Source organism: Colius striatus, chromosome 4 (genome assembly GCF_028858725.1).
Source record: "Colius striatus isolate bColStr4 chromosome 4, bColStr4.1.hap1, whole genome shotgun sequence".
Taxonomy (NCBI): Eukaryota; Metazoa; Chordata; class Aves; order Coliiformes; family Coliidae; genus Colius; species Colius striatus.
This window is the reverse complement of record NC_084762.1, coordinates 63,694,679-63,838,857: the sequence shown is the minus strand read 5'-3', so window position 1 is coordinate 63,838,857 and position 144,179 is coordinate 63,694,679. Positions and strand designations below refer to the sequence as shown.

Here is a 144,179-nt window from a genome sequence, read left to right as displayed (position 1 = left end):
AAAGGAGGAAATATTCTGGGATAAAAATTTCCTTTTTGAGCTAGTGAGTCCACAGTAAAACTTTTTTCACTATTATTTATTCTTTAACTTTATTCTGGGAAATAATACATGTTTACATCACTGAATCTACATTATGCAGTTTTCCTTCATAAAGCTCCTGGCTCTTGGCTTACTCATTTTCTGTTCACAAACAGACATCTACTCTCACACTAGTGTGTTTGGAAATCAAAGGGAAACCTTTATGATTCCTCCATTTACCAGGAAGGAAAAAAAAATTACAAGTGCAAAACCAAAAGCCTTTGTGGTCTCTATTTACCAGGGAAAAAAAGTGCAAAATGTATGGCCATGCCATTGACTGGCGTCTTGAAGACCACACGTGAAAGTTTTCCTTCATAGGAGGTTTGGTTTTTTTTCCAGTTGGTCATATAAGGGGAAGAAAGAAACAACTTGAATGAAGGAGAAATCTCTTTCAAGACTAGTCTCATAAACATGCTGGACCTCTTCCTTCTCACTTCACACTTGATTTTCATAGAAGAGCCCAGTAGGTCTCTGTGAGGTAATGCTTTCCAAATGCCGCTCTGGAGTGAGAGAAGATGGACAGAGGAAGACATGGATGGAGCAAGATAGGCAGACATTTGGAAAGCTAGTAAAACCTTGATATGCAGCAGGAAGATCATTCAAAATTACAATCTGTTGTAAGAAATAATGATTATCTTCCCTGCTGACCACCTTGATCACACCAATGAATTCATGTAACCTACCTCTTTGCTTCCTTTTGAAGAAAGAAGATTGGAATTGTGTTTGTCAGGGCCCTGAAGGCACTACCAGGGCTGCTGTCCCTGCCTAGCCTGCTCTGGGGGCTCCCTTACTCCCACCCATGTCCCAGGACTTCTTTTCAGATCAACCCAGGGCTTTCAGTCTCTGCCTCAGCAACACCAGAGACACTCCCCTGTGGAGAAGGGAGTGATCTTCTTACAGGCTGGCTTTGTGGCTAACTCTCACATGTAGGAACAGATATTACAGTACGCATCAGCAGCAGGAGGGCTGCTGTCACCAGCATCAATATTGGCCTGTTTGTCTAAATAAATAGTTGATCAATTTTCCTAAGTGTAATCATCTGAGTAATTGCAATGCCAAAATGTAGTATCAGGTGGCCAGGAAATGTATACTAATTTCCCAGGGATGAGTCCAACAAATGGCAAAAAGAAGATGATTCTGTTCTAGAAGAGCAAACCCTATCCCAGTGCCTTTTCTATCACCCCAGACCTCCAGATAAAAACGGGTCAAACAAGCTTCTTGTCCAAGTCTAAAATCTGCTACAAATAAATCACATTGGAAATAGCATGCAACAATGGCATAGCCCACTATAGTTTAGATTAAGTCTGGTATGGATTAAGGACTTCCCAAATAATTGAGTAGCTTTTCATACTTCCTAATAAGTGGTTTGATTTGTTTGTTTGTTTTAATATATTTTTAAGGTTTTTGTTTCCTTTGACCAGATTTCTGCAGCTTGGAATAATATATTTTTTATTCCTGTTGCCACAGACCAGACTTCAACACGCTTTCCACTGGTCTTGGGTTGTAGAGGGACTCCTGAAAGGATCTTCAACTCTTCCACGGGATACAGTGGGACAGTAGTCTCACCAGTATTTAAAGGCTATCTTGTAGACAAGCCTACAAACAATACACTGCTGCACACAGGGGCAATAGTGGCAGCTTCCTCCTCTCTGGCACACTAAGTGGAAACTTACAGAGCTGGATATCACAAAACCAACAATGGAGGTGAGCAAGAGCATAGGCAGGAAGGACAGATCATGGGCAAGGTGCCATTGGCAAATTAGCCACAACTGGGATGGGTTTTCAGGTGTTTGGTAGGGGTTTTTTTTTTGACTGTTTGTAAAAATTGATTCATTGTTCCTTTCTTCTCTGAGTGGAAATTTTCTTTATTCTGGACAAATCTGCACAAGAAAAAAAGTAATTGCTGTTAGAGCTAAAATCAATTGTAGATTCAACATAATGCAAATAAAACCCAAGACTGAACTGAACAAAGGCATATCACTATGATTACAGTTGAATCAGAGTTGTACAAACTGATTTATTTCAAATATGGGCATCTCCTCACATGCAGAAGCCAAATAAATAGTGTTTACTGGTTGCCTTTCATGTCATGCAGACAGAATGCTTGCTGAGTGGGTCCTAGAGCTCCAGCCAGTAACATTTGGATATAGGTTCTCCCTTGTGTAACATAAGATGATGACAATTCCAACAAACTTAGAAGTCTTTTTCTAACCTCCTGTGATGCATTACTCTGGGTTACTTTTCAATGGAAAAAAAAATTATTTGTAATATACTCTTCATAGTTTGCAGATTTTTTTAAAATAGGAGCTGAATGTTAATCCTTTCTGTCAATTTAAATGTTATCCATTGTTATTCACAGACTTTTAAACTAAGATTCCTGATTTTGGCCCTGTGCCAGGTCACAACCTGAGAAATTATTCATCTTTGTTTATGAATCCCACAGGAGGTATATCCCAGGTTTAAACTTACTTCTAGTATTGCTTTCTAGCAGTTGTGGTAGCTTGGTCTGAGTTTATGATAAAAAAGCAGTTGAATAAAGCCCAGTCCTGTCACTCTAAAGACCTGGCATTTCCTGATTATACAGAGAGAGTCAGGGGATGCTTATAGCCAAAGGTATACTTAGCATGAGGCTTGTGTAAGTGATCAGATATCGCCTTCTAGCTTTGAACTCTGCAAGCTCTGCAATGCAAAAATGTGTTTCCCTAAATACCATCTCCGAGGAGATGGCTTTTGTGTCTTTGGAAACATCCACTGCCTGTTCTGTAGTCATTTGCTACTGCGGTGCCTAGCGCTGCGCAGGCAGGTAGGGCTGGGAGCTCTGGCTTCTTTCCTGTCCCCGTGGAGACAGAGCCACACAAGCAGGGCTGTCTTTTCTCAGGAGGGCTGTTACAGAAGACATCCTTTTCAAGCTCCTTTAAAGGTTTGCAATACCTACCTAAGGTTTATGTAGCAGAGAGCAGTTTGTCTGACTCTCCCCAATCTGGTGAAATGAGAGTCAGAATTTTTAGGCTTTTCACTTTGGATTATTTCTGGTCTATGTCAAATATGATTTAATGATAGATTAATTAGAAGTGCTCTGTCACAATAGTTTAGGCGTAAGCATAAGGCATTTTCTGCACAGGGTGAAGCTGAAGGAAACAGAAAGGACTGGAAGGTGGGATGTTCAGCAATCACGTGGAATTACTGGCTAAATACTTCTTTTTATTAGCAATGAGGAATGAAACATCCAGTAGCGGAGGATTTTGCTATAGGAGGAAGCCAGTTGCAGAGGGAGGAGGATCAGACTGTGATTAGTTGTGAGAGGCATGAAGCTTCTAATTATAATGGCAATCCCCGTGCTCCTCCCCTCTAGCCGGGTCGCAGAGGACAGAGACTTTGAGCAGAGAGACATGGCCCAGCATTTGGGAGGAAAGCTTCCTCACTCTCTTGCACTGTGGCAGGCTCTTGGGGGAACTACAGGGAGACTAAATTTCCTTAAATGCAGTTTATGGCTCTTCCTGAGCAGGACAGTTCTGCAGGTAACCAGGCACTGAGCTATGCACAGGTAGCATAGTCCTGATCTGATGTCGTGATGGGAGCTTCTCAGAGATTAGACTGAAGCTGTTGTCAAGACATCTGATAAACTTGTGCTGATAAATATGGTAAATTAAATGTGAGTAATTAGTTTAAACCTTACAGTATTCACAAGTGAAGTGTTCGGCCTTGGAGTTCTCATTCCCTTCCTTATTTTTCATTCACAGCTGATTCCCTATGGATTAAATCTCAGGAATGAGATGCAGAAAATCTTCAGACATGACCTTTTCTAATTAAATGTCTTGATATCACTGGCAAACTTTGACCCAATATTAAACCCATGTTTCTCCAGCTGTGCATAACACATTGCATGGAACATAGTTCTGCTCCCAGCTTGGAACCCCAAAAAAACAGCAAGCTAAAAAACTCCACAAATTACTTTCAGCCATTTTTATGGTTTATGCAGATTTTTTCCTTTCTTTTCCTGTAGGACTGTGTATGAATTTGATAGAGTAATAAATTAATCTAATGACTTTCTTTTTCTGTAACCTTCATCCCTAACAGTTCCTTACAGTCTTTTTATCCTTTGTAATGTCTGGAAGAGGGTACTACTGTGTTGTGTAAATGGGGCACTTAGCCCAAAATGGAACCTCCTTAAAGAAAAAAAAAATAGTGTTACCAGGTAATAGTTTCAATTTGTAAACTCTTATTAGGAAAGAATCACATTTTTTTCTTCAAACTATCTGAAAAGCAGAGTTTTTCTGCTCATAAGAACTCCTGCTTTTTCCAACTAGAGTGGCAGGAGTTCAGCTAACAATAATGCCAGCTTTCCTGACAAGCTGCACACAAATTTGGTGGTGGAGAGTGAGCCCTGCCTGGACATCAGCACAGTGAGCCCATATAAGGGTTTTCAGGCTTCAAGCTCAAGATATATGAACTTGAAAACTTGGGGAGTGAGAGTTCTCACTGGCTTCCACCTCACTGCTGCAAAACTGGAGGAAAGCCCTGATTAGGTGTATGGTTCCCAGGTTTCCAGGGCCCTGTCTCAAGTATCTAAATGTAGCCCAGTATATGGAGGTCAGTCCTACTGTAAGGGACTCTGGAGACCTACCAAGCAGAGTACTGGCAACATGGCAAGCCAGGCTCCTGAGCAGGTTAGATGATCTTTGGATAAAGTGGTCCTTGAAAAGTAACAGGCTTCTGGTTCCGAGACAGTCTGCATGGAAGTAGAGGTGGTTTGGAGCTAGGCTCTGGAGTGAGAGAAGTTCATCAAAGCGAAGTAAATTTAAATAAACGTCCTGATACTAATACACTGGCTTTGCTGGATCATTTCAAGGAGCTCTATGTTCACAACTAGCTTCAGAAATTACAATCAGTAAGGGACCGACGTTTGGAAATAATTTCCTGAGTGATGCACAGTTTTAGAGATTCATATTGCACAAATATGTGTTGCTGCTCTGCTTTAGATTCTGCATACCTAAAGATGCTGGGTCTGTGGGATTTGATTAATACTGTGGGATGCTATTTAAATAAAGGAAATCTAACTTTTAAGAAATTATATGTCAAGTCCTCAGGCTTCCCTTTAGCATGTCAAATCTCAATTGGCAGGTTACATGCCATAATCTCTTCTGAAATATTTCATCAGATATTTTTATATTTATTCTAGCTGGTTTATAAATTCCTGTAACGTAGGATAAATGGCGTTATGTTTAAGAAACTCCACCTTGGAGATGTAAATTTACATATTAACATTTTCCTAAATTAGCTAGAACACATTTCTCATTAAAAAATAAAGAAAATACATCAAATCAACAACAAACAACAAAAACAGAAACTCTTGTTCTTAAATTGCATATATAAGTCCTTTGCTAAGTGCAAAAATTACTGCATAGATACCACAATGAAACACATTGTTTTGAGAAGTTAGTTTTGAGAAAAAACTAACATAGTGACTTAAATGTGGAAGATAATTAGGAGTGGAAGCAGAGCCATAGAACTCCATATTCTTACTGTAGGTTTAAAAGGTTGGGTTTGTGATGACTCTTGGTTTCTCTTTTAGTGACCTTTATCTCTAACTAGCTTCAATTGTACTTGAAATTTATTCCCAGAGGCTCCACCACTTCACACTCCTTAAATATTCCTTATCTTGCACAGGTACATTCAGTATCCTTCATCCATTGAGCCCCATTCCCTATCTGCTAGTGACACATACTGTGGGTCATTCTGAGGGCCGGTGCTGAAAGGCTAGTGTTTCCACTAAATGAAGCAACTAACAGTAAAGGTGTATTGCAGCCTCAGCAGAGACATTAATATGGGTTTCTCTCCTTCCCTATTTTTCATGAAACTTGATGTTTTGAAATGGGAAAATGGATTTAGAGGAGATTGTGGAGAGAAAATGGTCCCTGAAAGACAAAGGCTTCGTTTTTTTCCCCTAGGAAGCCAGGCTGAGCTCTCATATGCAGAGCTGAGCAGGCAGAAGTGTTCAGTGGACCCTCTTGCTCACTGCCATCTGAATACTTGCTTATATTGCTGCAAAGTGACTTTGATGAAGGTGGGAAATCCTACTAAATCTGATTTGAAAAATGGTACATTCATTTAGAATGGATGGAGATGACTGCTGAAGATGCAAACAGCAGGAAATCAGACCCCATACTTTGCTAGTGATTTATGCACAAATAGACTCGTGTGATTGCTATTAATTTGTGTATTAATTGAATTTACTTGCAAATTATTTAGACAAACATCCTAGTTTATTAATTCTTTGCCTGATGCACAGTTCTTGCTTTAAATTTTCATTATTCATATTTGCTATTTACATAGTGTTCTGTTATCATGGCAATGCATTGTGGTTCTCACGATATCATATCACTCTCTCTAGGGAGTTCTCAAACATGCTTAACACTTGAGATGGCAACACGATCCTTGCACCATAACATCCTGGTTTCTGTCACTTTTCTGTCCATCATTTCAACATTCTGCTGTTGTGCATTCAGTAGATTGCTCTGCTCTGTTGGCATTATCATGATTTTCTACAACTCATTTTCCATCAAAAACTTCCTGTCATAGTAAAGTGTGCCCAGTCAGCTGTAGCTGACATCACAGAACTGCTTTAACTCATGAACATATGTCATGTGTGTTTTACATATATTCTGTCAAATGCATGTTTTCTTCCAGTATATTATTTATGTAAAAATAACTACTGCAAATGCAAATGCAGTAGTCTTCAGAACCATATTTTTGAGCCTTCAATGCTAAATCACAGTCCTTTCATGTCACACGTGCCAGTAGAAATACACAGGGCATACTGCATATAGCTATGAAGCAACAATCCTCTTGCCTTTGCTCTGCATTCACACCATTGGGAACTCATCTCTACCATCATTATGATTTTGATTGAGAAAGTATCTCTGAATATCAGTTGTATTACAAATTCAAAGCATTTGCTGAATTATCCTAGAAAATCTGTTGTTAAGAGGCCATATAAATTTACTTTAAAAGTTAAATTACGTGTGCTGTGTTATTGGTAGTGAGCATGCAGTTCATGCGGTTCCTGTTGGACTTAGCTATCTCCCACTGTTCTTTGCCCTGGTTGTAACAGTGAGGACAGAGTTCATAAGAGCAGCAAACAAGCCACGACATTGAAGCCTGATAAAATTGTGAGGCAGAGAAGCCCTGTGATAGAGAAAATGGTACGTTTGTGTTTGGTCTGAATCGAAGACCTAATAGAAGATTATGCAGTAATTCAGCTCATTGCAACAGAGAAAGATAAAAGTCTTTGTGTCTGTTTGAGGCAGAAGGAGATTGTGGCTGCGGAGGAGACTGTGACAAGTCACTGCTAGCCTGATCCACCTACAAAATGTATTGGGAAGGGACAGAAGCAAGCCACAGGGGTATATAGCTCTCTCCCTCTGCTTTCCCACCATCGTTCTTTCCTGGATTTTACAGTGAATGCACTCTTTTATTCTCAAAGAAAGATATTAATATGAAGTGTGTTACATAAAGTGTGGCTGATCTGTTAGAACATACTTTTGGACTTGATTCTTTAATTCTTCAGGCAAATGCAAGATTCTGATAATAAATGGGTTTTGCTGTCAACTGCGACCCTCCAAGCAAAAAAACATTTGGTCATGAACTTGTGCAATCAAATTAGGGTGTTTGAGGTGAGCCCTCAGCATCAGTTCTGAAATAGATGTTTCTATGTCTCAAATAAACATTTATTTAGAAAATTGGACCATTTTTCAATGGAATTCCTGCCATCATTTAAAGACATAACAATCCATTCTATTAACTGAAGATGAATTGATGATTTGTGTCAGTTCTGAGGTAGGAAAGTAATTTTCATCTCTTCTCCCAGACTGACTTTCTCTGAAATAAAGAATAAACCTAAGCAGAGATATAAGATTTGTTTCTAATTCTGTAAAACAGAGGTAGATTAGCTGAAGTAAAAATCTACAATACTGGATTTCTGGTTGAATGCCTCAGTAAGTACACAGTTCTGTTGTCCTTCAATTTCCTGGCTATTTAGTATGACTAGGAGCAACATATGAGCCTTCCCAGAGCGCTTCCCAGAAAATACTTTCTCTCTTTCAGTTATTACTACTGAAAGTATCTAATGGTTCTCACCATCTGAATATTTAAGCAGATTCACTCAGAGTAATGTAGGTCTGCATTATTCTTTTTAGCTCCTTTTAGCAGAATAATCCTTTAGTGAGTGAAAAGCCCTAAAGCAGCAGCTCGTTCTAATTTTATAAGAAAATCTTGTGGGTTTCATCAGGTAGTAGGAAAAAAAAGTCTGTAACAGTGGAAAAAGTTGCAGAGTGAGCTATTAGGCACCAGAGAATTCACCCCAGAGAAGCCCTTATAAATATCCAAAGTATAGAAAAGACTTCTTACGGACATTACAACTAAAGATCAGACACAGCTCTTTAGGAAATAAGACTTCATTGATTCAAAGAATTGCGGATTGATACATTATAAAATATGTAAAAAATACTAAATGCCACCCATGCTTTTATTTCTGATGTAAACTATCAAATGCAAATGCCTCCAGTTGTCTCTAGAAGGACAGTTCTATACTTAATTTGGATCATGTGCAGGGATTTGACCTTGAGAGCTACAAGACAGATGGGACTGATCTGGGTCCAGTATAAGGACACCTTCATATCCCTCCATCCCTCAGCACCTGCATTCACTTGAGATGAGTCTACTTTGGTTTCTTATCTCTTACTGCATAGACCATCTAATTTCCACTAGGAGTATGTCCATGTAGCGGAGCAAAAGCACTCAGATCACTGTAGCCACAGTGCTGAGGTGTTTAGCATGGCTGGACAGCTGTCAGTACAGGGCATAGCTTTGCTGGTTTATGTACCATATAGCTATTATCTATAATGTGGTTCCACGCTATGTCGCTGCTTCAGCATGAGACTCAAAGGTAAAATCTTACATAATCGTAGTTTAAGTTAATGGCATTTGAAATGATTTTCAGTGACGGAGAATATCCTCGGCATAATACACTTCTGTTTATGCACCACAGCTACTGTCACACTGCAATGGAGACTGTCACCAGTACTAGTTAGATTGGAGCTATCAAACCATTTATCAGACTATGACTGTACTCCTAAATAAGAAGCATTCTTGCCTGCCTTACTTTTGACACAAGTTTTGCAAATTAAAATGGGACAAAAGCATGTCATTTTCCTGAATGATTTCTTGGATAAACTGTTTTGTTTTTAGAGAGGTACCTGTATGTGAGAACTGTGTAAGTAGGACAGAGCATATAAACTGCAAAAAATGTATGTCATAATTGAACTTACTTAAAGTTCACCATGATGATTAATGCTTTTCTAAGCTTTTGAGAGTGTCTCAATAACTACATATTAAACCAAAAAAAGTTTTTTAATATACTATATTGGCAAATGTTTATTAGAAATATGCAATTATTAAGGATGTATGTATTGTCTCAAACTCTTTAAAGATTAGTAGTTACACATATGCATCTGCCTTCCTGCAGAAAAAAACACCTTATGCTGCAGTAGAAAATATGGTTTTGGCATTCCAGATTTTGCAGACTTCTTGAGTTGGCCCAGTCTCATTACTGGACTTCAACCTACAGGAAAGGGTTGTGCTTTTCTGTATTTATCTAAGCAATTCTACACAGACTACTCCTAGACTACATGCATTGTGACTCTTTTAAACTTCCTTATTACATTATCAATCTGATGAACTGTATCAGTGCATTGGTTCAACGTGACATTAAATCAGGGCAAAAGTTTGTTAGCTGGGGCCTGGGCTGTTGGCTGTGCTCCACCTGAATTGCATCAGCTACCAGCTCAAAGACATTCTGTGAGTGATAGAGGTAGACAAAGCATGGGGACAGCTTCCAGCAAGAGAAGACTGTCATGCTGGTTCTTAGAGCATTGTGGCAGGCATTAGACACAACATCAAAAGACAGAGAACACATGTGTAGCACCATGAGTCACAGGTATCTTGAAGATTTTGATGAGCGATACAAATGGACGTATGCCTGAAGAACTCTAACTCAGTAGAGTCTGGAAGCGTGGAGGTTTCACCTGCTCAGATTCCTGCTAGCGTGCTCACAGATACTTTCAGTAAAGTTGTGCAGTGCACTCCTTCGATAATGAGTTCACCACGTTTAGCTGGGCATCCACAAACATTAAACTTTTGGCAGTAGTAGATTGGAGGAAAGTACCCACTTGAAACCCATTTTCGGGAATGGTTTTTTATTATAACAGTGGAGATCTATGAATAGGAATTTATGATATATTGTATGGTTTATATTAAATGTTTGGGTACCCCAGGGAGGAACTGAAGCAGGCCCGTGGTCCTTCTGTTTCATAAGTGTCTCCTAAAATGTTACAGGTGCTTTAAAATTCCTTTTGTGTTCAGTAAAGAGATATGTTAGCATCACACATAGCTTTTGGACCCCTTTTAAGACCTGCATCTTGGTCCTCACTGTTGCATTCAATTCGCTGAAGAATGCATAGATAATATTACAATATGGGAAAAAGGCTTAATTACAGAGAGTTTAATTTGTCAAATGAATCTTTCTGTCCCGAAAGCAGAATAATTTGATTAATTCGACTATCAATACTGTGCCCTTATATGTGTAATCAACATGCAAATATAAGTGTAGCCCATGAAATGGCAGGTACTGATAAAGATATCAACTTCATTATTCAAACAATCTAAGAGTTCAAGGTTAATAATGAATAATTCCCACCATTATCCTTTGTATCCATTTCTTGGAGTTTGGCAGAAAATTAACCTCTCTTTGAGACAAAAAAAACAGAAGTCACAAAAATAGTCTTCCAAGCATCACCAAAATTCTCTTTTTTCTTACTGATGCTCAGAAGATACATCTTTTCATCCCAATCAAGTATATTAACAAGACTCAGGCATTTATATATTGGGAAGTGTCTTACGTTGCTTTTTTGGCTTGATTTGGCATGGGGGAATGTACTGTTCCTTTACCTAAGGCAGAACCTGTTGTACATGTGCCCTTCTCATGCTACTCTTGTTATATTTGTGGCTTGTCTTAATGCCTAGGCCATTGTTATGGGCCTAAAGCTTAGACTTTGCTGTGTGGTTTCAACCATTTTACTGCAGTTTCACGGTAGCTGTTCTCTCCCATTTTAAAGCCCTGAAATTAGATTGCAAGCAGTTATCTGAATTTTCAGAGGCGAGTGCAGTGTATATCTATGGTCATGGCTCATTTTCTTGTAAGCATGGGAGAAGTCCCACTTTATAGCACTTTATAGCACTCACAATGCTGTCTCAGTCTAAGACGTAAGCAAATCAAAATGCAAGATACCCTTATTATGTTACTCCCATCATGTCACTAATTGATTGGACCTATTAGTGCATACCTCCAAATCAGGTTCTGTGCATCAAAAAATCCCAGCACAGTGCATAGTTCAACTCCAAGGAGAAACATTGCCAAAACCAGACATTCTGCCATGGACTTTTCCTTTTTTTCCTTTGAAAACAGGAATGCGAACTCTAAATGTTTTCTAACTGATACTTTTTCTTAGTTGTAGTGTATGTTTGCTCCTTTCCAAAAGAAAAAGGTGAATGCCCAGGAAAACTGTATTTTTGGATTCTGAGAGACAGATTATTGGACTGTTGTCCCTGTAATAAAATTCAGTACATCAAGTGAATGACTTGTAGTTCAGCGAGACATGGCACAACATCGATTGAAGCTACCCATTAAGTCAAGACATCAAACGTACCCTTGTGACACTTTACTAGGAATTGCTGTTGAAATTGTGAAACTTGCTGGTAATAGCAGCTGAGCTCAAGATAAACATTGTCCTTAGCTCATGCCATAGTGACATTAATGGTTCATGATATCACACAGTGATCAAAGCCTTCTGGGAAGACAGAGTCGCAAAGGGACAATTTTCTTGGTGATCTTTATCCATTTTTTGTCGAAGAAAGTGCACTAGATTTGAAATTAGATGGATGTTTACTTCAAAATATCTAGAGAAATGCTGATCTGTGGGCTCTTTTATTATCTTTTAAAGCTTTGCAGAAACCTAACCACTGATGTTTCTAAACATGAGAGCCAACAGAATGCTTTGTCAATTAACTATTATATGAAGAAAAACAAATACATTACTATTTGGTACCTCTCAAACTGGAAGTGTTTTTCTGAACCTGCATTTATAAAAATGCATCCATCAATTCAGACTTTGATCAGGGCATCAATTTTGCAAGGTTTATTTAAATACTCCTTTACATAAAGTTTCTTCTTGTAGTAAATCTTTGTGACTGGGTCAAGAAGAAGCCAAATATTCAGAGTCTAGTTCCCTTCATGCAGATGCCAGCAAAGTTCCAGCTGCCCTGTTGTGTCCTGTAGGGGAGTTATCTGATGGCTGACAGGCTGTACAATCACCACCTTTCCTCACCTGGCAAGAACGACAAGAAAAGTCAGATTTAAATTCAGCTTGGGATTTGAGGTCTTTGCATTGCTACCCTTCCTTTCTCCCAGTTTGCCCATCATCATGTCTACTATCTCCACTTATGTCCTGGGAACCCACAACAGATACCCTATCCATAACAGCCCTCTAATAATGTTCTCACAATCTTTGAAAATAGCCAGAAGCAATTTCTCCCCACTCCAGGTTTTACAGTTGGTACAAATGTAACTTTGCCATGACACCTGTGGTAATCATATTGGGCCTGTCTGTGTTATTTCATGTGTCTCTAATACATAATTCTGACAGAATGCAGATTGTAAGATTGCCACATGGTATCACCTGAATTGAATAACAATGACTTTTATATGTCTGGTTTTGCAAGTCAAGTGTGCAAATGTGGTTCACCTAAAGTGAGTGATACATACATACATACCTTTTGATAACTGTTCATTCATTTCTTAAATAAATATTGTTTTGAGGCTTTACTTGTAGCCTTCAGAAGCAATTTACTTCCCTTAGGGAGAGCATTACCATTAAATGCAACTCTGCTTCGTTATAGAATTTGTAATCCTTTGGGGAAAAACATATTACAAACCTGAAGGAAATAATAGGTCTTCCTTATACATGAAAGACTCAAAATTATCTCCTTGTGGTCACTGAATCTAAAGTTGTTCAAAGTAGGAACTTTCATTTTTTGCCTGCCACTACTTTGTGGAGGGTGTAAATGTTCTATTAACTTATATATAAGCCTTAAATTCAGTGGGTGAAATAAGCTACACATAGGATTCCCTTGTTTATACATATATGTGAAACTGTTTAGAAAACAGAACTGTCCCCTGTACATTGATAGAAATGCCAAGAACCATACTTGTCTGATGGTATTATAAAATAACAAGGATGCTACTGGTAATTTCCAGGGATACGCCGTATCTAGCACAGTGGTCAAGTAATGTCATACTCTAGTTTGCAGTCTTGGCACTCTCTGTCACCTTCTCATTGGAATAGATCACCAAAAATAAATATTGCTATTTATTAGTATCACCCGAAGAGCAGTTTGCTAAGGAGGATCTCTGAGGTCTTCTTGACTTGATTTCCTCTTGCAAACTGGAAATGCAAATATTTACACAGAAATATTTATCCAGGGACAAATACAGTCTCCTAGCACCTACCTTTGATACAGCGTCTCTCTTGCTTGATAATAGCAAAGTACAAAAAGTGCCATGGGAGATACTACAATCTAAATGAACCAATAACAAAAGCAATCTGCAGGGAAGCAGCAGAGTAATTAAGACCCAGCAATTTCTGACATTCTCTTGAGCAGTTCATGAACTGGAATAATCACTCCACATGCAGCTGAAGAGAGGCCATCAATGAAACCACAGAATGAAAATATCATCACATTGTCCATTCAGAATCATTTCTCACTACTGGACGTTACAGGTTACATAGAAGCAATGAAAGGGCATTCCCATCTTTGGAGGAATTTGTCTCAAGATTAATACCTCTGCATTATAACTGTTTTCTTTGATGTCTTTCCACATACACACAGAGACACACACACACATATATTGTGATTACTAGCAAATAGCTCCATCCTATCATTACTCAAGACTGGGAGTTTAAAGAACAATTTATTTACACCTGCTTCTTCTTTTCACAATTGGCACTTCCACAAATAGTTTTCTTATTTTAACACAGTCATGCTTTAATGTACTGAAGCATTTTGAAGATGCAACCAGGGATCAAATATGAAATAAACTCTTGCTGAGTAATTTCATCACTGCCAGATACTGTGGTCATAGAGAAACATTATCAGCCTTTCATTGCAGTTTCTATTTTCTGGGCTTTATCTCATTTGTGTTGAAGTCATTGCAAATATATTTATTAACACTGAGTGAGTAAATTGACACTCTAAATTATCATCTGGGAGGTGCAAATATTACTTTGGAAGGAAAAAACTCACATCTTGGTTAGACAGAAATGCCTCCTATTGGCACTAGAAGAACAAACGATAGAAGTGCTAGTGATTAACATATGTGGAAGATCGCTAATTTTCTATGATATACAGTAAAGTCCCAGAATAAAAATGAAAAGAGATTGAGCACTAATGTATTTGAATAGCAAACTGAAGATACCACCTATGACACATATGAAAGACATAGAAGTGTTTTATGAAGCATTATGCTTCTGAGCTAAAACACCAGAGGTTTTACGAGATGCAATTCTGGATTGGCTAATAATTGGTAGAACAACATTAACTCCCACTCTATTTGTGAGCAGAGCTTAGCAACGTTTTCTGGCATTACCAGGAAGCAGCTCATCTGTGCCTTCCCAAAGCTCAGCCAAAACCCTCACTTGTTGTTGTCTCCCTTCAAAATCAGTAAGATTTTTGTACCAAAAATGATACTTATATTTGAAGATATGGTGAATTTTTTCCATGGTAGCCTGAAAAAAATATGAAATCCAATATTTTTTGGCATTTCAAAGTCTTTTCAGAGGGACAGAAAATAACTAATTTTGCAAATGTTACTACAAAGCCATATGGAAGTTTTAGTTCAAATACACCATTCATGCCTATACACTCAGCCCTGGCAAAAAGTCTCACTGGATGGACTCCAGTTCCCATAAAATGTCTCAAACCTCCTGTCTTGCTGAACTTCCCCAGTGAATTAGCTTTCACAGTGCATCATGGGAAATGGGTTGTCCCACTTTCCAACAAAACAGACAGAGGGAATCTCTTAACTATGGTTTTCCATTGCTTCATTGATTTCCTGGTAGTGTCCAAAAATCGTAATTTTCTGCACAAAATTCTGAAACATGACTTTCAGAAAAGAAGATTATCCCTAAAACTGGCAATGAACATTTCCAGTTGACACTAGTGTTCATGTCATCATGGATTATTTTGAGAACTTGATGCGTGCTACTTGGTCTATGGGAAGCAATTCATATTTTTTGCTAATCGACATAATGTGTCCATAAAATACACAGAATCCATTCCAACAATTCCACATTTTCACTTCCTGAAATCACAGTTGAATTTGGCCCATTATTCTTTCCAAGTGAAGAGGAGAATAATGCTTTATGTTGTATATGGCACTATATCAAATTGTTTCTAGCTAGCGACTCCAAAACCAGCTGTATCCACAGGGATTTGGCCCAATGCTTATTAAACAGTAATATTTTTATAAACAGATGGGTTTTATATTGCCGATATCCTGACAAGTCATTAGAATGAATCTGAAGATTCCCAGCCATAACACAATCCTTTTTTAACCTTGGTTATTTTTAAAACCCCAGTATAAAAAACTTGACAACTATCAATGCTTAATGCAAATGCCTAGCAATGCGTGTTACCTGGTAACCAAGTGGATGATATGTTGGAGAGGGAAGTGACAACAGTGAGTGAACATATGCCAGATCACTCCTAGCAGATACAGAGATGGTCACCATGGATTTTGCCACATTGAAAGAAAAGATCATCATGACCTAGTATCATTTAATGAGAGGAGAAAACAGAATTTTCCTTTTATGTGCTCTTATGAAGACAGAGGACATTTGCAGTCTCTGGAAGCTGCTGGAAGTGTCACTTTTGTCTGTCTATGAGGAATAAAATTTCCCAAAAATAGGGAACAAAATGTACAACATTTGTCCAACAAAACCAGCCTAGAAAAGTGAACTTCAGCATCACAGGGGAACCTAGTCACATTAGAAAGTTCCAGAATGACCGACAACACTCCATTGGCCTAGCCAGATAATTATCTCTTGGAGAAATCAGGATTTCTTTTCTTTCAGTGGGTTCGAAGATTTGTTTCTTTGCCCCGGCCTTTCATCAAAAATAATAGGCCAGCATGACTTACGGGAAAACCATCATCTCGCAAATAGATTGAGAGAGGCAACCTGAGAGCTCTATCACACAGGGATTCACCAGGGGCCATGTAGTAAGGCTAGAGTAAAAACTTGAGGTATGATCATAGTATCCAAATAGACCATTTCCCATGAAAACAGGAAAAAAAACCCCGCATTTATTCCTAAGGAAAATTTTGGCTCTCAAATGTTTTTAAAATGATTGTCAAATACCCTATGAAATAAGTAGAAAGCAAAATGATGCAGATAGGAACTAAGATATTGGAGTGTCATAAAAATATTTCTATTTAGAGAGGCATCAGTGTATGTTTTTTATTTCCTAGTGATATACAGGACAACCACAGTTTATGCTGCCTTTGAAGTGTTTGGGTTTGCAGAGCAATCTTAAAATAGCTTCCAAAAATGACTGTTTTTCTGAACCTATTCTTGGCGGATGCCTTATGTTGCATCATTTTAGACTAACGGTGGAAGTAAAAGTGTCAAAGGCCTAGGTGAAGGAAAGAGAAATGATGAATGCCAGACAGTCTGCCGTACCTTTGCAGAAGTGAAATTCAGTTCTGGACTCTAATAGTTCATTTTTAAAGTTTGTACCAAGTGACATAGTCTGCATTTTCATAGGAGCTGATGAATCCAGCCCATCCAAGGCTCTATGGTAGATTTCAAACGATCTTTGTTACTGGGGAACATGCTGCAAATAGCTAGGCTAGCAGTACTCTGATTTCAGCTATGAAACTTCAGGCTTCAGAAGGAAGAATGAAGTTCAGCTGTTAGCAGAGAAAGGCATTAAATTAGATCACTAGCACAATTAGTGATAATTAGAAAAAGGCCAAAGCCTGGAAGAAAAAAAGGGTGTCCAATCCCCAGGAAAATGCTTCCTCACAATGGATGTTTTCTGCTTCTCTTGTAGGACCATGGGAGCAGTTTGTGCTTGTTCAAACCAGTCAAAGCAGTTTACTTTGTTAAGGTCTGTATCTAAAAGATCCTCAGTTATTTTTGAGGTTTATCAGTCTGGCCCATTTATTAAATATGCCCCAAATAACCAATCAGAAAGCTTTTAAGAATGTTTACATGCAAAGATGAGGAATAAATTATTCAATATCTGAAATCTAATCATACACAGATTTATAGAAAGTACTTAACTATGTGCTTACATCCATCCTTAGGAAAGCAGTAGGCATTCACCACAGAGAAACAGGGTTCATGCCTTCTGGCTCTGCTGTACTGACTGAGCTACAGTCCCAACCTGGGAATGGGTTTCATGGTGCTAAACTAATTCCCAGGTAGACCATGCAGAGAGAGAGAGACTGCAGGGCTGTGATTTGCAACAGATGATTCCCCAGACTGCTTCTGTGGTGCTGCCATAAGCCTCTATACTTCCTTCCCAGCCTCCTGAGACCCTAGAAACCCTTCTGTTCAGACTGTTCTGTGCCCAGTGGTCAAGGATCCTCTCTTTAGCAAGTGAGTTGCTGGTTCCATCACCATATTTTCTTGTATTTAGACCTGGCTGGAACCTTAGACACCCAAGTGATCAACTAAACACCTATCTACATACATACCTGGTAAGCAGTTGAAGTCAAGCCCGTGTCTGTGTCAAGTCTCATGCTCTGTGAAATGCTCTCTGTTCCTTGGTTTTAGGAAGGAGATCTGAATCACGGACCTGTTAAAAGAGGGAGTCTGCTATAGGGAAAGTTTATAAAAACAAGCAGAATGAAAAAATAGGTGTTGCCTTTCCCCCAACATTTGAAAGATCAGCACCAGGTTTTCTTGTGCTGAATATGTGATGACAGTCCTACAGATGCTTGCAATAGTAAGTGGAGAATTTTTGTGAAACATTTTTTGTCTGGAATCTCTAGGCAGAGATCTCGACCTGCTGACCACACAGGAAAAATATATGTATGTGTAGCACAGCAGTTTCCAAACGTATTTCCAATGTTATTTAAGGAAACTTGTGTTACAGCTCCACTGTGGTTTATTTAATCCCACTGTAGATTCACTCTTGTCCTAGTGCAGGGGCTGGTTTTGTCATTGCACGTTAAACAAATGGAGTTGATTAATATTTTTGTTAATGAGGGCACCAAACATGCAACCTTCACGGGAGCCTTTGGCCATAGGGATTTGTTTCTAGCAATGTGTCGTCCTCACTTCAGTTCTCAGTTACATTGATGGCATTACTCAAGTGACAAAAATAGCAAGATTATTGCTCATGTATGTATGTATTGGAGTTATTTGCATGAGATTGACAGGGAATGCCTGACCGTCCATAAAAACAAGCCAAAAAAGGAAAATACTGTATGATGTTGCAAAATGGCACGTGAATTACCTCACTTTCTCATCTCAGTCTGTCTCACACTACAAGTCATGTTATAGACACAGTGGAATATTCTAAAGCTTAAAATGGATCTACACTTAGAGCCAGAGGACTCTTTTAAGCTTGCTAATTGATTGGAAAAATAGCTCATTCCTTTGACCAGTGGACATTATCAACTGAAAACAGTCTCAACATGGAGATTTTATAAATGAAAACATAGATACACATACAGAAGTTTACACATTAATATGTATGTAGGTTTATATGCTTTATTTTCATATATATATAAACTCAAGTGTGTGTGTATATTTTGTGAATGTGTATGTGTATTATGTATACACATGTACTTATATACAGAAACAAAAAGATATTAAAACAAAATATTGCAGCTATGAAGAAAAATCACTTTTCTTCAGTAGTTGCAACCAAGAATTATGAAGCTGCCATCACGAAAGTTAAAATGACCACACTTGATTGTAATGACCTAAAGCAAGGGAAACGCAAGGGAATAGAAAAGCCATCAGAAGCCAACATAAACAGTTTTATTTTTAAAATACCTACCAGTTAAAGAAAGTGAGGCTTGCCATTAATATCATATACATACAGCCCTGCTTTCTGAAAGGTTGAGTATCTTCTGTGAGAAGTTCATCAGATACAATTTTTAATGTCCAACTATAAAGGGAAAATAATCTAACAAATTTCAAGCATTTGCAGAGATGAGTGCATTTGTACATGCATGTCTATGAATGAGTGTGCATATACATGAGGAAGAAAAGTAGAAATCAAAGACACTGAAAGGTCTGGCCAAAAGAAAGAGATACTTGTCTAATATTTGTTTAGAGGCAGGCTGCTACTGTCAAAATTTACCAATACTTTTTGAAGCCAGAAGTTGCTTTATTACAAACCACAGTGAGAGGCTGCCTGCTTTCTCTGTGAGCTGTATTTCAGTTGAGGTCATGAGAAATCCTAGCCTGTTGTGAGCATTAATGAGAGGCTTGCTGGATGTTTATGGCACTGAGCTCACAGAAGTTGAGGAGAAGGCAGAAGGTATTAGCACAGGAATTATTTACCAACTTCTCAGGCAGTTTCTGTTGTGGTTCATTTCTGAATATTCCTTTGATACTTTTCCTTTCATCTGTGATCTCAGTGTGCCATGGAAAAAAATCCTGAACTTCTGGCTGCCAAAAACCCCTCTCTTGTGTCTTTCTTTTGCCTTGTGGAAAAAGGAGACACACAAGAGAAATAATTATCCTGGGTCAGTGCTTCTGTCCCTGACTAATCATACTTTCTAGAAGGCTGTTAAGACCACTGAAAACTAAGCATAGGGCTTTCTTCGGGTTATCTCTGTAATTGTAGCTTTTCAGATATAGCGATTTTAAAGGCTTGACATCTCAGATGCAAGACCATGCTAACACACACAATCTTTTATGGAAATGTATTAGTTGACTATTTCCTCTTGTGCCCTCTGTCACATAAGACTTAGGCAGATACATTTGGGTTTTTTTATCCTGTCTACAGCCAACATTTCTAGATAACAACTGAAGCAGTACTCAAGGCAAAGACTTGACAACCTTAAAAAAAGTAGTTGATGATTTCACAAGCAGCAAGAATAGCCAGTTATAAAAGCAAATACTAAGAAAAAGAAAGTGGTTTAGATGCATAAACCCCTCAGGATGCATAGCTCAGTCGTAGTGTATTTATCAAATGATCTGATAGATTGTCTTAGAATAAATTCTGACTGTAGCGTGCCCTTGAGCAGATTACAGCATCCTTCACTGCCTCCATATCTGCTTATTCCTTGCTCCTAATGGTATATTTACCCCTTTTAATAACTTGGATACTGAGATGAGTTCAAGTGAACATTTTCATGGAGGAAGAGAATGACATGTTGTATTAAAACAATTGAGCTATAAACATGAAAAAAAAAATACTGGGAAGGGCAGACATGACCTGCTACATGCATTTTTACAAATAATTCTGAATTTCTCTTCACTTACTTTGGGTGGTTAGCCAGCAATGCTTTGGTAACATGGCAGGACATGAGATTGAAGGGAAGAAGGCAGAGAGTTGTGATTAATGGAACAGGGTCTAGTTGGAGATCTGTATCTAGTGGAGTCCCTCGGGTGTAGGTGCTAGGACCTGTATTGTTCAATATATTCATTAATGACCTTGATGAGGGAACAGAGGGCAGTGTCAGCAAGTTTGCTGAGGATACTAAACTGAGGAGAGTGTCAGACACACCATAAGGCTGTGCTGCCATGCAGTGAGACCTGGACAGGCTGGAGAGTTGGGCAGAGAGAAATCTAATGAAACTCAACAAGGACAAGTGTGGAGTCTTGCATCTGGGAAAGAATAACCCCACGTACCAGTACAGGTTGTGGAATGAACTCTTAGAGAGTAGTGTAGGGAAAAGGGACCTGGGGGTACTGGTGGACAACAGGATGACCATGACCCAGCAATGTGCCCTCGTGGTCAAGAAGGCCAATGGCATCCTGGTATGTGTTAGAAGGAGTGTGGCCAGTAGATCAAGAGAGGCTCTCCTCTCCCTCTACTCTGCCCTCATGAGACCACATCTGGAATATTGTGTCCAGTTCTGGGCCCCTCATTTCAAGAAGTACAGGGAGCTGCTGGAGAGAGTTCAGCGCAGGGCCACAGAGATGATGGAGTGGAGCATCTGCCTTATAATGAAAGGCTGAGGGAGCTGGGGCTCTTCAGCTTGGAGAAGAGGAGAATAAGGGGTGACCTAATAAATGTTTAACAATATATAAACGGTGGGTGTCAGGAGGATGGAGTCAGGCTGTTCTCAGTGATGGCCAATGATAGGACAAGGGACAATAGATGTAAGCTGGAACATAAGAGGGTCTAAAGAAATGCAAGGAAGAATTTCTTCACTGCGAGGTTGAGGGAGCACTGGAATGGGCTGTCCAGATGGGTTGTGAAGTCTCCTTCTCTGGACATGTTCAAAACCCACCCAGATGAGTTCCTGTGTGACCTACTCTAGGTGGTCCTGCTCTGTAAGGGGGGTTGGACTAGATGATCTTTTGAGGTCCCTTCCAACCCTTAAGATTCTGTGATTCTGTGATTCGCAATTCAAAACAGATCAATGGTATCAGGGCTTTGTTACTCTCTCTTTGGCATTGACCAGAGTAACTCACTCCAAATGATTGTGGAAAAGCATGAGTATTTTGCTGGTCTATTTTTAGCAAGACACAGTTTTGATACTTCATATGGGACCACCTAATGCAATTATTCACTTTTTTATTATTTTTATTCTCATGAATATCTAAATCTTTCAGACACATTTTTGACAATGTGTCCCTCAGGTCACCAAGCCTGGACCATTGAATTAACTGGATCTGTTGTGGAAATTCGGTCCCACTTGGTCTGGGTCTGAGGACCACAGTTTTGCATATTGACAAACCACCATGTGTTCCTATTCTCTTAAAATCCATTTTTTTTCAATTTTCATGGCTTCCACTATTTATCATGTGATTTTTTTGGAGGACAAAAGACTTCAACATATGTTGTTACAGAGTTATTCCTGAGTGTGGGTTAATAATTTTGCTGGCTCAAATATATTTATGTCAACAATGATCAGAGGGGACTATGAGAGAGTTAATTATGTTCTGTCTGTCATTCATGATATATTAAATACTTACACTGGACATTATGATTTTTGGCTTAGATCTAAGATTACCTACTGTGGCGATGATCTGTAATTTTACCTTACTAGAAATAATGCTGCAATTGGAGAGACTGCATTTTACATAACTTGATAACATTATATATTCAGGTGTACTATGGTGAGGATTTAAAGAAATGAACACATCTTACTAATTTGTTGTTAAGAAAGTTTAAAAATTATTTATTTTTAAACAATTCTATGGGTTTTTATCCTGTCTGAACTGGTATATCAATGCTAATGGTATTCATCTAGTTTCATGAAGCTTCAGCTCTAACATTTATGAAACAGCATTGTTGTATATTCAGTATTGTTTCAGTATGAATATTTGATTTCTTAATGAACTAGTAAATTTATTTCCATCAGATCTGACAGAAATAATTTTTGGCAAATACTGTTCCTAAGAGAATCATTAATTGTTTTTCTTTCCTTCTCAGATAAATAATGCTAGAATTTTTCAAATGTGAAGAAAGTGTACAGTAGCTGAAATTCTTCCAGAAGTCTCACTATGGAGCATTATTTTTATGAAGATGTCGCATGTTTGTCTGAGTCATATGCAGTTCAATTAATTGAACTACAAACATAAAAAAAGATTATATGTTATTTTTACTTAAATTCAACTGACTTATCTGTGTATCATGACATGAATGATAAAGAATTATTGAAATCAGGGTACGCTCAAAAGCAGCATAGTTAACTCACCAATTCTGGCAACAGATTTGGGGTTTTTTTTATTGGTAGTGTTGCTGTTATATTTTGCAAAGCAATTCAATGTCCTATCATAGTCTGGAAAAATGTTACTTGGAAACTTCTTATCATTAAAGTCATGAACAAAGACTTGTGCAAGAGCAATTGCTTTATATTCGAATTTGATACCATGAAGTTCAGTGCTATAGGTGACAGATACGATAAATACTATAAATTCAGTCCTATAAAGTGATAGGAGACATCTCAGCTGCTTACCAAGCAACCATTTTGCTTCAGCAGCTCTGAAAAGTTAGAGTTATTCATTCAAACCTAATCCTATTCTGTTTTTGCTGCAAATCTGCTTTTTGGGCTGTGTTAGCATTCATTATGTGCTGCTAAATAAGACCAAAATTTTCCCTACAGTAAAATCAAAGCATTGTTTTCAACAAATTGTTTTTCCCTATTCAAATGCAAAGTCTTCAAATAGGACCCAGCTGGTGAACAGCATCAGTTCAGTGCTTGGTTCAGATACTGGAGTGCCAGAGTTTCTGAGCCAGTGTCCATCACCTCTGGTGCAGACAAGCAACCTGGGGTGTTCAGGCAGCACTGAAAAGGTCTTAGGCCACTGAATGGTTTAATGATTCAAAGCTGTGCCAGAGGAGGTTGAGACTGGACTTCAGGAAGCATTTCATTAACGAGAGGGTGTTCAAACCCTGGAAAAGACTTCCAAGAGAGTCGATCAATGTTCCAAATCTGTCAGTGGTTAAGAGGCATTTGGACAATGTCCTTAATAACGTGCTTTAATTTTTCGTCTGCCCTTGTCAGGCAACTGAATCATTGTAGGTGTCTTCCAACTGAACTATTATTTTCTATTCTGTTCTGTTCATTGAAGGGCTGTAGTGAATGCTGATAGTCAGGATACATTTCATTGCTATTGTCTTAATGGTGAGATGTGAGAATCCAAACCAGCTTGTTCATAGAGGCTTGAGGGCTGTTTTTGGTGAGCATCCCGTAACCACCTTATAGTTCTTTTGAGCAGATTCCACTTGATTCCACCTCATCAGATTCCAGTCACATTACAGAAAAAATAGTATCTGGAAAAAACAGCAACTGTGTCAGATTCCAGTTCTCTAGAATGTGGCCTGCAGCCTCTCTGAAATTCATGAGAACAGGATTTAAACCAGGCTACAGCTGCCTGATCCCTACAGCTGCTATCTTGGGTTACCCTTCAACTTGTAGAAAATAAGTCAGCCTCTTTCAACATTCAGAAACTGCATGTTTTACATGAATATCTATTTTAAGCATGATATTAGAAAGGTAAGTCTAGATAATATTGAATAAAACCAGACCTTTACATATGCCGTAAAGGAAAATGGGAGCTGTGTCCTAAGGCTGAAGTGAGTATTAAATATGACATATGAAAAAAAATCTCCATTAAAAATCTCCATTAAAAATCTCCATTAATTGTGCAGTGATCTGCATTATTAATACCAAAATTAAATGTGAACAAATAAGACAAGGAACTGGATGAATAAATAACCAATTTTAAAAGGTCACTTTAATAGTTCAGAACAGTTCTATGGGATAATTTGAGAAGGAGAAAATATTTTGTTTTCAACATGTATTGAGATAAAAATATATTTATAGCTATATGAAAGATAACTTTATGTCAAAATGTAATGCTACAATGAAAGTTGGAGTGTTAACAGGTTTCAACACCCTGCAACTATAGACTGAAGCACCAGCAAAGTGAAAATAAAACTTTTATCTTTCAGCATCAGAACAGTTAAAATCCAAACAATTTTCCTGATGAGACTTCAAAGACTTCATTTCTGGAATTCTGGACGTGATTTGGTTCTCCCCAGTCCCTGACTATACAGTAGTATTTCATAGAATCATTGAATTGTTTTGGTTGGAAAAGACCTTTAAAATCATCAAGTCCAACCATTAACCTAACACTGCAAGTCTATCACTAAATCATGTCCCTCAGCACCTCATCTATGCATGCACTACTTCCCTGGTCAGCCTGTCCAAGGTCTTGACCTGGTATAAATTGTTCTATAGATATAAAAAGACCATTTATGAGTCTTTTTAATGGACTCTCAAAATTCTGAACATGCAGATATTCTCCCATCATTGATCTCAACAGGATGCACAACAATGAATTGTAACATTGCATTGGAAAATACTTAAAACACTCCAGATGACTGTAAATTAGGAGTGCTGGTGTTGACTGCTGACACCGAAAGTGAATATTTGACTTCAGGACAAGACTTTAACCTTTTAAATCCATGTGTTAAATAGGAGTAAACCCTATCCCAGCCATTGGGATTTTGTTAGGCTTGGAAACTCGTCGTTTACAAAGTACCTTTGAGATTTTGGCAAGAATATGCTATAGAACTCTGATGTGGTATATTATTATAATGATATCTTGAACACTTTCAGATTCTTGAATATGTAAAACAGTTGATGAAGATGAATGAGCTGATTAAACAAAGGGCCGCTTATTACAGCTTTGTGGTGAACATTGCCAGTAATGCACAAAAGTATATGACATTTTAATTGAATGTTAGAAAAGATGTACATTTAGTAAAAGATTGTTTTGCCTGAACATGCCAATGTTCTTTGGAATTTTTTATAGTTTTTTAACAGTCCTCTAACAAAGGGTTGTTACTGCAAAATGCTACAAGAAGAGACAACAGATTTTACTGGATTTTTGTGGCTCCCCACTGAAGGCTACCCATCAGTTTAGACAAATGGAAGGGAAAGAAACAGACTGCAGAAAACATCAAGCTAAATAACAGAATTTTCTGTATTTCTGAGCCCCAAAAGATACTTGTTTTTATTCTGGGCAGGAACAGTGAGCTATCATTGGACATTTATTTGGAGGGATTTTTAGGTTACAGGTTTTGTTTTTTTTTTTCATTCCAGACTGACTGACAGCTATTTGAAGAGATAATGTTTTCTAAAGCTAAAAAAAAAACCCCAAACATCAACAAAACAACAGTGTATTTTGAGGATTTGTCACAGAGGTTGCTACTGATTTTGAATTTGTGGCTACGACCAGTAAGAGGCAAAACCAGAAGCAGATAACCGGGCCTGAGATAACTTGCTGGGACAGGAGACAGCTGCTTCCTAGAGTGTACAAAGACTGCATCTAATGGAACACACAGAGGAGGAGCTTCAAGGACAAGACAACTGGTTGTGGCAAACACAGCTGGCAGTTCCAGGAGGATGGGCTACTGTCCTTGAGTTATAAAGAAGGTTTTGAGGTTTTGTTGATAATGGAACGAAAGCAGAGTTGTAGGAGAGAACTCTGGTTTGCCACAGTGAACACCACAGTCAATAACCTCTGAGGTACTTCTTCCCTGAATTGCTGTATGATACAGAGAGCAATGCATTGGATATTGTGTCTCTCATCTTTCTAATTGACATAATAACCTTATCAGGGATAAAAGCAGTAAGAAAAGTAGCAAGTTTGATCAAAATATTAGGTTTTATACTTTAAAAAATATAGGTATCATGCCAATATCCACAACATCTTAGTTCTTTCTGATACCAAAGCACTAAGAGTTGATACAGTTCCTTGAATAGATATTCCTTGTTTTACACTGAAGTATTTAGTGAAAAGGAAACAAAATGACAAATAAGCATAAATCAAATAAATTGAAATATCTTCTCTGCAATAAAACTTTTTCTTATCATGAATTCCTTTTCTAGTTTTCATTCAGCTCTGTTTTTCCCAATGTGAATTCCACCTTGCTAAACTATGGAAATCTTTCTTCATGTGTGGAAAGTATATGGTTCAACTAAATATCACATTTTCTAATTTTTTATTAAGGCTTGAGTGTTTTTCTACCATGAGATTATGTTGTCATAATGTAGTCATTTCACCAAAAAATAGAATTAAAAATCTCTAGAGGTGCACACCCTGATATTGCTTTACCTCTTTGATAATTTGGCTTTTTTTTTTTTGCAACCATTGGGATTTTTCCAATTTCCATTGGTGTAAATCAAAGCAGACCTACCAGGACAGGCCATATGTATTCCTACTATAATTGCACTTAGTTTAGTAGCTTAGCTTAGCTTAGGAGTGAATTTATTCTTAAATGTAAGAATATTTGCTTTTTATATAGAGATGCATTTTGAAAAAGTATTCCCAATGACAACATTGCTTTACATTACAGCAGTTGTAGCTGAACTTTCCCTAACAACACCAAAAGTACCAACGTTTTTGCTTGTTCTTGTTTCAATGCATTTCAACTTTAAATAAGCTTTATTGTTCTCAGAAGAAGGCTTTTTCATAATCTGATTTATAGTGATTCCAGGCACTTGGCTGAATACAAAAGGGAGAGGGGAAAGGAAACAGAGTCTAAAGGACAAAATCAACTAAGATTCAGATCTATTTATAAACAGAAATAACATAATATGATGCCTTCATTGGCAGTTGTCTCCATGCTGAAATGACATTATGACCAGTTACAAGATTTGAAATGAATTATGAAACATTCAAAGGAAATTAGCCTTTACTGGTCTGTTCAACTAGATCAACTGCTACAGCATTTCATTTCTGTGGGATGATCTATAAAGTAACTTCTTCATATAGGACTAGAGTGCTAATGACATTACCTACCATTTTTAATAGGAATGTACCAAGATAAACTCCTGCTGTATGTTAGAAAATGAATGGCAATACTAATGAAACACACTTGTATGGCATTCTTCACTTTTCATGTGATATACAAATAAAAAATTCTGAATTCTCACAATGCTTTTGTGAAAACAGGAAATACCAATTACACTATTCCAGGAGAAGGCTGTAGCTGCAACTATGTGTATTTTTAAGATATGACATTGTTAACATCTAGTGCATCCTTAAACATCCTCCCTCTTTACCTTTCATTATCTTTGTTGCCCAGACAGCAATTCAAAAGCACAGGAAAATTCTTGAAAATACAGAAATATAAAAGCCTTCGGAAGCTTCATTTGTGGCTGTCACAAAATCTCAAGAGCAAGCTAGCTAGAAAATATCAGTGTGTTCTTTTCTTAGAAACAAAATGACAGTCTATATAGTACAGATTGTCTAAGCTGAAAATATAATTAGTACATTCATAAATGTATGCACTGATGATTTTATTGTTATTACTACAGTTAATATTCTGTTTTAAACCATTTCCAAACTACAGATAGAGCAGGGAAAAATTTCAAAGCCGTTTTCACTTGAAGAATCTGTTGTCGTGGCATTGTCTGGTTTCTTCTTCCTGAAAGGGCAGACGATAGTAAAAGGCTTAGGGTAATATTTTCAAATGCTGTAGGTGCTAATGTGAGGTTAGTTGTGGGATTTTTTTTCTTTTGTGATCTAACAGGATTAGATCAGCCTCAATTCAGACTACATATTGTTTCTTTATAGCAAAGACACAAGGACAATTAAAAGCACTTGAATCTAGAGCCTACCCTATTAACATCGAAGAGATTTCATCTAGACCAGATATAAGTCTAGATGCGGACTGGACACTGCCTTAGCAGGACTGAAAAAGAAAACACTGTTAGATGTGGAAACAAACATTTGCACTTTCACCCAATTTTTTAACCTGAGATTTGTAAAATATGAACATCTTTTTCCCTCTATGAACTGGCTTTAGGTACACCCCATTGTAAGGGGCTTAGCAAAGGAAAAAAATGCCCAACTTATTATATGTTTCTATGGGCTGTAAAGTCTAACAGCCTTTTTGATAGGGGACTGAAGTGGGTGCCTGGAGAAAACAGGGCAGTACGTGTTTCCGTGAGTACTCTTCTAGACTCCATCTCTCAGCAGCATAAAGATTTCCTTTAGGAAGAAATGTCTATAGGCTTGGATAACATTTGAAAACTTTCAGTTTCCAGAAACACAGAGGTCTACAGCTTACCTGTGTTCCCCTGTGTGAAGAACAATCTCCCTCTGTTCATTAGGAACCAGTCTCCTCCTAGCACCACTTGAAGGCTACTGGCTCTTGTGCTGCAGCAGACAGTGAACATGGAGTTCCCTTGCCCTGCGATTTTACACACCTCTGTCCTATCCTCCTCCAGACTGAGAGGTTGAGTTAATTTAGTCATTCCTCACTTGAAAAATGTGCTTTAACCATGGCCATTCTTTCTATATGTCTCTGAAGTCTGCAGTGCTTTTATATTTTTCTGGAGATGGAAGAACCATCTGTAATGGCCAAAGGAAAAACTTTCTTCTATGCCATGGCCATCCTATGCACCAGACCCTATTGATACACAATATGACATTGTAGAAAGCATAGATTGGGCTCTCATCAGCGCAACTCCTTCTTCAGTGTCCAGCTTCCTTGGGCCGCTGTCATGAGCAAAGTCAACTATCATATCACATCACAGCTGTCATATCACAACTGTTTATCTGAAGGCAGCAGCACACGTTTCACTATGATCAAGTCTTTGTCAGGGAAAAAAAGGACTAACAAACACGAGATGGAGAAATGAATCTTTGCAAACTGATATATAGTTGAACATAATGAACATGAAAGAACATAGATGCAATCAAAGCAAGGTGGTAGTATTTCACCTCCACTCTGCACACATTTAAATTACTGTAGATGAGGGAAAGTGGTGCAAATTATGTGTCTGGAATTCAGAGAATAAATCATAGACCACAGGTTTGAATTTGGACCTGCTTCTGTAGAAATGCACTAACGAGGCTTCTTTAGCTCTTAGGATATTTTGCCTGCTACTCTTTTTTGGGATTTCTCTTCGGAGTTTGTGAGAGAAATTAAAAATGATGTGTGGAAGAAGAAAGGCAAGCAAAGTAGAGATAAAAAATACTTTTATAAAGATTACTTTATAAAAACTTTCAGCCTAGCAGCATACCTTATGCCATCTTGTGAATGTGATGCTCTAAATGTGAAAGCTATTTGAAGTTTCTAGTGGTAAAAGTGATTAATTGTGCACTGCATTGAAGCTGCTTAGATTCAAAACCAATGGAGTGTGTTATCAGTTCATCCCCAAGAAAACAGCCTGAGAACTGCAGACAACTGTCTACCTGACTGCCTCACATATCAAATCTATTGGCTTTGCAAATAGTGAAACATATCACTGTCGTGAACAAGTTGCTGAATAGATTCATGCCATATGAAAGTCACTAACAGACCGCTTTCACAGCCATTCCAGCATTTAAAGTAATTTGTGGGAACTTTAGCTGATAAAAGAAATTTCAGTTGGCTGACATTTACAGAAAATAATATACTTTCAGTATTTCATACTGATAGGACAGAAGATTATCTACAATTACGTGAAATGCTCCAGAGGAGGCAAGTAGAGATACAAAAGTGTTGGGCTGCTTCCTCTATCTTTTCAAGCAGCATGTTCTGAAAACAGATGTGATGTCCAAGGATTATGTTCTAGAAGAAGAAACACATTTTGTATATATTAAGACATGACATTTCTCTGTTTCTCCTTAAAATATAAACATATTCAAAGCTTTCTGACTTCTTTGTGCCTAGTATGGCAAACACATTAAACATTTGTCTTCTTCTGCAGAGTAATTTTCTTGTTGCAGCATAAAAAACAGCAATTCCTTCTAAGTCAGGCTGCAAATCACACATTCAGGAGAGAAACATATCAACCTTTAGGGGTGAAATAATGTTTCTGGTGCTAGGTTGCTAGAAGTGCAGTCTGGATAATATGCCTAAACAAGTTTGTGCAGGTCCTAGATTTTTTTTCCTCTAATTCTTTACAGTTTAATAGTCTAAGACTGATAGCAATCATCTAAAACATCTAAGGAAAAGATGTTTCATTTGTGCATCCGACATTAGTCATCCTGCTGGAAGCATCCACAGACTATAGGGGGAAAACAGGCATTATGAATATGTTTCCAAATAAAAGGGGAAAACCAATATTCAACACCAATTACTGCCGTCTCCCAGGGACTGTGCATTTCTGCCCCTTTCTGTTTAGGTAGTGACTGCTTCTACCCCCCTCGAGTTCTTTCTGGATACTTTATCCTGTGAGACCCTAAGCCTTCTCTTTGTCTATATCTGTATGTAAAAAAAAAATTGTTTAAAAAGGGCAAGAAAATGTTTAAAACCTGTCACAAACAGAAACAACACAGGAATGGCAGGAGCAGGTTTAGGTTAAACTGTTACTGTACTGAAGCAGGGAAAGCTACAGCTGTGACAACACAAAGCAAAGAGAAAGGGAGCCATTTGAAAGTAATCAATAACTATAAAGCAAGAAGCTGAAGAAGTCACAGAGAGAGAGAAGTATGGGGATACTTCCTAATAGGAACTGTAGCTATAGGTACACTGGAGACAGCAACCATTCATCAACAACCTGCTAATGGGGCAGGGAAACAAGGTATTTTTTCATGGGCAACCTGTTCCAGACAAGAGGCATTTTGGATTTCTCATTACAAAATGTGACTTATGTGGTAGTAGAAATAATTTGCACGTGGTCAGGAAGCATCTAAGAACTAGAACTTTATGTCCACTCCCAAAAAAAGACTGGAATGTCTGGTAGGAGACACATCTGAGACACCATTAGTAACTGATCTGGGGATGGGGTATTCCCCTGGGGATCATTTCTACATGGGTTTAAAATAAACCCCCAAATGCTGAGTGGTAAACATTTCTCTCAGATGGGCATCTCTTCAGGGTAGGAAAGAATTCAGTTGAAACTGCCAAGTAAATCAAACCAATTTTATTAGCCTGTAATGAATGGTGTATGTGAACTGAATCAGGTGAGAAGAATTACACAGCAAAATGGGCACCTACTGTACTATGAGCAGCTGTATGGTTGGGAAGCTTATATAAATTATAGTGGATAGCATTTCAGACAAGGCCACCAGATTTGCTCAGCACAACAGTGATGAATTCAGAAGGAAATGAGAAATATTACTGCAGTGCAAAAAGCACTGCAATCCAACTATACAGACCTTCCCCTTGCACAGAGATTATTGTGTTACTCATTTAGCCGGGGAATTCTAAAGCAGTAAACCAGGTGCCACACTTGCATTGAAAGTACCTCCCTTAGAGCCTTTTGACAACACAAATCCTAGGAGTTAATGTGGCTTTATTTAACAAAGCCCTTTTTTACTTTTTTTTTTTCCCCTTGCTGAGTTGTGGTTGCACAATCCTGACCTGGTTGTGTTACAGCATGTGCTTTCAAATCTGTTTTCATAGTCGCTGGAAGAAAAAGCACTAATATTGCATAAATGAGAACTGCAGGTAGAGTTATTCATTGCCAGTTTTTAATTAGTCTGTGTTTGGCCTGAAAGCATGTAATAAATACCTTACAAAAAGGAATGGGCTGGATAGCACTTTCTTGATAGCACAAGACTTGATTTAGGAACTAGAGAAAGAGCTCTGGTCAATCATTTCTTTTTTTCTTTTTTTTTAAATATATATTAAAAAGGAAGGTAACAAGTTTTATAGCCTGAAGAATTTAATAACTTAAATAAGATGAACAATATAACTAAAACTAAGAGAACTGTGAAAACTGCCCAAAACCTAAAGAGGTGGCAAGAAAGTAATATAGAAATGTCATGTATAAAAATGTTTCTGTCTTTTTAATGGGCAGTTCAGAGCTCTGACAGTCTAAACAAATGGAGTAGTTTAAACAAAGGGACAGTAGAGTTAAACCCACTGTCAAGTGTGTTTGTTCCTAAACTACTCGTGCATGTTGCTTTATAGATGATCATTCACACACAAAAGACATGAACATTACTCTTTTTTACAGAAAACCTGTGTGCAAACTGGATTTTTTATTTTTTTTTTCTGTGAAATGGACATTTTTATGGTATGTATGAGCTCTATCCAAGCCTTTGGTGCCAAAAGAGAATTATTTAGATACCAGGAGTCCCCTCCAGCAGGGAAGCAGCTTGGTACATGGTGTGTTGCCCATTCAATTGTCCTTGAACGGGAGATACACATTTGTCTGAATTCCAAAAGTAACTCTCCCATTCACCTCAGCCTGGGAAACATCCTGGCCAGAGAGACAGCTGCACACACAAAACCAAAGGCAGAACATAATTATGGTCCTCGATAGATTAGGAAGTGACAGAAGGTTTCAGGGCCTGTCAGCTTCCTTTGTGAGCCAACAGGCACTGTGGTGCTGGACAGCCCTGCTTGCAATTAAGGCTGAGGGCAAATCCCGAGGCTGTGTATAGCCTGCCCAGCTCTGCCCTTGAAAGACATGTTTTGCAATGCCATTGGACACTGCCCTGGGAAATGCTCTACACCTTGCCGCATCTTCACCCAGAAAGCAAGTCATCAAGTCCCATGTAAAGAGTATACTTGGAGATTTTTTTATAGAAGAAACCTGTTTTGATCAAATAGAATTTTTACTTGGTATTGTATTCAGAGAAGGATTAATTTTTTTCTCAAAACTTTTACTTTTCATACTTCACCTTCTTCAAAGGTCACCTTACAGAAATATTTTGGTACTCTGTTATAAATGACCTAACCTGCTGTCTCTGGGTCACTTTAATGAAGCTTAATGAGAATATCTCTTCACCTATATCTGACCACACAAAGTTGTCTATCTGGATTTATTGTTCAACTTATTTTGGCATGTAGAATTTACGTGGAAAGGCGGCCTTTTTATCAACTCTCCTAAATCACAAAACCACTATTAAACTGCAAAAGGTTAATGAAGTCCTGATTTGTCTGTCAGATTCCTAAGTGGGAAAAATGTCAATTGCTGTTACTTAAAAATGTCATTAGCACGTCTGCTTAATTATGCATGAGGGACACGGTTATCAGAGAGCCTCTTGGCTGCCATAATGTGAGCAAAGGGAAATTTTTAAAAGTGAGAGTGGAAGTCCCTAACTAACCCTCTGCCCCCTCTTGTTACCCCACTTCTGTGCATGCACAAAAACACATGTATGTACATCATGATCGCTATTGGTGAGTGTGAGTTAGGAAGATAGACATGGAGAAAGTGAGAGGATAAAAGAATTAATAACAGAATAAAAAAGAAGAATGAACTGAAGAGCGCACGGGTGACAAAAACTGAAAGAAAGCCAAGGAGGACCTATTCCTGAGAGAAAATATGAGTAGTGGAGTTTGATTATCCTCGTCTGTAGCTTCTGAACTTTATCTGCCTAAACCAGGGACTGACAGATGCCACTCCCTTACCTTGAGCATGATGAATATGTGTAACTTTTTGACTGCCTTGAGAGCTGCCTGGGTCACCTCCTTCCACCACCAGCCACTGGGGACTCTAATGCTCAGGAAGGACACAAGGGAATCATACTAAAGGGGCACTGGACAACAGAGGAATTTATGAACATGCTTTACGGTTTATCATTTATGAAAAATGTCAGACATTTGGAAAAGATGTTCAAAGCTTGTGTCTGGAAATAGTGGTTCCTCACAATTTTGCATCTGCTCTAAATACAGAACATGGGGACTAATGAATCACTGGGACTAAAGCAGAAAAATACCTACTTGCTTGATCCAACTAATATTCCTTCAGATTTATCCACCTCATTACACATGGGCAGGCAGCACTATTCCCATGCAAGACTGCTCACTGTGCATAGCAGCATTAGGCTTGCAGCTATTGATGAGTATTTCTGCAGAGGCTTGAATGCCTTACCTTTGCCCAAAGCAGGAGAGCTACATTTCTGACTGACATGACATTTTGCCAGCAGACAGGTTTTGTTTTTCAAAGTTTAGTTTCCCTACTGTAGGAAAACCAATAACTTCAGATAACAAGACAAGACAACAGAAAGGGTATTATGCTTGCTTTGGAAAGAAATATAATTATTATTCAGCACTTTCAGGCTTCATAAAGCTTCAGTGCTTTTTAAAGATATTCCTCTGATATTTTTCATCTTCTCACTATCATGCTTCTCCCCTTGCTGTCCCAAGGGAAACAGTAGCAATTCCTTACTTTGCTGAAGCATGAATTGGTTACCTTCCTGGATGAGCTGGAAAGCACATTTTACCCCCTGTATCTGAGCAAGGCCTGCTGACTTTAAAATGCATCTAAGTTAAAATGTAAGGGCCCGCCTGTAGAAGTGTTTCTTGTCAAATTCTAGATTCAAACCCTGACTCTGTCCCAACTCCTGATGATGTTTCCTAGTATAACTGTTTTTGGTTGCTTTAACCTTTACCAAACTTGAAAGACACACAATGAGTAAGGCTGAAAATGTAAATCACTTATTGCAGATGCTACTAAACAGGATCACAATGCTGACTTGACAGGATTTTTTAGGTGTGGTATCTGTGTAGAATTGTGACTTCAGCTTGGTGCTGTAGATGCTGACAGCTCCTTGAGTCACTACAAGGGAGCAGTCTCTCTGCAGCCCACTTTTGAGCTATAGTTTATCCACAGTTGTAGTGTATTTTCCACATTGGAGCAAGTTCCTGGCAGGACCTGGGAGTCTGTGGGGAGAGAGGAGTCCATGCCAGAGAGTAGGTTTGCTGTCAGGACTTGTGATCCTGTGAGGGACTCAGGCTGGAGCAGTCTGTCCCTGAAGGACTGTTCTCCCGATGGATGACCCATGTTGGGGCAGGATGTGAGGAGCTGCCTCCATGGGAGGCCCCATGGGAGCAGTTCATGAGGAACTGTAGCCCATGGGAAGGACCCACGGTGGAAAAGTATGTGAGAGACTGTCTCCCATTGGGAGGGACCCCACAGTGTCGCAGTGGGAAGTGTGAGGAGGCCTCCCTCTGAGAAGAAGCAGTGGCAAAGTCCATCTGTAATGAACTGACCTTAACCTCACCCTCCATCCCCTGCACTGCTGAGGGGGAAGGAAGGAGAGTCCTGAGAAGAAGGAGGGGTAGAGGGAGTTGTTTTAAGATGTGGTTTTATTTCTTATTTTCCTGCTGTGTTCTGATTGTTCATTAATAAATCAAACCATTCCTTCCCAAGTTGAGTCTGTTTTGTGTGTTTACCTTTGTTTTGTCATGCTAGTTTCTGAGTGATGTCCCTGTCCTTATCCCATTTTTTTGGTTAAAGAGAAATTTTATGGCATAGGATACCATAGTGTAGTATAATATTGTTGTAAAGGCTTGTTTCTGAGCTCTTCTCACCCAATATATCTTTACCCTGTAGTGGTAAAAAATATGTGTATTTTGCATTTGTGCAAAATCAGTATTTTATCTTCTGAAGCAAATTTCATGATGTGTCTGTACATGGGTATTGTCCTAAAGTAGAATGCTAGAATCTTTGAAGCCCCAGATTTCCATGAGATTAGTACTTAAATCTTTGTTAAAATGAGTTCACAGTCAGCAAGATCAATATAGAGAATAGATAAATGTCTTAGGAAGAGGTGGAAAGAACACCAGTTGTTTGAATACCAGATTTCAGCAAAGAGAATATGGGTAATAAACACCTGATCTTCATTCTTCCCTTTCACTAATACAGTATTATGTAGCGCTCAGTAGCAAATCTGACAGACTTGGATAACAAACAGCATAGGTCTTGATGTAGTGACAATGTTTGGAATTAATTATATGTCATTAGTTAAAAACATTAGTTCAGGCTTTCTGTATTTAAAGATTTTATTCCTTGTCTTGTCTAGAAGAGTTCAATTGTTAATGTGATTGCACATTGAGGAGAGAAGTTACAACTTGTGCTATTCTCATTGTCTTTTTTTTGTTCTCACCTCTTGTATTTTCTGTGAAATCTACATCACAGGATAACCATAGCAATTCCTTTTCAATAAGAAACAGTCCTTTTGAGATTCCATAGATAAAGCAGATAAAGGAATGATGTTCTGAGAGTTCTCCTCTTTCCAGCTTCAGTTGTGTGTTGGGTTTGTGGGGGTGGGGGGCTACTGGAGTGACTGCTGCGAGAAGTTGCTAGAAGCTTCCCCTATGTGTGCTAGAGCCAGTGCCAGCTGGCTGCAAGACAGACCCACTGCTGGCCAAGGCCAAGCCCTTCAGTAATGATGGTAGCGCCTCTGCGATAACAGATTCAAGAAAAGTGTGGGGGGAAATACATTAAATGTGGAACAGCAGGCAAAGCAAGGAGTGAGAATAAGTGAGAGCAATAACTGTGCAGACACCAAGGTCAATGAAGAAGGATGGGGAGGAGATGCTACAAGCACCAGAGCAGAGGTTTCCCTGCAGCCCGTGATACAGCCCACGGTGAGGCCCTGCCCCTCCCACGGGGGAGTAGAGATCCACCTGCAGCCTGGGGAGGATCCCACGCTGGAGTGGATGGGTGTCCAAAAGATTCTGCAATTCTGGGAAGCTTACACTGGAGCACTGGAGATCCTGCCAGGATCTGTGGGTCCATAAAGGGAAGGAGCCTGTGGTGGATCAGGCTTACTGTCAGGACTTATGACCCTATGGGAACCCACACTGCAGAATCCTTCTTTCCTGGGGGTTTGAACCCAATGGAAGAGACCCACACTGAAGCAGCTCATGAAGAACTGCATAGGACTCACACTAGAGAAATTTGTGGAGAACTGTCTCCCATGAAATGAGTCCCATGATGGAGCAGGGGAAGAGTCTGAGGAGTCCTCCCCAGGACTCCTGAGGAGGAAGGAATGACAGAAACAACATGTGGTGAACTGACCACAACCCCCCTTCTCCATCTACTGCCAGGAAGGAGGTAGAGAAATCAGCAGTAAAGATAAGCCCAGGAAGAAGGGAAGGGTGCAAGAAGGTGTTTTAACATTTAGTTTTTACATCTCATTATCTTATCCTGATTTTATTGGTAATTAATTAAATTATTTTTTCCTAAGTCAAGCTAGTTTTGCTCATGATGATAATTGCTGAGTGATCTCTTGTCCTTATCTCAACTCATGAGCCCTTAATTATATTTTCTCTCCCCTGTCCAACTGAGGAGGATGTTGATAGAGTGGCTTTGGTGGGTGCCTGGAATCCAGTCATGGTCAACCCACCACAAGTTGCTATATTTGTCTTCTCAGTTCCTTTGGATATCAATGTAGTAGAAGCAGAAAATTATAGAAATAGGCTTTTCACTTTATCAACTCAACTGGTGTATGATAACATGCATAGGTTGGGTGGGAGTCTTTTTCTTTCTTTCAGTGCTCCTGTTTGGGGAAGAAAATGTTCCTGCTTTGGGTAATAACTATTTTGAGCTCTGGCACAGAACTCAGATTCTTAAGAGTTCATTTATATTACAAAGGCTCACTCTGTACTTCCTCAGTGCTTGGAGGCATACTTCAGCTTCCAAACCAAAATCTTTTTATAGTTTTTGAAAACAAATTAGGGGATTTACACAAGCTTTTTAAAAAGAAAAAAGAGCAAAATTAATACACCATTCTGTCTGAAACAGAGAGAAGATTGACCCATTCTTCTCTGTTTTCCAAACTATTCTCTGAAGTATGTTTGATCCTCACACAGTGTCTGTGTAAAAGGGATTGTATTTCCTAAAGCCAAATGTGAAAATGATTCACAACATCCTATTCAAGATGACAACTGGGATGATGGTCTAGCTAACTATATATCTATTTCCAAATGTACTAAATTTAAATAGATGTAATCATAATATTTAGCACATATGTGATGTTGCATGATGGCTAGACAGATTAGATGCATTCCTGCAATAGAAGAGGCTAGTACATGAGGCTGGATTTATTCCTGCAGTTAAGAACCCCTGTGGTGAAGCCTCATCTGGAGTCCTGTGTCCAGATCTGGGCCTCTCAGCTCAAGAGGGACTGAGAACTGGACGCAGAGCCACCAAGATGATCAGGGGACTGGAACATCTTTCTTATGAGGAAAGGCTGTGGGAACTGGGACTGTTTAGTCTAGAAAAGAGAAGACTAAGGGGGGGATCAAATATCTATTACAAAAAATATTTATTACAAATATCTAAAGGGTGGGTGTCAGGAGGTTGGGGCATCACTTTTTTCGATGGTATCTAGCAACAGGACAAGGGGTAATGGGATGAAACTGGAACACAAAAAAGTTCCATTTAAACGTAAGAAAAAACTATTTTACTATGAGAGTGATGGAGCCCTGGCACAGGCTGCCCAGGGAGGGTGCGGAATCTCTTTCCATGGAGGTCTTCAAGACATGCCTGAACACATTCCTATGTGACCTGATCTAGGTGAACCTGCTTCTACAGGGGAGTTGGACTAGATGATCTCTAAAGGTCCCTTCCAATCCCTACCATTCTATGATTCTATGTTCAGTCAACTTGGAGGCCTGGGACTGTTCTGAAATGAGGCCACTGAAAAATCACTCAAAATCACTCAAAAATCAAGAGTGCAATATGGTATATATATCTTTATATTATGACAGGACTTTCTATTCTACTGTTGAAAGTAGAATTTCTGTCTTCGGTAATGATTTGATAGCTTTTCAAGTACTCTATTTGACCTTCCATAAAAGATGACAAATTGGTGTTTGAGTTGATATGTTATCAAGGTGGAAGTCTGTGTGTCCTTCTCAAATAACGAAAGGAAAGAATGAACCTCTTACATTGCAGATAAATATAGTTCAGTGGGACAAAAATAGGAGGAAGGAAATCAGTTTTGAAGTATTTTAAGAGATCCTTTCTTTTTTGTTGTTAGTGTTTGATTGCCATTATTTTAATTGACTTAAATAATTAATGTGTATTGAGTTTGATGCTTTGAAATATGGTTTTAAAGTTCTCTCTTCATGCTCTAATGTACTTTCAGGTTTTGGGAAAGGCACTTGACTCCACCAGTGAGTACCCTGTTCCCAGTGAACTACGTGAGTTATGCTGGCTATGGGAAACTGCCCCTCAGCAAGCAGCAAGCCCTGCTGCTCTGCAAGATGTGGCTGAAGATACAAGAAGGGAAAAGCAAGAGCAACATAAGAAAAGGATAATAAACCACTCAACACCTTTTACATCTTTTCCTGGGGAGGCAGGTGAGGTGCTACAGTAGCCCTTTCAGAAGAAGAGAATCAATGGAAGTGATAGATAAGTTTTCTCCAATCCTATATTTAGAGAAAGTGTACAGATGAATTTGGCAAAAAATTAGGAGGAGCAAAATGGTATCAAAGAAATGTACTGCTGATATGCATGAGGCATTGTAAAACCTGTGCCGTAGCAATTTTTTAGTGATTCAAAGTCATGGCAAGAGGGAAGTGACAGTAGTTGTTCAGGTTGTAGTATTGTACTGTCATAAATTGGTCCAGAAAAAAATAGTTTGTTTTTCTCTGTTTCTGTCTTGGGCAAATAAAAGACTTTTATTTTTACATTTGCCTCTCTCATTGCTTGTGTGCTCCGCAGTTCTACTTGTTCTACATTTCAGGGCAAGAGGTATGCTAGGAGGTTTTTACCTTCTGAAGTCAGCAGTTTTTGTGTTAAGTAATCTGAACAAAAAAGTCCTATTTTTGTTAGAATTTTGATATATAGATGTTTTGCCTTCGAGTGTTAATTTTCAGGTATGCTGAATTGTTTCTGTCTCAGTTTTGGACCTTTATATGAAATGAATTAAATGTCACCTGGATTAAAAGGTGGGTATCAGGAGGTTGGGACATCCCTTTTTTCTATTGTAGATAGTAACAGGACAAGGGGTAATGAGATGAAGCTGGAACACAAAAAGTTCCACTTAAACATAAGAAAAAACTATTTCACTGTGAGGGTGAGGGAGCCCTGGCACAGGCTGCCCAGAGGGGTTGTGGAGTCTCCTTCCTTGCAGGTCTTCATGACCTGCCTGGACATGTTCCTATGCGACCTGATCTAGGTGACCCTGCTTCTGCAAGGGGGTTGGACTAGATGATCTCTAAAGGTCCCTTCCAACCCCTACCATTCTATGATTCTATGATTCTATGATCTAGCATTTCAGATGTGCAAATTCTAAAAATACTTTAGAAATATATTTGGTGATTTAGGTTTGGGTTTGATATGTTTTTTTTGGTTGAGCAGTTACTTGCTGATTTGATTTTTTAAAAAAATTTCAACACAGGTGTAGTGCTGCTGGATGCTTTGAAAAAGTCGATGGTATTTGGCAAGCTACCTAAACACTGTCTAGTGTAAATTCATTCTTTAAGATTACTGCATCCTTAGAGCAAAAGATGCTGTTTAGCTCACAGTGTATAGCTGTTACCTGTGGGCATGTATTTCTAGAGGAACAGGAAAAGACCACAGGGGAAAATTATTTTCCTCAGCAGGTGTGCACTAAAACCAGTGAGTGTGACTGTAAAATACCTGGATCTCGTCTAAGCATCAATATCAGGCCAAAATGACTATGTGGGACTGTGACTTAGAGCAATATGGCCCTTCACACTGTTTCACAAGTCTGAAAGGCAGACCTGTGCTCACCTACTTTCTTTCAGTCCTTCCAATGTCCACTTTGTCCTGTTAGGGTGTTCCATCTATGATACTAGTTCATGCAGTGGTACCAGAGAAAATATAACTGTACACCTGTGTATCAGATGAATACAAATTCTTCTGCATAATCTACACAAATAAAATGTGGCATCTTTGAAACATTAAGGTCAATAGCAATATTGCTTTGTGCTTTATGTGGGATTCGTGGAGAGGAACAACCATCTGCAGCAGGCTGCTCCAGTCTTCACATCTGAATGCTCTGAAGAAATACTTGCCTCTTTCCCTTCCCAGGCTTTCCATTGCCAGTTATTTAGGTACTTTTTTCAAGAGTCAGCCTCACTATAAAATCTGAGGTGCTGTTGTGAGTGGGAATGTGTATTGGGTTTGTGTGATGGGCTTTTTGGCAGCCAGTGGGGTGTGCTACAGGGCTGGCTCCTGTGAGAAGCTGCTAGAAGGTTCCCCAGCTCCAAGTCAGACCTGTCTCTGGCCAAATCTGAGCCAACTGGGCACTTCTGAAAGAGTTCATGAAGAACTGCAGCTCATGGGAAGTACACACACTGGACAGATTCATGAAGAACTATCTCCCATGCGAGGGATCCCGGGCTGGAGCATGGGAAGAGTGTGAGGAGTCCGAGGAGGGGGATGAGAAAGGAGTGACAGAGATAATGCGTGATGAACTGACCATAACCCCCCTTACCTGTCCCCCTGCGCTGCTTGGGGGCAGAAAGTAGAGAAATAGAGGGCAAAGTTGAGCCTAGGAAGAAAGGAGGGGTGGGTGGAAAGTGCTTTTTTTTTTTTTTTTAAAGATTTAGTTATATTTCTGATTACCCTACTCTGATTTGATTTCTTACAGATTCAATTCATTTGACTTTTCCCAAGTCCTGTCTATTGGGCTCCTGGCTATAATCGGAATGATCTCTCCCTCTCCTTATCTCAGTCTTTTGTTACATTTTCTCCTCCCCATCCCACAGTAGGGGAGGGGCGAGTGAGAGACCACATGGTGCTTAAACTATGACAGAATGCTAGTGAAAGCTTCCTGAAATATTCACTATATTTTCAGTGGCTGGAGTCTGAGAATTGCCAATGTTGAGTTCTAAATGACAGAAAAAGTCTCAAATAACTACCCTTTATTTCAAATAAGGTGCTGTTCTCTTCCCTCACAAAGTCCTTTCACACTGTTCTTTTTCTGACTTCACTGGAAAAGGATCATCTGAGGTACTTGAGTAGAGGAACAAAAAAAATGAGATGTTAACTGTAACACATTTAAATGAAGATATGCTAGATATTGACTTCCCTCAGTGATTCAATTGTAGCTCTAAGACAACACACAGGAGACATTCATTCCTCTGTACATTTCTTTTATACAACAGTATGCCACCTGATGTGATAGGTCATTTGAACAAATGGGATTTTGCCTAAAGACCTGTTCTGGAATGATTAAAAGGAAGGTATTAACGGTTTGTTTGGAACATACTCCTTGCTGTGTGCTTTTCATGTTGCACGTGTTAGAGAGCTGCTGAATCCATCAAGTTGGCAGAGGTGAAGCTGCTACAGTTCCATGCCCTGTGTCCAATCAGTACCAGGGCTGAGCATATATTCCCAGTAGGCACAGACATACATATATACATATGTGCACATATATACACCACATATATGCGGTATACACAGTTGACCACACAGAGAACGCAAGTAGAAATGTCTCAATGCCCCACACGTGGGGCTCTGCCAGACTCTGTGTGCCCAGGATGGTTGACAGGGCATTGTGTGAGGGGCAGACATTGTGCCGAAGGAGGCTGAAGAGTTTTCATGGCCAGGGGGTGAGATGTGATAAGACTTCAAGCATGATGGCGTGTCCTCATATATGATGTCATTCATGTTCATTAAATACTCATGTGCTGACTTTCTTTTAGCTCCCATGTATTCAGTCATCACTCTGTCAGGGATTTCAATATGTGAGGAGTCACTCAGATCAGGTTAAGCAGAACTGATCAAATAATGAAAAAAATGGCTTGGGAGACTGTTCACTGAACAAGAATCTTATTAGCCTGTATCTGCCCTCTTATTATTCATTGCTTATATATGCTTCAACAACTGAAAATGTGGTGTGTATAAATATTTAAAGAAAGCATATTTCAGGCTTTCATTTGTGACTACTAACATCAAGGAATTATTCTGTCATTCATCTTTTGTTGAAGCAGAAGTTGTGTTTTAATAACAGGTTTTATAACAATACCTACTGCTGCAGGTGCTGAAGCTCTGCCCATATCAGAAGCATTATCTTTTCTTTCAATTCTGGTGCATGAGATCCATCCAGTAAAGGGAAGCTACTTTCCAGCATTGCCAGATTAAACACTTGCAGTCACATCTCCAGTGATAAGGCAACATCAAGTGACTTTTTAAGTGACTAACGACAAAGCAGAAGTGCTTTGATTAAATTCAGCTTTGATTAAGCACTTGAATAGTCACTATGATCAATTTATGAATAATCCAGAGATGAAAGAGAATCACAAATATGATTCATCTAAGCCTTCCAAGTAACAAATATAGCAATATAAAGCAGGATCAGGAACCATTTGTGAACAGAGAAGAGTGTTAAATCTGTCATTTAACTGGTCACACAGAGTAATGTGCCCAGCCTCAAGAACGGAGAAGAGATAGAGATCTTTCAAAATAGAGAACTCCTCTTTTTCTGCAAGATCTGAGAGACATCTGAGAGATGCATTAAAAAGCATAGTTGAAACAAGCCCGTGAAGAATATATCAATACTACTAGCAGCTGATGGGAATTACTGAGCAGAGATCAGAAAGATATAGCTGTGTTACATTGAAGAGCTGCAGTGCAGAGCTGCCAGGATAACCTTCCTGAGCATTCCCACGGTAGCTCTGGCAAGTCTTGGGGCTACTCCTGAGCCTGAAGAAATGTAACATGAGGTCTTTGGAGCTTTGCCAAACTTCACCTGGACTTTTTGTGTGATCCTTCCCAATGCCCTCCCTCCAGTTCTAGCTGGATTTCAGAGGTAATGATTAGTAACAAAACCAACATGTTAAGGACTGAATTTCTTTCTACAAACAATTCAGACATTTCAACTGCCGTGTGACAACAGAGGATAGCCAGTGCAGAAGGCAGCTGAGAAATTCACAGGTGTTTGTGGGACAGAGGGAGAAGTGAGGCATTTCTAACTTCTGAGATGATTTTCAAATGGGTCTATCCACAAACAGAATTGTCAAAACTTTATTTTTTGGAAAAAAAAAACCCAAAAATGAAACAAAACAAACTTTTTCACATAGGTGATATACAACCAAATAAAAGATGAAAACACAACACCAACATCAATCAACAGATTGTCCTAAAGAAACAACAAAAACCCGAACTTAAACCCTCTCAAAATGAATTTTTACCTCAGAAAGGCAGGAGAGACAGAGACACCACAGAGGCCATTAGGACATAGTTTCTGGCATACGCAAGCATGCAAATAACAGCTCATGAGGTCTGAAACTGCCAGCAGGTATCTCTGGATGATATCAGACACCACTGAATGCATAATACTTCCGGATGAAAGCATACAACTACAGAAGAAATATGTTCCAAGATAGATCCCTGGCAGGACTTTGAAATTACTTACCACTGGAAATGTTGTAAGTATTTAGTCTCTGAAACAAAAGCCTCGGGGCAGATGTCTAAGATGCCTTTGGGAGGTGCAACTGTATGAGGTTAGGAAGCAAAAGTAAATCACTGGTCAGTGGATGTAAACAGATCTCTTTGGACCATGCCAGGACAGTTTTGCTGCTCTGTTCCAAACCTGGGATGAGATCTTGTTTTAATTGTAGATTTTGTCTTTTCAAAGTCTGTGTTCAAAGTTGCAGTCATAGTTTTGTCAGAGACAAAGAGCTTTCTGGAAAAAATATAGGCAAAGTTCCTGTTTCCAGAGATTGTGAAAATCAGTTTCGATTTTATTTCTGTAAAATGTTTTTGAGTCTCTGAACGGTCGGTTACACCTTCCAACCAAAGCCAATTGTACTCTGACAAAGCTTTTTATTAAAGGTAAGGATAAATGACTCCTTAGCCTTCTATTTATCTCCACAAATGTGGCCAAATTGTTTTTCGCTAGACTTTTTACAGACTTCTACTGGGGTATTTTTGACTGTTATTGTACCTCTTTTGTTAATGAATCTTGTCCTACACTTGGGCCATGTATTTACAAATAGTCTCATTTTCTTAGCAGTAGTCGTTTCCCCTCAATTAAAATATGTAAGACTACAAGCATAAAGTGCAGCTGAATTTGTGCTACTTTTTAGCAATCCTTGTTAAAAGGAACATTCAAGATTTAGGAGAACTGATGCATTCTTTCTTTAAAACTTTAAAATAAAATGGGATTGCTTTGACTGACAGATTTGTTGAAAACTACAGGAAAAGAAGTAGTGAGACAGCGTGGTTAAGAGCCTGCCAATGGTTCCTGATGTGACCACACAGCCTCCACAAGACGAGGAACTGTTCATGGAGCTCCACTTCTTCTGCAAGCATCTGCTGGGAAATTTTTGGAAAGAGGTCCAAGGACATCAACAAATTGAGGAGTCATTGCTTAAGAACTGTCCTAGAGTTACACTTCTATACCAATAATGCTACCAACATTGTGGTGGTTTTGCAGCTCTTCTCCTGCCCCTCTCATTTCCATTTTCTGGGTAGCTGCAGTCTCACCTGCAAACATAAGCTGGTGTGTGCAAGAAAGGAAATCAATGACATCAGAATATGGTGCATCTTGGAATTTTATTGTGTGTTGGTTTTACACTAGTAAAAACATCATAGCCTTAACTCACAACCTGCTTTTCTAGTCAGAAAATTTGAATGAAAAAGGGAACAGAAGACACCTCCCAGACTTGAGGGTATGTGACTTTTTTTTCCCCCAGAACATGAAGAAACAGATATGACTGGATTTTATATACTGGGACCTTAAAAGTCTTAACCTTAAAAGTTACCCTCAGAACAATAATAATAAGAACATTGTTCTGTGTGTGAGATTTCATCCAACACACTTTTGCTTATTCTAGGACTTTCAGTACCATTCAACTCTAAAGTTGTGCTTTCTCCCTCTTTTCCCTGCATAAACAGAGAGGAGCCCAAGGAACACTAGAAACGGCTATTTTTCTATTTCTAAAAATGTAGGTAGGGCAGAATCCAAATATTCTGACATATACACATCACAGCAACCACTTTGTGTGATCCTAATGTTCCCGTTCACAATTTTTTATCTTCAAATCATTAGGTGCTTTATCAGATTAAGAATTATTCTCACCCTGTCAGAGATCTACACTGGGAAAAGTTTGTTGGAGTACAGACGTACTTTTTGTGAGTTTGATGTATGTTATAATACGTTGCTTTCCCTGTGGATCAGGCCAGATCTAACTAGTTATCCACGTTTACTGCTATGTCACTTTCACCTTCTATCTCTGTTTGAAGACAGACATCTTGAAAATATATCAGCTGTTTCAATGAAAAAGGTTATTTACAGTCAGCTTATTTACTGACTTTTAATAGGACTTACTATGACTTTCAGGAGCTGTGAATAGGATGTTCTGAGACCCATTTCAGCCTCTGTGACAGTTGTTCTTGCAGCTTTTTGGTGACTCTGTACCACCCACAATTCCCAATTTACTTGCAAAGATTCTGGAGTTGCAAATCCATAGCAAATAAAAAATTGCAATTACCTTCTTCAGAGCACAGCTCAAATGAGTTTCAATCTACTAATGGGATTTGTTTCCTTTTAAAATTTGCAGCAAATTTCACTTTATTTTTCCTAGTCACCTCTGCTGATAATCAGGATGACAATGTGATTGCAGATGTTTTTTGGAATCAAGCTTGATTTTTGGATCAAGCTTGACTTTTCCTCTCTGCCTATTTGTATTTCTTTGCAACACTTCGGTCAGTGTAACCAAATGAGTAAATCCTGACAAAAGAGTGAGTTCTGTGCAGTAAAAGCACAGAGCCACACAAACTTTAGCCCAGCAGTATTCATAGAAGTAAGCCTTATTACTCTATATAAATGAGTGTCATAAGAGTAAATTACATTATCTTTTTGCTGAGGTTTTTTGGAGATATTTCCTTAGTGATCCTACTTTACCTACGATCTGAGGATACTGACGTCTAAAACTAGATAAATATCCTATTCGATGTATTTTTCTTTGTAATTAATCTGTATAAACGTGTTGGAGTCAAAGCAGTCTCTGGTTGCTGCATGATCCTGACACATTTATACTAGCTTCAGTTCTAACTTCTGTCATGTGAAAGAATTAGATGAACTTCTGAGAGAGAAGGAGACTGGGAATTAGAGATTTAAAATTTTAATTAATCTGGTTCGAATATAGAGTAGAGCTGCAGAAAGAGCAAAGCATTCTTATTTCTGTGACACAAAGAAATGAGGGACAGAAACACTAATTTAGATAGGGCATTACATTTGGAAAGAAAATGGAAACTATTGTTTCGCTAATAATATTTTTGCCCTGCCACAGTCTCTTCCCTTGGCAGCTGATTTAGTACCTAGACTGTCATATGCAGAGTGGACCAAAGGTGGACATGTTAATTTGATTCTCCTTGTGATGCCCTGCTGGCTGCTGAATGATTCCTGTCCTCCTGTTGCAGCTGCTCTTGCTGGAAAATAGAGTGAACTGAGCTTCTGGTGTGTTCCTACCGTTTAAGTAGGAACCTCAGCACTTGGGAGGTGTATCATTTTGCATATCTAACACACAGCCTTGTAGGAGGTGGCTTTGAAGTAGTTTTATTGATATTCTTTTTTTGTCAGCCTTTGTTTTTCATTTGAAATAATAGTCAAAGAAATATGGTGGTACAACTACAAGTCAAAGCCAATTTAACGTATTTGTATGTTAGTTTAAGTGATTTTTAAATTGTTTGAACAGATAGATCTTGATATATATAAACCGGTCTTTGACATTCCTGTAGTATCTGAATTGCTTTGTTGCCATCAAGTGGTTTAAGAAGGCATTTCTCTGCATCATGGTTAGATAAATCGAACTGAGGTTACAGTATCAACCGAAAATAATGAAGTTGGAGTTAAAATGCAAAAAACTCCCTTGTGTGGCTTTTCTTCACAACAATACTGAGTATTTTGAGGAAAGTGGAATTTTTGAACTCCAATCACAGTGATTATAAATGACTACTGTTAGAGAAAATGCCATTTATTTATTCTAGCTTTCACTTTCTTGGCCAGGCACAATATATTTACCAGCCATTGTCATAGATAAATGTTGTTATCCAGCACTGTAACCAAGTCAACGATTTTTCTGAAATATCACAGTGTTTTCTTCAGCATCTGTAAAGGCAAAACTGATGCTGTTCATGTTTTTGAGGAGTTTTTGGTTTTCCACTGATATTTGTTCCTTACAATTAATCTTACTTTTATTTCCAGTCTCCTGTCAATGTCATTACACTGACAAGTCATGCTTCTTGAAGCACCATATACTTGTCATTTGTTTGCATTGCTTCACATCATTTTAAGTACAAAAGGGCTTTACCTCAGAGGTGAAGAGATTCATATTCTCAGGTACTAAAAGCCCACTTGAAAAGCAACAGAACGGCCTGTGTACTTGCCAGTTTGTTGATTGTTTTCCTCTCACCAGTGAAGTTTCTAGTGTAGTACATTAATACCATTCAAGTGATAAGCCATCTCTTTCATTATTTCCACGTTTCCCCCCAAATACAGTACAATGACAACTGCTGGGGTTTTGCTACAGATGGAACTGGGAATAGTCAAACTTGCAAGAGATGAGACAAAGGTAAAAAAAGAGAAGTGCTTAGTATAATCCAGCTTTAGGCTTTATGTAAGCATCACACAGACTCGGCTCAGAATTTCCTATATATATGTAGCCTGACAAAGAATGACATAAAGAAAATCAAAGGAAAGTTATGTACCTCTAGTTCTAATGAAGTTATTTTTCTAGTGATACAGTAAAAGAACCTAGGATGATTTAAAAATACCTGCATTGTCTGAAGATTGTATAATTCATACAGTAATGTTTTATTTAACACTTGGATATTTTTGTGTTCATAAACTAAACACTACTAGATTCAATGCAAAACAAAAAAAATAAAACTTCTTTTGGTAATTAACTGAATTGATCTGAGGAGTGCTTGAAAATAGCTATTTGTGAGTATTTGATATCTGATGTGTATTGTTTAGTTTGAACAAGAAATATGAGATTGTAGTTTCTGATATCTGGCACATTGTCTAGATTTGTTTTTTTGAATCAGATTTGTAACAAGCGGAAGCCAATTTACAAGGCCTAAAGACTTCTCAAGAGCAGGTACTGATAATTGCCTAAAACATTTTTTTCTCTGTGGCAGCTCCCAAAGTCATTCTGCTCTGCTGGCAAATGTATCAAAATGGCCCATGAACTTTTGTATCTAAGCGAGTTTTAGCAAAAACTGCTTTGTTTCTACAAAGTCATGTTTATTCTGCTGTTATCAGGAGAATAACCTCAAGAAGTCCTAGCTGGCCTATACATAATATCATCATATATACATAAATGATTCAGTACTGTCATATCCAGAGATGGTAGGAATGCTGCCTTATGAGCGCTGACCTGAGAGAAAACACAAAATATGAGAGAATACTCTTCATACTGTTTCTGAAGAGCCCACTGTTTTCTCAGCGATAGATCAGCTGAATTAAATAACAGAACAGTGAGGTGCAAGCTTAAAATCCTGAAGCTAGAAATAGGTAAATATGTTCCAGGACTCAGGTTTTTTACAAAAAATTGTGTTCCACTGAATAATGCACATATGTAACCTGCAATAGCTGGAGTATCATCACTTCTTAAAGGTTATAATTTGGCACATTTTTATAACATAGTTCAAATTCATCAGGACTGAGTACATCATTTTACCTATGTGTACATCTGCCATCCTTACATGTGCATATATATACATGTACATATGCTATCCATAAAATTACACATGCTCTGAAGAGGAAGAACCAAACATAAATTTGTTGCCGCAACATCACCAGGCCGTCCACATGGATCACTCAGCCCACTCCCACTGAGGGGACAAGCTCACTACATACACAGTATGTATGATGCTTTATTCCAAGTAATTGTTTACACCATGTGCTTTTATCTGCTAACACAAGCATGTCCTTTCACTCCACCCCATGCCCGCCTCTTCTGTACCCTCCACCTCTCCCATTACAACCCGAGATCTTCCGGATGCCTACAACATAAATTAAAGCAAGTTAGAAGTCCATGGGCATTCTAGTCTATGTCAGTTTACCGTGGTACCTAAATTATGCCAGAATACATCTTGAAGACACAGCAGGTCATTAATGAGAATTGTCCTTTGAATCTGCTGCACAGGCTGACTATAGGCTCAGACAAGCACTGGCAGACCAATGTTGGTAAGTGGCATATGTTTGCACATGAAAAACCAGACATTTTCTATGAGTATAGACTGAATTTCTTTCTTAACAGAATTTCAAATGATGGGAAAACTTCTTTCTAACATAGTCCTCTACACATACAAAAATAGTGGCTTACACAGTCACATTCATCTTTCTTTTCCTTCTGAACTTTTATTATAAAATATGACTTGTAATACAAAATGTTTTGACAGCTAGTGAGCGCAGTAGGAGATGTAGAGATTAAATATATGTTTAAAGGACAGACTGGTAGAAAAAACAAATAGGAGAACGATACTTATAAAAAGACACAAATATTGAAAAGGCGATATTGTGGAGAAGGCTCACTACCTATTTCTGGTTAATCTCCTCCTCTTCAATAAAAATGATAGGCTTTTCCGAGTCAAAAATGACATTTGTAAAATGAATAAAAAAGCAAATGAACCAGTTGCATAAACAAACACAAGTGATCCATTGTCAAAGAGTACAGAATAGAAAGCGGAGATCTTAAAGCTCTCTGAAGTCCATTCGCAAAGAAGGATCAGCCATTCACAAGACAGAACTGAGGTAATGAATTTTGCAGGATTCAAAGAGGAACAGACACTTATGTAGATAACAAAACCACAAGTCATTTTTGTACTTTAGAAGACTAGTAGGCAAAGTCTTGTTATATGCTACATTAGTAAATATTAATTTCCATTTACTTTTTATTTTTATATAGAGAGTAATGAAACCGGACAACTGAAGAGAGGCACTGACAGATGGGATAAATAAGATGAAGATTAAAAGCTCAACTGTTAAATCATAGAATCATAGAATGATAGGGGTTGGAAGGGACCTTTAGAGATCATCTAGTCTAATCCCCCTGCAGAAGCAGGTCCACCTAGATCAGGTCGCATAGGAACACGTCCAGGCGGGTCTTGAAGACCTCCAAGGAAGGAGACTTCACAACCGCTCTGGGCAGCCTGTTCCACTGCTCCCTCATCCTCACAGTGAAATAGAAAACTTAAATAAGAAGACTATTTTAATAAGAAAATAATAATCTTCAAAGAATGACAAGATTTTTTCCTCAAAAATACCTACCGAGTTGAAAGAACCGCCTCCTTCTGCCTGTCATCCTGGAGCATCAGTGCAGAGAATGAGATCTCCACTGAATAAGGTGGGCTCTGTCAAATGGCTAAATGCAGACTTCATTCTCAATAAGACCAGGCATATACCTGAAAGTATGTAGGTTCTACCTACCTACCCAATACTGACCTAGTACTTACACTGAGAAACAGGTCTTCAGTCAGCAGTAGTGCGATCAGATCCATAGTTCCGGGTAGCACTTTGTGTTTGATTACTGAGAAACAGTGTAGGCTCTCTGGAGAGTCACTGAACATGGAGTGCTCACTAGAGGCTGAATAGTCTGGGAATAAGAGGTTTAAAAGAGAGGACTGAAATTAAAAGCCTAATTTCAAAAGCAGTCAGAAGAAAGAAGGAGCTTGAGTGTAGTGGGCATTGTATTGGTGAAAAGCATCTGCCAGGTTGTCAGCCAGAACAAGTTGCACTGGGGACAGGGGTAAAGAGAGACAGATTGTGCTATGCTCGGAAGAAAAAGAAAAATGTGTTTTGCACATCATCTAGTTGTACCAATTAATCAGACTAAGCTGCAGTGCTGGACAAAGGGTAAAAAAAGAAGACATACTACTACTAGTCTTACAATTAAATAGTTCCTTATATTTGAAGATGTGTGCAATTTTTTTTCATATCTCTATATGGCCTTTATTGCAATACAAAAGACTGAATTATGGGGACTTTCCCTTGCACCCAAGGTTTTCAGTGCAGTTCTCCATAAAGGATTATGCAAAACACAGAATAGTTTTGGGAGGTCTGGAAACTACAGCTGGATGCACAGAATCAATGTAGCATTGCTGGATGTGTGTTTTCAATCAATCTGTATTGTTCTCTGCTCTATGATTGTCAAATATGAGACACAGATCTTACACACATGTGAAAGAGAATAAAAATGACAGAAATTATTTTATTTATGTAGTCATTGAAAAAGAGTAACAGGCATTTGTATTGCATATAATTGAAAACATACATTAGACAGTTCCTTAGTATAATCATAACTAAAAGCTTGAAACAGGCAGGAATAGTAGTAGATAGGCTAGTGCAATATGGCAGCAGTTTCTTTTGAACTTTTAAACTGTATTTTACCACATCAGCATTCCTAATGCCCAGCTATAAAAGGCTTTGGAAAAGGAAAGGAGGTTTGAATCACAGAATGGCTAAGGTTGAAAGGGACCTTTGAAGATCATCTGATCCAACCTTCCTGCTCAAGCAAAGTCAACTAAAGACAGACATATGGACCATGTCCAGATGGATTTTTAATATTTCCATGGAGACTCGACAACCTCCTTGTGCAACCTGTGCCACTGTTCAGTCACCCCTGTAGTCTTTCCTGATGTTCAGACTAAAACTCCTGTGTTTCAGTTTGTGCCTGTTGCCTCTGATCCTGTCACTGTGTACCACTGGGAAGAGCCTGGCTCTGTCCTTTTTGCACGCTCCCTTCAGGTATTTCTACATATTGAAAAGATCCTTCTGACAAGATCCTCCTCAAGGCTGAAATCTCTCAGCTCCCTCAGACTTTCCTTATGTCTCTTGTACTCAGGAGCCCAGAACTAGATGGCCTCACCACTGCTGAGCAGAAGGGAAGGATCACCTCCTTTGACCTGCTGTCAATACTTTGACTAGTGCAGTCCAGGATATCAGTCACCTCCTTTGCTGCAAGGGGACATTTCTGACTTGTGTTCCATTTGGTATCCACCATGACTCCCAGGTCCTTTTCTGCCAAGTTGCTCTCCAGATGTGTTCTCCCAAGCCTGTACTGGTGCATGAGGTTGTTCCTCCCCAGGTGCAGAACTTTGCACTTCTCTTGTTGGACTTCATGAGATTCCTGTCATCCCATTTCTCCAGATTGTCCAAGACTATCTGGATGGCAGCATGACTTGTTGGCATATAAGCCATTTCTACCTGTTCCATCTGTCACCAGCACACTTGCTGAAGATGTGCTTTCTCCCATCATCCAGACCACTAATAAAGATGTTAAACACAACTGGACCCAATATTGGCCCTCTGGGACACACCACTAGTTACCAGCCTCCAACTAACCTTATTCTACTGGTCACTACCCTTTTGGACTCAGCTGTTCACATAGCTTTTAATCCACTTCTCTGTCTGCTCATCCAACTTGCACATTAACATATTTTCTATGAGGATCTTGTGGCACACAGTGTCAAAGGCCTTCTTGGAGAGAAAAGAAGAAGCTCAGAGAAGACCTTATCAGTCTCTAAAACTACCTCAAAGGAAATTGCAGCAAGGTGGGAGTATTATCTCTAATAATGAATGATAGGGCAAGAGGAAATGGCCTCAATTTGCACCAAAGGAGGTTTCATTTGGATATTAGGAAAAACTTCATCACTGAAAGGGTTGTTAAACACTGCAACAGGCTGTCCAGGGAGGTGGTGGAGTCACCGTCCCTGGAGATGTTTAAAAGATGTCTAGATGTGGTGCTTAGGGACATGGTTTAGTGGTGGGCTTGGCATGATCTTAACAGTCTTTTCCAAATGAAACTATTCTGTGATTCTATGGTTCTAAGTTCAGAAAGACATTATCCATTGCTTTTGCTTCCTCATCTACCAGGCCAGTCATTTCATTGTAGAAGTTGATCAGATTTGTGAAGCATGACTTTTCCTTTCATCAAAGATGAATAGCTTACCTTGCAACCAGGTAGGTCACTGGAGACTTGCTGTTGTGGGGCTATTAGATAATATTTCCAAAGTATTCAATAAATAAAGAGGTATCAGGGTATTACCCAAACATAGGTTAATTTTTCACTGTCCAGGAGTATACATACTCGTTTACTCTAGGAAAAAAAAATCTACCGAATATCTTTCATGACAGTAATGAATACGGAGACCAATAGAGAGCCAAGTCTAGAGTCCAGCATTTCAATCATTCAGTAATAATTGGGCATGAATTACCCTGACAGCTAGTCTATTGCATTGTTCTGTATGTTTCTAGAAAAAAAAAAACAAAACCCAAACCACAGAAAACCCAATAGCTAAAACATAAAGCATAACTGAGAATGTCAGTTAACAGATTACTTGAAAACAAGAGATACCTCTTTTATACTGAATTTATACTGAATCCTCAATTTATACTGAATCACCAAAAAAACCCCAGTCCTCAAAACTAACTTAAACATCCTTTAATTTAAATGTTTTTAGAAAATATGCCCTGGCAATCATTCATATATTGAGGTTTAACCCCAGTTACAACAAAGCATCCCACAGTCATTTCTTCAGCCCCCTCCTCTGCCAGAAAGACAGGGGATAGAATCAGAAAGAGTAAAACTCACTTGTGGCTTTGGATAAAGACAATTTAATAGGACAGAAAAGGAAGAAAATAATAATCCTGGTAATATTAATAATAATGATTCAATACGCAAAGCAAGTGGTACAAAATGCAGTTACTCGCCACTCATCAACCGATGCTCATGTAGCTCCTGAGCGGCATCCCCTACCAGCTTTCCCCCCAGCCTCCTCACTGGCAGGGCATGAGAATATGAAAAGTCCTTGACTTGAGATAAGCACTACAGATAACTAAAACATCCTTGTGTTATCAACACTATTCTCAAATTTGGTCCACAATACAACACCATACCAGCTACTATGAAGAATGTTAGTGCTATTCCAGAAGAAAATAGGACAGGATAGTGGAATTAGGCATTAAAGATAAATATTTTTACCAAATGTAGTAATAATTGGTTCATCACTGAAATCCTGAGGCTGTCAAAACTCTCTGTGAAAGTTGTCAAATGTTCTTCTGACTGAATTTGGGAAGCAAGCAGCTTCTACAGTTGTAATTGTTGGAGGGAGATCAGGGCCTCACTTTTTATTTCACGCACTTCTTAGTTTTAGAATGTCTCTCTTTGGATTAAAGACCTCATATATGGGGAAAACTGACAAATTGCAAAGAATTATCTCCATCAGGAAAATTTTTTTTTTTTTTTTGGAAGACAGGTGTTATCATATTGAAAATATTCTTCCAGACAGATGCAGACTTTCTTGAGAGATAATCTGATGATCCCTGCTCTGGTTTTCCTCTTTTAAATACAGCTCAGCTGATGAGTCAGCTGTTCCATAGTTTCTTTGCCATCTGTTTTGATTTAGAAATTAGTTTAAATTACAGATATTATTTTGGTCCATTCTTGCTTCTTTCTACTGTTTTTAAAGGAATGACTTTCTAGTAGGAAAGGAAGAAAGAGGGAGGATCCTTTGACTAGCAAATGTCAGTTAAATATGTAATCATTTCCTACTGTCAGAACTTTATTTGCCTTCCTTGGTTGACCTTAGTAGAGTATTTGACTACTTTTGATTTCATAGAGAGTAACTACTGGGGGAATTTTGTTGTTTCAGATGGACAATTGTATAAGAACTAAGAGAATTTGAATACATTCTAGAAAATCAGCCATTCAGAGAAATCCTCTGTCAGACGTGTGTGCCAGTATATCCCTGTAGGTGGAGAACATATCTCTGTACTTAAGGAAAAGCAATTTTTCTCACAGTACCTAAAAAATACAATATGATGAATTTCGTGAGAGCTAGCTGTCACTTTGCCTCTGATTGTGGGCAACCTACAACCTGAAGAGCTCCACTAGGTGACACAGCCACATTTCAGGCACAACGCCTTACAGAAGAGCACTTAGAAGTCAAACAACAGTGGCACAAAGCATCTACACTAGCACAGCTGCGTGCAGAAGCAGTAGAGGGAACACAAGAGGCTGGTGCTGTCAGTGTTGCTAATACAGTCACTGAGCTCATATAGACCTTCACCTTTTTCCCTCTCTGACATGCACTGGAAATAGTATAAGACTAATTCATGTGCTTGTGCTTGCAATCTCGGACTTTTTAAGTATGTATTTGTGAAGAACTACAGACTCTACATGGAGAAACTCCACAACTGGCAAGGAGTTAGTTGCCATTTCCATTTTGAAAAAGACCACATACAGCTGTGAAAATACAAAACCAAACAATGGAAAACTCATTTGTTTTGATCTTCTCATAAGCTTTACTTGTGTTTCCAAAATACAGTATATGTCTAAGGCTCACAGCCATGGTGCGTTTGTCTGATAGGTATTTATGTCAGAACAACACAGCAGTTAAAGCAAATGAGTAACGAGAGTAAGGATAAGAATCAGAATCTCAATAAACTGATTGTTGATGCTATCGTGCCCTTCTCCACAATACTCTCCAACAGATTTTAAAAAATGAAAAGACCACTGCATATATTTCTGTTTCCATTCTCACTCATTTCTTTGCTGATGATTTCTATTAAAGTTATTTGTAATAAGCACATCTGTTTTGTTGAATACTGGAAAATTGGCAAATCTCAGAAGATTCTGTTCTTCTGGACAAGTACATATAACCACAATGACGTTTTTATGATTTCAAATACCTCAGAGATGGAAATTCAGGAACTAAACAAGAAGATGATGTTGAAACACTAATTTTCATGACAATATATCTTGTAGATGTACTAAAGCTCATTTATAGTAATATTTATTTTGGAAAAAGATGAAAGGAAAACCACCAGTATTAACTAAAGATCATCGAGGAGATAAGGAACATGTCCATGATGTGCAACTGGAAAAATTACCGTCTTATAGTTAACAAATCCTTACATGCATTACATCATTATTTATGGATGATAAATTGTTCTATCAGTTGCTGAGCATGTGGTTGGCAGCAGATGAAAAAGAAGTCTGTTGTTGATTCTGGCACAGATACCTAATATTACTCAGCAACATAGTTATGAGCATTGTAAATACCCCACGTGGAAAAACCTACAAGCCAATCTTTGGGTGTGTGATTAAAACTCCATGTATTTCATTGTGTAAGGTCATCTGTAAACATTCATTAAACTAGAGTCTATGTCATATATTTCAGCTGCTTAGCCCTTACTTCTTTTCTTGGAGTGTCTTCTCTTATTCTTTGGAGTAATAATCTTTAAAACAGTCCTCTGATCATGTCCTGGTAGAGGGCAAATGTAGATCCTCAAATTATCATGACCTTCTGGCTCACTTTTACCTACCTAGATAGTAATGGTCTTGTCGACCATGAAATTGAGTGAATTCTCAACTGAACAAGCCACAGCAGCAAAGACCATTTGTGTATCAGCCACATAGTGTCTATGTTTAATATGTGTCTTTGAGTATCTTTTTAAAAGAGGGTGTACTAGAAATGGCTGTGAATGTTGAATGGTTATCTTAACATGGGTGATGGAAAAGAAGGCAATTGCTTACTTTTTTTACTATCTCCCCCTTCAAAGGTAAAGCTGCTGTCTATTTTGGCAGGTCTTGGATTTCTGCCACTTCCAGATACCCAGACACCCTTGTCCACAGAGAGCAGAATCTGTAGCTAGGGCTTCTGCTTGCCTCTTCTAATTTCCTCTTGGTTCTTCCTTAAGCCCCATTCCTCTTTTGGGTTTCTTTTTGAGAAACGTGACCTGTATTTCCCAACTCCTGTCATGATACAACTGGGATTCCTTCAAAAGCACTCAGGCCATAATTCAGTGACCAACTCTGCTATTAGTCTGTAACTTGTCATTCCTTACATGACAAATCAGCTATAAATATAATATCATCACCTGAAAAATAATTTAATTTTGAGCATTAGTATCTAACTGGAGTGGTTTTATAGCTGAACAAAGACATATTTCTTCCCGATTCAAAGACTATGCTGAAAGAAAACAAGTTTGAACTCTGAAGGGAAGAGGTATGTTTAGGGCATCTGTAAAGGCCATCCCAAGCCCTGGAAGATCTCTTGCCCCATCTTGTGCAATGCTGCCTGCTGCCAGCAAGCTTCATCTCCAGCCCACTAAAAAGAAGGAAGCAACATTTATTATGGAAGAGTACCTGCAGCCATACCATAATCATGAGAGACTCAAAATAATGAACAATAACAAGGTATACACTTCATTACCTATTTTCACCCATTAAATAAGTAAACCCAAACATCAAGCTAATTTAGTGTAGTATTTTGTTTAAGACAGGAAAATAACAATTAGCATCCTCATTTAAATAGGATTAACTATAACTTTGTTAATGATCATCATTATTACATGTTGGTTTAAATTAAAGTGCTTGTGACCTATTGTTTTAGATTGTGGAGGTCTCAATGTGAGTGTTAAGTTTGTATCGAGGATCTACCGATGATGATTAGACTGAGAAACATGTATGAAAAGTGTAGTCAAGTCAGGGAACAAGAGTATTGAATTAATTTAAAGCCTGCAGTCGTGGGATCAGAAAAAAAGCAGGTTTAGCTCTGATGTAGCTGATGGGGAATGGGCTGCCACACAGGAGCAGATACATGAACCCACCCGTTAAACAAGGTAGAGACAAGCGTGACTGGTAGTAGGTGTATGGGAAAAGTGACTTGAGCTTCTGTAGCCCTTGGGAGAGCCATAGCCGAGGCCTAGGGAACAGGGAAATGCTTTCAAATATTCTGTCTTTGGCAATGTGCTTCAGCGAAAGGAAACTTGTAATAGGGGACTGCTGTGTTACAAATGAAGCTTCTCTCCTGTAGTGAAGGATTAATTGCCATCATGCAATAGTAAAGCTGTAATATACAAGTATGCATATTTATCTCATACTGTGGATTATCATTCTACTATTTCAATTAATATTTTTAAATTCATAAGGGAAGAGTATGATAGGAAACATTATTCACCACATTCAACTGGATTTAGTTTTGAACTTCATACAGAGGGCCTGTTACCTCACATACATGAGAATATCCAGGTTTTCCTAGCTTGTATAAAGAGCACAGATGGCAAAAAGAGGAACATACCTAGTGTTACCACAGCAGTTTAATAGGTTGCATGCTTTTCAGCTCCGTTAACTTTAACTGAATTGGCTTTGATATCAAGCAAACACATAGTCTGGCTATCAATGAGGTTTCAGAATTTCATCTCTTCCTTTCCCCCCTCTTCCCCAATACTTGCAAAAATTATTAAAGGAAATGTGCATTCATTTCCCTTTGCCACGTGTGGCTAATACCCATTTCCAACTGAGTTCCTTCAGCATTTAGCAGAGGGGCAGAACAAGGGGTGAAGGACAGGAGAGCTACTACCTATTTTCTTAGACGATTCTTACTCAGAGATGAACATGGAGTTCAAGGTTGACTGTGCTTTGCAACCAGGGCATCCATTTGCTGGTGATGGTGAGAGGGAGCTGGAACCCTGTTCCTCTTCTGAGAACTGCTCTGCCTCCTGCAGTGGTTGATAAAGGGCAGGTCTTGCCCTTGTCTGCTTCTCTGCAGCTGCATGGGCTCTGGGGAGGTGTCCTGGTCTGAGCACATGGGGAGGTGGGGTGGATAAGTGCCTGCTTTCCAGAACTTCCACGGTCTTCATGTCAGCTTGGCCTGAGCTTCCTCATCCTGTCCAGAGAGGGATTCGCCTACAGGGTGGTAATTTTTCTTAACAACTTCACTTTTCATGACAGCAGATATCAGGAGTGGCCAGAGAGGGCTGCCCCACCAGGGCAGTTGGGGCAGAAGCAGGGCTGTGGTAGAGCACAGGTCCATGTCTCATGGGGCAAGAGCAAGGGTACAAGTCCTCTCCTTAAAAGCAGCTCCCAAGCAAGGTGGGGAGGGAGCAGCCAAAGCTCTCCCTCCCATGGCTGATCTATGGCCCCATGTAGAAGGGTTGGCCCTGGACACAGGCAGCAAAAGTTCTCAGCAGAAGAGAAAGGCCATTTAAAGTACTTTGGCTCTTCAGTTTTGTATCTGGCACATTACCTTCAGTGCTACAGGGCAGGACTCCTGATGCCACAGGCAGTCTTTCTCCTGTACTTGCTGAGCTTTTCCTGGGGCAGGGTGATTGCTGGAGGCTGGCAGGACAGTCCCCTGTTCACTTACCTTTCCCTGCACTTCTGTACTCAGAGAGGCGTTATTTGCTGTTAAATATTTGTTTCACAAAGTAACACCAGTGAGGTGGCACTGGCTGAAAGACACTGCAGTAAGCACCTAGATAATAGTGCTAAGATCTTAAGTAAAGCTCTTTTTCATTAAGTAGAACAAAGAAAGAAAGAGGTAATAGAAAAACAATTGAAAATTAGAGAAAAAGAAAGATAAAGCCCCTTTTTATAACATGTAATTAACCAGGAAATACCTTTTTTCCAATAATATTCTCCTACTGAACAAATAAATTGTGAAAATACTGCCATCGTCTGGATAACTAAAAATGTAATCCTGATTTTCTTGTTATTGTTCAGCAAAAATATTTGAGACAGTAATACAGCAGATTTCTGCCTAAATTAAAATGATGCAAAATTATAGCAATGAGTAAACAGCTAGTTTCAGGGATAGAGGACTATGGCTGTACCTGTGATAGTGTGTGAATATACTGAAGATGAGCTTAAAGGCCAACTCATGCAGCTCTGCGTGGGAAGGGTATTTAGGGAGAAAGGGGGCAGATAACCTTCAGGTAGCTGAAAATGTTCTTGCATGTCCTAAATGCTCTTACAGACTTTGTCTGGGTCTGAAACAAATTCATAACTAAGAGGGTAGAGTTTCAAAGCTTTCTTATCAATCTGAGCTTCCTTTGGAGTTATGTGTTTTTTTGAACTTGGATTCTAATTTTTAGATGCCGTTTCCTTCACACTCCTTTTCATCCTCACTCAAATGATGAATGATAAATTTGTAAGGGTACATGCATTAAGCAAATTACTAGTATGAAATATTGTCACAGATTCATACCAACTTTGGGGTAAAACTTGTAATAAATTTGTTTTTCAAATTTTTTTTAGTGTTGTGCAAAACTTGATTCTGCTTATTATTTCTGCATTCAGTAAAAGGCAGTGGTTTAACTCCTTTTAAAAAGATGAATGATCCTTTCATGCATGTACTTGAGCAAGTTTGTTAAATGAGCTGGATCTTCATTGACTTTTTAAATTAATGAGGACATAAATGATTGGAGAAGGCAAATCTATTGTATTTTTTGTCCCTTCGAGAAAAGCACAACCTTTGCACATTAAATAATAAACAGACTTATTAATGTCTTAACATTTGAAGTCCATCCAAATGCAATAGTGAAAAGATAGATAAAACCAGGAAACTCAGTGTTTTATATTCATTCCTACTAATGAGGAAAATATATGGCTCTCTAAGGAGGGCTGTGAAAACATCTTGGGAATACTAAACAGATAAACTGAGTAGTTTCAGAACAAATCCTTCCACTGAGGGACTTGATTACCACAGCATCTTGAGACTGTCAGCAAGCTGCAAAAGACCAAATTTCTAAAGTATTTCTGAAACTGGGAGTTGTTAGCTGAATTTCACTTGCTATATCTGTACTTAAGTATGCAGTGTATTTCTTCTACATGATGTACAATATCTAGAAATGATAGGAATAGAGAGGAGAGAGAGCAACTTACATTTTAAAAGTGCTTTGTTCTTACATATTCAAACTTGTTAACGTGATTATAATCATTGATCCTCATATGTAGATGCCACCATTTGTTATTGTTTGGTCTTTTAACAGGAATTTCTTTGCACATCTGTATAAATGTCTGAAACATATAAACCCTCTGTATATGTAGAACAATTAGGAATCAACTGGTAGCTAAAAGGAAGTAGATATGAGTCAATTTTCTAAAAGGTGATTATCCAGTCCAGTACAACATTATGGAAGTAGTGAACAAATCTTTCAATTGAGGACAAAAATGGTACAGATATTGTCTATGTAAGCTTGTGTAAGCCAGATAAACACTATAAACGATATGAACTTTCTTGTCTCTAAGCCAGTTGATCAAACACCACTGAAGTTTGCAAAGCTCAGAAAGCAAATATTGGGAACTGCACTTAGTTGAGTTCATAGATGTAGTATTGACAAAAGTCAGAAATAGAAACAGAGGACAAACTCTGAAAATGAATTTTAGAAATCGGTGTGCAAAGCATAAGCTTGACATTGGAAAAAGATGTGAACTAGCTAATGTCTTCCTCAAGAACAACTTTATGCCAGGTCAAGTGAAATACAGTGCTAGGAGTATTGCAAAAATGCAATCCTGAGCAGTTACATTACAGCCGTGTATGTGGGAGTAGTCATGACTTGACATCAGAGCAATGGAGGCAGGGCCTGGTGGTGGTTTGGAAAAGAGAAAACATCCTGTTTCCTTTCCATTTAAAACTGTAAACAAAGATTTTGTGTTTATAGATCCATGAATGATTGCTTTTTTCCAATAATTTTTTTTTTGTAATAAAAAATTTCATTTTGAATAATAAACTGTTGTTCCATGCTTCAGGAGCAAACTTGGTCATTTTTTATGTACTCTAAGGATCTTCCCTGCTTCTACTTTTTCCTGCCTAGTAATTGATGCCTATGGATTTCAGACACCCAAAGTAAGAAGAGGGACACAGAAGCCAGACCTGACTAATCTGACAGGTACCCCAGCAGGACTAGCTCCCTCCACCAGAAAAAGAGAAGAAGCTGCATAGTTGTAAGGGTTGAGAGGTATCTTGGGTAACTCCAATGCCCACCTGGTGAGAAGGAAAGGTACTGCTGCCCCAGGTATGTGGTGAACTCAGGGCACAAAGTATTTCTTTATCATAATAGAAAACAATGGTCTTCAGCAAAGATCCAGGAAACTGAATTGCATAAATGTTTTATGTAAAAGTGCAGGTTTTTACAAGGATTGCTGTTACAAAACAGCATTATCCCTAGCAGTCTGAGATGTCTATCATTTCAATTATTATTCTTTTAGAATGCAAATATCTAAGATATCTGAATATTAATCCAAACCTTTCAAATCTTTTCAAATCATCATTCAAATCTGACGTGGGCTGAATTTCTCCTCATCCTCCATGACAGCATGTAGGATTACTAAACTTCCAATAAATATATCTCAAATAAAGCCTAAGGTCTAATAGGATGAGTTCAAGCCTCTGTTTATTTTGATATAGTCCACCTAGTAGTGGGTCAGATTTTTTCTATAGCACAAAATATTTTATATGAAATTAAAGTAACCAGCTTTTATTTCCATTATTTTATGTTCCATTGAAGTTGAACCAAATATGGGACAAATCAGTTTCCGGTTCTTTGTGGGTTATCTGTGTTTGACAGGAAGACCTGCAATTTAACAATTCACTTTACTGAGACCAAAACCGGAGGTTTTTGAGCTGTCTGTAGGTAGTATTGAGAAACTCATTGTGTCTGAGCTATGCTCCTACATCTGTCATTTAAAGCCAGGAATGTTTGCTTGGATGGAATCCTATCTCTTGGTAATCTGTCAATGCAGTTCAATGCAATACTAAAACCTTAAGTGCTTTTGCACCTTAGGAAGATGAATGTGGCACGTTGAAGAAAAAAATGAAGATTTTTCCAAACATATAATAGAAGATCTGCATAAGGCATGGCTTTCTTTTCCCTGTGACTCATTCACTTACCCATGATGTGATAGGTAAAAAGCTCAATATCCAAATCGCATAGATCTACTGTAAGCAAATACTGTCAGTATGGAAATAAGCAAAAAAATTTAAGTGAAACAAGAGTTGTCAGGAAACATCAGTTCATTGACGGGGAAACATTTCAAGAAAATGTAGTTTAGTGAGAGCTTTCTTGGAAGCTGTTCAGCTGCAGGCTCTGGGCAACCTTGCTATGAAAACAGTATTGGTGGTGAAGACTTGAGCTGATGTGTGCTATTCAGCCCCATGGGCTTCCTTAGGGGCTCAGGGTCACCCCACACTGTGGGGTTTCTAAACTTGATTTAAACATATATATATATATATATATATATATATATATATAGATAGTAAAGTAATGATTTTAAACAATTCCTTTGGCAGAAAATATCAGCATTCTCTGTCTCTACTTGTCACATCTCCCTCTTTCTCTTTCAGTCCCAAGATATGCCTGAGGTTAGAGCTGAAAGCATCTAGTCACCTCTATGTGGACATGATGTCCCTCCCACAGTATCCCTCCAGCCTTCTCAGCTCCCGTCTCTCACTCTCTGCCAGCACTGGTGGCTGCATCCATGCTCCTGGCACTTTCCTCATCACCGGGATCGGACGGACTCCTCTGTAGCAGCCCTCAGGTTGGTTGGGAGGGTGGGAGGTTTCTGATACCAAACTAGATGTTAAAAAACTATGGAGACATCTGACAAAACTCTCGCTGCTTTGAAGGAAAAGCAGCTCTCACAATATTTATTCAAGTTAGACTGTGCTACTTCACTAGTAAAGAGAAGTGCAAGTACATGTCTGTTTTAATATATCATTTGCAATATTTTCTCTCTTTTTTGATGGTTAACTGAGATTGGAGGGGAATAAATAATATATTGTAACAAAAACCATTACAAGAATGATACATCTGCAGAGATATATACAAACTACCAAGCAGTATTATACAACTTTCATGATCTTTTAGTAGTTCTGGCCTTTTAGTAAAGCCTGTATACTCCAAATTAAAAGTTGCCTTGTTTAAAGGCAGAGTGAGAATAATTTCTTGGTCATTGTCTGCTGATTACTGAAACAGGATATTTCATGTAAACTGTGGCCAGCCATTTTGAGCTACTGGCAATTCCAGGAATCAAACTCTACTCACAAGGAGAGAATTCAGCAAATATTTTCTCCTTTGGATTTGTTACAATGTTGTGCATTCACAGGGAAATTGTAAAATTACTGTTCTACAGATAGAAGCAAAATTATTGTGGACGATGTTCACAGCTGTTATAAATTTAATTTTACTTATAACTAAAACTGGTTAAAGTAGTTTTTAGAAAACATGAGCTCTGCCACAGCCTTGGGATAAAATCATTCAGAGTACTAATGGTAGATAAGGTGGCTTGTAATAGGAGTATTTGAGGTTGCAAAAGGAGGAAAGCTAAAGGCAGATAAGAAAAAGGCAGTGATGCTTAAGGCATATGCGAAGAAGGAGAATTCTTATTTGAGCTCTAGTTCATGAGTACCCTGATCTATGTTACTGCAAGAAGGTGCAGCAAAAACCATGCATCTCTGACAGCCTTCCTAAATATTGATCTGTCTTTCCCAGACCACTTCTCCAGGCCTTGTGAAAGAGTAAGCTTGATATACATTTTTATCTAACTAAAAATGTGCCTTCAGTGCAGAGGAGTGATCCAACTGCTCAGTGTGCTGAAAACTGGCATCCAAAATTCATTTGAATGTGGTGAATGCAAATCTTAATGGGCATAATTAAAGGCTTTGTGTGAAGGCAAATTAATTGCACATCCCTTCTTCTTAGTTTACTTAAAATAATCCAGATAAAAAAAATAATCTGGCTCTATTTCATGGATCTGTATAGTTTTGTCTTTGTCTTGCTGGGCACACATAGCATATTTAAATCTCACTCTCTCAGCTCGCTCACAAAGGGCTAAAATGGATTTGGAAGTTAATACACTGCTTTATACAGTAGAGGCTTTTTACAAAGAGACTTGAAAGTAATTAAACCTGTATAAATTGGTATTTAGGAAATCTAATTTATTTGTAATCTTTGTAGGGTACATGAGTATATTGATGAGTTTACATCTTTGAAAAATATCTTTTTAAAAGTAATCAAATCTAAGGCCTATGAGCATTGTCCTATAACTGTTTCAAAAGCTTATTGCTGTTTCCCTTTCTCAGCATTGTTTGTTGTAGCAGAGAAGAGCAACAGAGTAATAGGAAAAGACCATCAAACAAACAAAGATATTTCTTTGCAGTAGTTTCTCTCTGGCAAATACATCACGTTTCTTAGTGTAGTATTCTGATTGGTATTCAAAAGAACACAATTTGAACATGAGTATGGTACAGGCACATGTCATGTATATCCAACATGTGCATAATTTTTAGATTTGGGCTGTATAATACTTTTAATATATCAGTAAAAGTTGTTAAATAATAACAGTAGAAATTTATGCTGAGTTTTGTTTTTACAGTTCTCTCAATTTATTAGAATAGAAAACAACTTTACCCTGCAATTCTCATTCTTCAATTTTTGTATTAAGGAACAGAGGAAAAATGTGTAAAAAGGCACTTTTTTTTCTACTAGAATGCTGGAAAATGTCAGGAGTTCATGCTGCTTAACGTTTCTGATGCCAGATCTGAGCTATGCTAGCTAGCCTACCTTTTCAATAATATATAAATTCTTGTAATAGAAAAGTAATGGGAAAGTGAATGCCTCCTATCTGGCAGTCAGGACTGTCATTATTTTGTCCTTAAATCCTTAAAGCTCTTAAGCAAAAACACAGGATACTCCTCACTGCCAAAAGGAATTTCATCCAAGTCCAGGCTAGATCAATAGTGAACGTACGTCACATTTTCCTAAACATTTGTTAGAAATACATGAAACGGACTGATGGTCATTTCCTCTTTCTGCTGGACAGATGTGTTTACAAACAGATAGGAAAAGGAATTGAGTTAGCAGCAAATTTAACATGAAGGCAAAATAGTAAATGAATGTGGAGATATCTCAGAGCACTCCAAAGGCACTAGAGGAGGAAATGGAGAAAGTGCATTTCTGAATTCCTTTGGCTTTTGAGCAGATAAATGTCTAAATTGACTCCAAATTATTTGTGAGTTTACTCTCTATATATTTTCTATGGATATTTTAAAATAGTATGCTGTTACTATCTAGAGAGTGTGTATGCTCAATGATCCAAACAGATAGGCAGAAAATGGTTATGAATGAGAGGGAGCTTAGTGTAGGACGTAATGCAAAAGACAGAGAAAAATTATATTGGCTCATGGATGAGAGAGTATACTGATAGAATATTTAAAGCTACAAAGCTGGTATGAAAGAAGAATCATTAGGCAGATATTTGGCTGAACCTGCCACTCAACTAACTGCTGAATCACACCATGAGAACTGAGAGGAAACCAACTGCATAGAAATCCTAGTGTACTAAAAGACAACATCTCTTCAGACTTCTGTATTAAAACTGTCACTTTTTATGCCACATCCTTTTTGTTACACCGATAGTTGACACAAAATGCTATTCAGTAATAAATTGAAATAGAAAATTAAATACAGGATCTTGATTCTTTGCAGAATAGGTATATTTTGTCATTGAGCAAAGCAAGGATTAAACCTATAAAGTTTTTAATTTTTATCTTCTGTACTCAGAGGTTCGACACCAGTGACTTCTTATGCAGTGGAGGAAAAAAACACTCATTCTGCTCATAACTGTCCTTTAAATTCATTTTGTTTAGTTATGAGGATGTTGTCGATTCTAAGCAGCCAATGTTTCTTTTTGTTGAGTAGTAGGCTAGAGACATTTTCAATATATTTAATTTTAAAACATTTTAGAATTGAAGCAAAGTTCTGTAGGACAGCAAGTATTCTGCTTTATAAAGAGTTCAGCAACAGTAAAAGCTTTAAGAAAGACCTTTCAAACTTGTAAGCTAAAAGCAACTAATCTCTGTATTGCCTTGGAGAACTGAGGTTTTCTTTTATAGTTTAGATTGACCATTTCAGCCACAATTAGAAGTGTCTTCCTGATTTTCATGACAACTATAAACTATTTGGAAATGGTTCCTTTTTGAGTAGGCAAGGAAATATGTTTAGAAAGAAAGGTACTGCATAATCCATAAAATCTTGTCTGTTGGCAAAATGGAAGAGGTTCGACAAACCAAAGGGTGCATCCTGTGTCCAAGAGAAAGATACTCAGAATGCCTGTCTCAGAGGCAGGTGCCTGGCAGGATTTCTGCTCATATACCTGTCCAAAATAGCTGTCCTGTTGTCATTTTCTGAGTGCTCAGCCTTGTCTCTTACACAATCTTTCTTAGAAGATTTAAACACCTGTCTGCCTATCTGGCTGACTCAGTCCAGGTGAGTTTGAGCTGTTGTTGATGCTTTCTACCTTGGGTTGCTTAGAAAATGTTGCTGTCACATCCCATTTCACTTGAAACAATATCTCTGTAGCTTGTACTGTGTGTATTATACAATATAGTAGCTTCTTTATTAGCTCACCCATGCAGGAAGAGAGACGCTTGCATTTAGTTCTTTCAGTCCAGAAGACATACAAAGCCATGTTTCACATTTCATGAGTGTGTCAACCTGCTAGACCAAAGGGCGCTTAGGATGTAAGTATTCTCTGGACTCTTTGTTAAAACCCTTCCAGAAGAGAATGCAAACTCTTCTGGCCATGGAGCTGAAGCATTTTGACGATATTTTGAAAGAGACAGCAGCATGATACATTTGTTTCCTCTGTATTCAGTTTCACTCTGAAGTTTTAAGTTCAATGTGTGTCAATCCACTAAATTCTAAAAGTTAGTTTCAGTATCACAGCCCAAAATTTACCTACTGTCTAATTTACCTACTGTCTAATTCTGGATTCTGGGACCTACAGTTAAAAATTACAATAGTAGAAAAAGAGCGCAGATGTTGGGGAAGATTCTTTAATTGCGGGAGAGGATCCAGAGGCAGGTTACTAAGCTAGTAAAGGATTTGGAGCACATCTCATATGAGGAATGGCTGAGGGATCTGGGGCTGTTTAGCCTCGAGAAAAGAAGGCTCAGAAGAGACTTTATCACTCTCTACAACTACCTGAAAGGAAGTTGTAGTGAGGAGGTGGTCCATCTGTTCTCCCTAGTAACAGGCAATAGAACAAGAGGAAATGGCCTCAAGTTGTGCCAGGGGAGGTTCAGGCTGGATATGAGGAGGAATTTCATTGCTGAAATTGTTGTCAGGCATTAGAATGGGCTGCCCAGGGAGGTGGTGGAGCCACTGTTTCTGGAGGTCTTTAAGAGATGGTTGCATGTTGCATTTAAGGAAATAGTTTAGTGGTTGATAGGGCTGGGACGAAGGATGGACTTGATGATCAAAAGGTCTGTTCCAACTGAAACGATTCTGTGATTCTGTGATAAGTTTTGTCCACTTAGCTTTTGCTTTGTAGGCTCAATCTGGTACTTAGAGCATCTTTAAAAATTCCAGGCCTCCACAAGTTATTGGAAGCTGCAGTGACTGTGTCCTTTTTTGCCATGACTCGATTTTCAGGGCTTTTACGCAGAATATGAGAGTCCTAAACCTGTAGTATTCTTCTCCTTGAGTGGATCTGGGAGAGTTCCTTCAATTCTCTAGGAGGAACTCAACTTGTAGGCTACAGGATCTGCTGGAAATAATCCAATTTCAATTGATACTTAAACAATTAGCAAATGTTCACAACAGCCTTGCTTCCTCTCTGTCAGAAGAAATGCTGGCAACAGGACTTACCCCTCACATATACGGAAAATTTGCTTTGTAACTCCAGTAAGAATGTACCAGGATGTAGATACTACCCTTTTTGAATTTTACTCTGTAGAACAATTTTCCACTCATATTATTCAGTATATATTAGAAGTATTAATAGGGATGTATGAATCAAGCAGGCTGTTCTTTCAGATAGCCTAAGATACTTTTAGTGAACTTTTATAAAGGTCCTACTGCATCCTAACCAAGTGACAGGAGATAATTTATCCTGAAAAGCTGACACTCTTCAGACCAAAAGAACTCAAAGTTTAAAGTACTTTTTAAATCTAAAAGAAAAAAAAGAAAAATATATGAAAGAATGTCATAGTGCAGTCGCTGAGGTCAAAAGAAACTGAAAGTTGGTAAGAAATAACAACTCTTCCCAGTCGCTAAGGAAGCAGAGGAAGTCTTTCTAGTAGAAAATGTAGAAAAGGCCCTGAGCATCTTTACTTCATCTACTGGTCTTCAGTTTTGGCATCTTCTTACTATTGTGCACTGAGAGCATTGCAAACGTTGCTGTCATCAAACCCTGCTGTGGGTAATTCATCAACATCAAGCTGCAGAAAGCCATTCTGCTTAAGCATTTAGAAAGTAAAGTATGTTTAAAAAGGCAAGTGTTATAAAATCTAAAACATTTCAGATGTCAAAGTGCTTTAAGTTGGCAGTAATATCTGGTTTTATCTAAATGCTACTGTAGACTAAATTGGCAATTCACAATATATTTTTTTGCTCAGCACATTTTATTAAATCAGACAGTCAATAAAACTATACTGCAGTTTTGTAGAGCTTATGCAGGAAAGAGAAGATATGCACACATAAAAGGCTTGAGGTTTAATCTGCATTTCTGAGAAAGATTCTCTAACAGGGAAGAAGAAAGCTGTAATTTCACCATCTTAGGGCTGGTTTGCACAGTGAGGAACAGCTACTGAGACATGGACCCAGATCCACACTAGTATACTGGTCTTCTTGTAGGCTTTCTTAACTGGGCCAGTACATCCTACTCAGGCAGGTTCAGAAGGACATGATGACTTGCCTCTGGCTACATCTGTGTGGGTGGAGCAGGAGCTGCTCACATTACCTGTGAATCAGAGAAACAGATTTTATGTAGGTTGCTCCTCTTATAACTTTTCTCCTTACTAGTGTTTTATGCAGTTTTGCTTGCCATTCTGTTTTCTGCTCCCTCATGTCCTCAGTTTGAAAGTGCTCAGTCAGCATCCCTACAATAGACAGGAGGGGGAAAAGGAAAGTATGGATACTATGAACTGAGATTTACTCTGCCATAGCAGCTTGATTCCTCAGGTACTACAATACATGAACTACGGCTGTATTTCTGCTTTTCTGTTTCCATTGACAGCAGTCTAAAGGTTTGACAGGTCTTGTATGGATGTTCCATTTGGATGGGAATGTTATTCTATACTTGGACTTCACTATCTTTGCACTTAAGATGGATAGGGCTTCTGCTCTGCTGGAATGCATACATAGGTTTATAAAAAGATAATGTTCATATGGTAATCATATGGAGACGAAAATGTGGGAGGAGATTTAACAACTAAATAGAAAGCTAGATTAAGGAGTGGCATATTTTCACTGTATTCCTGCCTCTACCAATGTATGCTCTGTCTTGCTTCCACTTCAATGTGTACAAAGCAGTTGGTCAGTATCCTGAAAATAAAAACAACATATGTCAAAACAACATATAGTAAAATAAGCAGAGGAACACTTAGTGTCTTTCTTGTTCTCATTCTTTCCTATTCTTATATTCTCATTCCTATTTTTATATGCTATTAATGCATCACACCTGGTACTGATGTGAATATTATAGTCTTCCTGTATTTAATCAGATATTTCAAAGTATAAACATGAGGAGAGAGAAAATATGCAGCCAGATGTGAGACCAGTGAGGTGTTTTTCTCCTTTAGATGCTAATTCTCAAACAACAGGTGTTTGCTCTTGTTTGTTTTTACAGATATGTTAAAAAAAAGCAAATGGAGTTAACAAAAGAATAGCTTGGTTGTCTGAGGACTGGAACAAGGGAACTAATACAGAGGTGAAACACTCTGTTTCCTTCCTTCCACAGCCTGATGCAAGTTGTTAGCCCTCTGACAGGCAATCAGTAAAGTCTATAGGGAGAATAACAGCTTCCTAATTCACTATGATATTTTAATTAATCAGTTTTTGAAGATTACTTTAAATTAGAGATCAGTAAAGCATCGATACAACTCCCCATCAGGCATAGTAGCTCTTCACTGCTGTAATTTCTGGGGTGAACCTGTGTCCTGCTTCCACTCACGGTTTTAATAGGCATCATTTTCTGTTTTCATTTGATAACTTCTGGTTTCTTTGCTTTGGAAACAGTGACATTTCCTAAGTTCTTTTCTGTCTCATGTACAATACAATGATGAATTCAGCTACCTCAGACATATTTTTCCAGTTTGAGAAATATTTAAGGAGATTCTTTTTCCATTTCCATATGGAGAAAAACAGTAGTAACTATTCTTGTGAACAAAATTCAATTGCGTATTTCAAACCATTCTTATAATATAAAGCATTTTTCTCAGCTTTGCCTCTCCATTTATTATTTTATTGATCAGGAATCCAGAAAACTTTTATGATAATCATAATACATATTTTTTAAAGATTGAAACAGGATGTTTTCCATTTTGAAAGGGGAGCACTCTCTATGCTCAGATTGATTTTTGCCTAGATTTCAATGCTGATATGATGGAGATTCAAGGAATTGAAGTGTTTGAGGTGTATTTTACTTGATGAATAAAAACTGTAAGGCTAAAGTGTTCTACCTTACCCTTATTGCTTTTGGATTTTTCAATACATTTTCTTTCTGTGAGTACTGACTTTTGAAAACATTAATTGTTATGATCAAAGAACAAGCAATTGTGCAGGACTGAGGCTTTTCTTTGGAGGTCAGTTCTTAGAAAACCAGTGACTATAAGTCATCTGCAGGCTTTTCAAGTGTTCGTAACTCGAATAACATAATGCCGTTCCCACGGTGGAAATGAAGGTCAGAGTGTGATGGTTTAGAGCTCCTCATACCTACAAAATTCACAACCAGTTGCTTACCTTCATGATAGGACTTTTCTGCTACCAATAGTTTTGCAGAGATAACAGATAACAAAATATAGGAAATAATCTGGCCTATGTTAGACACTGTAGAATGTATCCAAACCAGAAAGTTTATCTATTAGCTGGGTACATCACACCTTATAATGGTAAATGATTGCATGTCAGCATCATCAGAGGTTCTGCCCCAAAAAAAGGATCCATGTGCAATTATAACCAGACCAATCCAGAAATTCTAACAGCACTGGAAAGAGCCCATACCAATGGCACACTGTTTTGTTTTCACAATATTATGATGTACTTACAGATTGCTAGTGCTGTGTATTGAGTATTTTGCTGTCCCCACTACATTTTCCATTAATTTTAATTTATTTTTTACCCCAGTTCTGCAAATTACCTAACTTTGTGTTTAGTTTTGTACTTTGTTGAACCTGCATCATAATGTTGAGCACCAAATCATTATTGAATAGATTCGGTGTTTTTTTTGTTTTACATTAGAAAGTCAAATCGAGGGGAAAAAAAAGAACAAAAACCATGCCACTTTTCCAGAATGTATGGAGATAAAAAAATCCATAACTTAAATAATTTACATATTTGTCATGTGACTCCATGAGAAATGCATGTAAATATTTTCTACTCAAAGCATAGGAGACCAGACAGTTTTATGATGGTGGATAAGTGGACAGTTGGTGATAGTGGGGAGCTTCACGAATTCACAATCACCGCAGCTAAAACATTTTCAGTTACACTAACAATCAGTTGTTCGAGACCACTATCTAAACACTTCAGCAGCTTGCAGAAATATCTGTTCATCCTAATTGCAAATCACATGTGGTATTTTTCCATACAAAGTCTGCATGAGCTCAGTCTTGATAATGCCAGGCTTGATGGTGCTGGAAGAGGACATTCCCTTCTAAATCATATAACATGCACACGATGACAAGCTATGGTGTCCTAGGTTGTATTCAAAGTTTCAATAAAACAAGATTTAATGGCCAGAGCTACTTTCAAGTTATTGCAGAAAGTATAATGAATGTTGCATTTGCCCACATCAATACCTCAGAATCAGCATTTAAATTGCTAAAATTACTTAGACCACCTACTGGGAAAAACATTGTAACATAAAGCTAAATTCTCAATTACTCTGAAATGCAGAATGAAAAACCTAGAATAAAAGGCAGTAAGAGTGTGTTTTGAAACTACTAATGCTGAATCTTCAAATGTTTTTCCAGACAAGACATAAAAGTCATTTAAAAAGTTAATAGCTAAAGTTCTGTGGTTTATTCTTTATTATGTCAACTGAATAATGTATGAGACAAAGACCTAGCTCTACCAAATATTAGCAACCTAAGTCCACTCCTGACTCCAGTGACTTCACTTTGAAGCTAGTGTGATTTTAGATGAAAAGTGTCTTCATGGATTTGGGTTTCAAACTTTATGCCATTTGTGAGTCATGAGCTGAATTTGGCAAGGGATATGAAGAATAATAAAGGCTTCTATAGGTACGCTGGCTAGAAAGTAAAGCTTCAGTGATAAGACAGAACTGTTGACAATCAACATGGAGAAGGCCGAGGAACTCAACTATTTTTTGCCTCAGTTCTCACTATTAATCTCTCCTCCTACATCTTTTAAGTCCTTGAACCTCAAGACAGAGACCAGGGCAATGAGGTCTGTCCCAGTGAAGGAGATCAGATTTGAGACCCCCTAATGAACATGAAATCCCAGAGTCATGAGGGACTCGATATAGCTCATTCAAGTCCACAAGCCACATTCAATCATACTCAGAAAGTTATACAGTCAGGCAAAGTCCCTAGCTACTGGGAAACGGGAAACAACATGCTCATTTTAAAAAACAGTAGAAAGGAGGATCCTGGGAACTAGTCACTAATCAGCTCTAACTTAGTGTCTGGTAAGATCATGGAACAGATCCTCTTGGAAGATAGGTTAACTGTATTGTCCCTTTGTTCCTGTCACCTGTTGCATCCTACTGTGACCTGGACTGTAAGGCAGAAGTGGGATTGGTAGGTCTGTATTGTCCCACAGGGCCAAAATGTTGTGATTGTAACATCTGGATGCTACCTTTGAACAAAGCGCAATTGCTTGTTAAATCTGGTTACACTAGAATTGAATATTGTCTAAAACAAAACATATATTGTACCTGCACTGTCCAGTCTGAGGTCCTTCCTATGCTTAAGCATCTACTCACCAGTAGTCTGACCCAATCAATGCACAACTCAGTATATAATTATCTCATTTTATCTTGATTTTTTTTCCTAACGTAGCATGTCACCATCTTCCCTAACATACAGCAACACAATTGGTCGTGAAATTTCTCAATCCAACAGTTTTTGTAGCCACAGGCTTTGATCAGTTGTTGGGCTATCAAGTCACAGCAGTTTTTCAGTTCCAGTTTTCTGCTGCTTTTTTCTTACAAAATTAAAAGCTCTTCCATCTGGATTGTGTATTTCCCTTCTCCCGCCTTTCTGGAGAACTTTAATAATAGCCTTTTTTATTTTCTTAGATCTCATCATACAGTTTAAAGCTGAGGACTGTAAGGTATATAGAGCTATATAACATACCACACATCAGGGCCCCATTTTTTAAAGTACAAATGTATAGCTAAATATAATTTTTTTTAATGCAAATGTATAACTATTTTGCTTTGAATGCTAAATCTTGAGCCATTTTAATCTTTGGTCAACACATGTAAATCAATACACTCTATGTTAACCAACTATATTGAATATAGTTCTCATTGTCTGCTGAGAATTTCAGCCCCCAATTCAGATATCTCTTTGTTCTCTTCTGAATGACTAACAGCCACAGAAAGCATACATTGACATCATATTGTATAAAATTAGGAGTTTTGGAATGGATTGAAAATGGAAAAACTGAGCCCATTTGCTCGGATGAGGGGTACTGAGAGAATTTATTAGATTCATTTGGTAGGTGGGCTGCCTGGACCTATCTTTAAGAAATTCTGTAAGGAGACTATCATGTTATATTGTTCTTTCTAAGGGGTTATTTCACAACCACCAAAGTTTCACTTTTGAAACTAGACTACATAATTGAGGTTATTTTCTTCTATTACTTCTATTACTTTCTAATTACCTTTCCATATTTCCCCCTTTCTTTCAGTTTGTTGAACTCATAAACATCATCTATAATGACTATGCTGCTCTCATTAACTAATAAAACATTCCATTGAACTCAAGTTCATCAGTTTTATTGCCGTAAAGTTGATAATTGGTTTAGATCAGTTCAATGTAAGTGGCATAAGCAGACTGATGGCTTTGTGCAATTGCACGTCAGACTTTCTCTTCCGTCATTAAAGAAGTGCAGACAAAAACTGTGTATATATACTGAACATTTCATCAGCTGTGATCTACTTCTTGTCTTGTTTCCAATAATATATTTTTTTAATTTAGACTGAATAGGAAGCAAACAAAGGCACAGTTTACTGTGTTTGCAAGAACGCTATTAGTAGCCGAACCAATATTTAGAGTCCTAACACAATCCTGGCAATAACATTTCCTACTAACATTATAAACACAGAAAACGGACCTAGTGTAAATATTTAAACCACAGAGATTCTCATCCAGTCCAGGCTGGGGTACATAGAGATGGCAGCTGCAGACAGTATTTCAAGTCTCTTAGACAGCTTCTGACAGAAGCAAGCCATGACCTGGCTCTGATGGAGAAGTCATACAGCTCATTTTTCCATCATCTTATGTCTCAGTTACTATGAGCCAGTTGAAAGGCTTGCAGCATTTTCAGACTTTCTGTTTGTATATCCGAAACTCTTCTAGACACAAACAAGTTACAAATCTTTTTAACACATTCCTATTTGTCAGTGGCTTTCAGTATTACTGTCATTTTTCATGGAGAGATATTTTCAGCTGTATTACCTTGGTGTAGTTTTAGCAATACTTTTAGGGAAACAATTATTTTTCAAATGGCTATGACTCGAAATAAACAGAATGAGTCATATTAAAGGATGTGATATTGCCTGTTACCAGATGTAAGCAACTGCTATCTTGTGACTTCCCGTGCAACCTAATTGATTGGCATATGGTTGTCATCTTACTTGTTGCTCCATGTAAGTAATGCAGTCACTATGGCCACTCCAAACACTCATTTGGAAGTTTAACACAGTGGGCAAAGCAAACCTGACAAATGTTGTGAAAGGATAAATGATTTCAGAGGGCCTAAGAGAGTTATGAACCACATTTTAATGGAGTATTTACTGTTGTGAGGAACTTTGAAACATCCTAATAGTAAATATAGTATATTGACTAGTGTCATGGATGTTAAAATACCACAAAAGGTCAGTCCAGTTGGGCTATTTATAAAAAATTTTGTGTATATACAAATCAATTTGTTTATTTCCAAAGAGACAGTACAAAAGCAGTAATGAATTCTCCTTTTTTTTCCCAGTGTCTGCCTCCCTCTCCTTCTTGCCTTATAATATATATAATGTAATAGCTGTTAAATATATATATATATATACACATATATATATATATGAAATAACATATCTATTAGAATCAGCATCTCCTTCTTTGTCAAGATAAAGTATAACTGAAGCTTTTCTGAAATTCTCTTTTCACATCACATTTCACTTGGGTTAATGCATAAATATCTTTTGACATATAAGTGTTTTGTATGTTCTTACATCAAATTGAGATCATTTGTAAAGAAAATCAGATAAGATATATTGATTGCTATTTTTAATTCCTGAGTATCAACGTGGAATCTGTCTGAGACTCAATGCAATATACATACAACGTGATTAGACTCAAAAGAAAAAGAAATTCCTATTACTTCATACTTCTTTAGCACTGAACATAGGAGTATTGGAAAAACCCCAGCTATTTATCAAGTACTAAGATAATTACAAAATGGAGGAATGAGTCTTTTTTACTATAATCTCTAAGTTTTTAAATCAAAGGTAGATGTTTTCCATTGACAGTACCCCATTGTACCTTTCTGGGTTGGTGGAACTGCAAAAATACAGCAGATGTTACTTTCACATACCCAGTATTTGAGAATCCTGTGCTAGGAAAGTATGTCATCCCTCTTTCCCAGGGCAATTACAAAGTATGCTAATATTCTTGGTGCTGAACCAGTAACTGAAAGACTAGCTAGCATATTACTGGAACAATTTTGATCTTCTTCTTCTAATATATGCCAGAAATCACAGTTGAGAAGAAAAGAAGGACTTTGAATTTGTTTGAAAGAGATTTTCTAGTTTGGCAAGAATTGATGAGGTGATTCACAATGCTTTGTGAAGTAGTTCTGTTTAAATGTAAAAATTCTTTAAATTACCTATTAGTGCTTTAAATACACTGGATAATATACCTCACGCTGTCATCCCAATTAATTTAGTTGTATCCACAGCTATCAGAATTTTCACTAACTAAAAATAAATATCTATCCCAGAAGCGAAAGTTTAGTGCATTGTTCACAACATGACAATAGCATTCAATTAAAAGAAGTGAAAATGCAAAGATATATGAAGAAAAAAGTCTGTCTTGTCATGAAAGCTATACGTTCATTGAGAACATAGCACAGCACAACCACTAGTCTTGAAGTTAATGAAGGTTTTATCTTTAGATACATACTATACATTATTTTAGCAACATTAATCTTGCTTCGTCCTTTGAAATCTAGTCCAGTATCTCTATTGCAGAGAACAGAAATTGAGTCATTAGGTAAAGAAAATATTGAAGAAAAATAAACAAATTATCCAGGGTATATTCAACTGGATGTATTTGGACAATATTTCTGATTAAAATCTTCTGACAGTGGGCCTGCCAAAAGGTTTCATCTTTTACAGTGCCAAGTACCTGGTGTGTTTTGACATTAAGTAAGAACAATGCATTTATTTCTCCTCATCGATTCATAATTAATCTAATTAAAAAACTTTAAGAAACATTTGAATACTATTTCACTAGTTTCTCAGCTACTCTCCGTTCTCTCTTCCTCTCAGTACTACTATTTTTTTTAATTAATCTCAACTCTGGACTTTAGATGTAGTATCTAAAATCTTTATTTTGACTTTACCACTACTAGTCCTTCATACTTTCTCCATTCCATGGAAGGTATTTTTACTAAGTCTTTGCATTTATCTTTTTCTTCATATTAAAATCCATTCTTTTTGCTTTCTCTGCTGCTTTTGATTCTGTAACACCATGTAATCTTTTTTTCTGATGCAATGGAGTCCACTGTCTTTTTCTGCTTTTCTCTGTATACTTTATCATCAGTTGCCACATGAAAAGCGGAGTGCTGCCAGCTCCTACCCAAATTCTGACTTGTATCACTCCTGCAATGGAACAATAAACTTTTTGCAGGCAGTCTTCCTAATCCTTCAGTGTCAGTCTTACAAAATTAATCATTAAAACAGATAAATGATTCAGGTTCAAATCCTTTTGGTAGTTAAGCATCTAATTACCATTCATTAGATCAGGCCCTATTTTTAATTTGGTACTTAATGACTTTTAAATTTTAAGGAATATTTTCAATCCTTATGTGACAAGGTCTATAAAAGATGCTGCAAAGTTGATTTCCACACTGTATGCAGCCTAGATACTACTCTGACTGACATAGTCTTCATTCATCATGTTATACTGTCTCTTCCTTACTTTTTCCTTAAGTGAAGTGTCTAGGAATTGGAGACCTCAATATCCTTGAGGTATGCATCTCAGTGGTTCTCATCCCTCACACTTGATTTATAAATCCCTATCCTCAGAGGGATATGAGAGTAAAAAAAAAAAAAAAAATCTAATCTAATCATCAGGAAAAGAGGAGAAAAATATCTTTGGGACACAGGACACATTTGGTCTATGTTTAAGTAGTCAAAAGCATGACTTTACTCTCAGGGCAATAGAAAGGGTTACATTTTTATTAGTCCCACTAAATGTTCTGAAGTTCAGTCCCAACGTACACCTGGAATTCTTGACAGTGCTGTTACTTATGTTACTGCCAGTATTAGTACTTACAGTAGAAAAATCCCACAAATTGCTATATGGAAACAACCCAAGCAAACAGGAATGGCTCCCAAGAGGCTGTTAGGATTTTGGGGACAAAGATGAAAGAATAGCTTGGTTTGCTAAGTCTGACAAAATTAAGGCTACCAAGAGCTCCCATTGTCCTCGTCAAAGTAAGTAAGAAGGATAGATACCATTGTGAGGAATAGCTTAAAACAGAAGACAATATTGACCAAGAGAAAATGGTCATCCCTAGATCATTAATAAATGCAGTTTGAAAACTACAGAAACGTTCCTAACTATGAAAGCCATAAGGTATTGGAGAAGGCTTTTAGCAGGAGCAGTATGAGAAAGAAACACAGCTGGCTTTAAGGTAGAATTTGTTCACCTGATGAAAGACACTGCATGACCAGTTGGGTTATCAAATGACTGGACTTAGACTGAAGAAATCACTTTTTAAAAAATGATTAATTTTGAAGTTTCCTCACAGAAAATGTCATAGTGATTTAAACTTTTGATTTTGAGGAAATCAGGTTTTCTGAGAACCATCATTCAGTATCCACAAAATTCCAACCATGTCCATCTTCATGGATCAGTTCACTGTATTATTTGGTTACCTGCTACAATGAGAATCTATGAAGATATTTCACAGTCCAAGCACTGTATGGCAGTCCTAGAAAATAACCACAACTACACCAGTAAGCCCACAAAGTCTATGAAGAGCATCCTTTCTCAGTTTTCTTCTCTTTAAAAGATAACCATGTAGTTCTGTAAAGCTTCAACTAGGGTTTAGACAATCTTTGGGTGTGCAATTGTTTTATGTTTACTGAGACAGAGATCGTGTAGGTGCTGTATGTACCTACTTTTTATTTACTGAGACTCCATATCCAAAAAGACAGATAAATAGAATTATGTAATGATGACAGCTTGTATAGGGAAAAATGTCTAATTTGCTTGATTCTTGAGTGGTTAGATGTCTATTCTTCATCTGCCTCCTTGAGTCACTAAACTATCCTGGTCACAAACAGAGATAGCACAGCTGAGTTACGATCCCTGGTGTGTTTCAGTAGATAGGTGAAAGATGAACTGCAGAATCAGAACTCCATCCTTGCCAAATGTAAATTTAGGAGATTTTACATAAATTTCTTTGTCTAAAAGTAAATTTAGACTAAATTCCACCTAAATTAGAATAGGTATTTTATTCTAAATATGTTGGCGCTGTCCAACATCCAGGTGATCAAAGTTAGAAAAGCTTGAAAATTGGCTTCTGAACCACAAATTGAAACCCTTGCTTGAAAACCAGTAAGGCTCATAAATTCTAAACCAAGATGAAATCGCACAGAACTTAAATCTGTGATACTACTCAGAGTATACGAACGACTTTCTCCAGATTGCACAATTATGCATTTTGTATATGTGGTAAGACAATTTGATTGATGCGTGCTAGTGCAAGGAAACATTGTTCTACATCAAAATGCAGGCCACGTAACTTCCAGCATTAGAGAACCGTGTGGTCTGACTTCCAGTCTAATGCAGATGGGGCCAAAGAGTCTTTGAGAATTAGTTCAAGTGAACTGAGCAATTTTGTGGCACTTTGCAAACAAAGTGCAGAAAATAAAGTATTATTTATATTTCAAAAAGAAAGTACATACAACTCTTATGCTGCCCCATGTTGCATTAGGTATTGATCACAGTCTGCTACTTTTTATATGGCAATTCTGATTTTTGAAACATTTATTAGTAAAGTGAATCTTCATAAGTAGACAGTATTCCTCTTCGATGATGTTTAGATTTCCCATTAAAAGCAATTAGTTCACTGAAAATAGGTAAACAAGTACCCTCCAGTGACTACCTAACAAAGTTGAAACTACTCTAAGATATTGCATTAGAAAAAAACCTTCTGGTACGGAAGATACATTTGTAGTCAGAAAGGAAAAATGGATGGGTTTGGATCAGATGTATTAAAAAAAAGAAAGCCTCAAGGAACACTTGATGAGTATGGATGCTCCTCCTACACTGAGCAATGCATATCTACCTCTTTTAAGTGACTTGTCTACACAGAACAAGCCATCAGATGACACAACTGGTGGCTTCACACGTCACAAGAACTCACTGATATAAACATCAGATAAGGAATCAAGTAGTCATATCTGTGCTCTTTATATATGTGTTGCTTCAGAGAGAAATCACCTGCAAACTTCTTGAATGGTAAGCGTAATATGGTTTTCCTGTACCTCAGATTCTGTCGCTCAAATTTTTGTTGGGCCTGTTTTTCTTTTGCTTTTAAGGCAGATTTCTGTGTTTAAAATATCAGGTAGTTTATTTGGAATTCATATGTAAATTTAAATTTGCCATAATTTCATCTAATTGAAGAACTGTATGATACATATCTTAGTGAATTTTAATAAAATCTACTTTTTCCAAGAAGGAAAATGCAAGTAATATACAAATAATATGACATCCTTTCATGTTCAGTATGACTTTACATTTCTTTTTATTGGCAAAACTTTTTCACAAGTTTTTTTTCTAGTTTTCCTTTGGCCACCAGCCATTGTTTATTTTCCCAAGTAGATTCATATGAAAAACCATTCTAAGTATTGTACCTACCCTACTGGTAAATATTAATTCTATTTCTAAGTAATGTTTGCAAAAATGAAATATGTAATTATATTGCTTAGACTGAAATAGACTGAGGGACTGGTCATAGTTTCATATCTTCTAAATATTAACTAGAAAATATATTTCAAACACCCATACCTATTCAACCTAATAAGCATACAGAACTTGATCTTAGTCAGCGAAACACAATTTCTGAGTGATTTTCACATGACTACCATCCTTCAGTTAGGACAGGAATGTTCAGAACTTGCGGAAATCAAGTCAAGAGTCTGCCTGTCTTAGAGACTAACTAAAATATGCAATATTCTACTCAAAGTAATTCCATTAAGATATTTTAGCCTTTTTCTTCTTTCCTGAATAATAATTTCAACTGACTCATTCAAAAAGAAACTATATATTTCCATATTTAAAAAAATCAAGTATGTAAGCATCATTATCAATTATACATATAACCATTTTTGTATGTTTTCATTTTAAAATAATAGATATATAGTTTATTTGCACTATAGAACATACATTTTTATAATTTCAGTTTTTAACAAGTCTCTTTTTTTCCTAACCCAATAGAAATATAGTACAATATACTAAAAGTTCTGATTCCTAATGTCACTGCAATTACATGGGCAATTCATTGTGAAGAAACAAAAGTGATATAAAAATCTTGCAAAATAAATGACTGATATTTGAAGGAAGGGAAAACCTGAGGTGTAAACTCACACAGATAACAGGAACAGCATTCTATTTTGAAAAATTGGTATTTTGTTGCAGTTATTCCAGTCCGTCATGATTCATAGAAAGCATATATCTAAGACTCCCAGTATTGACTGCTTCTCTGATATAGATTCAATTCTTTATGCTCATTTACTTTTACAAGACTCTGATTTTAATCACTACAGGTAGGATCCATGTCTCTTTCAGATATTTGAAATGATGGCAGTGCTTCCAGAAAATGTAGGTACATGAGAAAGTTAGAAGGTTACGTGAGTTTTCTTAGTTAAAAAACCAAAAAAAATAGTCAGCAGAATCTAGGGGGAAAAAAAAGTTTTGGCTGGATAATATGTACAAAAAGAAAATAATCTCATGGAAAGAGAAGAAAGAGGATTGAGCAGGCTTGAAATATAAACAGAGAAGCCGAGAGATAAGACAAATCAAGAGTAAAGATAACAGAAAGGATAGAAATACAGTCATAAAATAAGCTTTCAATGCCAACATGAAGACAGCTGGAAATAATGTGCACTAATATTTTATTACTGTTTCTTTTCTGTGCTTGAAGTTGCCATCCTTCATTTTCTATCCTTGCAAACTGGTGACAGAGGAAACACCCATGAGATTTTCCATCTATGGTGCCCCATAACACCTACGAGTTTGAAAAAATTTGAGCACTCTGGTTTCGTGGTGAGGCACTCTTCAAGAAAAATAGTATCAGTATGTCCACCCTGAAAATGATGAAACACATTTTTCTGCAACTTAACCTATTGTTATGATCCTATCATCATTATGTTTGGTTTATTCAGGTTTGCCGTCCCACCTCCCCTCCAAGTAAAGACTTTTTTATTTCATTCTGATCTCAAGCACTTTCTTGCACAAACTAATTTTGATACAATAGTTGCTTTCTATAAACATGAATAAGTATGAGTAGATTCACAATTATCTAGTAACTTGTAAAATATTTCCAAGAGTTCTAATTCCTTAATGCTGAAACTTCTTTTGGGAAGCATCTTGCTTTATGTCTAAAAAAGTGCATCAGATACCATACCCAATAGATAAACTCCAAGACAGTGAGCTTAAAATTTACTGTACTTTTTCATTAGGAAGTAATGAAAGTATAGAAACATTCAACAAAATGGTAAATAAAGCACTTAATGTAGTTGGAATAGGGAATTATTCCTACTTATTTTGTTTTTCTGTTATTGTAAACAATATGGTAAACTCAATTACATTCCTAAAGAGTGTTATGAATTACCAGGACACATTCTGACAGATTTTCCCTGATGTGGTCATTTTTAAGAGCTTCTACCTTTCTGAGATATAGTCTAGTCTCACTGTTGGTTATTGACATTGATAAACATTTCTATCTAACAAAAGTCATTGAAGGCTCTTTCAGTTTTTCAGAGAAGAGTAACAAGATTTTTCTATCCAGATTTTACTGGACAGAATGAACAAAAGAGAGAAGGGTTTCTAATTAGGCAGACTAATTAATGAAAAGTACTTTTATAAGTGAGAGTGCTGTTCCCTGACAGACACAGCAGCATATATATTGTGTATGTGTATATATATACATACTGTAGAGGAGAAATCTCTGGATGCATGTTAGGACAGCAATGGTCATGTAAAATACATAGCTGATGAGAAAAAAACAAGTGGAATTAAGAAATAACGCTTTCTGAATGTATTATCGCTGTGCAAGAAGGTCCCTAAATTACATTGCCAGTAGGATTTAGGCTTCTGAAATCTTGGAGTGTCTCACCTAAAACAAACTCTTGGCTAACCTTTACATGTAAAAATATCCTAAGACACTATGTCTTCAACCTGATCGAGTTGAAGATATCCGTGCTCATTGCAGGAAGGTTGGACTAGATGACCTTTGAAGGTCCCTTCCAACCCAAACTATCCTATGATTCTATGTGTTTCATTACTAAGCTTCTTCAGTGTTTTAAGGGTTGGTACAACTGGAGGTACATCTGCACAATATCCAGAACTGATATAAACCTGTCCATAATAAGCAGCACAATTCATTTATACCATGCCTCAGTCTGATTGAACTTTATGGACCAGAAAGTTTCTGAAGTCTGATAATCTAGCTTTTCCCAAATTTCATGGTTAAAGGAAGCCCAGGTCCTTGCTTTACAGACAGCTACTGGGCTGTACGTCATCAGAGGAGGAGAGGAGAGGAGAGGAGAGGAGAGGAGAGGAGAGGAGAGGAGAGGAGAGGAGAGGAGAGGAGAGGAGAGGAGAGGAGAGGAGAGGAGAGGAGAGAAGACATCACTACTGGAAAGCAAGCTACCATTTGGTGGCCATGATTGCTTTTACTAAGAAGTAGACAGAGTATGTTTTAATCTCTTTAGTCTCTGGGAGGTGTACGATGCCTGGTATGTAAGAGGCCCTCTACCAGTTTAAAGGATAGTTTACAAAAGATGGCTTAACTCCTGTCTTCACAGGAGAACTGCTATCTGAAATGGGTACCTAACTCACTCCTCATCTATACATACTCTACTCACCCTGAAGCATCCAACTTATATACATGAAAGCTTTTGTCTAGGAGCTAATTTGAAGCCAATAGTCACTGCAATTTATTGCTGGGCTATACTGGACACCTTGGAAGGTATCCTTGCCAAGAAAGTTCTCATGGGCTGTCAACTTTCTTACTTACTACCATTGACAATAAGCACAAGATCCATTTATGCCTACTTTCAAAGCATAGATGGTACTCTATGGGCCTCTTCTTCAGTTTCTTCTTGTCCAAAGCACTAAGAGTAGGACTCAAAATCTCTAAGATATTATTTCCTATCTGATTACCAGATAGGAAAAGAACCCCAAAACTACCTTGCATTGTAGTAGAATTAATTACTGTTTTTAAAATCTTTTTTAAAAATGAGACATGTAATAACCTGTTAATAGCTTAAATCCTTCTGTGGAGTGCAGCAGCTTGTTCCTTACTAGAGCAAAATCTCAAGAAAAAATGCAATAAAAAATCCATTAGACATAAGTGTAAAATACGAGTTAGATTCACCAGTTGGTTTATAAATACTGCATTTTTTTTTCTCCATGGTAAGTACAAGCATGTTTCTGAAAACTCATAGGAGACAATACATTCTTTCTTGCTTAGGCAGTAGCTTAGATGACTGTAATCAATAACTGAAGTACCATCACAAATCCACTTGGCTTACTGAATTAAGCTGAAAACACAACATCTTAAACATCATTTTACACATCATAACACTGTTGCCAAATAAATCATTTCCAAAGCAACAAACCATACAGTATGTCCTTTTCATTACTGTTACTTGCTTGAATTTATGGTTCCTAGCCCTGCAAAATTAACAAAATTGCAGTATTGTGTTACTGAGCCTGCAGGACTAGAACGGCACGTATTTACTGTATATACAATTTAATTATTAAACAATCACATTTTTAATGAAATGCTGCTCTCTCTATGATGATCTTTAGTGAATTTTGCTTGGGCTAATGGATCCACACTATTCTGCCATTAGCAAGACCATGCTTGAAATAAAATGATATAAATGTATTTTAATCCACTCTTGGGAAAAACAGCTGTAAACTGACTACTTACATGAATTAGTTCCTTATGTTGAATCATTATGCAGAAATAAAAGCTGTGGTCAGCCCACTTAAAATTCCATTTGATTCCTCCTGGGAATGGAAAACCTTTGTAATATTTCTCAGGCTCTGAGCATTCTTCTGAACATTTACTAGAAGACTGAAAACTAACAGTAATTTTAAAGGAAAGGGGCAGCAGTATCAGGGTCAAGAAAATAAGCACAACTACGGTTGTCTGAGGATCAAGACTGCTATTGTTTCACAGTATTACTCTGACTTAGAGGATTGTAAGAAAAAATGGATGACAGATTTACTAATGCTTACTGGTGTTTCAGTGACACCTCTATTTCCAGGTAACGATTCTTGCAAAAAATCACACTTATTTTCTGTATAAAATGCCTAGGCTGTTATTTCTTGGATTTCATTTCTCATAAAGAGAATTATGGGCAACAGAGAAGTCAAGGCCAGAACAGGGAATTCAAAGAGCCTTCACTATGTGAAGGTGAACAATCTCACTAACTGGAGCTGCTCCTAATGGAAGTACCAGGAAAAGCGTTTAGAGATATGGAAGGCTCCTCTAGTGGCTTAATGCCAAGGCACATAATTAGAATATTTGTGGACACTAATGTCTAGCTTTCTTGGATATAGCTTTCTTGCTATAGCTTAAAAGACACTGTTTCTTTAGGTCACAATTAATGATGACATAACAATTAAAGTGTACTTTAATGTACTGCTGTTGAACCAGTGAAATATCTGAAGGAATTGGAAAGTGTAGAGGTACTAATGATTCCAGTAATAAGTGGATGTGGGAAAGTTCTTCAACAAGATCTCGCTTCACAGTCTCGTAACGAAACTAAAGCATTACAGGACTTCCTGAATCTGATTAGGAGTTAAAAAATATGGAAGGGGAATGTACCTTGGCAAAGCAGGCAGGTTTCCTTAAGATACTTCAACATCAATGTTGGAATCAATGGTGCAAAAATATTCTGGTGATCTGGAAGGCACTATTGAATTTTTCGGAGTGACCAAAAATGCAGAAGATTGTGGACATTCCACAAGATTTGGTGATACAGAAATGAAAAGGCGAATGAAATTCAATGTTGATAAACGCTAGGTAGGCACACTGAGGAAACATAACCCTATCTATCTTCATCTGGGTGAGTACTGCATGACTTCAACTTACACTACTACCATTCAGAAAAGGGATTGTGGTGGAGAAGCAAAAAGTCTCAGGAAGTTTAGCTCTGTAGCATTCAAAATAAAGCAAATACTTTGCGAGCATTTGAAAGAGGAATGAGGAAAAACATGAACAAGTAATGAGTACTATTGTTTAAATATGTCTTGACTTCGGTATATAGGTCTTACCACTTCATTTCAGAAGGAATATGGAAAAGATGCAGAGTAGCAGGAAGAGCACATTCAGAGAAACAAAATGGCCTTCCTAAGAAGGAAAATTGTATGAACCAAAACCCATCAGAGAGCAAAGAGCTAGAAAAACTTTGTGAAATTATTAGAACACAGATTTAAAAAAAGGGGGAACAACTCACCATTTCTCAAAATAAAAACAATAAGGAGCACTAAGTGAAGCTAGTGGTAAAAGAAAGCATTTTTCATCAACACATAATGAAATTATGGCACTTAGTGCCACAGGATGTTGTGGCATGGACAGTATAAAAAAGATTCAGAAAGAGTGTGAGCAAAGTAATGGAGAATTGCCAGTTGACGGCTATTAAACTGGCTGTACAGGATGCGACACCCGATTTTATCAGTCCTTCAGCTGTTGATTGCCGTAAACCATGAACACAGAGGCAGAAAGTCCTACCGTATGCCTCCTATTGCATTGGCTTAGCATCTGTCCTGCCACTACCTGACCTTTGGTAGCTGCTCTTATCAACTTAAGTCAACTGTTAGTTCTCACAGTTACACGTTTCCCTTAAAAGCTTAACAAGAATGACTCAGTTAAGGCTGTTTTACTAATTAACCCTTTGAAGCACTTTGTGCTTCTTTATATACTCTTCCATAGCTTCCCGACACAGCTTCAAATTCGCTGTGAAAATGAATTCTACACGAAAATTTTACAACTACAAAGTAAACACTGAGAAGTCAATCGTAGAAAGCCCAACCGTTGGAAAGCTGCAAGGTCAGTGTTTGCCACCTGCGTCCCCACAGCACAACTGCCTATAGCAGCCAGCCTGGGCAGGGCAACTTATCCTCTCACAGTCTGAACCATAGGCACTACAGCGAGTTTAACTTCGCTGTTCCTTTCCCATTGCATTTATGTAATTGTTGCACATCGTGCTTTCTGCTATGCACATCTTTGATGTACTGCTGCGCACATCTCGAGAGGCCTCTGTCACTGTCAGATAATCAAGGAACGAAAACAAAAACCACTCCCGAAACCCAAGGGGGATCGCTCAGCCTTCTCCCGCACTAAGGGTGTCAGCGGCGCCTCCGGCCGCCGCAGCTCCGCGGACGCCTGCGGGACAGCCGCCGACTGCGGGACAGCACCCACTCGGCACCGGCTGAGGCGGCGGCCCCTGAGGGGACCGGTGGCCGGCGTCCCGGGGCCCGCCCGTCACCTGCCTTTCAGCGGGGGGAGCCGCTGGCGGAGTGCCCGCCCTGGCGAGGAGCGGCCTGCCCTCCCTAGGCAGCGACAGGAGCGCTCCCGCCCGCTTTCCCCGCCTCCCACCACTGCCGCCACCACCGCGGCGGGGTGGCCTGGAGCGGCCCCGGCCGCGGCCGTCACTCAGTCTCTCGCCTCGCAGGTCTCCGGAGCAGGCGGTGCAGGCGCTGCTCGGAGCCGGGCGGGCGGGCGTCATGAAGCGCTCTCTGCTGCGGCTCTGCCAGTCGCGGGAGAAGGCGGCCGTCTCCAGCTCCTACCAGGGCGTCGTCTGCGAGGCGGATGCCGCCTCCGTCGCCTCGCAGGATGTCTTCAAGGTGCGTGCGGCGCGGGTGGCGGTCCCGCGCGCTGGGTGGCGGGGATGAGCGTGAGGGGACGGCCCGGGGCAGCCGAGCTGCCAGAGGCAACTGAGGTCGGCGTGGGACGAGACCGTGCCCGAGACCCCATGGGGCTCTTGAGAGGGTGTCGGGACAAGCAGGGGTGAAGGTGGCGGGGGAGTTGGGTGAGAGTGAGCCTGGCTTCTGGAGGTCGCTGTTCAGATTGGCATTGGTTACATCCCAAAGATCCTTTCTTCCAGGAGGCCCTTTGCCTTTAGTTGGCAACAAAGCTGTGAAGGAAGAGCTGTGAGGGGTGGGAGTCAGTCTGGGAGCTGCTCTGGCCATGGGGCACGAAAGCAATGGAGACTCTGGTGTTGGGTGGCCAAGCCCAGACTGGGGCAAGTGGGAAAGCAGGAGGAGAGCTGGTGAAGGAGGATGTGGAGTTTGTGGTGGGTGACAGGTGGTTGCCACCGGGCTCACGTCCCCCTAGGTCTGGTTCACCAGAAAGAGTCCCCCTGTTAGAGAGAGGTCCAGGGGTTCTGATGGGAATGAGCAGACTCTCTAGCAGAAATGTCCCAAAAGGAAATTTTAGAAGCACTGAACTATTTTGAAGGGAAACAAGCAGCACAACCTAAAAATGCAAACTTTCTGCCGGGAAGGATATAACCTCTTCCCTTTTCCATAGAGAGTAGGACAAGAAGTGATGTATTTATACCACAGCTAGGGAGACCTAGAGCAAATGTTAGAAAAGCCCTTTTCAAGGGTAAGAATAGTAAAGCAAAGGAGGAGGTTGCTTACAGTACGGATGACTTGGGTGACTGGAGATTTTTAAGAGCATGCTAAACAAACTTGACAAAGTATGTGGATGAGGTTAAAGACTTCTTGAGATAGTTTCCAGACTTGTTTTTTGTGTGCTAGCTGTAGTCCTGAGCAACACTTCTGCATAACATGACTTGTCACTCTGGTGGGTGATCTGCCAATACAGAGCTGTGCAGAAGTCCAAAGGGGCTGCTGTTGTTTAAAATAGTTTTCTTTCCAATTTTAAAGCAACCAAAGTACTGACAAGACCTAACTGATACATTCCTTTTCTGTTCTGTTAACGAAACACTGCAGTATTGATGTACATAGTCATGCCTTGTTTTGGCCACTTTTGGTCTTACATTGACAAAAAGTCCAATGTAAAAAATAGCAAAATGTGGTCTAAAACAACAGAAAGATTTGAATGTCATTGCAATTAAAATTAAGTTAGAAGATTAGAAGGGATAGCAGATACTAAGCTCTATAATAAAGTTTTTTTAAATTGCTTCTTTGGTATGTATAAAATGTGTAAATATTTATGTATGTAATTGACATCTTTTATGACAGTTTAGTCACCTTAAATACCCTTTCCACAATGATATTAACTGTTTTCTGTCATCTTTTTCTAATTGGTCTTTTGAAGCAGATGCTACCCATGTATTTGGCCTCAGTCCTCTAAATCTTTAAACACATTTGTAACATTATTCGCATGAGTAACCTCACTGAGGTCAGTGCGGCTATTAAGCAGAAGGAAGTTAAACACGTGCTTAAGTGTATGAATGGGTTGGTCCATAATGTATTTTTGCTTAATGACATCAAAAACTATTGAGTCTTTGTGACTTGGAGGATCCTGTAAGCTTGAAGTTTTCCTTCTGTTTTGCAGCTGAGGAGGGAACAGTGATTTTAGGGGATATTTTGTTTTCTTTTTACCCTTTGCTTGCTTACACATCTTTGGAAAGGTTTGAATTACTTTTGACACATATTTTTATCTTTTTATTTTTTTTTTTACCTCCCAATTTTATTGAATTGTGTTAATTTTTATTCCTTTGTAATTTTTTAATAACTTGTTTTTAAATTCCTACCCATTCTACTGCAATATTTGTTTTTCCTCTGACATTTCTTTGTATATATACAGGTCCATATACAAGTACAGGTTTTGAAACACTCATACAAACATATTTGGTGAACATCTGAGGTAGGAATCAGCAGTTTCCACAGTGAGCTTTGGTTGAAAAGCACAGTACCAGGGAGGTATCAAGGTGTCAGTGGGCAGAACTGTTGGAGAAGGTTTTATTGTATTTCACTGTGAAGATGCTGGGTTGTTTCAGAATGAGATAGTACATGCACATGAGATGCTCTTAGGATACTGCTGAAGTCAAAGAATTTATTGATTACTCTGACATAAAGAACATCACAGAAACCCAACGGCTGAACTTGAAAGCCCAGGACATAATATCAGTGTCTGTAGAAAAATCTGGAAAAGGAATTTATCAGGATTATTAATTTTTCCTATCTGTTAAATTAATTTGACATGACCACAGCTGGAGAGATTATAAAACAGTAAGTGATGGATTTCCTTGTTTGAGATTTTCCACGGTGGAAGGAGGATCTTGAGCACACTATAGAAGACAAAATAATGGATTCAAGAAAACTTCTTTTTGTGTTAGTTTTGCATTATTTCTTATCTGAGTCTGATTTTGCAATCAGTTAAATCAATCTGAGTGTCATTATTAAAGTCTGTTAATCAGAATTTGTGTACTTCTGTATGACACTAGTTGGGAGAGGATTATTGAGTGGCAACATGCCTAAAGTAACACATTATAGTGTTATAAACGTCTTGCCTGTTAGGAGAATGAGGATATTTTTGTCCAAAATAGGTGATTTCAGATGGAAGTGCCTGTAGGCTACGGAGCTTCATTAAGAAGAATCGTTCTGGGCTTACCAAAGTGGATGAATTAAATGCCACCCCACTACATCATGCTGCAGAAGGAGGTCAAATAGAATTAATGCAGCTGATCATAGATGATTCATCCTGTGAAGGTAAGATGCATTTTTATGAACTTTTTTTTGTATTTTATTTTATTTAACAGACTAGAAAAGCTCAATAATCAAAGTGTTTGCTACCCAACTGAAAACTGGTATGTGTTACTGACATTTATAGGTTTACATGTAGCTCAAACTGTCTGCCACAATTTGCAGTGACTCAAGTGTCATTTGGGTTGCCCTTGTTACATTAGGACTGCTTACTCTCTAATGCTGTCAAGTGGTGTAACTTATCTTGTTTGGGACTCAGATTTACAGTCCTCACATACGAAAATGAAAACTGCAGTGAAACGCAGTAGGCCTACCTTTTTACTTGTCTTCTGTTACGTTTATAGTACCAGAAATGTAAGAGAATTAATTTGGTTTCTTGTACTTGTCATTCAAGTTGTCATCACAACTTGTTTACTTAATAGTGGCCACCTAAAGAAGTTTAGGAAAGAGGCAGTAAGTAGGAAAGCATGGGGCCTTGAGTGAAGGAGAACCACTCTGTGTAAAAGGTGATGTTTAGTATTTATTAGCAAACACTGTAAATGACATAGGACTCCACTGTGGACTACTGATACTGTGAGTTACTGCGTAAACGTAAAATGGCCTTGAAAAGCTCAATTTTTCCCCTAATGATGGTCAATCTAATTGTAGATTATTCTGGCTGAAATATATTCTTTTTCATTTCTGTATCATTTTTGTCGTAATTTTTTTTTTTATTGGAGTCTGCAGTTTTGAAGCTCAAAATAGATGTGTAGAACATATCAGTTTTGTAACTGGCATGTATTATTTCAGTGTTCTCACATGGATCAGGATAGGTATGATCTTTAATCTTTCAGTTTGCAAGCACTTATTTATTAGCTCTGTTTTAGTTATGCACACTCACTAGTTTTGTGCAGCTTTTAAGATAAGGTAGGTTGGGAGTAGAAAAAAGATATGTGATAATGGTCAGGGAATAGGTGTTTCACTCCTCCTAGCTCTCTAACCACTATCATGTATTTAGCACAATATGTAACCAATTTAAGACAATGCACAGTGTGCCATGCAATCTTTCTCGTTTTCTCCTCAAAGAATTGCAGTAGCACAGATCCAAATCTCCGTTGAAGACAGCTGTTATTTTTTCCAATATGATCACAGTATTTGACAGTTTTGCTTTACTTTTGGTTCTTGCTTTGTTTTCTCTCCTGTGACCTAGTATTAAACGTGATGGATTCTTCAGGAAATACCCCACTACACTGGGCCACAAAGAAGAACCAAGTTGAAAGTGTTAGTTTGCTTCTCAGCAGAGGAGCCAATCCGAACATTTTGAACTCCAACATGATGGCACCTTTGCATATGGCTGTGCAGTCCCTGCATAATGAAATTGTTAGGGTAAGTCTAAAGTCCACATAAATATACCTGATAAGTAGCTCGACAGCTTTATGCATGCTGTTTTTTCTTGTATGCTTTGTTTAGTGAGCAAGATGTGTAACATGATACAGAAAAGTTTGTGTCTTTTTAGCAAAGGAAGTCAAAGGTACCTGACTGATTTGTATAAATAGTGGTATTTGTGCTGTGACAGTAGTCATTAGATTTCATGGAGAATTCATTTAAATTTTCCGAACACAGGGAATCTTTTTTAAAAGGTGCGGTTTTTTTAACACTAAAATGTGAGGTAGACGTATTATTTCAAATGCTTATATATTGATATTTTTTTTGTAGAGTTGTACAGGAAGTCATAGAAGTATCAACATTTTCTTGGAACTAGGGTTGAGGGTTTTTTTTTTTATGAAAAGCTGATTAAAATTAGTTAGAAAACACGGTTCTTAAAACCAACAATTTAATAATCATCTGAACAATACCAGAACTACAGTGCCAACTAAAAATCACAGCAATATATTGTGAAGAAATTAGTAAGGTATTTGTTTTGAACTATGTAAAACAGCAACAGCAGTGAGATTTTAAGTAATTTTTTTCATCATTTGGCCAAGTACAACAAGGTACTCTGCAGCTATCTGCAGTCTTTAGTCTAGGTACCTAGCTACTGTACACAATTTCACTTATCTTTGTCTGTTCTCACCTGCATTTTTCACCTGCATGTTTTTCCATTCTCCTACATTTTGTCCCTGCTCTGCCTATGCTTTGTGGAATATTGGTATGCAAAAAGAACAAGTCATGAGAATGCTATGGGTGATAAGCAAGGAAAATAATGTTATTGTGTTTAGCTCACAGTTGACTGAATGTTTTCTTAAATATTTAGATCTTGGTCCAGCATAGCAGTACAGATATTAATTTGGAAGGTGAAGCAGGGAACACACCAATAATTGTAGCATGTTACAAGGATAATCCTGAAGCACTGACACTCCTGGTAGGTATAATTAGTCATCATCTTTTGATGTGATTCTGTTTACCTTAATGCAGTGTTGTTCTGTTCCTGTGTTCTGTCTTTGTTCAATGAAGGAAAGTTAATTATTGACCTAGTATTCAAGTTACTTTGCATAGATTACAAAGAAATTTAATCTTTTAAGATTAAATATATCTGGGTGGCAAAATTAAGACTTAAACTGATTTTGAAGGTCGTGAGAACACAAAATATAGCACGTGTATGTGTAGGTGTATAAGATGCAAAAGATGTTTGTATATGAACTACATATAAAGAAATGGAGACAGCTACATATAAAGAAATGGAGACAGCTACCCTGGAGTCTATGTCTGTAGTACTATGATTCTTAGGATTGTCTGTATGTTATTAAGCTATATTCAGGCATTATTTTTCAGATTGAAAATGGAGGGAAAATATGTAAACCAAACAAAACAGGATGCATGCCTATCCATGCAGCTGCATTTTCAGGTGCAAAAACATGTATGGAAATTCTTCTAAAAAAAGGTAAATATGTTGTTCCTAAGCAGTTAGTAGGATTTATTACTTATAGCAATGTTATCAATTGACTTCTTTAATTCTGAAAGAACTGTAAAAACAAGAAAATATAACTGTGATTGAACTTAACAAGAAGTTAATGCAGTTATTTCTATGGGCAATTCATGCCCTTGAGTTTTGTAGGATTGCAGCAGCAGCTTAGCTGCTTACCTAAATGTGTATCCATCCGTTGTTTAATGGTAGATGTAAAAGGTTAATATTTCAAGGGTGGAGAATATTATTCCACAGTTAATATACTTGTTTTAAAAGCCTTTATATCCTCTGATACCTCATTCTTGCTTAAGAAAATCCATTTATTTTCTTCTCTCAGGTGAAGAATTAGGTCACTCTGCTAAAACCCACATCAATTTTACCAATAACGGAAAGTGCAGTCCACTCCATTTAGCAGTTCAAAGTGGGGACCTTGAAATGATTAAAATGTGCATTGAATTTGGAGCTCAAATTGATCTAAAACAGGTAAAACTTGGGAGTGCAGCAAAACATCTTCTGATATAATCTAGAGTTCTCTACATCTCTGAGAGGTACATGAAAAACACAAGCAGATGAGCATTGCTTACTGTCTCTTCCTGTGCAAAAGCTACAGAGGAGCAAATGAAAACAAGCCTCTAGCTCCAATCAGTCAAAATGTCAGATTTCTTTACAGAAGTTACATAGGATGTTGTGGGTATAAAAAGTTTTTATGGATTTTTACGACATCCCTTCTGGCTCAGGAAGCCTTTGGATCATAAACAGATGAAGTCCAGGATAGCTCTCTGAAGAATGGCATGGCCTTCTTCAGAAGCTCTTTACTGTTCCACCACTATCATACCTTCACAGAAATGGGATCTTCGGTCTGAGCTATTCTCATTATTCTTATTTGTCCTCAGCCGTACCTGGGCTTTTACAGTGTCTTATTTGTAAGCAAACACAAAGTTGTGGGACTACGGCTGCTATTGTGATTCTGTAGATACAAAAGCCTGTGCCTGGCTTCATGATGAATAAACATTTCCGAAAATAGCTATTGTTAATCACATTGTTTGCAAGGCTGAAATCAACTCATGAAAGCAAAGATAAATATAGTTTAGCCTTCTTTTATTGGTTTGATTTCTTTGAACACAGAGCTTTTGAGTAAGGTGATTTATGTTGCTCGTTTTGTAATGAGTAAGACTGTTTTGAGAATGCATATGGCATTGTAGAAAAGCTCATTCCACTGCAGTCACAGAAATGTTCCTGTCCTATAAAGGAGAAAGTCAGAACCCTCAGGCACTTACCAAAACTGGTGTGTCCCATCTAGATAGAAAAAAATCTGTTTTGGCACTATCATTCTATTTATTTATTTATTTATTTATTTATTGCTTCATAATTTTGTGACTCTCAAGCTTATAATAGCTTAATAACATTTTAGTCCAAGTTATTTTTAACCTACAGAAAATTTTATTTAAGCATGACTTCTAAGAAGGATTCCATTTAAGGAATTTAAAAACATTTTAAATAATGCATTTTCTGTATTATATAGGCACATTTGTTTGCTTTTTCACTTGCACTGGATTGCTTACGGTTTTCTGTAGTTTTCTTTTGCTTTCTTGTATTAAAGGGTGCTCTGTTTATTAATTCAACTACAAAAGATTGTTAAGAGTGTAATTATCTAATGTCTTAGGGACTTGGCATAGAATAATAAGAAGCTTTTAGTAATCCTTTAAAACTATTCCTTTATCCTTTTGTGGTCTCTAAGATCTCTTCAAAGTTTCACTACATTAGTTAAAGACTAAAGTTTCATTAACTTGCATAGAAATTTAGACATTTAGGAATTATGAATCCTGTGCTAGAATATGTTGGGGGTTAGTTTGTTGGGATTTAAATATTTGAATGTTATTTTATTTTTCCATTTACAGAATGAAAAATGCACAGCACTTCATTTTGCTGCCACTCAAGGAGCAACTGAGATTGTAAAGTTAATGATGTCATCCTATGCGGGTGAGGAATCCATTATTGATGCTGCAGACGGGAATAAGGAAACATTACTTCACAGGTAGGAGGCTACTTTGCGAGACTTCAATATAAATTGTGAGCCATGGTATTGTTAGTTTTTCTCAGCATCCAGTTATATTTTATATGGTAAACTTTATAACACCCTTCCACAAGTGTTAGAAGTTCTCCATGGGATGGGGGTTGATTTTAGTGCAGTACAAAACAGTGATTTGGTGAGAGTCTTAAAGTTTTTGGTGCCAATATCAAAATCAAAGCAGCTCAAATTACCATGGAACCATATCAAAGAATGGTCACTAACAGTTTGTATTGAAAATGTAACCCAGTAAGATAGTAAGTGAGGAAGTTTATGGAATTTGTAACAGCTTCTGAGATTGAGGTTTATAATACTATGGGAAATGTTTTATTTGAGATACAATACAACCTTGGAACTACTATTCTGTGTTGCTTATTGTGTCAAAATATTTAACAGAAGTATGACTTCTTAAAAACATTTAGATTATGTGAACTAACTGTGTTATACTTCCTGCTGTGACCATTTTTTCCAATAATATATAATTCAATATTTCAATATTCAATATTTTACTGTAGAATAAAACCTTGGAATTTTTCATGTGTGTAAACAGCTTTAAAAATGTTTTAAAATTAATGTCATCCTGATTTATATTATCTTTTTTAAAGCAGACTTACCTGCCACAGTGAGAATAAATGTTTAGCCATTGCCATTTTAACTCTCCTCTAGCATTATTACACAAATTATATAGCAAGTTATTTTTGAAGATTGGATTGGCTCTAGGTCCATCTGGAACAAGCTGAGTCTGAAATTTATGGAATTCTCTATTAACCTATTGTGGTACAGTGAAAGGTCTGACATTTGAAATAACTGGTTCTTTTAAAAATCAGTGGTAAAATGCAGGTTGATCTACCAATGACCATTTTCTGCAGTGATTTTTGAATGTATTAATTCAACTGAACTTAGTTTAAAAAAAAAGTCCTACATCGAAATATTGAAATTTATCCTTTATAATTATATTATAATATTATTTAATATATATATATATGTGTATATTATTTAATATATACATATTATGTATAATAATACAGATAATAAAATATAAAAGTAAACATAAATATATATAATAAAAATAATGAGTAAATAGAAATTATTTATAAATTATTTATAAAAATTATTTTTGTAATAAAGGTAGCTGTATTTTTATTTTAAAAATGTATTTATTTGAAAATGTTAGAAAATGCAGCAAATAGAGAAAATGCTACCCTTTGGCTTGAAACTTCATTATTTGTTCTAATAGTACTGTATTTTTGCATTTCCCTCCCCAGGACAGCATTGTTTGATCATTACGAACTGGCCGAGTATTTGATTTCAATGGTAAATATTTAATCAAGCAACATGTTTATAGAGGTTATTACTATCTGTTACTACAGGTCTGCATAGAGAAATTCATAAAGGAGAATGTTTTCTCAGGTATAGGTTATCTAGATATGTATATATTTCATAATGCATGATTGATAGTTACAGTACAACGATAGTTATGGCTCCATAATTGCCCCCCACAGTTTCAGACTATGAAAACTTGTATTTTCATCTTCATTTTACTTACTCAGAAAGTTTATAGAAACATGTTTTACTAAATATGACAAACTGATTTAGTCATCCTCACTTTTCAGATATGAATAATGAAATAAATGCTAAACATCCATTGAATTTGATTTGATTTTTCCAGAAAGAAATCCCTTTTTTTAAATAGGGACACGTGATTGCTCTGGGATCACATACTCGTATTAACTGAAGTTTGTGTGTGTACTCTCCATAGTTTGGTTGTGTTTCTTCACTGAATAATTATGACGAAAGAGAATTGTAACCAGGGATGCTGCTGCCTTTGCTCCAAGTGTCCATTTATATAAATTAAGCTAGTACTCATATAATCATATGCCCCACTCTGCTGAGGAAATTTTCAGAAGTCATCAGACTTCATTTTATGTATTTTTTTTACTTAATTTCATGACAATTATATTAAGAAAAGTTCCCTTCTGTATAGTTTTGCAAATCTCAGAAGCTCTTTTGAAGGGAATGGAGTTAGTCAAAACTACGTGTGGTGGTCATTTTGTAATTCAGATGTGAAATGATGAGGTTTGAGTGCTTAAACTTGTCTGACAAAATAATGTATCTACAGAATTATTACCTGAGAAATACAAACAAAAGTTTTTGCATGTCGAGGCTTGTGTGGAAAGTCTTTAACACTGCATTTGCTAAGAACAAATTTCTGTACCTTGAGTGTAATTTTGATTATTTTGTCCTATTCTGTAGCATCTATGCTGAGTTTGTGTGGTTTTCCATATAAAGTATGTCAGTTTTGAAGCTTTAGGTCTTCTTTTCATTTGCCCTGTCAGGGAATGGATCAAAAGGCCAGTTGGAGTTCGTGGGATGTGGCACATACAACCTGTGCTGCCTTTTCTCTTGGACTCTGGTATAACCACTAGGTATCAGCTGTTCTGTAGTGTACATTAGGGGCAAAAAGAAAAGATGGAGCACGATTACTACTCAATAACAAATTTCACTTCAACATGGCTTTCTGGTTTTAATACAGAAAACGGTATTTTGTACATTAGATAGCCATTTGAAATTCTGAAAGTTTTTATGATTTAACTAGTGTAAATTTCATTTAGTGTGGGTTTGTTTTTTTTTTTCTTCTGTACTGGACAATTAAGAATTGAAGTGTCTGGTTCTTCCTGAGTTTACATCATTGATTTTATCACAGAATCTTAAGATTTTGAAAGATCATCTAGTCCGACCCCCCAGCCAGAGCAGGACCACACAGGTCACACAGGAACTCCTTTGAATGTCTCCAGAGAAGAAGAGTCCAAAACCCATCTGGGCAGCCTGTTCCAGTGCTCTGTCACCCTCACAGTGAAGAAGTTTTTCCTTATGTTACTTAGGAACATCTTATGTTCTAGGTTGTACCCATTACCCCTTTGCAGTTGCACGAGGGCAGAGTAGAGGAGGAGAAGAACCTCTCTCAAGCCCACAATTATTGAAACATGTTTATTCAAAGTAAATAAGCACATGTAATTTTACATGTTTCCTTCTAAATACTAATTGATGCTTGCAAAATTTGCATGAAATTTATTTTTTATTGATATCTGTTTAACTCATATGTGTTAATGTCTAAATGCAAAGGAATTCAGAAGCTAAATTTACAACCTCTTAATTTAACTGTATTGTAAATGTGGTAAATATATGTAGCAAGATATAGGTTACTCCTTATTGTGATATATAGTGATGAATGAAGCTGAATTCATTTTGCCGAAGGCTGAACAATGATGCTAGCTGGAGGGAAGGTGATTAAAGATTCTGTTGTTAGCTGGAAATTGCTGCCATGTGTTCACTGAAGTGAATGAGCTACTCGGATAAAAAAAGATTTCTTTTTTTGATGAATAAGAACATTTTTAAAAGGCTGTCTGACCTTATAGAACGATAATTGAGGAAAGGATCCTGTATGTCTTACTCTCAAAACACTTCATCAACATACAATGTGAGCTTCCTGTTTTCTGTGGTATTCATCATACATTTATTAAATTTTTCTTATTACTACATTACAGGTTTTACCATCCTACAAAGTAAATATTGCTCATGATTATGATTAATTCTCTCTTGAATTAGGACTGAACCCAAAGTTGATTCAAGTTAATGGAAAAACTCCCATTGATTTTTTTTCAATGATCTCTGAATATTATCTGAAAAACACAGATTTTCTTGTGTACTTTGCTCAACACATCCAGTTTGCCTTGCAACTCACTATCTAGAAAAATTACATCTAAAACATCATAAAATATACATACATCTCATTGTTTCATTTGCTTGTATCTTCAAACACCCTCAGTGGTGGAAGTTTTTAGATAGATATGTTTATACTCTTAGTAATTTGTTGATATGATCACAGTGACCATATTGTCCTGGCAGTATGTATCTTGTGCAAAAATAAAGAGAAAAACTGGGATTTTTCCAGAAAATTTCATTCCAGTATTTGTGCTTCTCCTAAGGAGAGTGATTGTATCAAAAACCTTGAGTTTGGAGAATATAAATGTGCCTGCTGTTGATGCAGGTATTTTGAGGTTGAGATTAACTTGGCTCATATAGCTTATAATGAAGAACAGAAAATGAAGATAGCTGAAGCTATGCAGGTGGAACTATACTAATCCCTGGATGTATTACTTTTTGAACAGTATCTTTATAGCATAGAGGTTCAGAAGGCTCTTGTTCTTGTAATTATTTGATAAGTAAGACCCTACCATTCAAAAGGGCTGCAATTTTTGTATTTTTACAGAACTTCAATCCCATTATATCAAGTTAGAATTACGTATTTTGAGTATTTAAATGCTTGGAAAGGAACCCTAACAAAAGACCATTATTTGTGAGTTCGGTACACCTAGAAGACTACTATTCTTTAGGCAGCTAAATTTAAGTGTATAAATGACTAGGCTGTGGCTCATGATTGGAAAACATAGTAGTTTTATATTGAGATATAATGTGTTTATTGAATTTACTTACCTGGAATCAGTAAGAAGACCTGTAATTCTGCTATGCTAATGAAGGGCAGCACCATTTAAAAATATCATTTATTCATTATTCATGATAAAATTGAAATTCTTTATTGCAGGGGGCTAATATTGATAGTGTTGACATAGAAGGTCGATCCCCACTTCTGTTGGCCACTTCCTGTGCATCATGGAAAATTGTGAATTTACTGCTCTCAAAAGGTAAAGAGGAATATATACATATAATATACTTCCTTTGAGCAGACTTCTGACATGTTAAAACTCTGGCTCCAACTTTCCTCTCAATTTCAGTTTGGTACTTCAGCGTACAGTTCAAGAGCAGCTGAGCTAAACAGCTGCACAGTGCTTGTAGCTCTTGAGATAAAGAAGAATTAGTGTGAAAATTTCACCCTTTTTGAAACAGACTCAACAGGCAGTAGAAAAATGTGTATGCCGTGTGTCATGCTTTTCAAGATGGAGGTGGCACTGGTTCTCCATCCCTATACTCCTTAGCAGTTCACAAAGTAAGCAGAACTGTGGAATAAATGCACTACGTATATGGAGTCATGTTTCATACCAGCAATTTATCGTTACATGTTAAAGCCCATATTTCAAGTGTTACCTGTGATTTTGTACAATCATAGTCACCTTGAAATTGTTGGAGCTATATTTTTCAGTTGCTACAGTCCTGGTACAAGCTTATTGTTTGTACTATTTTTTTTTTTCATTTCCTCTTGTTGATAGTAATATAACTGATTTTGTTAATAAGCTCTGTAGGAAGTTTTGTGACTGTAACATGATTACAACTTTAAGAGAATCGAAGAAGTGAACTTCTGCATCTGTAATGGATTTGGAGGTGCTCAGTATCCCACATAAATCTTAGTACTGCAATGAAATATAAAATGCATTCACACATGAGATAATGATGGAATCGACGTGTCAGTGTATGGGGTGGTTGCAAGTAAAATTACATGTTATAATGTTGACATGAAAGAATACCTGTTATTTTGGAGATTTATAAGCACGTTTGTTCAACATTTGTTTATTTGTCTTAAATATCATCAGTTAGTGCCAGGGGCCAGCAGTTTTGAAGTTGCTGGTATTTATTTCTATATTTGTCTAGGAGCAAATGTATCGTTAAAAGATCATCTTGGTCGGAATTTCTTGCATTTGACGGTGTTGCAACCTGGAGGATTACAGCATCTGAATGAGAAATTTCTGCAGGTACAGTAAGCATCAATTTCTTTCTTTCTGTTACCTTTACTATAAAATGTAAAGAAAAAAAGCAAAAACCATTTGATTTTGGAATGTTGTAAAAGTTTACGGTACTTGTTAAGTTACCCAGTGTCACAGAAAATAGCTTGAAGAGGTACATATCTCTCACGAAAACGTTTCAAAGCCAATAATACAGTTTTCTTATTGCCAGGCAAAGGAATAACATAATCCCATAAATTATTTTGCTGTTGGGGAATTGAATAGCTCAAGAGGTAGGCAATAAAATACGGACCTTTTCACTTCTATTTTCCCAGCTTGCATGCAGTAAATCTAGGGGATGTGCTCATTGTTAGTCAAGCTCTAGGGCTTAAATAGCTTTAGAGCATATTCTTCAGGAGCTTTCTGTGGACTGGACTGTAATGAAGTCTTTGATCTGGTTTTAAAAAGGATTTCAAACATGGATTTGTATGTATCTATACTGAGGTGAAGCACTCATATTGCTAGAGCCCAAGCTTACTTGAAGGGGTTGAATTTGCTAGCCTCTAGAGCTCCAGAAACAACTTTTTCAATGGGAATCAAGTATAACTGATCTTACAACACACTTCTTCTTGACAGCCAGAAGTTTTGCTACTGAATACAATCTATATACTACTACCCTTACGCTCTGTACAAGCCTTCTGCTGACAGAAATGAGTATTATGGTTGAATGGCAGCAAAGAGGAACCTCCTGTATTGTACCGTGGATGTATTGCAGTAAGGGTGCAGAGTGGCAGACTGCTGTGGTCCTCAAAGAGTAATTCTTTGAAAAAATTGTTGATCCATAAATCAGCAGACAATAAATGCTAATTGTTGCTAAATTTACTTTTCTAAAAGATTGTTTCTTATTTTTAGATACCGCTTTAAAGTATTAATGTTGGTTTTACAAGCTATTAGAAGCTGTGGAGCATTAGTGATATAAATGTAATTCTGTACTTTTGGATTTTTTTTTTGTGGGGTAACAGATGGAACATATTAAAAATCTTGTAGTGGACGAAGATAATGAGGGATGCACTCCATTGCATTATGCATGCAGACAAGGTGTGGCGCTCTCTGTAAATAATTTACTCAGCCTCAACGTTTCCATCTATTCTAAGAGCAGGGACAAGAAGTCACCATTACACTTTGCTGCCAGGTTAGTAGTGCAGACTGGGCAATGGAATCAATGTCATTTTTTTCCATCCCTATTTTTTTTGACATTAATCTCTATATTTCAAAGCTATGGGCGCATCAATACATGTCAACGACTTATAAGAGATATGAAAGACACGAGACTTTTGAATGAAGGTGATAAGAAGGGAATGACTCCCCTTCATTTGGCAGCCCAGAATGGTCATGAGAAAGTAGTTCAGTTTCTTCTGAAGAGAGGAGCCCTTTTTCTCTGGTAAGTATACAGATTTGCATTCGTTCTGGCAAAAAAGAACTAGCACTCTATATTTTACGTCCATCTGCTGGAAAGTTAAGACAAATATAATACACAAATACATTTAATATATGAATAGATACAAATGTAAATATACAATACAGGAGCATACTTATAAAATAAATAAAACCAAGGTGATTGCACTAGGCTGCAGATGCCACACATTATCACAGCTGGCTGTAAAGCCAGGCTTCTAATGCTGGGCAAACAGACATTTTTCTAAATCCAACTGAGAGAAGAACATTGAACCTTTTGCTGGAAAAAATATTGCTTTGCAAATATTACAATCATGTCAGCTTTACATACTGGCTTGAGTAGGGCTTCTTAGGACTGGTGGTTCACAAACAACTTGCCTTGCACTCTTAAGTCCTGATTTCATCTCAAAGATCCTCAGATCATTGACAGCTCCACAAAAGCTTCCAAGCTCAGGCACGTAAAGCCAGGAGCCAAAGCTGCCAAAAGTTGAGAGTCATCTTTCTGTGGTACGGTGCAGAGCTTTAACTTTCAAGTCCCGTGCTTCCAAGTCTACAACAGCTACAGCTTGGAGCTAGAGGCCTAAGCATTCTGAAGCGATCCGTTAGCAGCAGACATGTCATACCTTCAGCATTGGTGACTGAGGAGGACCTGCTAAATGGACTACTGTCAGATTATTTATTTCCAGTATCTTTAGCTGAACTAGTACAGCTAGCAAGGATAGCTATGATAATATGTGTATATTATATATGCAATGTAATTACATTCATAATTATTTTATACCACTACATGTAAGTGATTATAAAGGCTGGACAGCCCTGCACCATGCTGCCTTTGGAGGATACACTCGCACAATGCAGATCATTTTGGATACTAATGTGAAGTGTACTGACAGAGTGGACGAAGAAGGGGTATGTGTTTACATAGCATCAGTTATTTCTTTTCTGCCATTACTTCTAGACCAAATGTCAATGGCATGCTATTAGTAGTTTAACACTGTGCATTACGTATGTAATATTTAATTTCCCATGGCGGATTTAAAGTCTTTGTATTTGACCACTCTTAAAGTTTATTGCTTAGATTAATATATGATTGCCGCAATTGTTAGCCAGTTCTTAAAAGTAGGAGTCCAAAAAAATGTAAATAGTCTCATAAAAAACATAAAATACTGAGTATGTTAGACATGTCCTTCTTGTCCCATTTACAATGAAAGAGTGTTTTAACAATTTAGTGCAAACACTAGTAATTTAAAGAACTTGAACAGATTTTTTAAAATCCAGTAACAACTGTAGCTCACTAACATGTTGCTTGAAATCTGTTCTGCATAGCCATGTCCAACAGGTACAGTTCCTGTCTTGCTCTAAAGTTTGGACAGATGCAGTATCTGTTGGGCCAAGACAGAATCCATTTCCTGGACTGGAGACCTCTGTATGAAACTAACAATTCACCATCAGAAAGCCTATGGTGGTCATTTTTAAGAAGTATTCAGTTTCCAACATAGAAGGTGTTGCTAATTTCCCTGACAACTGGAATTAAAATAATTTAGAATTATCAGATTAGGCACAAATCTTACCTGGAAGTTAATGATAATCACAGAATCACAGAATCATAGATAAGCCAATATTTACATCTTAATTTCTCCTAGAAAAATCTGGTTAAGTTGGGAAGGCTTTAAAAAATCGGTTTCAGTGTGACAAGTCACGGCCATACTTTTAAGAAATTAGGAAAAAAAAATTAAGAAAAAAAGCATTCCCCTTATTAAACCAGGCCTGCAGATTTTCTTGCAGATTTGTTTTTGTACACACTTCAGGATATAATGGGATGTTTCTTTTCCTTATTATCAAATGCTTGTGTTTTGTATCTGTGGATAGCGTCATTTTTACCTATTTGTGACTTGAAATTTGTTAGTTGCAAAACTAAATGACATGATAGTAATGAATTGGCTTTTTTTACCTACAACTTGTTTCCTCTTCAAATTTAGCAGTACTGTAAATCTAGATATAAAGAATTTGACTACAGTCTCTATCAATCTCTGTGACAATATTCTGCTTTTTCATGTTGCTAGTGAAAGTATTCAGAACTTGCAACTGAAAGTAGCGTGTGGCTTTTCAATATGGGAAAGGACTGAAATATGTACTTTCCTGTGCAGAACACGGCTTTACACCTGGCTGCAAGAGAAGGACATGCAAAAGCAGTAAGGTTACTTCTTGATTATGGTGCAAAAATTCTGTTGAACAAAGCAGTAGCTTCTTTTTTCCATGAAGCAATACACAACAGGAGAAAGGATGTTGTGTCTGCTGTCATTTTGCATAAAAGGTAAAGTACACAGAAAATGATTTTTTGAATTTATTTTCCATTGTGTGTTGTTTTGTTTTAATTGTTGTGAAAATTTGTAGTTCAATAAGTTATACTGAAAACTTCTTTTTTTTTTGAAATTCCAGAGATTATATTATGTTCTAGGGAGAGCAAATAAAAGTGTTGTAATTGTAATGGGTATCAGATATAGGTGGCATTTTGATTTTTAAATATTAGATTGACTAACTCAGATTCTGTTAAAATATCTGTGTATAAGCCATTAGAAATAAGTAGTCCTTCCCATATCTTCTTTTTTTTGTCTACATAAATTTTGCCTTTCTCATAATGCTTCAATACCTACAGAATTTTATTCAAAATGTGAGAGCAACTGATAGCATTTAAGAGATGTAATTTTAACTTTTTGCAGATATTGTACAATGTGGCAGTTCAACTGCAGTTTAGAATATTTTATATTACAATATAGCAAAGTCCCACTTCAGGAGTAAAAGTGTTGCACTACAGCCCTAATGATCACATCCCTTGATGAGAGTTGCAGGAACACTACCAGTGTTTTACTGTATTTACTCACCTAATCTTGTGACCAAAGATTCCAGCTTTAATTCAGGTTTCATATTTCTTATAAGGTCTTAGTTGAAACATTTCTACTTGATTGATAATGAAATTAATCATGAAGCATTCTTAGAGAAGCATCCAGAATGTTACTCGGTCACTCTCCAAACAGCTTGTTTTCCAATTAATGGTAGGAGAACTTGTTACATATTGTAGTAGATTAAGTAAGATAATATCTTAATTAAAACACAAATAACCTAAAAGTAGCTAATTTAAAAGCTAAGACACTAATTTGTTTTCCATTGTCTTAACTCATTTTTTCAGATGGGAAGAAGCTGTTTTGACCTTCTCTCACTACTCCAGTGCCAATAAGTGTCCTTTGCTGGAAATGGTTGAGTATCTTCCCGATTCGTTTAAAGTAAGTTTTCTGTACATATTAAAGATATGACTGCACTAAAGAGCCTTAGTTACGTGGCATCGTTTGCCATTGGTTTTCTAATGCTGTCTTCACGAATACTTATAAAACAAAAAGAGTTTAATTGGTTTAATTGTATTATCATGATAGTTTCACTTTGGTCAATTTTCACATAGATTCACAGAAGAAGGGCTGGAAAGGACCTCAAAAGATCATCTAGTCTAACCCCCCTGCCAGAGCAGGACCACCTAGAGTAGGTCTCACAGGAATTCGTCCAAGTGGGTTTTAGAATATCTCCAGAAAAGGAGACTCCACAACCCATCTGGGCAGCCTGTTCCAGTGCTCCGTCACCCTCACAGTGAAGGACTTTTTGTATTTCTTTGGAACCCTTATGTTCCAGCGTATACCCATTGTCCCTTGTCCTGTCACTGGCCATCATTGAGAAGAGCCTGGCTCCATCCATCCTGACACCCATCCTTTACATTGTTGTAAACATTAATGAGGTCACCCCTCAGTCTTCTCCAAACTAAAGAGCCCCATCTCCCTCAGCCTTTCATTATATGGGAGATGCTCCCCTCCCTTCATCATCTTTGTGGCCCTGTGCTGGACTCTTTCCAACAACTCCTTGTCCTTGAACTGAAGGGCCCAGAACTGGACACAATATTCCAAATGCGGTCTCATGAGGGCAGAGTAGAGAGGGAGGAGAACCTCTCACGACCTACTAAACACACGCCTTCTAATACACCCCACTTCTTTAGTATTGGAAAAAGTTCTTATCTTGCTGAGGTCAATGGAGTTAGAAGAATATAAAAGTAGTATAAAAAGTACTGTAAAAATGATGAAAATCAGAAGAGAGTTGGGTTCAAACCCATTTATTTTGACCTTCTAAACTGTTAAATGACACTACAGAAATGCTGTTAATTAAAGAGCAAGTGACTTGGTATGTAAATATTCATAAACACTTTACATTTTAATACTTGTAAATTAATGTGCAGCCTTGTAAACTGCATAGTTTCATTATTTAGCTCCTACATGTAATCTCTGGATTTTTATGTCTTTAACATATAAAATCTGACTGAGTCATCACTTCCATGAGATTACTGTTGTATTTGAAAGTAACTTTCTTCAGGTACAGACATATCTTTTCTGATGAACATTATCTATATCACCTTAATTCACTTTTCTGTTTATCTGCAAAGCTGGTTTTGGACAACTGCATAATCGAGTCTTCAGAGGAAAAGACAAGTCGAGACTTCTATGTAAGTGAATGAAAAAATTTATGAAGACAGTACATTTTACAGTCTTAGAAGGGAATATATAACAATATGCCTGGCTATATGTTAATATCAGGACATTATTTGGATAATAATTCAGTTAGAAAATCATCAACTTCACTTTTATCTATTAATACTGAACTAAATTTTAACCTGTTAAATGTTTTCTGTATTTGCAGTTATGGTTCTACAGCTGGTAAATTGAAATCAGCAAATATTTTAGCTTGATTTATAAATAATTCAGTAGTTGTTTACCAATAACTGGTCCTAAACCTATGCTTTTAAAATTTATTAGGAAAAATAACTTAATAGTAGTAGGATGACTTTTAAAAATCAGTTTAGCAGATAACAGTAGTCTTTACCTATTAGCCTCTTTCTTTATTTTTCTCAGCAAAGGCATTGGTTTAATTCTCTTGATTGCCCCTCTGACACTGAAATTAACAGGGTTTTTTTACTTGAAAGTTTAGGAAACACATTATAAATACTTTAATGTTTATGTCAAGTTCATATGGATGATATACACTTGAGATTAGTATCAGATCTTAACAGAAAACACAGCTGGCTGATCCTAGTTTATCCTTTGATCAGGAAACGGCTTTGAAATTCATTTTTTTATAGTCTTCATGCTTCTGCATCTTAACAAGTATAACATGAAACCTGAGCAATCTGTAGACTCTATCCTTACTGTGTTAATTCGTACAATCAAGCTGGATATCAGAGATTATGGATATTTGAAAATATCAGTGACAGAAGATCCATTTATGCGGATCAAAAGCATGTCTATCAGAAGTAGTACAATTGTCATCAATCATTCAGTCCAACATGTTTCTTTTTTGTAAATTCTTGTCCAAAATATTAAGCAGTAGATTATTTTCACAATGCTAAGGAGTCATGAATGTTTTAGAGTTACGTTTCCTTGGAAAACACATTGAAAATCACCTTAACAATTTTTACGTCGGCTTGTGTCTACATCATTAACAGAAAACTTGCTATTTTTCTTTATATTATTTTCAAAGCCATATAACTTTATAATACAAGCTTTTTTTCAAAGTTAACATTAAAACAAATTTCGGTATGAGAACAATCTTTCTACACTGTTGTATTTTGAGAATAAGTGTCTTATTTTTATTTTAAAATTCAAAAAGATCCTTTAATCATTGTACAGTCACAAATGTGTATCTTGATGGCATGTGTCCACTGGCAGAGTGACTAACGATCACTATGCACAAGCAGTCTCATTGCTTTGACACAAGGAGAACCTTTTTTAAATTAAGCACATTATCTCAATCTTGGTATATTAGTTTAACCACATTTAAATGCTGGTTTATGTTTATTATTTAGATTGAATATAACTTCAGGTATCTTCAGTGTCCCCTAACGCTTAACAAGAAACTAAAGGATGGTGAGGACATTTTCTATGAACCACTTACCACTTTAAATGTAAGTTCTTTATTTTACTCTAACATCATTTCATGCTGCCTTGCCTTAGATAAAATCAAGAGGTTTGAGTTTTTCATCGTAATATTTAATCTCCAAAGTTCCTAACTTGATATATTTAAAGTGGAATAAAATTTGAGCCTAACTTTTTAGAGTCTAAGTAATAAAATATATTTCTTTTAGATTTAGCTAAAAATGCTTAGTTTATTTAAACAACTATGAATGTTTCAAGAGAACATGCTCTATGTGCAGGTAATATATCAAAGAAAATCATACTCCAGTCATCCAGGTGACCAGGCAATGGAATGTATAGCATTAAAAAACCTAACAAAACCAACTTTTTCAGACGTTAATTGCAGGATACTTTCTGTGCCTAAAATAAATTTTACTGTTCTTTTACATTGCCAGTCTATTCTCTCATTCTCTCAACAGAAAATGTTTACAGAACAAACTTTCTGGCTTAATTTGATTACTTTTGGGGCTTCCTGTTGGCAGTTAGACTTGGTATGCAGTCTAACAGTAAATGTTTTGTCTTGCCTAGATATAACTAGAGAAGCTTAGTCATCTCACAGCTATAGCTGGTAATAGTTGGTACAGTTTTTTAAAGCTTGAAGCAGACTAACGGAGCAGCAGGTCTGAAGCTGGATGCCTCAGTAGGCAGAGAAGGCAAGACAGTAATGTCTTTGGGCTAGAGTGCATAAACAAAGAACTTTACAATACCTTAAAGACATTTTATGTTTGATTAGGCTAATTTTTGATTAGGCTAATATTAGCCTATATTAGGCTAATATTCAAGTATAGAAGGTGGTCTGGTCAGTTTTTTAAGCACTTTGTGTAGCTAGATAAGTGTGTTTTGCTTTCTTGTTTTGTAGGCCATGTGTTTTGCTTTCTTGTTTTGTAGGCCATGGTACGCCACAACCGCATGGAGCTACTCAGTCATCCTGTGTGTAAGGAATATTTGCTTATGAAGTGGTATGTGTATTTTAATGTACATAAACTATAATATTGCACATCAGGATGAAGGCAATTGTGCCTGAGAGTTGTTTACAAAGATGTATATATTTACAGTGTTGACTGAAGCCAGTGTCTTTTCTATATAATTTCTCATAAGCGTATTTAGAATATGCTGATGATTATCAAGTAACCTATCATTTATTAACGATTCTTTGATATTTACCACAAAGGAATCTCATATCTTTGTTTCTGTTTTATTTAAAAAACATATAAAAGGATTGCTGAGTTAAGGAGAGAAGGAACAGTGTTTCAGAAAGGTCATTGTTGACTGTTGCATGTGAATGCATACACTTCTATATTTGTGAAGTGTTGTAACTTTAACATTCTCACTTTCAAGGATGGCCTATGGGTTTCGAGCACACCTGATGAATTTAGGCATATATTCTCTTGGTCTCATCCCACTGACTCTTCTGGTCACTCACATACAGCCAGGAAGACCTTTGAATGGAACAGAGGTCTATGAAGCAAGACCGTTAGAATATGAGGTACTGAGATTTCTTATTAGTTACAGTGTCTTTAAGATTTTTGTATCAAAAGCGTTTACATAATTTCTAGAATGATTTCTGATTTAGCAACTCTAAGGTATAGATTGGACGTGTATATTTTAAAACATTCAGTGGCATCTTCTCTAGATAATTTTCAGTTCTCATTTGTTATTTTTAATCTTTTCTGAAAATTTTACATCTGGTACATGGTTATTTCAATGTCTTTCCTGAAGTGAAGATTTCTTTAATGTTGAGGAAAAAAGATTAACGTGCCATTACTTATGAAAAGACAGAAAACAGTGGATTTTTAAGCTGTCAATGTCCTTTTAATTTTCAGCCAAAATTTGGATTATCGCACCTTTAAAATTTGACACAGAATGAGTAGTCAATAATGAAATGCTTTTAGGTATTCAAATACATCTTTCTTGGCCCATATTTTGTATTAATTTCCTTTGCAGACGCATTATTTCTTCACTAGGCTCATAAACTGTGAGGCTAAGACAAAGCAACTTTTGCCAGTTTCTTTGAAGGTACCTCATGTACAAGTGTAGTGAAACATGTAACAGCAGAATTCATATGGGATGGAAAATTCTGTGAGGCTTTTTAAGTGTATTGGTTGTGTCCTATAATCCCCATTTATAAACTTAGTAGAAAAAAAAATAGAAGAAAAATATACATCATAGTGACTTTTGAATGTTTATCTCTTCAGTCACAGCTATGGTAGGTGTGGGACTACTTTAGTAATTTATGAATATTAATCTCATTCATGATATGCAGTGGATGGAAATGATGCTTTAGTTAGGACCATAAGGAAAGCAAGCAGGAATTTATCCTGTCTCGGGATAAACCTGTGCTCCATATAGAGACTTCGAGGTTGTTAAGAGTCAAAGCTCAAACATTTTCTCAGAAGCTGGAACTGGAATAATTAGGACAACATAATGAACCGAAGAAGTTAGACTTGCCAGGTCCTCTGCTACAGAAGAATGAGGTTTTAGAAAAGAAAGACATTAGTGTGACTGGCTGGTGTCCTTTTTGTAAATGTTTCCTTCCTGCAGTTAAAACTAAGCTGTATTGTCTATTAAAAAAGCTGTGTTGGCCCTAAACTGAACATTGTACTAGACTTCCAAAGAAGGAACTACAGCTTCCACTGTTTATTGAGCTTGTGAGTACAAGGTACACTCCTGTGTCCATGTGAAGGGCAGGAGTGTCACAGAGCTCTGTCTCCATGATGTTCTATATTCTAAGACAGTTGTGTCATTAGCCCTGAAGCAGTAACATACTGATGGTAATGGAGATGACTTTTGTTGTGTGGCAAACTTTTCAAATGACCCATTTCAACCAAGTGATTGAAATGGGCTTGGGAAAAGAAAAAAAAAAGTCAAGAAATTTTACAATTCTTTTGAGAGAGAAAAGACGTAAAACTGAAAGGGAATTTGAAAGGGATATGCTAGCAAAAATATGAAATAAACTCAAGGGATATAAAAGATTCATGAGGATGTCTTGATATGTGAAAAAAATCTGGAGAATCATGTACTCAGCCCAGCTCAGTGTGTGCAGGATTCTCACAGATCCAGAAGCCAGGAGAGCTAGCAGAACTGGAACAATTCCTGCTCCAGTAACTCACTCATCTTCCTGGTGGAAGACAGAAGAATGACAGGAGCTGCATACAGCGTGCAGAGGAGTACCTCAGACTGACCCAGGCCTTTGAATCACCACAGTGAGTAGAAGCAGCATAGTGGAAAGAGAAAGTCCTTTCCTTCAGTGAGGAATGATGTCAGAGGATGGAGAAGCAGCACGCTGAACAGAAGCTATGAAGATGCTGCCTGAGACTGGAGCAACAGCAGCACGTATGAAGTGCCATGCACTGGAGGAGATAGTGTCCTAGTAACCCAGTAACGGGAATGGATTGGGGAATGCCAGATCTATAGGGAGCACAGTGTTAAAGATCATGGTGCTTTAGTTGTAACCCAGTCACATCAGAATGGGGTGGATGCTGCCATGTATTACAGCACCACTGACAAGTGATTGCCATGAATTTGTGGTCTGCCTTTGAGTTAGTGTACCCGTCAGGTGGGCAATTAGCTCCACAAATTGTTTGTTAAGGGTGAAATTCATTATTTTTATTAATGCCAATAGATGACTTTTCACAACAAAGTCATCTTTACCTATGCTGGTTGTAAAGGGAGACATCAAAAGGAGTGATCACATAGAATATCAGGATTTCCAGTTGTCCAAAGGATTTCCAGTTGTCCAAAGACTTCTATTGCCATTCCAGTTACTGCAATATAATGATGAAGTTAAGACAACAGAATTTGCCTTTATGTTCATCCAATGGCAAAACATACTGAAAACGTGCCATAAATACTACAATTTCTGATCCCAAACTCAAGTAGCAGAAATAAGGAAGCTGCCCAGCAACAACTTATTACAGGAATACTCAAACTTTCATTCTTGATTTGAAGTACTTAAACAGAATATACATGACATGGATTTCACAGTAAATATTACTATCTACATTCTGCTTTGTTAATAAGTTTAGATGCAGCAAGCTAACAGAGTTTCTTAATTTGACAATGTAATGTGTATGCAGTAGGTGGAGTTGAACTAAACATTTGTTTAATAATTTCTAATTTGTTTTGTGCTCTGATTTTTGTTTCAGAACTCGTACTTCACGAGAGTGTGTATGTGTTTAGTTTTAATTATGAGTTTACTGGGAATCTGCAAAGAAATATTTCAGCTGATACAGCAGGTAAATACACAGAGAAATAACATTAATCAGACCATATGCTTGCACAGCAGTTTGTATGATATTGAAATACATCCCATTTTTCCCTAATTGAAAACAAAATACCAATTTATACTAGATTCAAAGTGAGGATTTAAATAGTGTGTTGAATTCAGACCTTTAATGATGCATGACTAGTAAATATGTTTCTGTCTCCCTTAAATCCTAGAAATTGAAGTATTTGTTGGATTACTCCAATCTACTGGACTGGACAATTTATACTACAAGCATAATTTTTGTGTCTTCTTTATTTATTAATACACCAGCCCATTTGCAGTGGGAATGTGGAGCGATTGCTGTATACTTATCTTGGATGAACTTCTTGCTTTACCTTCAACGGTAAAAGTTATTTATGTACTTTACAATAAAATACTCTTAATATTTTCAGATATTTTGCATATCCTAAACTGTGACTGATCAAGTGAAATAGCATAGCCCTATTCTCATTTTTTTCTTTAAGTTTTCAGATTAAGACTGTAGGAATTTTTGTACCTCATTGAATGTAATGGAGTTTTCACTGTTTTCAGTGTAGAGAATCACAGCATGTGATATGGCACCTAAAGAAATAGTAAGATTTATTTTAAAGTTAAGTAAACAACGCCACCACGTATGTCTGTTTTAAAATGTATTTCATTATACCATGTAGCCTCTCTCTCCAAAAAACAAAAAATAAGGGTATGAATTACAAGGGGAAGAAGGAAGTCTGTTTTTATAAGTAATACTTGTGAGAAGGTAAATTCTTTTATCATTTTGCAGATTAAGTAACACACCCCACTTTTCTACATCATGGTGTCCTGTTAAGAATTACAATGGATGAAATTATTTCTTTAATTGGCATTAGGTCTGTTTATTGCCATCAGCGATCTTAACGCTGTCACTGGTACAATTGTATCCAAGAGTGATGGACTGCAGGAAGGCTGGCTGGGGGAAAAATTAGTGTGGATGTAGTGCTTAAGGCTAAACAACTTGTTTGTGCCTGGGCAGGACTATCCTGCATAAAGATGAAGTGTGGCTGATCAGCAAATATGGTGATTTGGAGCTGTTCAGAAAATAAAGCTGACAGTATGTGATTTTAGAATCACTCATTTTGCTGTAGGTGGGATGTTGAAGGACAAAGTTTGTAAACTGAGTTAATATCATCAAGAGAGAGTATCTTTATGGTACTGCCTGTGCAGGCAAATGCTGTCCTACATGCACCTGACCTTAGATGACTAATGAATAGGCATGTCCTCTTTTGTCTGCTACATGCTGTGGGCAAACTGTGAGTTAAACCTTGTCATGGTTTAACTCCAGCCAGAAACTAAGCACCATGCAGCCACTCACTCGGTCCCCTGACTCGCTGCAGTGGAATGGGAAGGAGAAATGAGGGGAAAAAAAGTAAAACTCATGGTTTAAGATAAGATAAAATGAAAATTAAATATCATAATACCAACAATAATAATTTCTAGGAATAATAGTAATGAAAAGAAACGTAACAAAGAAAAAATAAAACCCAAGTGAAAAAAAATCAACCACCAAAACAAAAAAAAACCCATATGATGCCCAGTGCAATTACTCAGGACCCACTGATTGATGCCTGAACAATGTCTGCCTCTCCCTGCTGGCCTTGCCCAGTTTATGTACTGGGCATGACAGTCTATGATATGGAATAGCCTTTTGGCTACTTCAGATCAGCTGTGCTGGTTGTGCTTCCTCCCATCTTCTTGTGCCCTCCCAGCCCACTCGCTTGCAGGGCAGAGTGAGAAGCAGAAAACGCCCTGACACTATACAAGCTCTGCTCAGCAGTAACTAAAACATCCCAGTGTTATCAACATTCCTTTCAGGATAAACCCAAAGCACAGCCCTGTAGCAGCTACTAGGAAAAGAATTACCCCAGCCAAAACCAGGACAAACCTAAAAAGAAAATAGTAAATTCAAGATTGCCCAACTTTCCTTCTTCTCTTAGATGAAATTCTTTCCTGGCCTCAATATTTTTCATTTTTATAGCAGTGGAACTCCACACATTTTTCTACTCATTCAGGCCATCTCTTCTCAAAGCAACCTGTAGCTCCATTGACTTCAATGGAGTTTTGCCTAAGAAATGCCTAATAAGTAGAACATAAGATTTGCTTTGCTTTCAGTCTTGCACATAGTATTTTTGGAGGAGGAGGTCCTGTGGAGGGATTTTCTCAGTTGCTGCTCTTGTAGCATAAAACAGTCATCTGGTCCCTGAATCTGGCAGAGGACATAAATTCTGAAGTTCAGGTTTGGGGAAAAAAGGAGCTTCATCTGCTTTATGACAACTCACGTTCTGAGATCTAGTTGTTGTGTAAGCCAATGATAGACTTGCCAAATGACAGAGGATTGTTGGAAACACAGGTATCTTAAAACTCTGCTACTCCTCTTCCTGAACAATGTGTTTCTCTTTGTTTGCTTGTTTTCCATATATAAAAAGCAAAATCTTTTTAAATCAGACATGTGGCTACCAGATGGTTCATAGTGCCAGTTATCTTTTGTTCTGTTTGCTAGTTGGCTCCAAAAGGCAGCAAAAATTGGGATAATTTCCTAATGTTACCATTTCAAGTGCAACTGTTGTGCAATATTGTACTGTCTGTGGCTATGGAAAGAGTGAAAGACGTTCTTGAGAGTTAATATCTTGAAGAAGTACTGCTCTGGTACATTCAAATATAAGATTATAGGCTCGCTGTATGTAAGACCACAGACTTTTTTTTGTATGTGAAAGTACAACACGTTCATACCATCTCAGGATGTCTCAGAGAGGCAAAATGTCTCTGTTCACACATGAAAATCAGGATTACTTTCAGGATTATAGCCTTATGTAAGTAATTGTAAGAGACTCTAACTTCACTATTTAATTTTTCATATCTTTTCTGTTTACTTATTGCCTAGATTTGAAAACTATGGCATCTATGTTGTGATGTTCTGGGAAATTCTGAGGACTTTGATTCGGATTGCTGTTGTTTTCTTTTTCCTGATACTTGCCTTTGGACTCAGTTTTTTTGTCCTTTTGGGTTCACAGGTTAGTTGAATGACATACTTAATTTTTTTTCATTACAATTATTATTTTTTTTTTCTAAATAATCTCAAAAGATTATTTGCAAATTCCATTGATCTGGGTTTTTTCTTGATTTTGGTATTTCTTTTTGCAGCAAACGTATAGCACACCTCTGCTTTCTGTAATGAAGACATTTGCTATGATGCTGGGAGACATTAATTACCATGATGCATTCCTTGATCCATTGCTAAGCAGTGAATTGCCATATCCATTCCTGAGTTACACAGTTCTGATTATATTTACCTTGCTTATTCCAATCCTTCTTATGAACTTGCTAGTAAGTAAACTATGTAATAATATACCAAGGTGGTTAAGCACAGATTTATTTACAGGTTTAGCATATCGAATTACTTTAATGCTGACTTGTGATATGCATTCATTGTCTAACAAATTGATATTTTCAGTAACATTAAAAAATGGCCTTTCCCTGGACTCGTCTTCCATCCAGTTTACACCTCTGAATATTTCCCCACAGTTAACTGTTGCAGGGTTGCCTTGTGTATCTTCAGGTAGTAGCTGTGCTGGAATCTGAATTGCAACGTGGTATTGTGACGTCTTGAGAAAGAAAATTGGAGGACAGTGATTTTAGGATGTACTTTGATAATTGCATGCCTCCTAGAGCAGACATAGTCTTAGTTGTTCAACCCTTTGCTGTGTCATAACCTAGTACTACAAAATTATTTTTTTAAAAAAGCCAAACCCCAGATCTGTGTTGGACACAAAACAGCAATCAGCAGTAGTGTTAAAACTAACAAACCTGACCTGAAGAAAAAGAATCAGAAAACTGGTGATGGTGAGAAAGGGGTAAAATAGGTAATATATCTTTATCTGTGTTCTAGTGAATACCATTAATTTTCTTATTTTTTTAGGAAACTTGTTTTTTATATGATCTGAGTATTAAAAGTCAAGCAATTCATATTTTTAAAGTTGCTGTTGTTGTGATCTTAGTCAAGAAGTCAACAAGTTTTTTAACATAACATGACTAATGAAGAATCAAAATGAAGGGGTGTTATTCTTGCCAAATCTTTAGTTCTTTTTTGGTAGACAGATAAGTGACATTGGGACATCTCTTTTTTCTATGGTACCTAGCAACAGGACAAGGGGTAATGGGATGAAGCTGGAACACAAAAAGTTCCATTTAAACATAAGGAAAAACTATTTTACTGTGAAAATGATGAAGCCTTGGCACAGGCTGCCCAGGGAGGTTGTGGAGTCTCCTTCCCTGGAGGTCTTCGAGACCCAGCTGGACATGTTCCTATGCGACCTGATCTAGGTGAACCTGCTTCTGCAGGGGAGTTGGACTAGATGATCTCTAAAGGTCCCTTCCAACCCTACTATTCTATGATTCTGTGATTAAAAAAAGCTTATGCATTTCTCAATAAGGATTTTCCAAATATGCACAAAAGAGCTATGTTGCCAAATGCAAGTGAAACAAAATGAATTTAACATTAGAGTCATTTTTGCTTGAAATAAGAGTAAGAAATGCAATTGAAATCACCAACTATGAAAAAGCAGATAACGACATCTTTCATGGTGTTTTTAGATTGGTTTGGCTGTTGGGGACATAGCTGAAGTACAAAAATACGCTGCACTCAAAAGAATTGCAATGCAGGTAAGTTGCATGCCATAGAAGTACCAGCTTTAGGAAGTAGATAGCATTGTTAGAATGCCATTTAGATAATTAACTGATTTACCATCAACATCCCTAACTAAAATCTTAGCATCTTAGTAAAGTAACTTGGTAAATATGGGCATCCTATTCTGAATCTCATTTTCAGCCATGTGAGTCATTGTCACGGAAATGTACAAGCAAATGCATTTTTAAGAAACTTTTGGTCAGTTCAATGGATTCTGAGTAATTCCAACGACAGAATCTCAAAATGAGTAAATGCAGTGTTTGAAATTGGAGAGTTGCCTTTTAAGAAGAGAATCAATGCAGTGGAACAAGGTTAAGGTACACCAGATTCCATGCAATGTACTGAAGGCTCATGCTGGTCTGTGGGCTGAGGAGATAGCATGTGATAACAGGTATAAATAAGGAGCTTAACGTCACGTTTCTAAGTTATTGGAATTACCTGAAGATGTATAAAGACACCTAACAGAATTTCTGATGAAATCAGATGAGTTTAGTAACATACATGCTTTTCAAAACTATGTGACTATGTAGATATTTTCAAAGCAGCTTTTGCAAATGTAGTCCTTACAACTTACCTACTGGGACTAGGACAGTAGCACGACTTCCTAGAATTCACATTTTAAGAAATGATAAATTTGTCATACAGTTTTCAAAAGCTTTTTTTCCCCTGTGAACTGTACATCAAGCTTGACCATCACAAGTGGAAATACATAAAATATACACTTGTCAAACAAAGAATAAAGATTACTTCTCACTAACTTGTTGTTAGAAACCATCTGCCCATGTGCTTCCTTGAAGTTCTGCTCAGAGTCTGTATTGTGAGCAGAACTGACCATTCATAAAACTGATGCAAGGTGTGGCTCTGCCTGTGTTCCCTTCTGGCTCTGTTCTTTCTAAAAAGTTACATAGCCTGCCTAGTGGCTGACGTATGCACAGAGAAACTACACAAGAACAGCTCAGAAATAACTTCTGGTAGTCACTTAACTTTAGATTACGTGTTGTACTTGCTTATTTCAAGCATATTTGAAGAATTCCCTGTTAGAGTAACGTCTCCTGTCAAAAGATATTTCTTTTGATAGAGATAGAAATGACTAAAGCAGACATACAAAGACAATTCTTGTAGCAGTTAATGCTTCTCACCTGCTTTGGTATTTCTCTACCAACAGAATTCTCAGAAAGGATGTTGTCTTGCAACTTCAGACGCTACTCGGAGATCTTTATTACCTGTGTAATCTTCAGTATGTTTGACAGGATTATGAGTGTCTGTAATAGACTTACAATGTACATCCTGTCCTTTTAGATACATATGCTCAGTAGTTCTATAGGAATTTGAGAATGCCTAGAAAGGTTACATCACCTGAAAGAGCACTCATATTTAATGTTCCTACCCGAGGGAAAGCTCTTTTTCTCACAGGCCTTCCACTGGCATCTTAATCTGTACAGACTGCATCATAATCTAGCAGAGTATATAGCACAATTAAAGAGAGAAAGAATATCCTCTTTCCTATTATTCTTTGGACTTAGGAACACTTCTGCCCTATGGTTCTATGCTGCTGCCCACAGTGTACTAAGGAGCTGTTAAAGCCATTGCACAAGAGCTAACTCAGTTTTGGAACCATTTTAGTTATGAGACCATACATCTGTGTGGAAAAGACCTGATCTTTTGCGACCTGATCTAGGTGAACCTGCTTTTGCAGGGGGGTTGGACTAGATGGTCTCTAAAGGTCCCTTCCAACCCCTACCATTCTATGATTCTATGAAAAGTTCTGTGAAGATACTCAGTACTGCTTTGGCTCGGTGGTTTTAGTGTCTGGACTGGACTGTTCAAATATTGTACCATTGTTTGCAGCACAGATATCCTCTGACAGATATCTGAGACTTGGCATCTAATAATAGTGGTTTGAGTATAATGACATGATGGTTATTTTCACATGATAATGTGACTTCATCTGAAGAGAATGTATCTTATTCTAAATGCAAAACTACGTTTAGGTTAATCTTCACACCAACTTAGAGAAGAAGCTGCCATTTTGGTTCTTAAGTCGGGTGGACCAGGAATCAATCACTGTATATCCCAACAGGCCGAGATACTGTGGATTTATGGTAAGATGGTGACTCTTAGACTAGAGTTTTTGCTAAAATGTGATGCAATGCGATGCAATGTGATGTGATGTGATGCCATGCGATGCGATGTGATCAACTGACCTTGTACACAGATTGCTAGGATCTCATTCATTAACTGACATCAGTGGTATCGTGATTAGTCTTTGACTATCTTCAGGGAAAATGATCAATTTGAGTGCAGCCTAACTTACTCAGATGTAATTACTGTTTGAATTCTCAGTGATCTGTAGCTTTATTAAATGAGACAAGCTACAGAAGTTATTCAGATAGAAAATACAATTACTCCCTTTTGGCATTTTATTTGTTTACTTTTCATTTCAACTGTTGTTGATAGACTGAATTTTCTCATTAAAAGAAATTTTGCAGAGTAATGTACAAAAAACGAATGTCAGAACAGAAACTCTTCAACTTCAATACTGTGTGGAGAGACTGTTATCATTCACTTATTTGCAATTTATAATTACGTCAGACTATAATATCTAATTTTAGTTCGGTTCCACGTTTTGTTTAGAGTGTATTCCAGTATTGCTTTGGGTGTGAGGACTCTACCACAGATGCACAGAGCACTGATACAACATTAGAACTGGAAGTTCTGAAGCAGAAATACAGGTATTTACTGTGTTATTTCACTGCTGTAAAAACAGATAGGAACAATAGTACATATGACAGTCCTATTGTTAAAAAGTGTTCTGAAGTTTCTATGGTACCTAAAACATACAAATCAATGTTGTCTAGTATCCTTAAGTAAGCTCCCTCACTGTGGTAGCTTAGTATTTTATATTCTCTAATGTATTCACCCTCAAAATTCTTGTGTGGTAGAGAAATATTTTTATCCCAGGCTAGAGAAAGAGGATGAGCTTGTTTGCTCATTAAAGTAAACTGAAGTAATGGGGAAAATGCAGTTTCATTTCAGAATTAGAGGTTTGTATATGAAGGATTTCAAATGTTATTTTAAAATCACAATTAATGTCGTTCCAATTTGATTGCAAATCTATAGCTGACCTTCCACTGGTCCAACAGTAAATCTGCTTCAGATTGTTTCCCCAAAACAGATTCGTGTGCTGTTTCTCCTTTGAAAAAAATAATGTTTCCCGAAGCCTTAGAAGGAATTCTCCATACTTACTTTTCTTACTTATCGTACTGATACATCCATAAGAATGGTTTCAGAAAAGCCTTCTATGAATGTATAGCTAGGAAAATCTATTCTTTCTCACTCTGTCTCGCTCTCCCCATCTTTTTCTTTTGTCTCTTTTTTTTAACTTGTAAATTTTTGCCATCTTGTGCAGATTCAGAGTATTTTCTTTACATGAAGGACTCAGCAAAAGTTGAAGGGGTGAGAATACACCCTACAGATGTAGGCAAACCATGAAATTTAAAAAATCTTTCTTCAAATCCACACTATATCAATATAATGACCTCATTAACACTTCCAAGTATTTAAAAGGTGTATGTCAAGGGGATGGGGCAGCCCTTTTTTCTGTAGCATCTAGTGACAGGACAAGGAGTAATGGAAAGAAGTTGGAACACAAAAAGTTAAGTTTAAACATAAGGAAAAACTATTTTACTGTGAGGGTGACAGCACTGGCACAGGCTGCCCAGGGAGGGTGTGGAGTCTCCTTCTCTGCAGGTTTTCAAAACCTACTTGGGTGTATTCCTGTGTGACCTGATATAGGTGGACCTGCTTTGTCTGGGGAGATAAAATATTGTGTTTCTTATGCATAATGCTGGCTGATGTTAACTCCTTATTTGTATCAATTGCACTTTGGATAGCACTGTAAAGAGATGAGTGCCTCATTTGTATCTCTCAGTCTCTCATATGTTGATAAACTAGTTGTGAACTTCACTAAATGTTTGCAGATGCTCAGTTGCCATTACACATCTGTCCTTTTTTTCTCATCAGACTACCTCAGTCAATAGGAAAAGCTTTTGACAGAACTGGTCAGAATTTTGAGAGTGAAATTGCTCTTGCCTTAAGTATGTAGTAAGTTACTTTTCTCAAGAACCAGGAATTTGTTCTTAAATCTTATTTCCTGATACCTAGAGAAGCACCACGGCTTGAAAAATTAAATGTATTCCAGCTAATATTCTTTGTTAGCAGAAGGCTAAAGTTGGGGATTTCCAGTTCTCTTGCATCAGCAATTTCAGTGACTACAATGTCCTTTGAAAGCAAATGTCAAAGCCTGCTGTATACATTTTTTTTCTTTTTTGTTTTTTTTTTTAGACTCAAAGATATCTCAACACTGTTGGAAAAGCAACATGATCTCATTAAATTGATTATCCAAAAAATGGAGATAGTGTCAGAGGCTGAGGATGAAGACAGCAATGATTTATTTCAGCATAAGTTTAGGAAAAGGCAGTTAGAGCACAAGAATAGTAAATGGGATACAGTGTTAAAAGCTGTTAAAACAAATGTGCCTAACCCAAGCACAGAGAAGACCAATAACTTCTTCTAGACATGGCTGTCATGATAGTATGTTGTATTATCATTTTGGTTTACTTTAGGGTCACTTATTGTCTGTGCATAATGTTAATGTGATACATCATGTATTAAAGTATAAAGAAAAAAAAGGCCAGATCCGAAAAAAGGATGCAGGTGCTCAAAACAGTATTTAAGAAGACTGAAGATGTCTACACCCAAAACTGTTATCCTAAAAGTGGCTGGCTAATCAGGAAAGTGCCTAACTCCCCAGATGCCAACCTTGCTGTCCCGGCAGTTCCCAAGGCTTCTGCCTAGGTCTGTTCCTGGATTTGGCCTTAATACTCTTAGGTCTGTACTTAATTACATTATTTTCTGTTATGAATGTTTTTAGAATTTCTGCATTTTTAGGAAGTCAAACTCTAATCCTTTAGTATTCAGATGTTTTTGAGAGAGCCAATGGGCTTTACGTAGCTTAGAGAAAAAGTAAGCAACTAACCTGGCAGATTGCGTTGGAAGTTTTGCTGAGTAAGGGCTGCAGGATCAGGCCTGAAAGTTAAGAAATAAAGAGATCGTGACAATGTAATGGGAAGGAAGGACTGTTTTATTTTGTAGATAACTATATGCAGTTCTCAGAGGGATTGTTTGTACTAGCATTCATATAGCAACCATAGAATGAGACTGATAGAGTAGTAGTCACTTAAAACTTGCTGTCCTTATACTGCTGATGTGATTCTGGCCTTCCTGGTAAGCCAAAACTGACCTTGCTACTTTAATCTGCACTTTGGGTTTGTTATTTATTTACTGGATATTCAGTGCATTATGTAATATACAGTAAGATATCAAATGTGGAAATAAACTGTGTTTAAGTACCTGCGCATATTTGTTTCAAAACCAGTGCTAATAAACTACTCATGACTCTGTGTGGTTGTGAAGCTCTCTTATCTGCTTTCAAATTCAGACATTTTCCTTAAGAATTTAATAAAAGTTAAGTTATAAAATAAAATTACAATTACTGTTTATTTAAACAGGTACTCACCAGTAGACCATTCACATTTTCTGATCTTTGATTGGCCTTGGAATTACTATGGGTGACGTGCCCTTTGGTAGGGAAAATACTTTCTCACCCAGCTGCTTCAAGACTTTAAATCCTTGCCTGGTAAAACAGTGAGAGGAGGAGGTTACCACTGTTTATGCCCATTCTACTGCACTTGCTAAGGTGAACAGTTGCATAATAGCTAATGTTGGTGGCATCTCTAGAGCTTCGGGCAGCCTTTAGAATGTGTTTCTTTTCCTTAGCAAGGAAAACACACTGCAGTGTGACCATGTCCACAGATGTGCCCCTGGCTGCCCCAGAGACCCCATCCTGACGTCTGCCTCGGAAATCCGGTGTGTACCCAGGGGAAGGAAGCGTGTTGGCAGTTAGCAGAGCGTTGCAGCATCTCTAGTTTCCTCTTGCCCTGGCGGGGAGGAGGAGCGGAGCCCCGCGGGCTGCCGGCAGCACAGCTGCTGCCACTGCTCCAGGGCCAAGCCTGACACCACACAGCAGGGACCGGGCTTCACTATCACTATTCCGAAAGTGAAACAAGGTAACTGCAGGAAGCACTGTGATCGCTTTCTGTCCGTCTGTTGCTGTAAATCAACCAATCGCGTTTTCTCAGCTACTGTACATCTGCAGCAACCTCTGTCAGTGGAAAAGGGAACGTCAAGGTTCTCGGGATAAGACCAGACTTGGAAACTGTAGTTTTCTTTCTTTGCAATTGTTACATTGTAAAATTGCAGTTGCTTTTAAATCCTGGCAGTCTGTACCGGTAACGCTAGATGGCAGTGAGCGATAACATTTTTGACTGAGTAAAGCTGGCCTGAGTGCATAGTTCTAAGTGACGAGGAACAGCGGTATGGTTGCAGCAGAAGCAAAGTAGTCAGCATTCATAGTTTTAAAGTTTTAGCCTATCAATCCTTTTTAAACAGAATTCTGAGACGTTTATACACAGCAGCCTCATAAGCCAGGACTTTAATCTTTTCTGAGACTTTAACTTAGGATTTGAGGAGTTTTTCTTTATTTTTTTTATAACTCTGCTTCTTTCATTTTTTCATTTTACCAGCTGTCATTATGGTGGAAAATAGGGATAACCATACCCACCCTTCCCACATACACACGCAAAGCTGATCCTGGGGCCATTGCACAGTGTGAATTTCCCTCATCACTGTGTGGGTTTGGTTTATTTTGTTTTCTGTGACTTACTTAACTGTAGAAGATTTGTAGCCTATTAAAATCCTTACCAACAGCTCTTGGGCAAATCAGAGCGACTAGGAGCTTAGGTGTCCAGTCTGGATCTAAAGTCAGTACTGGCATGTTATAACGAAGGTGGTGCATGTCATGTCACATAGCAAGGATTTTGGTAATGGAAACGCTTCTGTTCAATGCCACCATTTATAAAGGTAAATGTACCCACATAAACAACTAAACTGTTCACACTTTTCAGATGTGAAAACCACTATCAAAGTACGTCTGTAAAATTTTCAGCTCTCTAGATTTAAAGAAAAATTGCCAAATATACATTATTTACTAGGTAAGTTGCCCACAAAGAGGTAGTTGCATAGATATTAGGATCTATGGTGGGTGGTATGCATCCTCAGGCTACCCTGGCCATTGGACAGACTGGTGGGGGAGAAACCAGAGCCATTTTCTTTCAGGTTAATTCCCTTTTACTCCACCCTGTCAGTGTAAGGAATCACTTCAGCTGCAGCATAGTACGTATCAGTTGTAAGATATCTTGATACTGACTGTCTGATCAAGGGGTCTCACTGTGGGCAGTAGTTGGGCCAGTGTTATCAGTAATGAATAAGCAAAGTATAGCAGTTTGGGAAACCTTGCCCTGGAGTTACAGCAGCAGAAGTTTTTGAGCTGTCCTTTTGAAATGATTGAGAAGCTATAAAGGGTGGCACAGAGTCAGAGAAAATCTCTGATACCAAAAGTAAGAGTAATACTTAAAGGGCAACACTTTCTGAGCAGTAAAAAGATAGTGATTGGTGCTAAGGTGCAAATCTGCTCTGGCACATGAAGTGTAAGAGAGTTCCTTGTGAGCCTGTACATGGATTGATCTTTGCACAGGCCACTCAAGCATATCTGACCCTGTTAGGTAAAGTGATTGACACTCTTACTGAGATGCAACAAGACTGTCACAGTAATCACGAGACAAAGTGCTTCAGGCACTTGAACAAGTATCTCAGGCAGAGAGAAATCCTGGTAATGGTAAAACTTGGTTTAGAAGTCAAGATGGAAAGTAATGCAAGTGATGAAGAGCAATGCATCTGATGATATTTGATGGTTGGGGGTCACAGCTTAGAAAGCAGAGCAGAGTTTAAAGCTATTCATTTCAGGAATGAGTAATGGTATTATTTATTTGTCTGGAGAGGTGAATCAGGTTAAAATCGATCAGCATCAGGGGACTGAGAAAAACAGAAAATTCAAATAGGCCAGTAACTTGGAGAAAAAGGGAGGAAGAGAAACTCAGAGTAAGCAGAAGACAGCACTGGCCCAGTCTGAGTACAACAATGGTGCTCCTGGGGGTGTCAAGTTCAGCTGTATTCAGCCGTGTGAGTTCAAGGACAGGGAGAGTTAAGATCATTTAAACTTTTAAAGCCAGGAAGCATGCTGCTTAACTCAGTCCTGATGACAATCCTTGGGACTGGTGATGTCCATGCAAGGCAGCATGGACGTGATGCAGCCATAGATAACTGTAATGGGCTTCAGAATGGCTTCTCATCACTTGAGATGACTCACTTCCTGCAGATTTGAATCTTAACATATTCTCCTGATCTATGGGGCAATTACACTTGCATTAAATGAATGAAAGCAATCACAGTTAAAAGTTACCACTGGCACTGTTACTGTGTTGTGAGGAAAGAAGTACCTGTGTTTTGAAGGCTTTAGTCTGCCTCAGTTCAGTGTGGAGATTGTATCTGCATCTGGCATGCATGAAGAGTCCAAGTGCACTGGTTTCACCCTAACAAGGGGAACAGATTCTCAGGGCGAGGGAGGGAGAGTTGCACTTTCCTAGGCTGAAATTCTTTGTGTAAAAAGTGCAGCAGACGTTTGAGAATCGGAGAAATCAATGCGCACTGGCTCCGGTCAGGCTCTGAACATAGCTTTGACACTATGGCAGCCCTCCCTCAGAAGCATTAATTGCTCTGAGACTTGTGTGTTGAGCCTCTTCCCAGCTGCCTCTGCTGTCACTGCCAACTACCTTTAGTGCCCACCAGGCCTCTGCAAAGACACAAGAACAAAAATGCTGGATGCAGATGGCGAACGCTTCAAGCACTCCAAATGAAAAGAAAGTGAAGCAGGCAAGGATTACCAACATTCCAATGAGTCATCAAGAATGAAGCAATTCACAGTTAGAGGGAAAAGTCAGAGCTGGATTCCTGTGTTCGACTTGGGCAGAGTACTCAGCAAAGGCACCACCACCTTTATTTTATTGTCCTGAGTGCAAGATATCTGTAGGTAACAGTTTCATATACTATTTATATACTATTTATATGGTGGCACTTCCATCATTTGTCCTACTCTGTATTATTTTTCCATTGCATATTTCTGTTTGTCTTATTTTAATTTGAGACAGAATAAATTAAGTTTCATTTTCTTCCCCAAGCTGAGTAGCCTTGTCTGTTTTGTCAGGGACAAGTGGCAATTAAGCCCTCCCTGTCCTTCAGGAGTTCTGAAGTCTGTGGTACTTAAATCTAATCGTGGTCTTTTGTCCCTGGATGGGCCTAAACCACGACAGACATGTGAAGTGTCTCACAGAAAAAAAAAAAAAAAAGAGAAAATGTGAGAATGTTGCTCCTTCATCCTTCAACCGAAGTTGCTTTGGTCACCATCACAGCTAGCCTCTATCAAAAGCAGAGCAGTAACTGCAACCGTTGCTCTCCAGCACAGTGACTTGTGATACACATTGCCAATTGTTGATATGAAATTTAATGTGGAAAGACAAATGTTCTGAGCTTAGTCTGTGGCCTTGACAGTCTGTAAGGGCATTTCATTGTCTGTGAGGCCTTATTTTGTTTCTTCATTAATATATAAAACTAGCCAAAAGGTTTCACTAGTCTTTCATTCCTTCATCTGACTCAAATAAATGGTATTTTGCTTTGAAAAACTCCCTGTTGTTAAGTAACATAATCAAATAAGTACTGGGGGGTGTAAAAATACATGCTAGGAACAGAGACAGATGACCACAATCAGAAGCCTGTACCTTCAGCCTCCTTAACACAAGACAAGTGAGGTCTTGTGGAAGGACTGAGAACAACCCAAAAGAGGCCTGGCTGCTGAGGAAAAAGAGCTGGAGATGTGCAAGGAAATATTTCCTACACGAAAGAAAGGCTGAAATACATGTTGATAAACACTATGCAAGGATCTTAGAAAGTGAAGGTGATTGCCAGATTACACCTCTGCTGCCTCCAAGCCCTGGCATCAGCTGTGGCCTGAAGTTGGAAAGCCTCCCATGAGCTGGTGGTTCCTTGTGTTTATTCTTCCCTTGTACCAAAGCCAATCGTCGCTTTCTCACTTGCCTTTTCAGCAGCTGAGGTGGATCTATGATGTCTTTCCCTGAGATCCATTGTGCAATGAGTGTCACTGCAGGGAGGGGTCAGGCACAGAGAGTGAGACCACCCTCAGTGCCCCTTCCTGGCCAGGGCACAGCTCAGCTGCACAAGCTGGGTTTCCCCAGAAAGCACAGGCAAGTGAACATGCCTTGTTAAAATAATGATTCACTGAATGATCCATAAACGTGGACAAAGATGCTAAGTAGTGAGTGCAAGGCAAGGAGGAGGAGGAGGGGGAGATATAAAGCAAATTTGACCCAATCTGGAGGCTATAGGCAATTAGGACTGAGCTTAAAAGGAGGGGACACAATATGAAAGGTGCTGTAGGGAAACTAACTTGGAAGGCACTTGTGATCTCTGGGTTTTGGATGGCACAGTTATCAGTGCTATGAAGCATCTTAAGTTTGACTGGTGAAAGAAAAGGCAAGAGGTGCTGAGGGAATTTGGATGGAGCCAATAGTCCACAACAAGGACTGTGAGTCACCAGGGAGCTTTCTTTTTTTTCCACAAAAGTCACAAAAGCATCGTCCACTTATTTGAATAAACACAACAATGCACAAATTATTCCCGAGGAACTCATAAAACATGTATTAATGACTCTAGAGACAAACAATAGAATCCTAGCTCCAGCACGTACATTTTCTGATGTGAAAGTCCACATTTTAATGCCTACAATCCTACTTTACAAAATGGCCTTTAAATGAAGACCAAATGATTGGTAAAGAGCTTACTCGTGAGTTATGAAATCAAGAATCCATTTCTAGGCCTACTGATTTCTTTCCTCTTAGAATTTATAAATTGTTTAAAGCTCTTCCTCAAGAGAAATGAAAGAGGCTGAAGAAAATAAAAACAAGCATTACTTGAGCTTAGATATTTGATTGCTTTTATAACGTATTTAAATAGGTGCTGTCACGAAAGGTGGAAATCTTCCTCTTTTTTTTTTTTTTCTTATTGGGGGTGACTTTTGCAGTGAGCCTTAAGCTAACACCCTGCTAACCATAATTTAAGTTGTTTTGGGCTCATTTTGGGAGCAACTGGAAGATTTGCTCAATTTTTGTCAGTGGTGACATTGTGCAAGCTGTTCCCAGGGCACCTGCAGTGGTACATGGGCATTGCCATCTCCATTGAGCACATCCCTGGCATGCAGCAGCAGAGAGCAGAAGTCTGTGAAGCACAATGGGTGCTGTAGAAGGGACCCCTCTAAATCCTCCAGATTTCCCAGCTCCATTTACAAGGTGCACTCAGCAGAGCAGCAGCTGAGAAAACCTAAAAAGTTCTGCAGCATGACTTATATATTCCAGGATAAAAATAACCTTCAAGAGTGGTGTTGGTCTAAGCAGCTGCCTTAGTCCACTGGGAGATTTCTGTCCTGCTGCAGAAACAAAACTTGTACCAAGTGCATGGCTTGCACAGGTTTAGTGGCCTGTGGTCTTCCTGCAATACACTCTCAGGATGTTTGTAAGGCAAAGAGTATATATTAGTGTGGTATTTTTGTCACAATAAAAGGTTTTTTTTAAGATCACCTTCTACATCAGAACCAGGAAAGCAAAACAGTGACTGGTAAGAAACGTGTAGCAGGTAGCACAAGGACTGAAATGTGTAGCAGGTAGCACAAGGACTGTAAAGTGTGTGTAAAATTTTTCCCTGAGCGAAGCCATGTGATATTTCCTCTGAGGCTTTTGGAGTCACAGAGCCTTGTGGATGTCCTTCTTGCGATGTCCCATGTTGGTGTTTGGCAGCATTTGTAACATAGCTTGCAGCCACAGGAGTGGAGGGACACTATAGCTGCCCTCAAATCTGCCAGTGATTCTTCATTCCTCCTTATATCTTGTTGTTTGGCTAATTAATAACAGCATAGAAGCAACAACATGATAACAACTGTGGCAGCAAGTCCCTCAGATCATTGAAAGCAAAGGAAAGATCCATTTTTACTTTGGAGAGCTTGAAGTCAGCTTGCAGGTGCGGCTGAGTGTAGACAGCAGCTTGAAAAGACAATCCAAGCATAGTCAATACGATGGGTAGGCTAAAGGAAAACAAATCCAGATTGAGAAGGATGGAAGGATGGAATAAAGTATACTGTTCTTCATTTCTTCTAAATGAATTCAGTTGTGGGTGTAGACTAAGATTAGCTTTGTTTCTTTCTCTGCTATTCTGACCCCAGCCCAGGCTCCAGGCTGCCAAAACAATGAACTCCAACAGAGAGCCTTGCTGTGCTCACAGGGAGCTTCAGATGTTAATGTTCACACATAGAAGGTTAAAGCAGGCTCCAGGGAAGACAATTTATCCTTCCTGCAGGCACAGCAGAGTGGGCAGCTAGCTGGTCATGGATGCCAAGTTACTCTACCAGACTGAACTGCCAGATCTCCCCCCACTCCTGCTGCTTTAGCCCATCACATGCTGAAGGGTCTTCTCTAACTGTAGAATTAACCCTTAATAACCTGCGCTCTCTTTTGTAAATTTATCCTAACCACAGATTTTGGCTGCTGAGGTGGCACCTGACCAGGCAGAACCAAAGCTGTCCATACCCAGCTCCCCCACCCACACTGCTTTGGTGTAGCAGTCTCCAGGACAGTTAAAACCAGCTTGGATATTTCTCTGTCTCTGTGCCTCACAACTATGTCTATTCTTGATTTCCTAGCAATGGTGCTCTTTCTAGAAGGGTTTAACCAAATACAGTAGAAGACACCTCCCTCACTACAACCTGTGTAAGACAATACCTCTGGCCCTGGGATGCTCTTCTCCTCCCCTCAATACTCAGTTGAAACTTAAGTTGGATATCCACTAGAGAAGACAGTACTAATACACTATTCCTTCCTACTGCAAAATAAATAAATAAATCTGAATTTCAGTTAATCAGGATAACTATATTGTATTCTTAATTATAACAAGTGACAATTTAGCAGCCTGAAAGATGTTTTTAGGTAGCAATCACCAATCTTATAGAGTTTTTTATCAAAAAAAAAAAAAAAAGTGGTTAAACCCCCTCCCCAGCTTTCCATTCCTACAGCACACATGAAAATGAGAGTGTTTTGCAGACACTACTCTTGGCATCTTCATGAGGTCACTGCTTTTTAACTGCTTGGATACAAGCAAGGAAATGCCAGCACTTAGTCACTGGATTGTTTTTAAGTATTTTTTACAGAAAGTGATTTCATTAGAAAACACTGATTCATCAAAATACAACTAACTCACAAGAAAACTGGCATTAAAAAAAAACCTGATAAACTGTGAAAACATCCTATTCTTTATACATTTAATCTAGAAGGTGCTAACCATTAGGTTTAATCAATTCTCATTTTGAAATATGAGACTTGTGTAAAAAATGTGTGAGAAATACTGAAAATATAGAATAATTATCTGAATTGGATATCAGAATTACATATACTTTCATTTTCAAAGACTAACAATCAATTAAGTTCATGAAGTTTATTTTGGATGGAGATGTTTTAATTGCTCTGGCCGGTGAAATATCTTTTTTTAAATCACAGGATGTCATAGGGAGGAATATTGTGCCCACTCAGCACTAGTTGCAGGCTTGTCTGGATGCTCCTGAGCTGTCCATCAGCATGGGTGGTTGAGTTTGGGACCCTTGGAGCTGAAAACCCAATTGTCAGCATTCAGCTCTGCAGGGCCAAGCTGTGCTTGCTTCCCTGGCCAGCCCGGGGAAGGCAGAGCTGTTTGTACTCTCCTGCTCAAACAAATGAGTGAAGATCCAAAGATAGGGCACAAGCCCAGCTTTCTGGAACACTGTCTTAAGCCTTTGCTGCTCTAGCCAATGTTTTAGCATGATTGTATCAGGGAAACCAGATAGAGAAAACTCTGTTTTACTCTTCCTGCCAACTCTCAGTTAACCTCCAAGCCCTTTGGATTAGCAACATAGTGAAGATGTGTGTCTTGTGCATTGTTTGCTGACCTCTGAGTTGTTCTGTAATGCTCCTTTCTGGGAAAGCAAGCAGAAAGGACTGCCTTTAGGGGAATCACAGTTTGATGGATGTGGAAGGACTTTGTGTTTGGAAAGAATTGTTCCAATTTTCTTCTGATTACTTTTTTGTACACGTGCCCAGAGATGTGGCCATAGGCCCACTTAGAGCTAATTAATAAATACATTTGAGGCTTTGGGTGGTTTTAAGGGAAACTTAACTCTCTCGATCATCCACTACAAAGGCTAAAGTGCCAAGAGGCTTGTTAGTCACACGCTTTCTTGTAGCAAAGGCAACAGAGAGGAGATGGAGCTTTCCCTTGTCCTTACCAGCTCTGAGCCCTGTCTCTGACATGAATGTGACACCCAGAGGAGAGTGCCAGCTCTAGCAAAGCCACTGCTTTGCCTTGTGTGCCTTCCTCACTTCCCGTCAGGGCTTCTGCAGCCACCCGCTTAAGTGATGATCACTCACTGCTGGACTTCAGCCCTACTATCCCCTCTTCCCTCCTCCCTGCAGGCAACTGGCCCGAGGTGTGACACCCTGCCCTCTCCTGCCTGCCTCAGAGAGCCTGGAGAGCTATCAAAACACCATTATAAATTGCAGTTATTAGTCAAGTGACTCATCTTACAGCACCAAGAAGGAATCTCCGATCTCCCGAGGGCTTGCTGTCTCACACAGAGAGTGCTGGGTGCTGATGAGTCTTTCTGGTATCCTTATCTTGTGTTTCCAACAGCAAAACTTGACCTGTGTTTTACTCGTGCTGTTTATATATCTAATCAAAGTGGGTCAGGAAACGTGGAAGACAGCACCAGGGCTGCCTGAGAAACATAATATTTGTCAGAGAGCAGTAACTTGGCCTCTCTCTTTCAGGGAATGATAGATGAAGTGTGCCTGAATCTCTGTTTAGATTATGTGAAGTAATGCACTGGTGGTTACATTCATCCTAAGCAAATCATTTTCACTCACTTGAGCTGCCTTACAAAATTTTCCAATAACACTTTAAGCAGCCTAAAACAAAATGAAGTCTTCACAAGTCGCTCACGTGGGAGTTCCTCTTAGAGCCTGCTTGCACACAGACGGGTTCAGAGGGCTCTGAACCTAAAATAGAGATGGGCTCCAGGCCAAAGCCTGTATCAGCATTGGGACTAAAGTTTGGAAGCTGGAGGGGCTGTTCTTCACATCCACTGTGCAATATTTAAGTTGATTTGAGCAACAGAGCCTGACACCAGAGAAACAACAGCAGCTTTCTGTGAAATGACTTTTACACAGGCTCTGAGAAGCTTCTGCATCCCCATGGTCACCTGGGCAAGCAGAGGTTGCCCCAGGGCAGCAGAGGAGGACACCTCTGCTCCTACCAGGAGCAGCCCCTTCACCCAACGCATGTCGTCCCCAGGCAACGGTTGCTGTGTGGGCAGATCCGCGGCCTTTCCATCCCACGGCTGCAAGGGCTGTGTCCCTGCCAGTCAGTCCACTCTGTGAACTCTTGCAAAAGAGGAATAAGCCAACACGCTGAGCTTTTTCTTCCCCAGGTGAGTGCAGATCAGTAATAGCAGAGGGAGCCCCTGCTAGGCCAGGCCGTGAACCAGTAAAACAAGCTCTGGACTGACCCTAGCCAGCCTCGAGACCTGTTACTGCTGCTCCATGAAGTGTCAGTTGAAAGGGTGACTCTAATAGAGAAGATTTCAGCTTCAGTATATCTCTGTTTACTAGAGCTAATTATGACTTGCTCAGTTCCATCCAGTGCCAACTCTAAGATGAAGTTAATGTATTTGGCTAAGTTTAATATTTTTAGGGCAAAGAGCTATAATTTTGGGGGGAGAAAGGCAATTAGATGAAATTGAAAATTGTTTCTGCTAACCAGCATATTTTTAAAGACTTTATTGACATCAGGTCCTGCTTTCACATATGGTGTGGCCCCAGCAATTAGATGTTCTGGAGATTAAGTAAAAAGTTCTTTTAAAAACTTTTCAGAAAGTTTTTTACTTTGAACAAGACGGGGAAACCACTTAAGTCAGCTGCTTCTGTGCATGTCTTTTTGTGCTATGAAATATTACTTCAAAGAAAACCCTTCTGTTTCCATTTCAAGGTCTTTTTGTAAGGCAAGGAAGATAGGCAACCGGCACTGGAATGCTGCCGCTGGGAGATTTATTGGAAGTGCTGAAGGGCTCAGTAGACTGGGAAGGTAATTTTTGTATCCTACTGCACTCAAGACTGATTTAATTTTGTGTCAGCTCTGGAACTGCAACCAGAATATGAGCTGTGAGTTTATAAATTGCTCCTCCAAGTGCCTGACCTTGCAAGGGAGGGGAATCTAGAAGGAGTTAGAAGATAAAGAGATCTTGCACAGCCGATAGATGCATTTCACTCTGTTAGCAGGCCTCTCTCACTTGTTCCTTGTTTCACTGTCAAGCACTGTAGCCTTGACAGGACACCAGTCTCCTTGCCAGTCTGTGCTGCAAGGATGCCACTGTCCATCCGGGTACATCTGAAAAACATCAGATGTTTTTGAGCAGAGGACACAGCTGCTACAGTAACCTGTGTGTGTAACAAGTTTTATCAGGAATATATTTTTATTTTGTTCCTATGATGTATATAAAATTTGAACCAAAGTGGAATTTCAAAGCAAATATTTAAAGGTAGCAAATGTCATTCAAATAGCAGGAAAAAATATTAATTGGTTGATTAGATTTGGGAATATTCACCAAAGGTGAATGCCAGAAATTCCATCATATGAGTCACTTAAAAATATATTAAAGTTCTGGCGAATGCAGTTCAAAAAGCAGTTCTATTTTGGCAAAAATTAAAGAGAAAATGAGCTAATAGCACTGTAGGGTTTTTCATTGTTTGGTTCCAGCTTGAAAATCTATGATTCAAGTCCCGAGATGCATATAATCTGTGAAATCTCATTAGAATTTAAGTTTTACTTCCAATGAAAATTTGATTAGAATAAATTGCAATTTCTTGACACTAAATCATTGCTACAAGTATAGGATGACTGCCTTTAAAAATCGCTTCAGTTACCTGAGATAAACATAAACATTACACTGTAGTCGCAACAAGCTTCCATTTTTCTTGAACTGGTCCTCTCTGCAACAAGTGCAGAGCACTTTAAATAACAGCATATCAAGATACCATCTAATGGTAGAGATGACTATCACCACCAGGCAGTAGATCTCCTTGTGGTGGTTATACAACACGGGATAGGCACCATTCAGCAGCAGCCTTAATGCTGTGGTGGGCTAACAGGTCATATGCTGCTGAATCCTATGCTGGTTTCCAACTGCTATTTTTGCTAAAAGAAAGCTAAGTTGTACTACAAACATTGCCCAAATGTCAGCTTACCATGTAAGCACTCATTGCTGCAGCAGGAGTGCTGTACAATCAGTAATGCAAAGCCAAGTGATCCATGAACTCTGTCAGGGAGATAAAAAACCTGAAATCCCCCTGTAACATATCAAACCAACAAAGCCTTACTGTATTATATACAGTTCATTTATAAATGTCAAGTGTGATTAGCATTGGTGGGTCTGTTAGGGGAAACGCATTTTATGCCTTTTGTATTTGGTACATTGTCCGTTTGAGTGGTCATTTTGCAGTTTTTTCTTTTGGAGGAGTTATGTCAAAGTCAGGTGGAAGAGTGACCATGTATTACCTCCTGATTCCCCCTTATCTTACTCATTCACAACTGCAAGCCAGAGGAATAAAAGGACAGAGTTTTCAGAGAATAACAGTCACAGAATGGTAAGAGTTGGAAGGGACCTCTAGAGATCACCTCGTCCAACACCTTTGCTCAAGTAGGTCCACCTAGATCAAGTCACACAACACATTTAGGTGGGTTTGAAAACCTCCAGAGAAGGAATCTCCACAACCTCCCTGGGTAGCACAACTAGCACAGTACTCCCTCACCCTTACAGTAAAGAAGTTTTTCCTTAAATTTAAGTGGAACTTTGTTGTGTTCCAGCTTTTGTCCATTACCCACAGTTCTATCACTTTTCCAGGGGGAAAAGTCTCCATCACTGAGATATTTTACTGAAATGGGAAATTATTCTAGAGAAGCAACAGAAAATGCAATAAACTCCACATATTCCACGTCTTTATGGGATCACCAGACACTGTGCATCTGTGACTATAGTAACATGTCAGTCTGATATCCTCTTCTTCCTCTTTTCATTCTCCATTTTGTTTGGTTTTCATCATCACTGATTCTTCCCTCACCTCTGTGGTTTTTGGGTGCAGGTACATCTGTAACTGACCTATTACAGCACTACCACAACAGTCCGTTGTTGTCCAGAGCACTATGAAATGCTCTCAGTGTGCAAACTCCATGTAAGATAGCCTATCAGATATCATCGTGGAATCCTTTGAATTCATTTACTTTACTCCCACTGTCACTATGGTCTCTGTGTATCATGACACACACTGCATAAAAAATTCTGAAACATTGATTGGTTGACCTCAGCTGTAACTAGCAGAGGAAATCTTAAGTGGAAATTGAGCCTTGGTTTGCCTCACACGGGGCTGGGTGTGCTGGGTGCATGCCTGCTCATGTTAGTACTATGATCTTTGCACTCAGTTGCAGTAACATTTTCTATTTCACGATTAGTAGACTACGGAAGACAGTAGAAATCAGGAGATCAGCATTTATTCCCTTTTAAATGAGAAATTGATCTTTCAAGTTCTCAGTAAGACTAATATCTTAACTAATTGACCCCTAATTGGAAAAAGAAAAGGAAAAAAAAAGCAAATAATGCTAGCAAGAGTAGCAAGGGTGAGCATAAGGAAGCAAGAAACCATAAGGAAAGATTTTTTAATGACTGTCTTTGTTTGCTAAACATTCCTGTAAGTAGGAACTGCAAAGTTAGAGGCACAAACCCTAAAGCTCTATTACAGTCTAATTATCAACAGTATTTAGCTTGACTGGAGACAAGTTTTCTTTTTGACACACAAGCTTAATAGAGTTGATTACTCCTCCATAGAGGAATGAAATCCAGTCCCATCTTGAATTCAGGCTCTATTTTCATCACACATTTTTAATCCCAGGTTCTGACTTTGCAGATGTCTTCTTGTTTGAGAGAGTTAAATTGTCAGGCTATAAACTAAGAAAATATAATATCTGAAGGACTGTCATAGAAAGAAGCATGCCATCAGATGGTGCACATTTAACATGTCCTCCATACTCCATCTAATTTTGCGTAATCCAAAAGGGATCAAGAGATGGAAAGCAGCTCTGAAAGTCTGTGTCTGTCCAGGCAAGGGATACCTCTGTTAGGGCATGTCAGAAGATGCTTGTAACTCACGTTTAAAGGACAACATGGCACCTAACTGGGAGCACACATGATTCTGGTGAGATGGAGCTACTTCTCTAGGGCTTCAGCTGTTGATAGTGTTCACTGAGAAAGTCCCAAAACCCACCGCCCTGTGCCTTTGCGAGAAGGCTGAAGGGCAGAGAGGTAAACGAAAAACTGTCAAGTTCTCTCTCCCACTCAATAATGCTTATTAAGACATGAAAAAATACCAAACTGAATTTTAAAGTTGGTTTATTGCAACAGCTGCTTTAAGGGCCCTTTTGTTGATGCTGGGTGTTGGGATACTTCCTTTTGAGAAGATTATTATTAACATGTCAGGCATAATTTTTACTTGGAAAAATACCTCTGCTGGATGTGTAGAAGTCTAAAGTATTGCAGAAAAGTCTCTGCAGTCAGCAGCCAAATAAAATCTCCAGGTTGTCTTTGCAGTGGCTGTCGATGAATGGCATTAACGGCTTCTTTTTGCCTGCCCATACACAGACTTGTTCCACAAAAGTGAGGTATTTTCCTACTCTACCTACAGTGCCTACAAGTGTTGCATTATGAAAGCAGAAGCTGTTGCATTCCCAACTCTGAAAATACGTGTTGCTAGTGAAAGTATCTGTTGCATCTGCAATATTAGCTGGACTATCCATGTGAAAGCTGAAAATACAGGATCTTTGGACAAGTCCATTCGAACCAGCATTGTGTGACTGCATAATGCAGTTGTCATTTTTGTTTCTGTAACTCTGAAATAGCTTCTGTCCTTGGAGACACAGCAGCTGCGGTACGATTTCTTATAATTTTGCTGTAGTGCCTTAACACTTGAATTAATACTTCCATTAATATTTAGACCTGTCACACTCTAGAGAACATAGTGAGCTAACATGTTTTGGTATGTAGCAAGATTAAAAGTCATGGTGTTTAAACTGAGAGTAGCAAGATTAAAAATCATGGTGTTTAAACTGAGATATTGCTTGATGTTAGCGGAGCATCATCTCCTAACACATTTTTTTGGATGAATGGAAGCTCGGTAGTCAGAAGACCTTTAGTAGATGTGTCTCTGATGAGTATCATTATATGTTGGCTGGCACTGATTTTGCTCACCTTGCATATGTGCTCTGTATTTTCAGATAAGCTTGCAGGAGATGTTTGCTGCTTAGGGTAGTGTGTGTTTATAACCAGTAGCTGCATTGACTGATGTATGTGCTGAAAGCTCACTGAGGCATATGCAGAGAGAAACAAAATACAAACACTTTCAGGATCACAGATTGAAAGATGTTTTTCCTTTTTTATTCTTTCCTTCTCCAGATGTGATTCATGTGTTGCGTCTCCTGCATGAGCAATTTGCAACATGGAGTTCTGCACAGGAAGAAAAGGAAACCTGACTTACAACACTTTACAAACATAATATCCAACTTGTCCTGTTGGTATTACAGGTTTCCCAGTTCATCACTTAGTTTGCATTTTTCTTCTGCCCCTCAGTCTCATATCTCAGATGTAACATGGGGTGTTTGACAATAAAAGTTTGTTCTGGCAAACAAAAGTATCCCAACTGATTAGATCCTTGAAAAAAAAAATAATCTTTCATTTGGCTCTGTGATGTTAGTATTTCAGTATTCACATAGAATTCTTATTTCCAGAATGAGAAAAATTGTTACATGCCATTCAAGCCTGTTTTCCCTCTTTTTTTTTCCCATTGTTTTCATAACAATGCTGCTCGTTACAAGGAGCTTCCCCAAATGATTTGATAAGTATTTTAATTAACATGAATCCTGTCATAAATATATATAAAGGATAAAAAAAGAAAAGTAAGTGTTTTAGGTGAAGGAGGTTTTCCTGGGGTCTGATCTTACACAATTTGTCTGTGAGTAAGCTGAAAGGCTTTTAGCCGTTCCTAACTGGATCTGATTTTGCTTTACCACTCTTCCCTGTTGTTTATCCAAAACTATAAGAGATCCTTGGGTATTTTGCTACACTATTATTCAGTCAGAGGATGAAAAGTCTGAGGAATGCCAAGGGATTATTATAACAGTATAATTAGCTTGCAGACAGCTCTCTTCTCAACAGCTTTCAAAAGCTCTCCTATCCATTTCAGTTGCCCAAATAATTAATTAAACACAGCTGCAGACTAGAACAACTGTTGCAAAAAAAAAAAAAAAGTGTTTGCCGTTTGCTTTTCCTGCTCACTTCTAAGCAGCAGAAGAAGAGGAAGTCACATAGGAGCAGTTATGACAGCTAAGGATCGTCTGCTTCACCCTGTGGCCTGAAATCCTGTTGAGTTAAGTAGGAGAGAGGGGTGAAAGCATCTGTGAAGCACAGCACTTGAAGCAGCCAATTCATGCCCACAGCAAGAGCGAATCTTTTAAAATCCTTGCTAGCCTCATGTGACTATGTCCTGGAAATGACCTAAGGAGGAAAAGCCCTGAGGATCCTTGCCAAGACTCCTGTGTCATGTCTTTTTTACACAGTGTTAGAAATAAAGTACATAAGTGGGAAAAATGGAATAACTGAAGCAGTCTGAGTTTGGAAGAGAACTGGCAGAAAATTGTAGCAGGTGACTTTAATACGTTCAAATATTCCTGGAACCAAATGGTGCTAAAATAAAAAATACTGGAAATGGTGCTGTCTTCTCAACTGCTAGATGTGGCAGGCTCAAAGGCGTGGAGGACTTCCACAGATTCCTCTGGGAAAATTAAAGGGAAAGAGAATTGTGCCATTGAATCACTCAAAGCATTCAAGTATATCACAATCCATGAAAAAAAAAATACTGTGGTAATGTACCTTTTCTGTCCAAGAAGCAAGCTATAAGGCCAGACAATTGAACAATTGAACATTGTATGGCGGAGACATAGGTATCATTAAATGTGAACAGTCAATGCACAGACAAGCAATACTGAGCAGCCGTGTTTTTCTTTCCTTTTAATGGCTGCCCTTAACAGCCAAATACAGCAAAAGACACAAAGAAAAAGTAACTGTATTGCTAACCATAGCTGACATTACCTGAGGCCTTAGGAGCATCAAGTAGCTATGGAGGTAAAGACTTGAAGAGTGAATCATACTGCACCTTTGCTGTCTTTTCATATATCATCTACTTTCCCAGAAGAATAAGCAGAGAAGCACAAGAAGCAAGGATTAGTTTTCTTAAAGAGTGCGTGGGGATGCATGTGTGCTGTCACAGACTTCTCTGTTTCACAGTTACAAATGGCTTGCTACAACACAAAATATTTTTATGATTTGTGTGATTGCTTTTCCACAAAATGCCAATGCTGTCAAGGAGTAAAGAAGCCCTATACCCATGGTTTGGGGTTGTTTTTTGCACTGTGTTCAATGGCAGAGATTCTGGTTTAAAAAGAAAAGGGATTTGTCCTGCAAGGAGAAACTTTCTTGTCTCAAAGCACGGGTTGTGCAATACGTGGAATGTCATTGCCCATGTCTCATCCAGCTTTCTTCACCCTGTACATGATGATGGAGGTCCTCCCTGCTTGCCCTGAATGAGTCAGGAACTATAATGAGGTTTCCAGAGACATGGCTGGAGCCTATAGCTCTTTCCAGACACTTCCAAAGATATTTAAAGTCAATCTAGACACATACACTTATTATGAGCTCCTGTGCAGACTTGAGGCTGAAAGATACCATTGGAAAGGTTAGTATTTGAAAGTAGATGTATAGACCATAAAATAGCACTTCAAAGGCCTTTGCAATTAATTTTTTTGTGTGTGTACATGAGGTGATACACATTGAAGACTTACCCCTTGTCTCCTGTCTGGAAAACAGGAGTATGTTAAAGCTCAGTATTATTCACTGGTGAAAGAAAGACATTGTGAGTGAGATGCCTGGGAGGTCATGCTTCAAACAAAAGGTAGGACTTCATCTGTCCATATATTGTGTATATTATCTATTACTATTGGTGTTGAGATGAACTGTGTCTTACAGGAGAGGCTCAGAAAACAGAATTAACTACTAAAGAGAAGGAGAAAAAGGCAAAAAGAGACCAAGCCCTAGGTGATAGCCCTTAGGGAGATTTGTCAGGGAGGAGGCATTCTTCAAGTAATGTAATCTCAACAGGTAGCTGGCATCCAAATTGTACAGTTCTGGATTTTGCTAGATATCACATGAAGAGCAGGAAGGCGGAGTGCCACTGCAGTGAACCGTCACCTCACACCTTTCCTGAGGTCCTGCAGTGGTGTAGTTAGTGAGAGCATAATGTTCTGCTCTTTCCAGCACTTGAGATGCTATGAGCTCTAACAGAACCAGGGTTGGAACAGTTTCTGTATCCAGAGCACATATCCTGCTTTTTTTTTTTTTTTTAGGCTTTTCTTTAGTCAAAGTTGATGGTTTATGCTGTTCCTCCTTGCTCTAAGTTATAAAGCAGACTATATCTGATCTTTGGCAATTTCCACTATTACGATGTCATTTATAGGTTCTCTTCAGATTTTAATGTGCATAGCAACTTCCTTACAGGATGTGGTAACAGAGATCCAGCTATCTTCTTACAGTGTTTCTCTTCAGACTAGTTAATAAAGTCATATCCTGCAGGCTTAGGATAGTAACTCCACTTTTCTTTGTTCAGCATCCCTCACGTTCCTCCTTCATTTGTATTTAACTGCATCATACTTTCAATGAAACACCTTATTAATTCTATTTCTTTTCTCTAAGTCTGTAAGTTTGATCTGTAGCCAGTTTCCACAGTTTATATTCCAGCATGTCATACATGCTGTTTTGTTGACAGTGCCTCTGCCATATATGCTTTTTATACCTTCGTGATGCACTAGTGGCTTGCTGACCATAACCATCATTAAGGTTCTCATCACATAGCAGGAAAAGCTGAATTCTCATCTCAGGCTAGGCTGCCTTGGTCTCCTACTGCAATGTTTTGTCCTGTATCAACTGAGTCAGACAGTTACTGGCAATCACAGTACACAGCCATGGCCACACCTCTTTGGGAAAAACTACTCTTGGGTCTGCTATGAGGGGTAGATCAGAGTGAGCACACACTGTCTGTCATCTCTTCCTGCTTAAGTCTCTCTGCTGCCAAGCAGAGAGCAATAAAAGGTAAATCTGCTGTGCACCACACATTTACAGCTACAAAGGA

At 38.0% G+C, this 144,179-nt stretch overlaps 1 protein-coding gene across 2 annotated transcripts; it reads left to right on the top strand.

Moving 5' to 3' along the window:
- The first annotated feature begins 64,748 nt into the window (after positions 1-64,748).
- TRPA1 (transient receptor potential cation channel subfamily A member 1) lies at positions 64,749-125,219 on the top strand. 2 transcript variants are annotated; one of them, XM_061995539.1, is made up of 27 exons: positions 64,749-64,833; positions 92,536-92,698; positions 93,882-94,057; positions 94,926-95,033; positions 95,444-95,552; positions 95,914-96,059; positions 97,475-97,611; positions 98,910-98,958; positions 102,248-102,347; positions 103,249-103,349; positions 104,342-104,511; positions 104,596-104,760; positions 105,569-105,683; positions 106,922-107,088; positions 107,962-108,055; positions 109,252-109,311; positions 110,668-110,766; positions 111,665-111,735; positions 112,115-112,262; positions 114,922-115,011; positions 115,217-115,386; positions 117,937-118,066; positions 118,197-118,379; positions 119,646-119,714; positions 121,731-121,841; positions 122,374-122,471; positions 124,084-125,219. In XM_061995539.1, the coding sequence occupies exons 1-27, from the start codon at positions 64,774-64,776 to the stop codon at positions 124,313-124,315; spliced, it is 3,321 nt and encodes a 1,106-aa protein (XP_061851523.1). In that variant the 5' UTR covers positions 64,749-64,773; the 3' UTR covers positions 124,316-125,219. The 2 variants fall into 2 exon arrangements, with proteins under 2 accessions (XP_061851523.1, XP_061851524.1); XM_061995540.1 differs by lacking the exon at positions 64,749-64,833 and adding an exon at positions 89,615-89,860.
- Positions 125,220-144,179: the final 18,960 nt, after the last annotated feature.

What these genes read in the sequence shown, in the direction of transcription:
- TRPA1 (XM_061995540.1), top strand. Translation starts at nt 89,741, where the DNA reads ATGAAGCGCTCTCTGCTGCGGCTCTGCCAGTCGCGGGAGAAGGCGGCC. An exon ending in CCGAGTATTTGATTTCAATG is followed by an intron (nt 98,959 to 102,247) that starts GTAAATATTTAA and finishes TCTTTATTGCAG; the next exon opens with GGGGCTAATATTGATAGTGT. An exon ending in TTCTTGCTTTACCTTCAACG is followed by an intron (nt 115,387 to 117,936) that starts GTAAAAGTTATT and finishes CTTATTGCCTAG; the next exon opens with ATTTGAAAACTATGGCATCT.